We start from the raw sequence: 144,179 nt of genomic DNA, 5'->3' as shown, positions 1-144,179 counted from the left end.
TTCAAGTTTCTTCTCCGCTCTACAAAGCTATCAATGTTCTTGCTCCTCAGTACCTGTCTGATTGTATCTCAGATTTCATACCATCTCATTCCCTCCAACCCTCCTCTGTACACACTATCACAGTCCAATAACCTCCTTTTGCCTCCTCTCACTTCCACTCTTTATCCCATCTCGCCCCGCTCCACTGGCACTGGCACCCACTGCCCATAACAATCAAAGGCAGACCAACTGAGCATCTCTTCTAAGGTTGGCTCCAGTGATGCCTAATTTTGTACTTTTTGCATATTGAATGTGTACTCCTCTTTAGTTTGAAGCACTCTTTAGTTTGAAGCACTATCCCCCTTAGGTTAATGTCACCTTTGTAAGTCACTTGTTTTCTTACATATATATTATTTTCTGTTTATTTTGTCCCTAGTATATGTCCCGCTTTTTTGCACCCTCATAAACTGGCTCACCACTTATTCTCATCTTTGTGCTATTGTACAGGTATTCTTCATGGGAATGCCTCTGCCATCTGCAAATGTGTTACTGTAAGTCATTTCTGTTTGAAATTGACATCTCCATTCTTCAAATAAATACAGATACAGTGAGGCAGGAAATTGCCTGAACCAGACCAATACAAGCAAAGCGTGTTTTGCTACCTTCTTTTCTTTTTGGCCTCTAAGAGTGGACTCCACAAGGCCCTGAGTTGCAAATGTTCTGGTGGTGCTTGAATGGATGTGTGTGAGGAGGATAACGCTGGAAGGTTTTCAATATGTTTGGCTTCTTTGGTCCTGGTCTGTCAATTAAAGCTTGCAAGGTACATGACAAGGGAACATGCTCAACTTTACGCCTCTCATAAACCACAGGGAATCTGCTTCTAGTTGACAAAAACTGAGTATGTATGATCCCAGGTCTTGTTGTCCTTGCTTGATTTCCACCAGTTGATTCTGGGCATTGGCTGCCACATTGGGGGATTGAACAACCCCAAGAAAGGACCTCTTGAAGTCAGCAAAAATGTTCTATGAATGGACTTCTTGATGAAAAGAAGGTGGCAGCGCAATCCATAACACATGCAGCTTGGGTATTGAGGATGTAGTCAGTCTTTGCTTTATCACTTGTAGAGTGATGGGACGGAAACGTTTAAAAACAGCTACCGCCACAAGAAGGACATGGAGTTAATCACTCAGCTCTTGGAGAGCTTTCAAAATCAAGGCAGGCCCAGGAACTAGGCGACTCCATCTGTTGAGCAAGCTTTGTGCTGCCGCTGTGTACCTGTGTGCTTAGGTGTCACTCGTCTGGTGGTCTCCACAAAGTCTTCTGAGTGCTCCTTTAATTTCATAAAGGTAAAGGTAAAGCGGGACCCAGCCTGACCCATTCCAGAAAAGGGAAGACAAGCTGAAGTATCGGGAACTGGCTCCCTACACCACCTGCTCAGAACCCCAGAATTTCTGTGATGCAGGGACAGTACAAGAGCTATAATGGGTGCTGTGGTCCAGTTGTAGATGACAACAGATCCAGTAAGAAGATAACAAGGTACGAAGGCCAGTGAAGGAAGCGGCTCAGGAAAGCAACAAGGGAAATAGAAGGCAATCAAAATAGGCAACAGATGAAATCCGCAGAGTGGGAGACTGGGGCTAAAATAAGATCAGAAGTGAAAAAAGTCAGAGAGCGGTTCCTGAACATAAGCATGTTGAGACGTGGAGTGCAATGATCAGAGCCTTCCTTATATTCCATAAAGGACATGGCTAGGCTGGGTCTTATTCCTAGAGTTCCTATGGCAGTGCATTGCAAATGAAGCTTGTGCAAGCATGATGTGCAGATGCTGATCTTGTGTGTTGGTGTTGATGACAAGATGGCAGCACCTGTATTTCTGCTTTGACCCTTGAGCATCAGGGTGCAAAGTCCGGGAACTGATATTCTATCACCCATATGTGGACTTAACTGCCAATCATCAGCTGAAAGAGCTTTGCTGCAGGTAAGGCAGACAAGCTTTGTACAAAATATAGCTTTCACGCCCTGGCAGCGGGGTGGACATGGGCTTCAACTGCCCACCAGCCCAAGCTTTGGTAGGGCAGAGCAAAGCGAGGGCACCAGCTCGGGCTGTTAAAGCCCATGTCTGCTCTGCCGCTTGGGCATGAAAGCTAGTTGCACTCGGGATTCACATGGGTGTGGACAGTGCTCTTTTTTTGTCAGACGGGAGTTCAGCTCAGCCCAAGCCCATCTCCCATTGGAGAAAATCTTTTTTTACAAAATGGGACAAGGTCTCTTTTTGGATTAAAAACATGTTCCAAAATGGCCACCGTCATCCAAAAAGGGACCTCGTCCCTTTTCTATTTCAATGGTGGCGGTGCGGGTGGTGAATGCACAATCCTGCCCCGGGGAAAACAGATTGTGGTTGGTCAATCTGTCGTTCCTGGGTGTGAATACCAATCGCCATCCACAACCACAAAACTCCCAACTGGCATACTGTCTACCACAGTCACACTCTCTCATGTTAACATCCCTGTGACTTTCCAAATGTTTGCCTGAACGTTTCCATCCTACTCCCTCTTCACCGATCGTCTCTTTTTCCTCTCTGAGGACAGGGTCTAGTTTTCTCCTGGTTGAGGCACAATCTGCCACTATCCGGGCAAATGTTGGCTATATAAAACCAGCAGATATACCTAACATAACATATCACCCTACAGCCACACTTCATATCACCTGTAACAAGCTGCATATAATAATACTTTGCACAACCACTGTTGGGTCCTTCCATCACATTTCATCTGACTCTCCATAGCTACAGTGAAATACATAGCCCATTGTCAGATTCAGGCCACACTTCACATCACCCACATGTCTTTTCCAAGCTTGACACACACCTAGTCACTACACAGCCTAAATCCCACACCACTTACAAACACAAACATACGTCAAGACTGCTAGCTATGCTCACGCTCAATCTCCTCATGACATTTCCTAACCCTCCCTTGATTTCATACCCAACCTTTCCAACTCTACTGTCATCTCCACTGCAACGTTACCTCCCACTTCCCACATCTCACTAAGAATCCACTGTAATGGCTTATCACATTATTTCCCCCACTCCACCGTCTCCCACAACAACATCATTTTACACCTCTCCACCATTTCCTAAACCACAACTAGCCTGCACCACCTCTTCCCTCGCCTCCACAGCCAATAACCTGACACCAGCCAGACACCAGGCTGTACTGACGCTGTCACGGGACACCTCAGTCGGCAGGCAGATGTCCAGGAGGCCAAGAGGCTCCAAGCCTCGCGCCAGGTCTCAGAGCAGCGCTGTTGCAGGTTACAGGTGTGGCGGTTAAAGGAAGGGACCCTACAATTTGAAATGCACATCCCATCAGGCCGCACCGTCTAGAACGGCCGCCTCCGACGTGAGAATCTGTCCTGACCCGAGATCTCAGTGCTAAACTGCAACACCAGAATCAATGAGAATCCTTTCTTCCTGGCCGACTTCTCCAATGAAGAAGATGTCTACCAAAAGTGAAACCTGTGGCGGAACTGCCCGGGTGTTCACCATGTTATGTTATTTTGTTTTTCTGCAACTCATACTCTTCAGACAATACTCCCCTTCTTAACTCCTCTCCTTATCTCACTTACTCCTCTCACATTCACTCTAAATACACCTCATAATCCCCCCAACACACTTTACCTGAAAGGCCAGTTGCAGAAAAACAAAATCTACAATGGGCAAAATTGAGGATCCTAATATAAGGAGCTTTGTCTTGGACCCCAGAAATCTTATCATTACAAATGTTGATAAGCCTAAGGAATTTGAATCCAGGGAATCTTTGAAGAATAAAATTCTCTCATGGCTCAATCGGAGAGTGGGGTCCAACTGTATCAGAACGCAGGATCTGGAGGTCCTCCGAAGGATACAGTTAATTAACTGGTGTTCCACTGATAACACTGACTGCATTGTTGTTGGATGTGGCCATACTTCTCTTCCTTTGTTTCTGAACAGAATGAAAAATATGCACACCAATTCTCCTTCCAAGTTAAGAATAATTCTGAACTGACCTGTCTATCCGTTAAGGATATTGCTGTATAACATACTGTGTTGTTATTTTCTTATGTGGCCATTTTGTTAAATGTTTATGTAATATAGACTTCCTGTTTATTTTTAAGTAATTTATTTATTTTGTAATTGTTTGTATGTCGGCATTCTTAAGCCTCAGGGTCAGTGATACGCGGTATGAATACATTTCATTCATTCATTGCAGGCAGCATACAGAAGTGGTCTCTGGTGCCGGGGCGTGACTAAGACCATCCACATTAACAAGTACTGGACCCTATTACGCTCAGTGTTCACAATTGTCCCACCCCCCCATTGTCTTTATCACCTTGTAGACTCAGAACAAGTTAATGATTTTTGTACAGACTACTACTTGAACAGTGTGTCATGAAAAGACACAAATTGCGTTATGCCAACGTAGCCCATGTTTGATCAGTGCCTGGACCAATCTTGTTTCCCACTGAGATCCTGCCTGACTTGTGCATGGCCGGGTTGTACTACCCAGAATTTCTGCTTCCCCCATCCAATCCAGGGCCTTGACAAAAAGGTTAACATGGAAAGTTTTGGGGGATGTGGACGTGCAAGCGCAGGTGCAGATGTGGGAGAGAATGTGGTGATGTCACAGTGGAGTTGCCTATTTTACATAGTGGGAGAAGAGATAAGGGTCCTCTCTCGGGTTCTGCCTCCATATCCACAGTGCATCTTCCGAAACCGGCCCTGGCACTATGCCAGGCCAACGGATTGGGAGGTGTGGAGGCAGGCCAACTGGGATGGGCACCTGTAAGGGATGCACCACCCCGGCACAGGGCAGGAGGGCGAAGGCACTGGCAGATCCCCTAGATCGGTGTAGTCTATGTGTAACTCACGGAATGCCCCAGTCAGGCGGTGCAGAAGGCCGCATAACGTTCGTAGTGTCATACCTGTACTAGACCATTGACATGTGCTGCAACGGACAACCATGTCTGTGATGCTCTCCTGAAAATTTGGTGTGAACCAGTCCTCTTGTATGTCTGCTGCTATGTGTTGTTTCAAACTATGGGACGGTTAGTGCAATTGTTCAAACACTACTGCTAGCAGCTCCTATGGCATCACTGTCTTCTCAAAGCTCTCCTGCGTCCATAACAGATCTGTCGGAGACTGCTTACATCCTCTCCGTACCCACAACTCCTTTTCCCTCTTAGGTGCCCTTCCTCGTAATTCAATAATCTGGTAGATGGGCAATGCGGTGTAAGGCACTCGATGGTCGGCTGTCGATGGGGCAGTCACAACATACTCAGTAGATATTTCATTTGACTGATACGCTGCCATTTTGGCTGCTGCATCCGTGGCTGCGTTCCCCCTCGAGATTACATCTGTCCTGTGAGTATGGGTGGCGCACTTGACGACTGCCACAACAGAGGGCTTTGATAACGCTTCTATCAGCATCTTAAGCAATACTGGATGCTGTACTGGGGATCCATGCGCCCTCCGAAAGTCCCTCCTCTTCCAACAAGAGAAACCGGCATGTTGTATGGCATGCTGAGTCAGAATATATCGTGAAAGGAAGCCCTTGCGATGCTCTTAGTGCTTCGATGAGCGTCAAAAGTTCTGCCGCTTGTGCATAATAGTGTGTGGGCAACCTTTTCATGACCACCCTCTTGTACTTCCTTCCCTCAAATCGTATCACTGCTGCCCCTGTCCGTCTCTCTCCATCCCCCTGACCAATTGTGGATGATCTGTCAACAAAAAGTACCTCACCCTCTGTTAATACACAATCCCTTGCTTTGGGGTTATCATCTTCCACCAAATCATATGTAGCACAATCGTGCACCGTCAGGCCCTCTATAGTAGGCATGTCTGTTAAAAAGGTGGCAGGGTTCACCGTCTTACACCTAACCACATGAATATGGGGTTTAGTGATGATCATCTCATATGCCGGCGACCTTTGCATAATCAGGGTAGATTTCGAACTTTCTAGAATGGCAGACAAAGAATGTTCCACATGCAACGTTACTGAACACCCCATTACGATCATAGAACTTTTCTCTATGGCAAAGGCAGCAGCTGCTAATGCTTGTTTACATGCAAACTGCCCTTGCATCACTGCATCCAGAGTACCACTATAATAGGCCAATGGTTTGTGGCCCATAGTGCTTTCTGCATCAACACTGCTGTCATAAACTGACCATCAGAATGTCAAAACAAACAGAATTCCTGTATGCTATCCGGGGTGGCCACCGCATCTGCCCTGTGTAAATGCTGCGAGGTACCTCGACCTCGAGGGTGTAGTGGAATCGAGAAGAATGCATTTTACAGATCCACTACAGTGAAATGTGTGGCTTCTTTAGGGATACTACATAAAATTGTCGCAAATTTTGGAACTAGTGGAAACTCTTTCTGTACCACATCACTTAGGGGGCACAAGTCCTGGATCATTCTCCAACTTCCTGCGTTGATTTCTTTTTTTTTTTATAAAGTATTTTATTGTTTTTTAACATAATAAAATAATCACAATAAAGCAACATGCAAACAAATCAACTTAAAGACTGTCATGGTCATTCTGAATCAATGGAGGTAGTACCATAGCATCAGAAGTCAAACGGCTTCCTCAAAACGTGTAGTAGTATGTAATACAGTTACATATGCTAATAGAAAACAAAACAAAACAAAACACCCAGTGCACGTCCCACAGGCTGTGGGAGGGGTTCTCAGGTCGCTCCTTCTTCCCATCTGTCCCATATTTTCAAGGCTTTGTTGGGACAGCCTCGTGCCGAATAAATCCTATGCTCCATCATAGTGCATCTGTCCATATCTAATTTCCATTGGTCCAATGTTGGGGAGTCAGGGGCTCCCCATTTCTGCGCTATGTTGCGCTTGATCAGTCCCATCGCCGTGTGTAGGAGTAATATCTCCCACTTATTAGCTTCCATCTCGCCAGGCACACCCAGGAGCAGAGTCTTTGGGTCCAGTGGCAGGGTTCGGTTCAGAACTCGAGAGAGTTCCCTACAACATGCGTTCCAAAAAGTTTGTATCCGGGGACATGTCCACAAGATATGAATGAAGGTTCCCTCCTCCTCCCCACATCGCAAACAGTTCGGGTTTGGGGCCCGGTTCCAGCCATATAAGCGCGTTCTAGGATAATAAACCCGGTGCAGTATTTTCAACTGCACAAGTCGAAGCCTAGAGGAAATAGCGATTTCTCGGGGGTGCATGAGGACTTGTATCCAGTCCTCTGGATCTATCTCTCCCACATCCGCTTCCCATTTCGCCTTCAGCTCGTTCAGTTCAGGGGTGGCAAAGGAGGACATGGCATTATAAAGGATGGAAGTGCATTTGGTGGGAATGTACGCCGGGAGAATGTTACGCTCTATAGGGGTATAGTCTGGCAGTTGTGTAGCATCTGTTAGGTAGGGACTTAGGGCATGGGCCAGGCGTATGTAATGGTATCGTTCCGTATGTGGAATCTGGAATTGCAATTGTAGGTCGTCAAATGAGGTCAGTCTTCCCTGCGTGAGTACATTCCCAACCCTAATAATCCCCGCCCTAACCCATTTGGGCCACGGCTCAAACTTCTGAGTCGCAGCGAGATTATAGTTTTGCCAGAGGGGTTGTGCAGTAGTAACTTTGTTTCCCCACCCAATGAATCTGTGTGCTTGTCTCCACACCGTAATCATGTGTGTTTTGGTTGTGGGTGGGGGGTTTCTCGGGAGGGGTTGATAAAGGAGGGCCAGCGGGTCGGTGTTCTGCATGGTGGCTATCTCAGCACGTATGTGGGGCAAGTCTCGGTTTCCGTGGAGAAGATCATTAACCACTACCAGTTGTGTTGCCCAGTAGTACGTTTGTAGACGGGGAACTCCTATTCCTCCCTCCCAGATCGATCTCTGAAGTGTGGATAACGCAATTCGTGGTTGGCCTCCCCCCCATATGAGATCTCTAAGAAGTGTCTCCACCTGGTGAAACTCCAGATCAGGGATTCTAAGTGGGGCATTCTGGAGAACGTAAAGGAATCTGGGAAGGGATATCATTTTAAAGAGTGCCGCTCTTCCCATAAGTGTCAGGGGGAGGAGTTTCCAGTGTCGGACATCAATAATAAAACGGTCCGTGATCGGTCGGAGATTGTGTTCTATATAACTTGTTAAGTCCCCAGATATCCATATTCCCAGGTATCGAAAGCCCTGTCGTTCCACCCGATACGGGCACTCCTGGGGAATTGCTTGGTCTCCACCCTTGACCGGAAAGAAGACTGATTTCTCCCAGTTGATTCTAAGTCCGCTAAGTTCCCCAAAGCGGATAAGTAGTTGTGTTACAATGGGGGAAGACCTTGGTGGGTCACCCAGATATACGAGGAGGTCGTCTGCGTACAGGGACGTACGATCCTCGTGTCCCTCCGGCCATCCGAATCCTTTCCAGGCGGTGTTTTGGCGAAGCCAAAGAGCCAGTGGCTCGATAGCAAGGGCGAATAAAAGAGGGGACAGTGGGCATCCCTGTCGTGTACCCCGACCCAGGGGGAAAGACCTGGAAGACCAGCCGTTTACTTTCACTTCAGCTTTGATATTAGTATAAAGTAACTGCACCCATCCCAGAAAGGCCTCTCCGAATCCCATACGGCGCATGACCTCCCAGAGGCAGTCCCAACGAATGGAATCAAACGCCTTTTCAAAATCGACTGCCAACAGGGCCAAGGGTTTGTTTATGATCGGGGATCTTTCCAACGCTAGATGGAGGCGGCGTAGATTCATCCGAGTCGATTTGCACGGCATAAATCCACATTGATCCGGGTGGATCAGGGTGGATGCAACTAACTGTAAGCGATTCGCTAGTAACTTAGCGAGGATCTTAGCCTCCCCGTTGATCAGTGATATAGGCCTATAGGAGGCACATTCATGTGGAGGTTTGCCTGGCTTGGGAATGACTACAATAGTCGCCTTGCAAAGATCTGGTGGAAGAGTCCCCTGATCCCGGGCAGCAAGGAACAATCTGTGTAGAGGAGCCGCCATTTTATCTGCTCCTAGCTTTTGCCAAGTTTCGATAGGGAATCCATTTGGGCCCGGGGCCTTCCCTGATTGGAGCTGAGACAGCGCCTCCGAAATCTCAGCCTCCGATAAGGCAGAGTCCAGTTGGTCTCTCTGTTGTCCCGAGAAAGTCGGTAACGTTACCGCATCTAGGAGGGAGGGGTCTAGTGGTGAGGTCGGGGCTCGGTACAGGTCCGCGTAAAACTCTGCGAAGGCCTCGGCGATCCCAGAGTCTGAATGGTAGCTGTCGCCCTGTGGCGTAACTATTTCCCGGACATGGCGTTGTCCTTCGTCCCTCCTCTGTAGCCAAGCGAGCAGTTTACCTGCCTTGTCCCCTAGTTCGTACACCCTCGCTCTAGCCTGCCAATGGGCCTGCTTAGCGTCATCCATCGCTCTGTTCCGAAGGCATTCTTGGGCACGCTGGAGGGATCGATGGGTCTCGGGCGTAGGGTCAGAGACATGCTTAGTCTCCCAGTTACTCACTTCCTCTTCGGCTTTTAGTATTTCCCGAAGCCGGGTGTTTCTTTTATGTGTCGTCCAGGAGAGAATCTCACCCCTGAGCACTGTTTTATATGCCTCCCATAGTATCACGGGGTTATCCACCGACTCTTCGTTAATTTCAAAGTATTCGGCAGACACCTCTTCTAGGCGAGCTATCAGCTCCGGAGACCCCAGGTAGTAGTTGTTAAGTCTCCACGTTCTAGGGGGAAGGGGGCCCTGCATACACAGTTCAACTGAGAGAGGTGAGTGGTCCGAGATACCCCGGGGGAGTAGAGCTGCGGACATTGCCCTGTAAAGGTCGGTATGCGGCAAAAAAAGGTAATCCAGTCTGGACATGGAGCCGTGAGCGCCGGAGTGGAAGGAATACTCCCTGGCATTCGGGTGTAACTCCCTCCATACATCTCGGAGCCCAAGAGCAGATGTAAAATTGGCTAATCTAGTGGGAGTGTTTGGGTTGCGATTTCGGAGATGGGAACGATCAACGCTATCATTCATGGTGTCATTGAAGTCTCCCCCCAGAACGAGCGTATCAGGGTGGTGTTTCCCTATAAGGGTAGTGAGGTCGTCCAGTAACTCCTGTCCCAGCCCAGGTGGAGAGTAGATTGAGGCGATAGCCACCGTCTGGCCCCAGATCGTTCCCATGACGAACACATATCGGCCCCTCCGATCCCTTTCAACCATTTGCTGGACAAATGGGATGCGTTTGTGTATCAGAACGAGGGTGCCCCTGGAGCCCATTGTATACCCCGCCTGAAAGGCAAGTTGGTAGTTAGTCCTCTGAAAAAAGGCACAGTTTGATCCCGCCAGGTGGGTTTCTGTCAGAAGGGCCACATCAGGGGAGTGTCTGTTTAGAAATCGCCTGAGAAGACGCCTTTTGATTCCCGACCCCATCCCATTCACGTTCCAAATAAGGAATTTCAGAGATTTAGTGTGTCGTATGGGTGTCCAGTTAGTCTGTGCGGAGGATACTTAGTGCACATGGTAGGACTGTCAAGGGTGTAGCAATCAGTGAAAGAAGGCGACATGGTGTCTGCCTGTGTCAAAAGAGCGGGGGTGTTCCGTAAAATAGTACAGAGCACCTTCAGCCAGAGATAATGGTCCGCATGACCTACGAACACATGACAGTCTTGAAATAACAAACAAAACTTTGAACATTCCCAACTCCCCCCCACCCTATACTCCACCCCAACACGAAGTACCTGTCGCCCCAACATAGCTGAGCCTTCAATTAAGGTATCAGCTCAGAAGCCAGACCCTTGGACAGGGTCTAGATAAACAAGAAAGAGAAAAAGAAAAAGAAAAAGGGGAAGGGGGGGGGAAATGGAAGGGAGAGGGAAAGAACTTAGCTAGGGGGGGGGGGTGAGAGCCTCCTCCAGAGTTCCCTCCCTTGCGCCAATGTCAACATCTTCCATGGTGGACTGTTTATGCGTGGGGCTCAGGAGTGCGAAAAGTGCACGCTCCCATGTCAGAGCATATCTCCTAGGCCCCGGGAGTAAGGGGCAATGCTCCGTTTAATGTTCTTCTTGATCCGCCACTGGCTCCAGGATTTCCTGTCTTTCCCATACTGGGTTTCTCCTCGGGGAGGCTCGCCTAGGTCCCGGCCGGGGTCTCCCTCTCGGTCTCCTTGGCCTTGCTGTCCAGTCGCCTTCTACGTGGGCCTCCGCCCATTTCCATGCCTCTTGCGGGTCACTGAAGTAAACAGTGGTTCCTTTATGATAAATCTTTAGTTGGGCCGGGAAGAGCAGGCCATATTTCACATTCAGTTGAGCCAGTTGTCTCTTGAGTGGTTCGAATGATTGTCGTGCCCGCTGCACTTCTCGGGTATAGTCCGGGAAAAAGGCGATTCGGGAGCCGTTATGGGTGATCGTGACAGTTGCAGGAGGGCATCCCTATCTCGATAATTGAGTAGGCGGGCGATAATGGTACGTGGCGGAGCACCCGGGGGTGGTTTGCCCGGCGGCACCCTATGAGCCCTCTCCACTGAGAAAAACTTTGAAAAGGATGTAGCCTCGAAGATATCCACGAGCCACTGCTCCAGGAATAGTTCCATGCACTGTCCCTCTTCCCCCTCCGGCAAGCCCAGGATGCGAACGTTGTTACGGCGGGATCTCCCTTCTCCATCTTCCACCCTCGATTCAAGGGTTTTAAGGCAGTTTAAGGCCTGGGACAGTTGATTATTGATCCCGCCAATGTTGTCCTCCACTTCAGAGATGCGGTGTTCCGCCTCTCCTGTTCTGGAAGTTAGTTTCTGCAGGTCGTGGCGCAGGAAGGAAACATCTGCCGCCATACTGTCTATTTTGGTCTCCATGGAGGATCGGGAATTAGCAATGGCCGCCATTACATCCTGTAGGGAAAGAGGGCCGTCCCCCGTGGGGGAGTTCAGTCGTGTTGCTGGGCCCGCCGGGGCCGGGGTAGTAGCGACAGCAAATTGGTCCATACTGCTCTGTGTGGATGGTTTTTTCTGCCTGTCTTTCCCCATGGCTCCGAAGACCGTGGAGCGATGGGCACAATGGATCAAGTGATATTATTTATACCCAGTTGACCCCACTCCGATGTGTGGTGTTGCAGGCCTGCAGCGGATCAGATGGAGAGCCGCGGGTCCCCCAGAGCGTCCTCCAACAGGCTAATAAATATTCTGGGTGGTGGGGGCTCGGCGTCCCATATTGGGGTTTCACGGGGCCTCCGTCGTATCTCACAGTCCCTTGCTAGGTGGTGGTCCCCTTATGCCCCCCACGCCCGGTTCCGTTTTCTGTGTGGAGCGGGGGGACCCACCTACCTCCAGCGCGGTCCAGCCGAGCCGCTGCTGTCCTCCACCTCTCGGGTCTGTGCAGGCGTCCTCCGGGTGCCAGCAGTTCAAATGGTGTCCGCCTCGTATGCCGCTTCCCACCGTCAGGCCGCCCCGAGCCACAGTCATGCAAAGGAGCTCTGCCCTCAGGCCCCGGCGGCCATCTTGATCTCGCAGTTCGGACGGCGCCACCGGCTTTCAGCAAATTGTAGATTTAGCCCGTTGGGTGGACCGTTAGGTGCCCAGATTTCAGTCGATCCTAGCCCACAGCTTCACGGGCACAATCGCGGCGTTGATATCGCCCGAGATCCCCAGGAATCAGGATAAAAGTACAGGATTGTATCGGCGCTCACGGGAGCTCACTCGGCTCACGTCCGCATCGTTCGCGCGCTAGCCACGCCCCCCCCCTGCGTTGATTTCTTAACCGGATATATTGCCGTATTGCACAGGGACGTAGATGGCATTATAATGCCCTGGTCCAGTAGGGGCTGTATTGTTTTTCTAATGCCTTCCTCTGCCTCCCTTGACAGTGGATATTGTCTTGCCATAGGCAGCACCGCACCTGGCTTCAGGGTTATACGCACAGGTGTTACATCTTTCAATAACCCTAAATCATGTGGATTTGTAGTCCACAACTGTGATGGCACCTGCTGTAAATCTTCATCACAAAATGGGGACAATCCTTCTGTCCGACACCAACAACCCCTGTATGTCCAGCAATAATACTGCTCCTGCCATCACATCGGGCGACACAGCGGGGCAAAAAATGAAATCAGTGGGTACTCACCAGCATTGCTTGGCAATCTGGGGCACAGTTTCTACAAGCACTGTAATACCATAGATTAACATATCTGGGTCTGCAGGAATCCTGCCGACTATCACCTCCCTTGCCATTGTGTTGATAATCAACATCGCCTGTACAATACACATCCAAGGCGTGGAACACACTTCTCCATGATCTGTGAAGGATATAGTCATGTTTAAATTACTGAGCAGATCCCTACCCAATACATTGACAGGGGAACATTCGGAATATAGTAAGGGCGCCCAAATTTCCTTCTCTCCCACCTTTACATCCAACTCCTCAGTGAATGGAACCTTGGCAATAGCCCCAGAGAATCCCTGTGCGTCAAGATATTTTCCGGTTAATTGAAGGTTTCCTTTCATGATCCCTGATTTCGTTGCACCAGAGTCCACCATGAATATGAACTGCTTATTTCCTATCTCCGCTCCACCAAAAGTTCCTCTTCAGGGTGGTATAGTTGTGGACAGGATTCAACACATGAGTGCTTTCTGAGGGCTGTCCTTAACCTGATATATGTTTGTTCCAGGGAACAAAAACGGGCTACCTCCTTCCGCTGCTGCTCCCCCAAAGGGAGCTCCAGTCCCACCTGGCACCCTGATTACCAGAGCAACACTGCCCTGCTGTTGCTGTGGCAGGTGCCGCGCTTGTGTGTCTGGCACTTGAGGTTGCTGATTATAAGTTTGGTATTGCCCCCATGGGTACTCCCGGTTCTGATACCCATGACCCTGTTGCTGGTACCCTAATCCTTGAGGTCCTTGGGGCCCTTGGCCCTGTTGCTGAGACCCATAATGATACCCCACTGCAAGAAAATCAATGAAATTCTGGCCAAAACTACCGCTATCACTGATGGGCAGAGCAGCAATAGCCAAAATAATAGTCCTTCCAAGATTCCTATACTTTTTCAACAACATACACTACCTCATCCCCGTCTCCTTTTTCCAGGTATTAGAAAAACTACTAAGGGAACTACTGTGGAATAATACCAGACACAAAATATCCCTAGACATATTGACATTACCATACACAACAGGGGGAATCCAACTCCCAGACTTCAGCAAATACTGCTTGGCAGCACAACTAAGCCACGTAGCCAAATTGTTGGCTGACGAATACACTTTGGAAACCAGGCTACTCAGGCAACACGTAACCCCAGCACACTTGAAAGAAATATTATGGGTCCCAATGGGGTGTCTGGGGGACACTCCGATGCTAGTGGTGCTGGGTAAGAAAGTTTGGAATAGAGCTCAGAAGTACACAGAAGGGACACACCCCTACTCCGCAGACATACCGATTGCGGCAGGGGTGCGCAAGGGAAAGGCGGACTTAACCCGAATGAGACAATGGGAGAGGCACAGAATTTATACCTGGGGTGACACATACGCAGAGGGAACTTTCAGAGACTTTGAGACTATGATGGCCAACCAAGGCCTACCCAGTGGCAAATTTCTAGAGAGTCAGAGAAGGGGCCAAACTACAATGGAAGGAGTGGCCAGGCGAGCCAGAACCAGACCCACTGATCACACTACTATACAACCTGGGGGACGGCTGGAAACCAACGTCCAGGCTCTACGCCCGCCTGGCGGACAGACCCAACCCCAAAAGCGTGGCCTTGAAATTGAGATGGGAGGCGGACCTGGGAGAAGAAATCACTGAAAAAGAATGGGAAAGAATCCTGGAGCACCCTATAGAAGTGTCGACAAACGCCTGGTTCAGGCTGATCCAATTACAGGTCATGTACAGAACCTACATGATGCCAGGAAGGATAGCCAAGATCAACAAGACCAATGCCCCGCTATGCCCCCGATGTAACTCAGAGGAGGCGGGAATGATGCATATGTTCTGGGGATGCCCAAAAATTCAAAACTTCTGGTCCAAAATAGATCAAGCCTGAAGAAGAGCAGGAGTAACAAGATACAAATGGTCCCGGAAAGAATGCCTTCTCGGCGCATATCCAAGAATAAGCAAACTGCGCCACGTAGTGAAATTTATGGACATGGTATGTATGCTGGCCAAAAGAGTCATTGCCATGACATGGAAATCTCCCAAGGGCCCGCACTTTGAGAAATGTAGTAGAGACCTGGAACACTGGTCAGGGGCCGAAATGAAAGTATGGGGAGAGGGAATAGACAGAGCAGGTGGAGAGGCAAGCCCAACGTATGGGGACTGGAAAGCACTACTACAAGATATGTTTCACCCGTCGGATGGCAAACCGCCTTGAACCACCCTCTGGCCAACGAGACATTATTGAATTGAACCTACAGCCAAACACCCAATGATGACACTCGCTGAACTATTAGACCTGGTACTCCTCTGCCGGCTCGTCACCTGGAGAACTTTTACTTTGGCGGCAAGAAGAATAGTTGTTCAATCAGTTTGTTTACTGTTTGAGTTTGTTTTTTCCCCTCCCCCTTCCCCTTCTTGAAATTGAGCATGCTAATTGATTACTGCACAAATGTAGATGAAGAAAATGCCAATAAAATACTTTAAAAATAAATGATACCCCACTGCAGACCTTCTCCTGCACACCCTTATGAAATGCCCCCACCTTAAACAATTCCAACATTGACACTGTCTAAACCTACCTCCACTGGGTCCAAACCCTCCTCCTCGAAATCCCCCTCTCAAATGCTGCGGCACTCCTTGTTGCCACAGTGGGCTGGGGTACTGTTGCCCCGCCCCACTGTCCATGTCCTCCTTCTGCCCAAAACACCACAATAGTGGCACTCACAACATGCTGGATACTCTCTGTTCCTTCTACCTGTACTGGTGTCGGCACAGGCACCTGAACCACCACCTTTGCCAATTTTTTCTCCAACAACTTCGCTTCGTCTCCCTGACGCCTTTGCGCTGTTTCCCTCTACCGCTCCTTAATCCTTTTACAATGATGCACTATTATGCTTTGTATTTCCGGCCACTCTCTGGCCACCCCTTTGCCTCGGTACCCACAATCTTATCCAGTGCCTTCTGTACTTCCTTCGGAAAACTCTTCTTTACAATAAAATAGAAGAATGGTATTGATTAGTCCCACGGCCTTCCAATCTTTTCTCTCCATTTCTCTTGCATTTTGAGAATAAATCCAGCTGGGTCCTCATCATCCCCCATGGTATACCGCATTAACGGCTGCGATTCGGGAGTATCCAGGAAGGCCCTTTGTAATGAGTCCCATACCATTGCCCTAACTCCATTAAATGATGCTCCATCATGCACGCCATCCCCCAAGGTTACTCCTGGGTATTCAGCCTTAACCCACACCTCTCCAGCCTGACCCCTAATTACGGCAACCAATAGGCTCTTAAGATTCCCTATTGCTAGGGGCACCCATGCCATTTGTTTTTCAAACTCGTACATCCACTTACTCGCACCTGCGGTGAGCGCTGGAAGGGTCTTAATTGAATTATTCTTATCCATTTGGGGCCAGGGCACATACTGTGTCCTCCCTTTTCCCTTATGTATTAGAAACATCTGCATTTTTGCTCTACTTCACACACCCTTCGTCACAACTCCTCTTCTCTTTAATAATGCCATTCAGGCCGCCCTATTCCTCAACCTGCCTGCTGCCCATATACCTTCTGCTTGGGGGGGTTTCTTCAGCTCTCCCTTCTTCTTCACTCCGATCTTCTGTGAACGTACCAGCATCCCCTTCCTCCACATTTGCTCCCAACACCGTATTCTCCTCTCCCAAAATAATTAGGGTTTCCTGTTTTCGGAGTTTATATTTTTTTTACATCCAGGGGTGTTTTTCCAGTGGTTTCAAAAATGTCCAGAATCTGTGTTTATCAGTGTTTTCCTGTATGCCCCTTTCAAAAAAACGGGGATAACTGTTTTTCCAGTGTAAACACAGAAATATGTTTTTATTGTTTCATTGCGTGCATAAGTAGGGTAATATCTCTAAGCGCAAGATGTTATAAACTATTTCATGTTAATCAAGTAATATGTAGCATTTCTACAAGTCAAAATTATTGTAATAAACCATGCGAGGAAGGGCAGACACACACACGCACATTATTTGACAGCATTACCTGTCCTATGACCTTGAAAAGTTTGTTCCTGCATATGACCCATATGGCCCACATGACCCACCTGGTTATATTTCTGTCGGGTGACTGATTTGGCAACCGCATTATAGCAGTGATGATGGGTGTGTGTGTGTGTGTGTGTGTGTGAGTGTGTGTGTGTGTGTGGCTGTGTGCGTGGCCTGAATGGGTACATCTCCCTCGCATCACTCATTAAGTGAACATATCTTAAAGTGAAATATACACATTTAGTTCAATTGACAGAACAGGGGTCTGCAATCTGCGTCTCTCTCGATGTTTTGGACTACGACTCCATGATCCCACACCACTGACTATGCTGGCAAGGACTGTTGGGATTTGTAGTCCACAACATTAAGAGAGCTAAAGGTTACAAACCGTTCCACAGAAGAAAGTGCACAAGACAAATTAGCATTTGCCTTGCAAGAAAATTTAGCAACCTGGAAAAATAATCAGAGCAAGGATAATTTTCAATAACTATGCTGCCAAAGTATAAAAGGTGCCCCCCCCTTTTAAATCCAACTATTTAAATATTGTAAGGAAAACAAAATCCAAACATGAGACGTGTATCAGGCACCTTTTTCAGCAATATGCTATTTGAATTGTGATATAAGTGAGAGTCTTTGCTGAAAGGGGTGCTGGGATATTTATGGCACCCCAACAAGAGAATAGGTCCACATGATGCAACCTGTATGTCCCCTTCTCTCCCCCACAAACAAGTCCAAAAGGCACCCCGATTTAATAATGTAAGTGGCATTGCACACAAAATCTAGTGCTACAACATTAATGTAGGTATGCCATGAAGAAGGTCCAGCCACTAGCAGACACTGCGTGTGAGGTGCAGCCTTCTTGCAGTGTATACGGACGGCTGTATCTCTGTTGCTCCTCTAGTGCCTAGTCCAGCATTGGGAGCAATTGCCTCCTTTCTTTCTGGCACCAAGAGCTTGCAAAACCTTCCGGATGACAGCTGTTTGTCTGGTCAATATCGTCTGAAAGCAGACCATGGTGATAATCTGATCAGATCTATTACAACCTTATAATGAAATAACAAAAGTACACAAACATGTCAGCATTGTCACAACCAATACCGAACTCTACAGATGTTAGTCTCTGAAGCAGGTGCATTAACGTGCTGAGCTGTCTTTCTTAGGCTGGGCATTGAACTCACACGCAGCTGCCGGCACCAGGACTAGTAACCCAATGAGCTGCTGCAGTGAGGATGGCAGTTGACCCGCTGCTGCAGTGGGCGTAACCTCTCTAAGCATGTTCAGTGGAGCTGGGCTCAGTGACCCGCAGCAGACAAACAGGGCAGGCACAGTGACTGGCTGTTATGTAATTTAAACGCATACTCCCTGCTGTTTAAAACATTTTATAATATAAAGTGTGCATGTCTTCTCTTTACCCGCAGGAAAGCCTTGACTCCCATTTTTCTCAACTTCTCTCCTTTTTTTCCTCTTTTTGTTTTTTTACAGCCTGTATCGATAACAGCATGCTGCATTTGAACAGGAGCCTTGTTTTGCAAAGAAACGGCATGGAGGGAAATGCTGGCATCAGACTTTCACATTTCCCTCTCCTTCTAGCCCCCTTATTCAGGATCCACATCAGAGAGGACACGCAGTCACAATGTCCTAGCGTGCTCGCCACTAAGCGCTCAGGAAATACATACATTAAGACATACAAATCTTCTATACATGTGCAAACGGAAAATAAATCGGAACCTGGCACGATGGCATCTAACTAGTGTGCCTTTTATTTTCGTGTAGACCAGCCTGCCCCTGTAATTTTAAACCTTGCCAGTAAAATGCGCTGATCCAAAGAAGTTCAGCCTTTGGAAAGGAAATAAGCTCAGCAACGGGGTCAGCCTTGTCCCACCTCGGATAACGGGCTGCCTGTGGCTGCCACATAAGTCGGGCATGTTAACACACCAAGGACCGCCTGCTTAAACTGGGCCTCGGCCATCTGTGAAATACCACTGGGAGTGCGAATTGAAGCGCAAACACAGATCCTGCCCTGTGGGGGGGGAGGGGCAAAATAAATTCCAGAAGTCCCACCACACACACATAGGCCGAGCCATTCCAGGCTGCCCTCAAATTAAAAGCATTTTGCAGTATTTCAAACCACACTATAAATACACTGACAAGCATTAATGTCATTTTAACTGATAACATTTGCAGTTCCTGATTGCGGGGGGTGGGGGAGATTGAGTCAGTGCCCCTCTCTCCAGAGAGACAAGCAACTCAGCCAATGACACCATGCCCCTGCTGGCCTCCTAATGATCTCTAATGGCCTAATCTGTGCACCACCCCTGCTGCAGGCTTTACTCTGCCATGAACAATGGCAGATGCCACAGCTCGGCATGGAGCTTTTCACTCACTGAAAACCAGTGTTTTACAGATTCCCTTGAGGAAGACAATAACAGCCTCGGGGGTCTTTTACCTGTTATTTTTGGATGTTACAGAAAATCGGAACCCCTAAACATAATTCACCCACCTGGGCTCCTTTCTTTCTCAACACCTACACGTCTTATACCTTCAGTATCCATCTTGAGCAATGTTTTCCCTGTTTTCCACTCTCCCAATCCTTCTCTCAATGCACGTATATCCTTTCCTGTTTCTGGGGATGTCTGTAACCTTTTCAATTCTGCCAGTAAACCTGTCAACCTATCCTCGAATTCCCTAGACCTTTAAACTCGTTGATGCCGGTACTTCAGGCGGGTGGCCGTACAGAGGTGGGGGAACGGTAACCTGTGGTGTTACTGATACTGTGGGAGACCCTAATGCAGCAGAAGGGGTCCCTTTCAAAGCGGGTAAATAACTTGGGTTAGTGTACCCTTCTGCAGGATATTTTGTCAAGGGATATAATCTCCTACACCCCACTGGCGCCCCGCCTTCTCCTTCTCCCTTTCCGGCACTTCACATCCCTCTATCTCTGCAACTCCACTCCATTCCCTTGATCCTCTACGTCTTCAAACATACACCAAAGATTGATAATCTCTTTTCTCTTGTGTAGCTGCCTCCCCTTGTATGTTGCCACTAGAAATGTGGACATGTGTTCCTAAATGCTCTTGTTGTGCGAGCCCTGCCCTGGCCATGGGCAGGGCATCCCCCTCCTCCTGTCTTCGCAATCCACTGCTTATGATATTTCTCCACCCTGTCATGATACAGTGGCAGGGCGTTATACATGTGCTCTATTGGTGATCCTCCCCACATGCTAGTGTTGTCTATTTATTACTAGCCCCACAAAACCCTTCTCAGATGCCACACACGCTGCTGCTTGCATGTAACCACAAAAAAACAAGAAAATCAACTCCACCCTTCCCTGCATGCACACACCACTCCACAAACTCATCCAACACCACACCGAAACGCACACAATCACCGCCCCTTCTAGGGGCTGCTCTTTATGCACAAAGTATGAACACAAAAAAATTAGAACAATACACTAAACTAGCAACCACTAATTGTTTCAGGCCTACTACTTATACGTGACACCTACCCGTATTTTTATATTTCTCCTTTAAATAATATAATGTCCTGTGTTGTGGTACCACCTTCCCTCCCCTTCCGAGGAGTGGCTGCCTGCCTTACCTTTGCCTTACCTTATAATGCCTTACCTTATAACACTTTACTGAAACACTCCATTCATAATACACATTTTAACAACCAATAACACTACCCTCATTCACGTCACGTCGATGGCCTCGCTCTCCACATACACCTTTCACACTACCCCATACATCTGTCCCCTATTTGTTATCGCTTACAAGAGTCTACTCACATATGCGTGCTCACGGAAACTCCTCCGTCACGGGGTTCCAACACCAGGCTCGACTCTCCTTGGAGCCGCGCCCTGCTTCAAAGAGCAGAGAGGACTTTTCTGAAAATGCCTCCTGCTAAACCACTTGGAGCAGGTGTTTTTTAGGGGCCAGTTGCTGTAAGTGGGCATGGCTCCTTCTGGAAAAGCGGGCTGCAAGCCTCTGCAGTTACGGGGGTGCTGGAATCACGTCGGGGTCACCAATTGAAGGCACGCCCCTGAACACTCACACCAGAGAGTATACAATCCACTAGGGAAGAAAGGCCCAAGTCGATATTGCAAGAATAACAAGTTTACGCTCACACGCAGATGAGAGCAACAGCAAAGAACTCTGCTGCTGCTAAGAACGTTCTGCCAAAGAGAAGTACAAGCAGAAACGTATAAAGCAAAACATTGTCATAAGTGATGCAATACATACAGTAAATAGCACATTAAACTACATAGACAGAGCGCATGTGTGCTTTGCACCGGTTTGCAATGGGCAGAGTACATTTCCGTGTTGCGATATTTGTTACAATAGGCAGGTGTGTGTTGCGTTCATTTTAAAAGGTGGCATAGTGCCTTTGTGTTGTATTATTGTTACAATGGGCGGACAGGATGCGTGTGATGTTTTAATTTGGCAGTGGTCAGAAGGCCTGTGTGTTTCATTAACTTAACAGTGGGCAAGCGCGGGTATGCGTTGCGTTATATTACAATGAGCAGAGTGCATGCGTGTGTTTGATTATTTTAATGGAGCTGAAGGCATGCCCCTGAACGCTCACACCAGAGAGAATACAACCTGCTATGGAAGAAAGGCCCAAGTCGATCTTGTGAGGATAACAAGTTTAATCTCACACGTAGATGATAACAACAGCAAAGAACTCTGCTGCTAAGAACGTTCTGCCAAAGAAAGGTACAAGCAGAAATTTATAAAGCAAAACATTGTCATAAGAGACGCAATACATACAGTTGAAATCCTGCGCGGCTGATTGGATGGACCCTATACAGGTGCTGCCGTTATCCATATGGGATGGCAATTTATTGGTATCAGCCTGGTCTGTCCGTCTTCCATCACGTGGGTGCTGCCGGGCTCATCTTCTTCTCACTTCGAAGGTCAGAAAGCAAATAAATTCTACTCCTACTATACAGCTTCTTTATCACTCACTGTGCAGTTGCAGCATTAAGACAGACGCACAGAAGGTTCCAGGGCACTCTAACCTCCACACACACATTTCACTCACTCCCTCTGTGACATCCGGACCCCAAGGTCTCCGCCCTCATTTTGAAATATCCTTTATCTCTCCTAGCACCTCACAATACAAATCACACGATCGTCTCTTCAATGATACACCCTATCCATTCTCTTTGAATATTTCAGGACTTGTTACTTTAGGGTTGGTGGTCAAAGGGCACCTGATGTCATGGAATTCAGGGATCTTAAGGTTTAGTCAGTTATATGACCTATAACTCGTGGTCACTCAGGAATGAGGCAGGCCATACTTTGGCCAAAGTGAGATAACATGCACACCAGGTGCCGGCCTCTGATCGCAGCCGTGTAGGGCATATTCCTCTTGGGTGAAAGACACCTCTTTCCAAAGCTTTCAAGAACAATGAATAAACAGTGTGGCGGGTGGGGGTGCAAACTGTCCTCATGGGGGCTCAGGCATGACTAGAGATTTCTGTAGCCTTGTGGATTTGGGCCTAATGAATGTAATGCTGCATTTACTGCACAAGCTTCTCCTCTACCTATGATTATTAATATCTATGCAAAATAGCGATGCTGCCCGTGCCTTGGGCCACACCATATGATCAAACTATAATTGGTTATATTCGCATGGAGTCCTACTGGATGGGAATGCGTCCCTCTCACTGTCCCTCCTCCCCCTGGCTCATGACAGTGCTTCGAATGCATCTTGCCTTACTTTAAAGCACCTGGGGGCCTGCCCCCTTCCCAACAGAGTGTTGTATTATTTTGCAGTGGTCATACTTCATTGCATTAGTTTTACGATGTCAGGTTTTTCCCTAGTGATTAATAACTTGAGCACCTGACCCTGCAGCTGCGCCCATTTCATACCTGGCACCCCGTGCCACCCAATCCTGAACTCGCCCGCCGTCAGCTTTTCTTGTTCCGCTGTCCAGCTTGCCATGTGTGCTTGCATGTTTTACATCGGGCAGCATGTATGTGCGTGCTGCAATGCTTAAACATGTGTTTGGCAGACGCGCGTGGCATTTTCCAAACGCTGACATTTCTGGGAATGATCTTGAAATTAGCTGGAGGGTGTAAAGCAGACAAATATCTCGGTGTATCTGGTCAGCAGAGTGCACCTACGCCACCTGGAATGGTCAGGGGGCTGCGCATTAAACATCGCCTCACTGGTCGGAAAACAAGAGGGGACTGTTTGGACCCCTTTCTCACAATGATAAGAGATGTAGCGCATAAGGCCTGATAACCCTGGCATCCGTCCATTCGTAACCAACACATAACAATAGCTCATTCCCTTTTCCCCAGAAAAGTGTAGAATGAGACCTGTTTGTTTGTTGGCATAAAAGGCCGCAGATTTTATTCCACAATAACACAAAACCAAAATGCACACATTTGTGTAAAAAATGGTCCGCAAGATGCGCCGAATGCTCCGTGTCCAAAAGAACCTGCTTCCCCCTTTCCTTCTCCAAGAGTCCATAAGTAGGCCCAACCCTCCCCACCTTGGCGTCCGAGCCTCTCCTGCCCCTGCAGGCGCTCCTGGGCGGGGAGAGTGCCGTTTACTTGGGGGAAGCTGAGCCGTAGTTGTTCCTCCCAGACGCCCCTGCTGCTTAGGCTCCCAAGGGGCGCTGGGTCTGAGAAGAGCGAAGACTCCTCCTCTGACATTTCCAAGATTTTTGTGCAAATATTCCAGAAAAACAAGTCCATACCTAGTGGTGATAGGTGTACCCCATCTTTTAGGAAATATTCTGGGGATTTCAAATTAATCAGACCATGTCTGATCTGCCCAAAACCTCTGCCCTTGCAGAATTTCGCCATAGCACAGTTTAGCTTGCGCCGGGATTTCTCTACAGCAGCATGCTTATCTGCGCCTCTCCATTCTAGCCTTGGAATGATCTCTGACCAAACTATCTCTGTTTCCCCCAGCTGTCCCGCCAGTTCCTGCAATGAGAACATCATCTCCCGCATGAGAGCCCAACTCCCTAAACTTGTCAAATCGTTCCCCCCCAAGTGGATGATCAGGATGTCAGGTTTTTCCCTAGTGATTAATAACTTGAGCACCTGACCCTGCAGCTGCGCCCATTTCATACCTGGCCCCCCGTGCCACCCAATCCTGAACTCGCCCGCCGTCAGCTTTTCTTGTTCCGCTGTCCAGCTTGCCCCAGCCCTAGATACAAAGGAATGTCCTATTACCCATACCGATATCTTCTTCCTTCGGGCTGGTGCTAATGGGAGAAAGAAGAAGGCATGTCACCATTACATTTTTTCAGGTCTAATATATCTCCTAAAACAACCAGATTTCCATCTGCCTATTTGCTTGATTGCTGCTTCCCCCATCCCCACAGCCGCGGCCGATGTCGCGGCCCGATCCGGAATGAGTGTGTTCCAAATACACCTTCCGTATCCCCAATTCTTTCCAGAGACAGCTCCATTACTCTCCTAAACTGAAAGCGACTTAGGGCGGAACCATTCAGATTAATAAGTAGTAGGCCTCTTTTACAGATGGAGGTCTCACTCTGAGAAACCCCGCCACTGCCCTGACTGGGCATACCGGGCTCCCTGCAATGGGCTGTACAGACAATGTGCACCCCTGGCCTTCTTGATCTGTTTTTGACCTTTTTTAACCATAATGTCACCTGCGCCTCGGAACATTGCACATCCTGTATTTGTAAGTACCTTGCGCCCTTTGCCCCTCTGTTCTCTGGGACCAGCTCACTTACCCTGAACGCCCCGAAGAAGGCTAGTGTAAATGCTGCTCTGAACAAAGCTACCTCGAAACCCCGGTGACAGACTTGTTCTAGACTGGCCACCACCCTCTGTAACTTGACAAAATCTATGGGCCGCCTTTCGTCCGCTTTGAATTTCACTTGCTTGGGCCAACCTTTCATAGCCATACAAATATAGTGTTCCTTGGTGGGATCGCTCAATCCTTCCAGTTTAGAGAAATGGGCGATGGCTGCCAGGTGATGTGCCATCCATGACCTGGTTTTCCCTTCCTGCCATCCCCAGCCCACAAAGGCCCTTACTGGCATCTCCTGCTGGTTTTCTCCCAGCACTTCTTGCTGGAATTTCAGGTACCACTCCCAGCATGCCTGATACCTTTTTGTCGTGCCCGGTGCCAGTGCCGCCTGAATCAGGGAACTCAGATTACCCCAATCATGTCCCTTCACTGTGTTTCGAATGGTGCCATCCCTTTTTCTGCTCCCGGACTACACTCTCGAAATTTCTCCCACTGTAAACGAGAGAGAGCATCAGCTGCCATATTCTGTACCCCAGGAATGTGTCTAGCTCACACCTCAATGTTGCACTTTAGCATGCATCTGTTGAGTTCCCTTAGAAAACGCAAAACCCTAGCGCCGCTGGCAGATCCCTGATTAATTATCTGGACCACTGCTAAATTGTCTGACCAAAGCATGACTTTGCTGTCCCTCAGCTGCTCCCCCCATAGTTTGAATGCCACCACAATGGGAAAGAGTTCCAACAGTGTGATGTCCTTCGTGACCCCTTGGCGATGCCACTCCTTTGGCCATGCCGCGCCGCACCATTTTTTGTCAAGGATTGCCCCAAACCCCAGAGCCCCTGATGAGTCTGTGAATAGCTTGCGCCTGTCTTTGCTGTTGCTTTCCGTTCTCCACATGCGCACCCCATTGAAACTGTCCAAAAAAGTGTCCCACATGGCCAAGTCTTCCCGTACCTCAGAACCCAACCTGACGTGCTGACCTGCATGCTGCAGGCCAACCATTTTTAGCTCAATACTCCTTGCAAATGCCTTACCCACTGGGATGACTTTCCCTGCAAAATTGAGGTTGCCTGCCATGCCCTGGAGTTCTTTCAAGGTTGCCTTCCTCTTCGACCTTAAGTCCTTGATGCCTTCCTTCAGTTTTGCTACCTTGTCTTGCGGTAGCCTGCATTCCCCTTTTACAGAGTCAATTTCAATTCCTAAGAAAGTCAGACAGGTCACTGGGCCCACCGTTTTCCCTTTGGCTAGGGCGACCCCCATTACCTTCATCAACCTCTGAAAGACCTGCATGATTTCTTCACACTCTGTCATCCCTTTTTTCCCGATGAACAGAAAATCATCAGGGGAATGTACCACTGACCCTATCTGGCATTCCTGTTTTACTGCGAACTCTAAAAAGGTGCTAAATGCTTCAAAATAGGTACATGAAATGGCACACCCCATCGGTAAACATTTGTCATAATAATATAGCTCTTGTACCTTAAAACCCAACAAATGCTGACTCTCTTTATGTATAGGCAACAACCGGAATGCTGACTCGATGTATGCCTTTCCCATGAGAGCTCCCCTTCCAGCTGTTCTCACCATTTCTACTGCATCATCAAAGGATGCATAATGCACCCTGCACTTCTCCTCTTCAATCCCATCGTTGACCTGCCCCCCTTCTGGAAATGACAGGTGATAAATTAGGCGGTATTGTCCTTCCTCTTTTTTAGGGACAAGCCCCAATTGCGAAACTACCAGATTAGGAATTGGGAGTTGCGTGAAAGGACCCGCCACCCGGCCTAAGTCCACCTCTTTGGCTACCTTCCGAGCCACCACCTCAGGCATCCCTAAGGCTGACCGCAGGTTGCGTGCCTCGGTGCCCTTTTCCCTTTCCGCACATGGGATCTTGAACCCCCACCTGAAGCCTTCCCACAACAACCTAGCATCTTCAATGTTATGATACGTATTCAACCAAGGAGTCATTGCTTGTAAGTTGACCGGAGTTGGCAGCTCACCTTTAATCAAATCATTACACATTCCTTTTGGAGCAACCTTTGACAGCATGTTATTAACTTCATTCTTTTTTAACCTTGCTTTTCTCTTTTGGGCTGCCCCTGCATCTCCCTTCACTGGCCGAGGAGCTGCGCTCCTTGCTGTTCCCTGCCCTCAGGGTTTTGAATCGGCAAGTTCTGCGAAATGGGCAACCTTCAGCTAAATTGACCCTCCAGCATTCAGCTTGCTCCCCCTGGTAGCTGGTTCTGCTGTTCCAGGAGGAGTGCCCGCGAAAGGACGCCCTCCCTCGCCTGGTGTAACCCCCCTGCCCCTCCATATATGGGGCTTCTCTACTGTGGTTTTTTCACTCCCTTCACCTGTGAGCACCAGTTTATCCAAAACCCCGCCCACATCCATCTCATCCCAAGACAAAGCTGGCCACACCTGCATTTTTAAGAGGAATGCCGATCATACTGTAGCCAACCTTCGCCCCCCCGTTTTAGATAAAGATCATGGATGTAATGGCCATATGACAGCATCGCTGCAGCATCTTGTGGGTATTTTTCTATCATTATTGAGGTATACACCAAGAAGGCCTTTATCCAATTATGGATGGATGCCTCAGTCTTGGGTGTCTCCTTATCCCTTTTTTCCTTCTCTTTCTCGGATAATTCTCTTAACCCGTTACCCAATGGCTCCATCCCCACAAAATCCAGGATCTCTATGAATTCTTTCCTCCATACCCTTTCCTTGACTGTCATTGGTATGTGCCGCGACAAGGAATTCACTGACACCCTCACTGGTGCAAAACCCGGCATTGTCCTTCCATACTGTGTCATAGCACCCCATACTCCATCCTGTCCCGCATTGGTAACCTGAGGTACTCCCATGTTGGCTACCCCTTGCCCCCACCATGTGGTTGGCTGAGCTGCCCCTCCAGCAGCGGATCCCAACTGGTTCCCCGGGCCGCCCTCACCCATCGGGTTTGCGCCACTCACCGCTATGGGCTGCTGGCTCAGCGGAGGCTGCACAGCCATGAGCCTCCCGGTGTCCCCAATCACCGCAGGGCTGGCCCCTTGACTTTGAGCTTGGTGACTCCCCCCGTTCAAGGTTGGTATAGTGGACCATTCCCCAGGCCACTGCATCCCTGTTCCCGGCACCCACAGGTTTGAGAGGCTCCCCGGTTGTTGTTCACCCCCAGCACCTCCCCCTGGGCCCGGTGCTACCCCTCTTTGTTGCAGTACAGTTGACCCGCTCCCCATTTGGTTAAATGCATTGACATTCCCGCTCAGGAGTGGCCCATTGCCCCCACTCCCCCAAGCTTGTATACATTTCAACACCATACCTTTCACTGTTTCCAAGGATGTGGGCCCGTCCTCCCTCGCAGCTACCGTTCTGGTCGCAGGCGTGCTGGGTGGTCCCTGATTCCTTGGTGTTACCACAGGTATAGGTGCCGGGACGGCTGCAACCTCCTGTGTCCTTCCCTTGCTCCTTGCCGTATCTGTTATGGATTTCCTGCTATTGGCAGCTTGCTCCTTGCTTGCTTTGGCCCTCTGTGTCATCCCTCTTTTCCTTTTCCCCGTTGGTTCTACTTCTTCCTCCTCCTGACTTTCTTTGTTCTGGTCCTGCAAGTCTTCCTCCTCTTGAAACATTAATGGTGACACTGGGCTCTCACTGGACCCTGGTTGCTGTTCCCCCGGCTGCGTGACCAGAGCCTCCATCCAGTTGCTGCCATGCTTGGCTACCACTAGTTTGGCCATTGTGATAAAGGCATCCAAGTCCATGTTTGCTGATGGCTGTTTTCTGTAATTAGCAAGTGTGTCCGACCCCTCTGTCTGTCCTGCTTGTGCCTCTTCGCGAGAGCAGAAGCGCCGTATGTGGCTTGGGTCTGCCGCCTACTTGTTGGCTCACGTTTGCGCTGCGACTCTGCAGGGTGCTAGGAAGCCAAGTGCCTGCCTCCTTGCCTGCACCTTCTTTTAAACTCCTGCTGCTCAAGTTGTTTGCCGGCGCCGAAAACGAAAACCTTCTCCTGTTGTGCCACGAGCGGGTGTCCCACGGCTGCAGCTGGATGATGGCTTCCGTGCTGACCCCGCTCGTTATAAAGGGGAAACCCCTCCCCTTTCTTTTGTTCGTCCTTCGCGGGCTTTCCCCCAGTTCTGCCGCGCTTTCTATTTCGTGGGCTTTTCCTTCTTTTGCCGCCTTGCCCCGGCACCTCCCCCTCCTTCCTGCGGGGGGGGGGGGGGCCAAAGTGAGGACACTGCCCGGGTTATCGGGGGTGCCTCCTCCATTTTGCTGTGCCTTGTGTTCGTCGTCCCTGGCATTCCTCTGGCTTCAAATCGCTGACACAGTTTCGGCTCATAAATCTCACTTTGGGGTAGAAAGGATGAAGGATGAACTGGGGGAGGCCGGTCAGGATTGGAACTTGGGACTGTGGGCTGGATAGTGATGTCTGGGGCTAGCACTAAAACCTGTGCATCAGGACAATGCTTTAAAATCAGAGTGCCTGGAGACTGGGCATGTGTTGCAGCTCCCACAGGATATTGTGCTCCGAATACGGGATATTGGTCAGTTATATGGGGGGCAGTTGACCTTGGGGATGAAAAACAGGGTTCAATAACGGATGCTGGGCAAGGCCTGATCACAAACTGGTTAATAAGGTAGGGTCTATGTTGTCTCTGGGTTAAGGACGGCCCCTGTGGGCTTGACACCCAGGCAGCTCTTATAGGCGCTTGCCAGACACCGCATCAATCAAGGCACTAGACTGAAAGGCGCGGAAGCGCATGGTGAATGCTCAACACCTAGGTATCAGCCATCACATTCCAAACAGTTTAATGTCCATTCCTGTCTCTGTATTAATTGGTGCACAGTGATTTGGCAAGACCCAGCTCTAACTGTTGGCCACATTTGTACCGGCTGTGGGAGGGCTTTGTATACTATGTCGGAGGTGCCCTGACTTCACGCTGGTTATAGCTCAAGTGTATAGGATCCATGTCCAACATCAAGAATGTGTACTGCAGCAGGGGAAAGCAACCGGATGTTACTGGTGATTTGGGGGACCTGTCTGTTCCCCATAAGCGGCTTCATGGTGCGGAACCAAAAATCGGCGGGACAATGTTTTCCTGATGCACTGTGGGTGCATATGTTGTGATCTTTCAACTTGTTCTGGGGGAGTGAGATACTGCGTATCCTTGAGGGATAACAGAAATTGGTGCAGTTGAAGAGAGCATTGTACCTTGGCTATCTCACTGAGATCTGGTTTAGGAATGCATTCTATTGCTGCATTGTGTCTTTCTCAGCGGCTGTTCCTTGAATAATACATGGGTGGGTTGCGTGATCGCAGCGGGACATGGGAAAAATGCAGGGTGTTGTCTCAGGGAGTCAGGACTGCAGAAGGTTGATTAATCCCGGGATGTCACAATGTGGTCTGGTGGGAAACTGGTGTTAGTTCTGCAACTGCACAGTGCATTAGTGACGGCTGGTGCATCATGTTCGTGTTAATGGATAGCAGGACCTGGAGGATAAGTAATTTTTAAGCTTTCCCATTATAAAATCTATCATGGGCATAATTTTATCTCACACCAGGGGGCCACCAACGGACTTACATCAACTGTGCACCAGTGCAGGGCAATTGCCACTAGGGCAAGAATTAAAAAAATTGTTTCCGGGGTTGAGGACTTTTTTATTATGGTTGTATTTGGTTTCTTATTATATTTGTCTGAGTCCGATGAAGGCCAATAGGTCCCGAGGTTCTTGTGCTCCGGTCTTTTGGATCAGGTGTCTCAATGGGTAACAGTGGTTTGTAGCGCATGGGAGGAGGCCTGACTGGCCCTCCCAGGGGGCCTCTCCGGACATCAACCAACATGGCGTCTATGTGTCTGGAAGAGTGCCCGTGAGATTGTAGCAACGGATCCTGTGTCACGCCGCACAATACTCTGTCAGCCATGGGTAGCGAGGGGTTGAAGATGTGTTCTGTCTGGGGAAGAGGGGGATCGGCCATCAAGACTTAGGATAAGAGAGGGGGTGTTCCTTCAGCCGAGGGGCTTCAGTGGCCTAAGGGATGAGGTGCCAAGCCAGATATGGGGGATTCATGCCATGTCCAGGGTGGTAGTAGGAATTGGAATGGGGGCAGGTGGTCCACACTTGCAGGGTCCATTGGGGAATTCTGCCAAAGTGCATTTGGGTATTTTAGAAGCCCATCCAAGGTAGGGAACAATGGCAGTATGTCCTGCCACTTGTCACAGTTGGGTGATGTTGGGGGACGTTTCCAGGTAGGGAAGGGTCCCGTGTCGGGAGCAACGGTCAGTTCTCAGGCCTGTCTGGAATCGGCTGCTAGAGGGCGAGGGTGAGAGAGAGAGGGCTTCCCTTTCGGTGGGGAGCGATAGCCGGTGTCTTTTGTCCATGGTGGCCAGTTTTGAATCTATTGCCCCCCCCCCCCCCGGCGGAAGTCCCGAACAAACAAAAGGAATGTGTGTCGGAGGTCAGTGGGGGGCTTATGGGTTGCCCCTTCTGCTGGGCATTTGCCCTAGGTAAGACAGGTTTAAGTTTCGGTGTAGGGGGGCCTTTGTTTTTTGTAGGTGCTTGCCCTTTGGTCCAGAGTCTTGGGTATGTGTGTGGTCCCTGTTTGAGAAGCAGCCCTGGCCTCTGCTGCCATTTGCGTGTGAAGTCTTTGCTGGGGCAAAGGAGGGGGCGTCGGGCAAGTAGGGCCTACGGAGGGCCCCAGGAGATCAGGCAGGCACGCTAATTTGGCCAAAGAGCTGGGGGGCTACCCGGGTATCACTTCTGTAGGGACGCAGTGGTTGAGGAGCTACACCCTTCGGCTGGGCAGGTACCCATTCTGAGAGAGAGTGTCCTTCGGGAGGGGCTTTCTGTTTAGACACTTGCCCCCTGGCAGCAGTACTGGTGTCCAGAGCCTTGTTTGGGTAAAGTCCCTGCGGTAGTGGGGGCCAGGGTCTGCGACCAGGATAGGTTTACGGGGACCAGGGCATTGAGATCCGTGCGGCACCAGATATAGGCTGAGGGTCCATGGAGGCTCACCGGTTATCGTTCTCAAAGGTTATGGCAGGGGGGGTTAACCCCATGGGGGGGCAGTGCCCATTTTGTATGACAGGTTGTCAGTTTTTGGTTTCTTGAGGCTTGTGGGATAGATGCTTGCACCCCAGCGGCGGTTTTGTTGTCCAGAGCCATTGGCATGTATGGGCGCATGTGGAGTGGGGCTGGGGGTGGCTTTGAGGAAGGGAAGGTCTGTGGGGGGCCATGAGAGTTTGGGATCCAGAGGTGCTGGACGCTGACCTATGGTCAGTGGGCTCCCAGGGTATCGTTTCTCAGGGCCTGATACACCGGTGGCTGGTGTGCAGGGAGCGAGGATGCCATTGGGTGATTGATGGGCTCCTGGGACGCACCAGCGGTGTACCTCGGAGGTGCGCAGGAGCCTGCAGTGTTTGTTTGGTCATCGGGTTTCCTGGCCCACCAGGGGTTGGTGTGGGGTTAATGTGGTCGACATGGGTTGTGAGTGGTTTCTGAGGTGTTGGGTTGTAACGGTCTGGGTATAGGTGCCTGTGAGGTCACTATATGATGGGCGGGGGTGTTCCCCAATTTGGGAAGGTGGTCGAGGGGACACACACCCTGGTGGGGCCGGACCACAGTGGACTTGGTTCCTGTGTTATGTAGGGAAGGGCCATGTGGAATGAGAGTTGTCCCCGTCAGGGACTCCAGGCTAGAAAGTATAAGTGGCAGGAGTTTTAAGGGTAATGTGGGTGGGGGTAACGTCTGTGGGCCGCACAACAGGTGGAAGAGGAGTGTGGGGATCAGCCCAATCCCAAAGGAGCATCCAACAATTTGGGCGCCTGTACGAGGGGTGCTCGTTTTTGGGGATTATGTAAGCACGATGGAAGGGCTGCATATCTAGGGGAGGGATTCTCTGCAGGGGGCGTCCCGTAGGGGGGAGAGCATCAGGGAAGAGCTTATGTGGTTCTGATGGTGTCCAGGGTTCAATGGGTCGGAGGTTAGGGTGTCAGGCCATATTCTGTCTCCTAGTAATGTGGATGAGTTCTGTTCTGGAAGGGGTTGGGAGTGCCCCTGTCCGGTAGGCCAATGGCCCTGTAGCAGTAGGTTGGAGGACATTGCATTGAATTGAGCAAGGGGCTCAACCTTTTGGGTCACTGGAAGGGAGATTTATTGCTGATTTACATTAGGGTCCTAGGTTCGGCCAGGGGCTCATAGAGCGGTCCTCACCAGTCCGTGAAAGGAGAGAGCAGGTCTGGTCAGTTTAGGGGGTCACATATTTCCCTCAGGCCTGTCCAGGAGCGTGGGGAGGCGATGGCCATGGACATTCCCCCACGCTCTAGTACATAATGATGATGTAGTTGATGATTTAATGATGACGCCATTAATGACGTAACCGTCTGATGATGTAATTCATGTATGGCCTTGTCACATTCTGGTGATCTAAGATATATAATAAATACGGCCTAATGCCTTCCAAAAATGAACATTGACGTTTGTTGTCGATCACTTGCCCTGCTGACTGCGACGCCCATATGTGGCACTTCTCATTTGTTCAGCTCACACCTTTATGTCTCTGACGTTCTCTCTGAGGTATTACTAACCTTTGGTTGAGGATTGAGTGCAGTGGCGCGGACCACGTAAGGGCTGGATGATCTCAACCCTCCTGTAAAACAGCAACCTACAGGTTATGGATTAAAGGGGCTGAAGAGCGAATGGGAATACTCCTTCACCTTATCAGTGTTTATTTTTAACTGACAGCATACAAAGCAGGGTCACTACGTGTGTGATGGAGGGCCATTAGCACATCAGTGAGACTTTCCTACCCACTGTCACACAGTGTTACCTCAAGCAGCAGAAGTGCATCAGGTAATCTCCAAAGACCCTGTTTTATTTATATTTGACTGTTTTCACTAAGAACACAATATTCCAACTTCTCTAAAGAAATAGACTAAGTTACAATCATTTTCTAAAACTGAAAAACAGCAGCTGATGTAAATTATTGTATGTTAACTTTTTTGGGAGGCTGCAACTTGTATTCACATCCATATCGATAAGAGGCATTGCTCTTAGAAATAATGTCAAAGAGCGGATGATTATGTCACAGATGTACCTTAAAGACATATCATGTTGGCCCATGTGAGATGCTGCGCGAGTGTTGGATTTTAGGCTCCCAACGCATTGTCTTATAGTATGTGCAGTCGTGTGTTTTGTACTGGCAAAATAAAATGGTAACTCCAGCACAAGCATACAGAATGGTGTGAGCTAAAGAAAGAGGACTTGCCAAACATCCATCCTTTACTCAGGACAACTAAAGATGCAACAGGAAAATATGCTATGTGAATGGTATACATTTGCAAACTGCTTAGCCAGAAAACCTGGGCCTTGAGCAAGGCTTCCCTGTTTGACTGATCTATATGATTCTATTTATGACTCTGCCCAAATGGATCTTATTTATTTGGCTGCCAAAATGGGAATCCCCTAGAAGTAATTTTGTGAAGTGTGTACACAAAAAGCTGCATTCATATATGGTTTAATACAGTGCAATGTTTTCTCCATTTACAATAATATTTATCATTTATATAGCGGGGATCACATGCTCATCTTTGGACCATCAAGAGAAGAACAAGGATACACTTTTGGACATCTGTTGGAACTGCAGTCCATTCCAATGTTCTCTGCCATAGAGATGAGAAACAAGAAGACAGCCAAGGAATAGAAGAGCGGTGTCCCCTAAACCATTGCCAGAGAACAGTGGAACAGTGGATCAGGGTTTCTTTACTGGCGGCACTGAAATAAAGCTCCTGTCAACTGTAGTTGCAAGCCAAGAGCCCGGGAGTGGGAGTGAGCGGGAGTGCAGTAGGACATTTTCCTGAAGCCCCCGGACTGGGACTCCCAGCAACCACAGAACCAAGAAAGTGACCCCTGGCTCTCCTCATCTAGGAACCTCATTTTTGCTGGTTTGGACACCTTCAATGCCATCAAAGCTGCTGCAAGGAATTTGTCAGAGTCCTCTCTGACCTTGATGCCCAACTTCCACCACATCTCCAAATTCCCTGGATGCTGAAGCTCATCTGTCTCTGCATCTGAAACCTGCTAAATCTTCTTGACACCGCCGTCTTGGCTCCAGCTTGTTCGAGCTCTATACCGAGCCTGCTGCAGTACACCGATGCAGTGTTGGGTTTACTCACTGCTGAAGGCCAGTCTCTACTTTTTCACACCTGAGGCCGCCAAGTCTTCCAGCGTCACTGACCTAACATTGCCTGCTGTCCCCAGAATCTTGGACATGCAAGTCGTCATCACTGCTGAACGTTGGACCCAGCACTGCCACTCCTCTGTTGAGCCCCAAAGACCAGAGTATAAGGTACAGTGAAGAGGCCCTGTCCCCCCTGTTCTACTTTTGGGATCATAGTAACTATTAAGCCCCCCGTCCCTACCTAGTTTGCAGAGATATCCTTTGAACAGTGACATTGTGGCAGTCTTGTGCCTGAACACACCTGCTCATCTACCCAGAGTGCCCTTTCACAAAAGAAAGTCTGAATTCTCTGTGTTATCCTTTGCAGGGTGGGTTTTTATCATTTTCTGAATAGCTGTTAGAATTTAGTTTTTTGTAATTGTTCCATTGCAACTTTGCTGGAAAATGGTAAACGGGCTGGCAAACCCTTTTATCAGCACTTTCACTGGTCCACCAGGGTATACATTTGCCAGAACACATTTGCTGAATTACCATCGCCAAAAGCACCTCACCCAGAATCACCGGCGCGGGTAATTCCATCAAAGTAAATACTGGTAACGCAAGAAAACTTTGCCCGTAATACTGGCACAAAGGTATTACGAGAACGGATTTGCTGGTAATACCGGCAGGTAATTGCCAGAAATACTGGTAAAACCAAGGTGGAGATAATATCACTAAGTCAGTAAATGGACACAGCTGAGCGAAATATGGCCACAGATGTACCCAATGCACCCAGGTGCAGTAAAATCCACACAGGAACAGTTCTTAAGTGCCACACCTTCCCCAAGAACACTTTCCAACACAACCATGCTGCCACTCATTGCGCTATCATGGACCTGTAGCTGCTCCATGCTGATGCACAGCTGCTGGTGCTGGAGCAGCAGCAATGATGACAGGAGGCCAGGGAGAGGTGGAAGAGGAGGAGGAAGGGGATACAGGTGGCGAGGCAGAGGTGTGCCTTGATCCCTCGCACAAAGGCCATACACTGGGCCCTCACAGACAGCCAGATACACACCCTGTGCCGCCTAAACAGGGAGAACATTCATGACCTCCTGGCCCTTATCCAGGATGACATTGGGAGCAGGATCGGCATCAGGACAGCCATACCACCGCTGTTGAAGCTGGTGTTGGTCCTGTACTTCCTGGTCACTGGCACTTTTTTCGGCTCTCCGTGAGCCCGCTACATGGCATTTCGCAGCCTGCCTTCTCCAGAGTGCTGGTGCAGGTACTGGAGGCCCTCCTTCACCATGTGTGCAAGCACATCGCTCTCTCCACCACCCAGGCACAAGTAAACGACACCAGCGCCCGCTTCTATGCCATTGCGGGCATGCCCAATATGTTGGACGCTTTGGACTGCACGCACGTAGAGCTCATGCCCCACCCACACCTCAGAGGAGGTCTACAGACACCAGAAGCCGTTCCATTCCCTCAATGTCTAGGTAACCTGCGACGCTGACCTGACCATCACGCACTGCTGTGCCCGGTTCCCAGGATCAACTCACGACTCCATGGTCTTGCAGAACAGCACCCTGCCGGCTTACAAGGAGCATCACGGAGGAGAAAGGACCTGGATGTTGGGTGAGTAAATGCACAGTTACAACTACATTGCAGCCTGGGTCACAGGCAAAGGGGCGGGACTATGCATGACCGCAAGCACATGACTGGAGATGTAGCAGTCACTGACCAGGCCATTACAAACCCAAAAGGACATCCACATGTAATGCACTACAGTTACCAGAATGCAACCTGTAAGGAAGGCATGGTATCAACAGTAAGACAGACACAAGTGACCACAGTTCAAGGGTGTTTATTGAACTTCAACAAGGGTATGATAAACATCTATCTAATCCTAAATCTACAGATGAGAGCAAGCTACGACCATCAAATAATAATAATGCAGTCCTAGTGGTGTTTTGTCAAAATAAAAGGGTATATACTAAAAAAAAACTATTGCCAATCCATATCTCTAAATACAAATAGTGTGGGGGTAGTGTTGCTGAAAAAGAAAGAAGTGTTCACAAAAATATGTCAGGATGTTCAGGCCACTGGCCTCCCTTCCCCACGTTTTCAGCACAGGACAAGGCAGTTCACTCGAGCGTAACACAATCACTGGTTTCTTTAGCACGAGGATATAGTTCAACCATTAGCATCAGGGTCTTCTGTGCCCAAGTCTCTTTGCCTATCTTCATGCAGAGGGCATAATAAAACAAAACAAACAATAAGTTATTTTCCTCTTATAAGTACTCAATTCGGGTGATCCACTATTCACCCTAGTTGCCCCTCAGCTGGACTCAGATCCTTTTAATACAACAATCGTCACTTTGGATTCCCCTCTTCCAAGCTCAGATCCTCTCTCACAATGTTCATAGGACATTCTTTCTCGGGTGACTCACGGTTCAACACGGATCCCCCTCCACCGGGCTTAGATCCCCTTCCTAATACAATTAGTTTTCCTCAGTCGGATTCGGATCAATTTCAGTTGGCATCAACTATTGAAGACTTTCGAATGTGCACAGGGTTTGGCTTGACTTGTTGCAGGACCACTTCCATTTCCCAATTCCTTTTTACATTTGCCACCTTTCAGTTGGATACCTAACAGAGACCTTCGAATGAGCGCCCACGTGTGTTCTGACTTGAGTGTCGTGTAGACCGATGAGTCCTCTGTCCCCAAGTGACGCACAGGGGAACTTAATAGAAACCCGCTGTGCGACCTTTGAGGCCACAGGTGGGAGATGTCTTCCCAGATCCACGGAGCCTCTGGAACACCGATGCTGCTGTCGAGAAGGAACGGGGTTAAGTACCAGGCAATCACAACACAGTCAGATAAACAAAAGGATCTAAAATGTCTTACCTATCTGGTGTAAGGGTAACCCAGGTAACCTAGTAGAGAGGTTCGAGACTCAGTTGATGCGGCGGTCCCTGGAATGGTAGAACCGCAGGTTAGCGTGGATGAAGGGCTAGCCACCTGTAGGAGAGAGGGCTTGACTTGAATCCCAAGAAGGGAAAGGGCGTAGAAGTTCAGCAAGGTAACCAGGGATGATCCAAAGGCAAGTCGAGGTGAAGTCCAAAATCCGGCAACAGGTCAACAGTTCCAAGCAAAGGTACAAAAGGGATGTCCGAGGGAGTCCGAGGTAGAGTTCCGTGATCAAGATAGCAAGGAGCAAGTAGTAACGCCAAACAGGGTCTGAAGCCAGCTGAGAAGCAATGAGTGTTCTGTCTCTCAGACCTTTATACTGTGTGTCTGGGAGTCATGTGACGTCTCTGGATCATGTGACGTCCAACAAGGACACGTGACTCTGGATCACGTGACCGACGTGGTGACGTAACACCGCCCCTTCTGCTATACGCTCTCCAAGGCAATTGCCAATGCAGAAAGGGTTGCAATCGAGCCCGTACACCAAAGCTGGAACGGGGTTTCCGGTTCTTTGGGTTAACCGAATCACCTGAGCCTGGAACCGTGGTAGGGGATGGTGGAGAAATGTGAGCAGTGTTCTGATGTGTAGTGAACTGGTGTGCAGAGGATCGTCTAACATAGCCCCCCCCCAACGGCCCACGACCCCGTGGGCAGGACGGATGATCCTTATGGAAGCGGGCCACCAGCCGAGGGGCGTTCAGATCCAAGGCGGAAACCCATGAACGCTCCTCCGGGCCGTAACCCTTCCAATCCACCAGATATTGGAGCCTACCCCTAAACCATCGGGACCCTAAAATGGCCGACACCTCAAAGACATCAGGAGAGGACAGGGACACCGGTGCAACAGGGGTACGAAGGCGGACAGAATCGGGGCAAGGCTTGAGGAGGGATACATGGAAGACAGGATGGATACGCCAAGAACTAGGAAGCACTAGACGAAAAGCCACCGGATTCACTACCTGTGAGACTACATACGGGCCGACAAAACGAGGTAGCAATTTCCGGCAACCCACTAGGCGAAGGTGACGTGAAGACAACCAGACCCTAGAACCCACCACCAGAGGGGGAGCAGCCAGACGTTTGCCATCCACACGGGCCTTCATGGCAGTCTTCGCTTCCGTGAGATGCACCACAGTACTAGCATGTACAGCAGACAGATCCCTAAAACACGTCGTGGCCGCAGGATTCGAAGAACTAGAAGCATCAGGGACTGGCAAGACCTTGGGATGTTGGCCGTAGAGGGCGTAGAAAGGAGAATAACCTGTAGCTGAATGAGCCGCGTTATTGTACGCGAACTCAGCAAGCCGCAAAACAGCCAACCAGGAGGTCTGATGTTGCAATATAAGGCAGCGAAGATACTGCTCCATAGATTGATTCGTCCTTTCGGTCTGCCCATCGGTCTCAGGATGATATGCCGAAGAATACCTGGTATCAATGCCCAACAATTTAGTCAACGACCTCCAAAACCGAGAGGTGAACTGTGATCCTCGATCGGATATAATGACCGAAGGGAGGCCGAATAACATGAACACATGTTCAAAAAACAAGTCCGCCAAGACCGGGGCCGAAGGAATACCTTTACAAGGGACAAAACGAGCCATTTTTGTAAACGTGTCCACCACTACCCAGATGGAGTCAAAGCCTCGTGATTTGGGGAGATCGGTAACGAAATCCATAGTCAGTGTATGCCAAGGCCTGGGAGGAACTGGAAGCGGAAGTAGCAACCCAACCGGTCGGCCTCTCCGATGTTTAGCCTGAGCACACACTGCACATGAATTGACATAGCAGTCTACATCGCGCTTCATAGAGGGCCACCAACACCAGCGCTTGAGAAGATCTAAAGTGCGCTCTTGACCGGGATGGGCATTAAAAGGGGCATCATGAGACCACTCAAGGGCCAGATTACGAGTGTCAAGTGTGGGAAGGAATAGACGTTCATGTACGAAAGGCAACCCATCAGAAAACACGGGGTCCCATTCTCGCAACTGGTCGGAGTGATTGTTAGTCCAAGATCGGACCGAGTCTAATAACGACAATGAAGGTGTACAAAGACAAATAACATGACTCTTTCCGAGAACAGTGTCAGGAAAGCTTGGCAACACGACCCCCCCTGGTGAACGTGACAAGGCGTCTGCTTTTCCATGTGCAGTGCCAGGACGATGCATAATACGAAAATCAAAAGAGGAAAAGAAAAGATGCCATCGGACCTGTCTGCTATTAATGCACTTCAATGAGGCCAGATCCTGTAAATTCCGGTGATCTGAGTATACCGTGATGGGATGTTTGGCCCCCAGAAGATGATGGCGCCAAACACGAAAGGCATCCATGACAGCCAAGAGTTCTTTCTCCGTAACAGTGTAATGAGTCTCAGTACTGGAGAACTTACGGGAATAGTATGCCACTGGATGTAATTTGCCTGTTGTAGGACACGTTTGTGACAATACCGCACCAAGAGCAAAAGAAGAGGCATCTGCCTCTACTATGAACGGAAGATCAGGATTGGGGTGCTGGAGTACCGGTGCAGTAGTGAAAGCAGTTTTCAGAGCCTCAAAAGCCTCCTGATGTTCCCCGTGCCAATGATAGGGTACCTGAGGACTAGTCAGAGCCGTGAGCGGCGCAACAATTGTGGAAAAAGAAGAAATGAAACGTCTATAAAAGTTGGCGAATCCCAAAAAGGCCTGCAAGGACTTGAGTGTTTGAGGTACTGGCCAATCTAATACTGCTTTGACCTTAGATTCGTTCATGGATAACGCCCCAGGGGTGATATGGAAACCCAGAAACTCAACAGAAGTTTTATGGAACTGACATTTCTCAGGTTTGGCAAATAAGGAATGTTCTCTCAAACGGGATAGTACTTCTCGAACATGCTTTACATGGTTATCAAGATCACGAGAAAAGATTAAGATGTCGTCCAAATACACAACCATGTAAACGTCCAGAATATCCCTGAATATGTCATTCATGAATCGTTGGAATGTGGCTGGGGCATTACATAGGCCAAAAGGCATGACTAAATATTCGTACAAGCCGTAACGAGTACAGAAAGCCGTTTTCCACTCGTCTCCCTCGCGAACACGTACTAAATTGTATGCGCCACGTAGGTCAAGCTTGGTGAAAACGGAAGCATGAGTTAAATGGTCCAGAAGTGGGGTGATTAACGGGATTGGATATCTATCCTTTTTTGTGATAGCGTTAAGACGTCGATAATCCACACAAGGGCGTAAATCCCCCTCCTTCTTGGGTACAAAGAATATGGGACTTGCTGCTGGTGAAGTGGAGGGACGGATGTGTCCTAAACGTAAGGCGTTCTGTACATACTCTTTCAATGCTTGTTCCTCCGAAGGGGACAAAGAATAGATCCTGCCCGAAGGGATAGCGGAATCAGGAAGTATTTCGATTGGGCAGTCATATGGTCTATGTGGAGGAAGTACCTCGGAAGAGCCCCGATCGAAAACCGATTCGAATGCATTGTACTCAGGCGGAATCCCAGACACCAACCCCCCAACAGTATGCGAATGAACAATCTCTGGATCATCAACAGTGAGTTGAGCTAATGCTCCTAAGGCCCGAGAAGGTGTGTCAGAGGCTTGATGGACCGGGAGACAGTAATTTTGACAGACTTCGGACTCGAAGAGTACAGTGCCTGACTGCCAATTGATCAGTGGGTTATGTTCACGTAACCATGGAATTCCTAGTATGATACCGAATTGGGGTGTGGTAATTAAATCAAAACATATGGTTTCTGTGTGTGTTTCTTGTATGTTCAACAAGACGGGTGCAGTTTGGTGTCTAACAGGACCAGAAACCAATGCAGAGCCGTCTACGGCTTGGACATGTTCCGGTCGTGTTTTTACCACTAAAGGTAGGTTGAGGGAATGGGCCAAATCAATATCTATGTAATTACCAGTGGCACCTGAATCAATGATGATATTGACTGCATGAAGAAGGCCTGTAGAGGGACATAGAGTAGCCTTTACAGAGACGGGTTGGACACGAGCAAAGGCAAGAGAGGTACCCGGAGATGATGACGGGACACTCGACCTGTTCTCCGGATCTAAGGTCGAGCCATCCGAAAAACCTGGCTCTTCTTGGGACGTCGAGGGCACTCTTTCACAATATGTCCAGTGGTGCCACAATAAAAGCATGCATTGTCCACCCTTCTACGTTCCCTCTCTGATGTTGTGATAGGACTACGTAAACCTCCCACTTGCATAGGTTCTTCTGTACTGGAAGCAGGAGTACTAGCAAGAGTAGGATGGGAGGAGACCCCCAATTCAGCTCTACGCTCTGATCGTCGTGCATCTACCTGCAAGACGAGATCAACCAATTCCTGATACTGAGTAGGCATAGAAGGGATCACTGATAAAGCATCTTTCATGGTGTTACTCAACCCCCTATAAAAGACCACCGCCCGCTTGTTTTCTGGCCATGATGTTTCTGCAACTAGCTGATTGAAACGGGTGATGTATTCTATCAAAGTCCTTCTACCCTGAGTCAGTTCCAAAAACTCCAAATCCCTAGACTGCGCCTTGTGTCGAGTATCGAATACTCGAGACATTTCTAGAACCAACAAATCAAAGTCGTAAAGGACTGGGCTATTATTCTCTAGCAGGGGATTAGCCCAAGCGGCAGCCGTTCCGGCTAAATGAGAGAGGGCGAAGGCGGCTTTAGTAGTGGAAGTAGGAAAAGCCAAAGGTCTGCATAAGAAGTGTAACTTGCACTGATTAACAAAGGTTCTGAATTTCTTGGGGTCACCTTGATAGCGTTCCGGAGCAGCCAGGGGGGAAGGAGATGGGAGGATCATTGGAGTTGGGACTGTAGAAGTAGCCAAGGGAGGGGGTGTAGTGAAGGAGCTGGCATCTCCAAACTCAGGGTCTGCAGGAAGGGAATGCTGAACACTTTGTATGGAATCCAACCTTTGGTGGATCACTGTGTTCGCGGCTGCCATATCTGCCCTTAATATTGTAATTGCCTGGACTAAAGCAGCTATGGGTTCTTCCGTGGATCCCTGCATCGTCAAACACGACTATACGGCTTCTCAGTCTGTTCTGACTTGAGTGTCATGTAGACCGATGAGTCCTCTGTCCCCAAGTGACGCACAGGGGAACTTAATAGAAACCCGCTGTGCGACCTTTGAGGCCACAGGTGGGAGATGTCTTCCCAGATCCACGGAGCCTCTGGAACACCGATGCTGCTGTCGAGAAGGAACGGGGTTAAGTACCAGGCAATCACAACACAGTCAGATAAACAAAAGGATCTAAAATGTCTTACCTATCTGGTGTAAGGGTAACCCAGGTAACCTAGTAGAGAGGTTCGAGACTCAGTTGATGTGGCGGTCCCTGGAATGGTAGAACCGCAGGTTAGCGTGGATGAAGGGCTAGCCACCTGTAGGAGAGAGGGCTTGACTTGAATCCCAAGAAGGGAAAGGGCGTAGAAGTTCAGCAAGGTAACCAGGGATGATCCAAAGGCAAGTCGAGGTGAAGTCCAAAATCCGGCAACAAGTCAACAGTTCCAAGCAAAGGTACAAAAGGGATGTCCGAGGGAGTCCGAGGTAGAGTTCCGTGATCAAGATAGCAAGGAGCAAGTAGTAACGCCAAACAGGGTCTGAAGCCAGCTGAGAAGCAATGAGTGTTCTGTCTCTCAGACCTTTATACTGTGTGTCTGGGAGTCATGTGACGTCTCTGGATCATGTGACGTCCAACAAGGACACGTGACTCTGGATCACGTGACCGACGTGGTGACGTAACACCGCCCCTTCTGCTATACGCTCTCCAAGGCAATTGCCAATGCAGAAAGGGTTGCAATCGAGCCCGTACACCAAAGCTGGTACGGGGTTTCCGGTTCTTTGGGTTAACCGAATCACCTGAGCCTGGAACCGTGGTAGGGGATGGTGGAGAAATGTGAGCAGTGTTCTGATGTGTAGTGAACTGGTGTGCAGAGGATCGTCTAACAACGTGCCATCAGACCACTCTGTTTAAGGTATCTGTCTTGGTATCAAATGTTCAGTCACCCATCTGCTGTTTCATTATATTTGCATCGCTTGTCACATACGCTTCACATACTGTTCTCTTCAGTTTTCTCTATACAATGTTGCTGCTTGCAATCTTGGCTTTAACCCAAACCGGTCTTGTATCAGTCTCCCCAACTCACCAGCTGTGCTGACTTTACTGGCGCTGCTTTGTTGTAGGAACCAAGGACAGTACCACGACAGCCAACAATCCTCCCCGCCTTGGCTATCGACGCGGGAGAGCCCCAGGTACCTCCGACACACAATGCAGGTTTCTTCAGCTTTGATTCCGGGTTTTCAGTTTCGTATTCTCGAAGGCTCATGAAAGTAACAGTCTTTCTTTGAAAAGTTCAAGGGAATTTCCCTCCTTGCAACCCTCTTCATTCTTGCCATCTTTCTCTTTGCATTAAACTACCATGTTGGAACTGCTGCTTCCTCGTGTGCTTTGCCTGCTCATAGTGTGCTTTTGTGATCCGCCTTTTATCCGTGTGTGGAAGTGTGATGGAAGTCAGGTGTGTGTGTAATGATCAGTAGTTAGTGACCCTGCCTGACCATTGTATTGGGACATGTCAGGTATACGGCTCGGGTGTTAGTCCGTTTTCTCTCACAGTGAGCTGTCCATGAGAAAACATTCAGTTCGGAAAGTGGGGGAGGGGTTTGAGTTCCTAAGTATCCTACCTGGTAGGAAGGGAAAAAGGTGTTACACTGAAGGGGATATCGCGTCTCACCATCCGGTGTCCCACATGACACTGGTGTCTTGTTAAAATAAAAGGGCCTATACTAAAAAACCTATTGCCAATCCTTATCTCTAAATACAAATAGTGTGGAGGTAGTGTTTATGAAAAAGAAAGAAGTGTTCACAAAAATATGTCAGGATGTTCAGGATGTTGGCCTCCCTTCCCCACGTTTCCAGCACGGGACAAGGCGGTTCACTCGAGCGTAGCACAACCTATGGCTTCTGTATCAGGAGGATACAGTTCAATCATTTGCAACAGGGCCTTCTGTGGCTAAGTCTCTTTGCCTATCAAAGTTTCTTCTTGCAGAGGGCTTAATATGACAAAACTAATGATAGGAGATGGGAAAGTGTATTGCTGCTAAGGCCTATGTCTAACGTTCTCTGGTACTGGGTCCTGGCCACTCTGGGGCTAGCTTCCAAAATGGTGGCAGTTCAGTATATGTTTGATGCTTAGAATGTCTAACATCTACACCCACTACACTTCCTACAACCTTCTACATCCTATTGTCCTTTCTATACACCTTCTCCTTCCCCCTGTCACCCTGTGCCATTAGGTAAACGCACTCCTCCCATATTGCTCTTAATAAGAACCGCTTGAGGGGACAGGGGAGCTGGGCATGCATCCCAACATAGGATAGAAACTCTTTTTTCAATGATTGTTTAAAAACATTTCACAATGATAGTCCATGTTAGGCCCATCATTGCAAAATGTGCTGCCAGCACCCATATGGTTGGTTGATGGCATGCTATAAATACATGAATGCTGACACTAAAGAAATGCGCTGACTATCTTCGTGAATAGGGTAACCTGCACGTTTCAGAGAAGCAGGCCCTGAAAAAAGAGCATCCTCAGTGATATTTTTTTATTTTTTTTTTATTTGTGTTTAACTGTTGTTAGCGGTTTTTACAAAGAAAAGGAGAAGAAGTCCTTTTTTTTCCAAGTGCGTTTTCCAGATGCTTGTCCCGGAGGGCTAAGTCCTTTCAGGGACTTTCTAACGTATCGCAGATGGCATCCAGCTTCAAACTGTGTAGGAAGTAGATATTTTTAGAAACTCGATTCTTTTTTTAACTGCTCTCTTACATTTAAAATGGGACACTCCAGACATGTCAGCTTAAAATTGTAAGTTGTCCCTATAAATGAAACCCCTTTACTGATGATTGTAGCCAACCCTATCCATAAGCAACGTACCGGGTGCTTTTACTCCCTACAAATAGAGAAATGATCCCAACAAAAATAAATAGGGAGTAAAAATGCTCATAACAAAAAATAGAAAACAGGGGGCCGCACAGCTCCATGGGTATGTTTGGGTTAGTGATACCAACAAGACAGTGTGACATAATGAGTGCCAGAATGATTACTTCCAAACGGTTGTAGGTGAAAGGGTCGACTGCAATTGATTCGAATGCAATAGCTTCGAGTCAAAAGGACTGGGGAAAAAAAGGTTGAATGATTTTTTTTTTTTGGGGGGTGCCCCCCAAACCCCTGTTTTTGGTGCTTTTGTTTCAAAACTATTGTAATTCAAAACAATGTATTCAACCCTTTTGTCAGTCTAGAAATACGGATACCTCTACTTTGAGAACGCAAACGCATTTTGGTGGCCATGGGCCAACCGTCTCATGCACGATATGACAGAATATAGCTTTTCGAGTTTGCCAATGAGCGGCCATTTTGATGTAACAAGAATCGCCATTTTGTTTTCTAACCATTGCTCTTTGCTTTCTGTTCCTATTGCTTCGCAGTATATTTTCCGCTTACACTGCTCGACTGTGAAACATTGTTGTCTGTATGTGAAAAGGACAAGGCCACAGGGCCGTGAGGATAACAAGAGTTCCCTGAAACACAAACGTAGGCAGCGCCAGGAAGAATGCCCGGCTCCCTCCAGAATGTAGCCTTGAAGCAGAGCTGCAGGGTATTTAATCATTTCACAGCTTCCAACCAGTCTCGTTATATGGTAGAATATGTTAGAATAATACTGAATAATAATAAAAGCACCGGGTACGTTGCTTATGGATAGGGTTGGCTACAATCATCAGTAAAGGGGTTTCATTTATACGGACAACTTACAATTTCAAGCTGACATGTCTGGAGTGTCCCATTTTAAATGTAAGAGAGCAGTTAAAAAAAGAATCGAGTTTCTAAAAATATCTACTTCCTACACAGTTTGAAGCTGGATGCCATCTGCGATACGTTAGAAAGTCCCTGAAAGGACTTAGCCCTCCGGGACAAGCATCTGGAAAACGCACTTGGAAAAAAAAGGCTTGAATTATGCTTTTCTTATGGCCCCCCCTTTGCTGAGCCCGCTAGAGCATGTCGGCTCCCAGAACGCGAATAGCACCTGATAGATAGCAAGGTCCGGAATGCAACCCCTCTCCCCCGTATGTAGTTCGCTTCCAAGAACAGAAGTGCCGTGTTCTATTCAATAACCGAAAGATGCCTTCGCACTCACAAATTGCAAATTGATACTAGAATAGATATTTGAAGGTGTCATAGTGGTCGGAGATGTCCATCATCACACCAAGTTCAAAGAAACCCAATAAAGGGGGGTGTTAAACATGTCATAGCTGATTTTTTGATATGCATTTTGTATATATGTAACTGATGTACGTAATTCAATCTCTTGCGTCCCTCGAGGTCTAGAGATACATGTCGCGGGGCGTGAGACCGAGTTGGCCAACTGAGACTTTTGCTTTGCAATAAAACCATAGCTTTGGGAATGATATGATATGATATGGTATTTGTAACGCGCCTATACACGAGTGTTTCAAGGCGCGACGAGGCAGGGAGGGGGGGAAACAAGGGGAAGACAGACAAACGATCCTACTAGGCCAGGTGTCATTCAGATCGCGCAAGTGCAGAGGTAATGGGAAAAGGAGAAGTGCAGGGGGAGGAGGTGGGGGGGAAAGTGCAATACAGGGTAAGTAGCGTAAAAATAATAAATAATAAATAAAAGGGCCAGCTGGTGGCAAGTGCGAGGTAAGTGCAGAGCAAGTGCTGGGAAGGCGGCTGTAGGGATGCAGTGACAGTCCCGCAGTGCAGGCGGAGCCAGGGAGGCAGTGCAAGTGGAGAGTGGCTGGGCCCTGGGCCGAGGTCACAGAGTGGCCCAGATGCAGGTTAAGTGCAGACTTCGAAGGGGAGTTAAGCAGGTTTAGCAGGGGAGAGGGAGAGAGAAGGCAGAAGCGAAGAGGAAGGTTTTGAGGTGCTTCCGGAACCGGAGATGGTTCTCCTCAAGTTTCAGGGAGGCAGGAAGGCTGTTCCAGAGGGAGGCCCCTGCTGCGGAGAGAGATCTGCCCCCAGCTCGTTGCTTCGAGAAGCGGCTGACCATGAGAGAGTTGGAGACGGATGAGCGAAGGGCTCGTGAAGGCAGATATTTAGGAAGAGAGAGTTGAAGGTATTGTGGCCCCAGGCCCCAGAAGGCCTTGTGGACAATGCAGAGGGTTTTGAACTTAATCCTCGCAGCCACTGGGAGCCAGTGAAGAGATTTCAGTCCTGGAGAGATACGGTCCCTGGGCTTAAGGCCAAGGACAAGTCTCGCAGTTCTGTTCTGGATAAGTTGCAGAGGGCGGAGAGTGGAGGCAGGCAGATTAAGATAGAGGCTATTACAGTAGTCCAGCCTTGAGAGAACCAGGGCTCGGGAGACAGTGAGCTTCTGGGGGAAGGAGAGGAAGGGAAGAATACCTCTGAGGAGGTGAAGCTGGTAATGTGACTTCTTAGAGACGTCGGAAATATGAGGAGAGAAGGAGAGTGTGGAGTCGAAGATGACCCCGAGGTTTTTAGCTTTGCAGGTAGTGGCAGGAAGGGGGCCAAGGGAGGCCGGCCAGAGAGCTGCAGGAAAGGAGGGAGTGGGTGTGCCGATGAGTAGAATCTCAGTCTTACTGGCGTTAAGGCAGAGGTCATTGGCGGCACACCATTCCTGGATAGAAGACAGACAGTCGGAGATGAGGGAAGGAGAGGAGGAGGCCGAGGGTAGCCTGAAAATGAGCTGGGTATCGTCCGCATAGCACTGAAAGTGGGGGCAGAGAGCGGCGATGCGGTGGGCAAGGAGTGCCAGATACTGATTGAAGAGCCAGGGAGAGAGGTTGGATCCCTGGGGGACACCACAGGTGGAGAAAAAGATGTCAGAGAGGAAGGAGCCCATTTGGACCTGGGAGGGTCGACCAGAAAGGAAAGAGGTCAGCCATGCCAGAGCCTGACCAGTGATACCCAGGTTATCACGGAGACGGTTGAGCAGGATGGCATGGTTGACAGTGTCAAAGGCAGAGGAGAGATCGAGCAGAATGAGAACACAGGGAGTGTTGGAATCGAGGTTCAGGAGCAGGTCCTCACGGATGTTCAGGAGAGCAGTTTCCGTGCTTCTGGCCGCTCTGAAGCCGGATTGATGGTCATGAAGATTACCAACATATTCAGCATGGAGGTTAAGCTGGGAGATGGCCAATTTCTCCAGGAGCTTGCCCAGGAAGGGAGTAATGGAGATTGGGCGATAGTTGGCCGGGCAGGAGGGGTCAGAAGAGGGTTTCTTGAGGAGGGGGTGCACAAGGGAGTGCTTGAGGGGGGATGGGAAGACTCCAGAGGTGAATGAGTGGTTGCAAAAGTCAGCTAGGGCAGGAGCCAGGGAGTCGATGTGGTCCTTGATGGTTTTGGAGGAACAGGGGTGAACCTGTTTAGACGAGGTTTTCATAGATCGGACTTGTCTGGAAACCTCATCAGCAGAAAAAGGTGGAAAAGCAGAGAAGGAGGGCGGAGGGGCGGCTGCAAGAGAGCAAGAGGAAGAGCAGGGAAGAGAGGGAGGGAGGAGAGAGGAGGAGAGCGAGGAAAGGATGTCCTGAGTTTTTGAGATGAAGTGCGAGGCCAGTGCAGTGCAGAGGGCCTGGGAGGGGACAGGAGAGGTAGAGACTGCAGCAGGGTTGGCCAGCTCCTTGCAGATTTTAAAGAGTTCGGCCGAGTTGTTAGATGCCTCAGAGATGCGGGCTTGGATAAGGGCTCTCTTCTTGGTGAGAACGGAGAGCCGGTATTGCCTTTGGAGCAGGCGGCAGGCCAGTTTGTCAGAGGATGAACATGAAGCACGCCATTTCCTCTCTGCCACCCTGCACTTGCGTTTTAGGGTGACGAGATCCGAGTCATACCAGGAGTTGCATTTGGCTTTGGGCTTCAGGCGGATTCTCATGACGGGGGCAAGGATATCGAGAGTATCAGATACAACCTCGTGTCTGGCGTCTCTATCGTGTGTGGTGACCCGCCTTGTTTCCATAGATGTCAGGGTCCCCTAGGGGCCCCTTTCAAGATGGCGCCCGAATAGGGACCCTCCCCCACTTGTTCCTTCGCGTAACGTTGTAATTGAGAAAGGCAGAGAACGGCGAGGACGGGACGATCGAGCCGGGATCAAGAGGTGTTCGGGGCGCCCTGTAAAAGTGATGAGAGACTCCTTTGCAGATCTGCACACATCTGATCGCTGATCGACGTGCCTGGCTAGAAAACAAGGAGGCGAGGGTCCCGAAACGAGGCGGAAGCCAAGAAACGCAGACACAACGTCCTTTGGTGCGTCAGTATACAGACGACTTGATTTATCAGGTGAGTCTTTCCCTGATTCAAAGCATCCTGATATTGGTTGAGAATTGACTTTGCAAAATCAAACGCCCTAGGTAAGGTTGATTAACCAGGGGGAAGGTTGAAACATGCCTGGGATATTGTCAACCCTAGCAGGGTTTTTCCGCTGTGGTAGACAATCTTTGGAAGATGGCCAAATTGTACCACCTGGGGGAACGCCGGCGTATGAGATGTATGGGAAGTATGGAGTGGGTGCGATAATATTCTGTGAGACTTTGCATAGGCAAACCAGAAAGCAACAAGACCATCAGTGGCCGATTAATGGTAGTTTTGAGATGGCGAGGATAGATAACTCGGAAAGGGTGTTGATAAGAAACAAAGCGCGTCCTGCAGCATTTGAGACTATTAAAGACTGGAGAAAGGAATCAATGCTCCGATTTAAAAGCAGAGCAAAGCATGCGCGCAGGCATAAATCAAAAGGTGAGGTAGCGGAAGAAAAAGAAGAGGAGGAGTGGACTGAGAGTCTAAGAAGGGCAGGCAGGCGTGACCAGTTGAATATAGAAAAGATATACCCTCAACGAGAATTACACATAGCAGATGAATTGATAGAAAATATATTGACCCATACAAAACAAGGCCCAAGATCAGAAGTAAGACCAGACACGTCAGTAGCTATTGCCCAGACCCCGCCCGTAGCCCAAGCTCCCCCTCCGGTAGCTCAAGCCCTCCCACAGCCACAGACCGCGCACGTAACACTTCCTATTAGCCAACCAGGCCCACAACAGACACTCCCTGTTCCCATTGTCCCATCCGCACATCCCGCCTTAGACACAGACTCAGTACCGTCCGTTCCTCCCGGGGTTGAAGTTGAAACCGCGGGGGCAAGAGGCGAAACTGACCAACGGGAGTGCACAATGGTAACCCGCACCACAATCAGCAAAGAAAGGAAGGTGAAATTGCAGCAACAGGCAGAGATGTATATAGACGGGAATGATGGGACGGCAACATTGGCTGAGATATATGACTTCCGTAGAAGCAACGAAAGACAGGTAGTGTTGGAATGCATGGGTGAATATTTGGTGGAGAAATGGAAACAGCTCATTGGGAAATTACCACCGCAGCGATTGTTAGATTTGAATGCATTACCACGCTGTAGGGAGAGGGATGAAGAAGTGAGAGAACATGTGTATAGACTTTTTGAGCTTAGAGATGAATTAGATAATGATTATGTCGAAACATTTACTGCACCTGTCAAAGTGTTTACTACACCTGCGTACAGGAGTAGGGAAGTCGGGAGACCTGGGAAGGGGGAAAAGGGGTCACATAATAAACGGCAGCAGTTACCATCGCCGGGGCAGAAGGAGATGGTGTACGAATTATCGTTGCTAAAACAGGTGGGGGCAGACTTGAAGGAATGTCTAATTAGAACACAGGTACTATTGCAGCAAGTAACAGGACATAATATAGGGCGAGGGAACGCACAAGGAAGGAGTAGTTCGAATATGCATGGGGGAACAGTGGGGCCGAATCTGTGTGTATATTGTAAAGAGGAAGGACATTGGTGAGCGCAATGCCCACATCTACAGAATAGAAATGGGTCTGGTCAGAGGAGACAGCATAGAGGACACCCAGGAGCAAATTGACCAAATAGGAATAGTATGCAGCAGCATCATAATAACGGAGGTAATCAAAACCAAGGCCAAAACCAAAATGCCCCAAACCAGAGTCAGGGACAGCAAAATCAACAATATGGAAATCAGAGTGGGGGAAATAAAGGGAAGAGTGGAAATGTTTTCGATACACAGCCAAACACGTATTACAGTAATAGTAATGATTACACATCGGACGATGTGTTATTTCCCCAATAGGACAGCCCAGGACAGGGGTCGGAACCAGTGTCTATTCCCGTGAATCAGAAAGGACCCTACGTAGAAATGAGAGTCGGGAATGAGGAGCACCGCTTTCTTTTAGATACAGGACCACAGAAGTGTTCAATAGACCATCACTTGGTTCTGAATATACCACTGTCAGGGCAAAAGAATATTTCTGTAGTGTTCGCAGGTACACCAGTCATAAACCCAGTGTCCAAACCAGTCCCAGTTACCATAGGACCATTTACCGAACATTGTCCTCTCCTTCTAACAGAAAATTGTGGAGAAAATTTGTTGGGATTAAATTTGTTGAAAAAACGAGGTTGTCTTATACATTGCACGGCAGACGGAGTGTTTCTAACGATATGGCCACACGATGCCCCTGTTTCAGAATTCATGTCTGAAGCGTTACCAGGGGAACGTACCAACCTGTATATGGGCAATGCATGACAACAATGTGGGATGTTTAAAGATAGAGTCAGTAAAGATTATTTTGAAAGAAGGTGTTCCCCTACCGCGAATATACCCCAATACAAAATTTTGGTTGAAGGTGAGAAAGGATTGAAGAGTATTGTTACCGATTTGATGAAATTAGGGGTAATAGAGGAAATCACAGGCAGTACATGCAACAGCCCGATTCTTCCGGTTTATAAAAAAGGAGGTAATGAGGTACCATACAGTTTCATAATTGATCTACGCGCATTGAATAAGGTAGTAGATCCGCAATTTCCTCTAGTGCCAGACGTCACTACAATATTGACAATGATACCTGATTCAGCAGAATATTTTAGTGTAATAGATTTGAAAAACGCATTCTTTAGTATTCCAGTGGACAAGGACAGTAGATATCTTTTCGCGTTCATATTAGGAGGACGATCATTTACATTTAGGCAGATTCCGCAAGGTTATACGGAAAGTCCAAGTATTTACAGTAGAGCATTAAAAGAACAGCTAGACATGCTGGAATTACCCATGGGTTGTGTACTTTTGCAATACATAGACGATTTATTGCTAGCTGCAGACATAGAGGAGATTTGTAAAGAAAGCACTGTATTACTACTGTCACACCTAGCGGCACATGGCCATAAAGCTAGTTTGAAGAAATGTCAGTATAATTGAAAGGAGGTGGCTTATTTGGGCTACCTACTTTCAAAAGGAGGGAGAAGACTAACGCCAGAACGCATAGAAAGTATTTCTTGTATGCCTATTCCAAAGACACAAAAAGGAGTCAGAGCCATAATAGGTATGGCTTCATATTGCCGACAATGGATTGGTAATTTTGCGTTAATTGTGAAACCATTAGTGAATTTAACTAGAAAAGATGCGGTTATGCCTTTGCAGTGGGATGAGGAATGTCAGAGAGCATTTGATGGATTGAAAACTGAATTATGCTCGGCTCCAGTTTTGGGTACGCCGAACTATGAGAAAATGTTTAGACTATTTGTGTGTGAAAGTGAAGGATGTGCATTGGCGGTTTTGACACAGGAACAAGGTGGAAGAAATAGGCCGTGCGGCTATTTTTCTTCTGCCCTGGACCCTGTAGCGCGCACTACCACAATGTTTGCGATCTGTCGCGGCGGCTGCTGCGTCAGTGAAACAAACGGAAGGGATGGTATTGGGGCACACTTTAATTCTGATGGTGCCACATGCCATAGATGTTCTATTAAATAGGACACAGACGCAACACCTCACCTCTGCTAGATTGACAAAATATGAGATTATCTTGTTCGCGCCCCATATCCAAATTATGAGGTGTAGCGCTTTAAATCCTGCAGAATTAATTCCACTGACCTTAAAAGAAATTGGGAAGAATGAATCACCCCCCCACGATTGCTTAATGGTCACTGAGGAAGAAACCAAGGGAAGAGTTGATTTAAGTGATATTCCACAGAAAGAGCCGGATGGAGAGTTATTTTGTGACGGCTCATGTTTTAAATTACCAGATGGCACGACAACTGCCGCATACGCTATCACTACCCTAGAGAGTGTTGTAGAAAGTAAAAGAATCCCCTATAATTCAGCACAAGCCGCGGAAATTATAGCATTGACAAGAGCCTGCGAGATTTCTGAAAATTTGAATGTGAATATATATACTGATAGTCAGTATGCATTTGGAGCGGTTCATAACTTTAGTCGACTCTGGGCTGACAGATGGTTTCTGACATCACATGGTACCAGAATTCAACATGGCCCTTTGATTGTACGATTGCTGTCTGCACTCACGTCTCCAAAGCGCCTAGCAATAGTGAAATGCGAAGCACATAAAAAAGTAACATGCAAAATAGGAGAGGGAAACGCGTTTGCAGACAGAATCGCGAAACAAACGGCCACTGATTTGAATACCAAGATGATGACGGTTCAGACAGAGGAAGTACCCTGTATGATAGAAGATGGAGTTGCGAATGTCAAAGAAATGCAGGCCGAGGCTACGGCCGATGAAATACAGGGATGGGCAGAGGGATCTGCTGAGTTGGATTTGGAGGGTTGTTGGGTGGACAAGGGAACTAGAAACTGGATGTTGCCAAATTCGTATGTGACTGCAATGGTCACAATGGCCCACAGCCCTACGCACATCTGTGCCAAGAAAATGATACAGCACCTTTCTACAGTATGGCAGAATGTAAACATAAAAAGGAATGCAGAGAGGTTGGTGCAGAACTGTATCACGTGTTTACAACACAATGTAGGAAAGGGAACAGTGACTCCAACAGGCAGTTTTGGCCCGCCCTCCATGCCTTTGAGGTAGTTCATTTTGATTTCATAGAGATGGAGAGGTGCCAAAACTTAAAATACGTCTTGGTGGTGATCTGTGCATTCAGTAAGTGGGTGGAGGCATATCCTTTGAAATATTGCACAGCAATGAGTACGGCAAAAGTAAAGTTGAAGGAGTATTTTTCCAGATTTAGCTTGCCCCGGGTCCTATGGTCTGATAATGGGCCGCATTTTGTGGGTGCAGTGGTATTACAGATATGCGCTGGTCTCCAGATTGATAAGAGATTCCATAGTTCAAGGCATCCGAGTTCTGCCGGTCTTGTGGAGAGGCACAACAGGATTCTTAAATCAAAGATTAGCAAGATTTGTGCGGGAAGCAAGTTGAGTTGGGTGGATGCATTACCAATAGCACTATTATGCATGCGTACGTCTGTACAGGCTAAAACTGGGCTCTCCCCGTACGAAATCGTAATGGGGAGGCCGGCAAATGTTTGGTGCGCACCTCAGCCAAAACGACTTAGTGAGATAGAACATCCTGTGCTTAGTACTTATTGTGGCCTTTTAATGCAGAAATTGTGTTTGATTCATCAGCAGGTGCAGGAGGCATTACCAGTGAGATACACCGGTCCGGGGCACGCGCTGGAGCCAGGAGACTGGGTGCTGCTAAAAAACTTTGAAAGAAAGACATCATTAGTACCCAGGTGGCGCGGGCCCCATCAAGTACTTTTGGCGACGCAGGCGGCAATATGGGTGGATGGAAGGAAGTCGTGGATCCATGCCACCCATGCCAAAAAGATTTCAACTGCACTGAAAGTCTTGCCTGACACTGATGACCAAAAGAGACAGCGGTCCCAGAAACGAAAGAAACTGTTGCCAGTGAGCAGCCACCTAATCTGCCAAAACGAGAAGTGAAACACGAAACAAAGCCTGAGACGATTGCCAAGGAGGGGGAAGGGCAAAGAGTGCCCCAACGTTGTCCAGCAGAATCGACATCACTGCTGACCGACGTGAAATCTGCCTTGCAGATACCAGCAAAACCAAATTGTGTACCCCTTTGGCGCCCACCAGCACTTCCCAGCATGCCAAAAAACGGATCTGCATCATTGGCGCGGTGCACACCAGCACCTGCAGTTGCGCCACAGGCTGACTTCAAGCCTGAATCTGAAAGTGCACCAGCACTGTTCACGGATCATACGATACCAGGAGCAAAGCGATACAACCTGTGGCCTCGGAAGACAAAGTGATCCGCAGTCTTTTTTGGTGTTTATGTCAACCTCTGGTTCAGCTCAAGGACGGAGAAGGAACCAGAGGTGTAGAGGAGAGAAGCGTGAGAATTGTGCAAATCGGACAATTCAAGACTCGCGGCTCCTCGGTGCGATCATAAAAAGTACATGCGTTCGGAACCAGAGCGGACAAGCTGGACGCACATGATACTAAGGCGATAAGATAACTGATCAAAGGTCCTCTGAGCAGTATAAGAAGGGACAAGTGATCTCGCCTAAAAACGAATAATCAAATCCAGGCTAAAAAGGACAGGCCAAACTGAACTGTGACAATTCCATTGTACTTATTAACATCAGAGCAAGCGCGGCGAAGAAAGATATCCACAACGAGCTGTGATAAAAAAGAAGGACGACGAGAAACATGCCGGGACCGGTTCCAGCCTCCTCCTGCACCATCACCGCTGAGAATGAGTCAGTTATACAGACTATGGGCCTCATCACGACCCAGGCGGTAAGTTACCGCCTGGGCCGTGACTTTACCACCATGGTGTAAACTACGTTTACGCCATGGTGGTTGGCGGACTTACCGCCCCATTCCGACCTTGGTGGGGCGGTAAGTCCCCAATCCCCATTTACCCTTCCCCATTCCCATTTTTGCCCCATAGGGCATAATGGGAGTGGGGAAGGCGTTAATTACGCCACCGTAAATTACGGTGGCGTAATTAACTCCATGGTCCCTTAGCGCCATGGATTTTAACACCTGCTAAAAGCAGGTGTTAAATTCGCCATGGCGCTAAGGGACCTCGTACTCAGGCGGTAAGGGTCGGCGCTGTTTACGGCGCCGTAAACCCCTTACCGCCTGGGTCGTAATGAGGCCCTATAAGTTTAAGAAAAACGCATGGTAAAACAAATTGTATGCTGGCAGTAACGATAATAATGTGCTTTATGAGCGTGGAAGCACCAATATCGACAGCCCTAATATTATGGTGGGTAGAAACAATACACCCATTAGAAATGTTTTTACCAATAATTAATATTTCCACTACTGAAAGCCTGGTTCAGATGATCACTTATACCCTACCCCCAATGGAAGAAAAACACAGGGAAGGTTTTGGAAATAACACCTTACTGCTGATAATGAACATGACACATGCAATCCTCAAGAAAACAAACTGCTGGGTATGTGCCCATTTACCACAGCATGCTGGAAAAGGAATAAGGTGGTATGTGCAGCCATTACCATTAAGTTCTGCATGTAGTGCATCTTTAGGTGCAATGTTCTATGGGAAATGGAATGAGAGTAATATGGGTCAATTAGACAGAACCAACATGAATGAGTTTGAGGAGATAATAATGAAGCCTGTGGGTTGTTCCATTTTCCATAAAGCACAAGTAATAGCCCCAGAGCCCACGAGGAAAAGTACACGGAAGATAACACGACAAAATAGACGAGATAGATTGTCCCCGCCAGAAAAAACATCTGTAATGACGTTTCGTGTAAGAACAGAAGGGGACAAAGATGCAATTCCCCCATCTTACACGGTGAGTTATAGCCCAAGAACTGTCCCTTTTTGTCTAAAAAAGAAAGGCTCTTTTTCAGAGGGAACATATACTGGTTGTATGAATACAGTGGTACTAAAATGGGAAATAGAACCAGTATACGTAGGTGATCCAGTTTATTTTATATGTGGAGTAAAGCATACCCTTGGTTGCCCAGAAACTGGGGAGGTACATGTTACCTAGGGCTACTGTCCCCAGGAGTATTCCTCTTAGAAACAGCAGCCATGGCCAGATTATCCAAATCTAGAGTCAAAAGGACTGACGAAGGTGTTTTAATAGCAACTGATGTAGCAAAATCATTCATTCCATTCTTAGGACAGATAGTGAACTCCTATAATATAAGGCAACTGTCCAGAATCCTAAAGAATACAATAAACACAACAACAGATATATTATTTAACATGACGTTGGAAGAAAGAGGAATAAGGTTAATGACGCTGCAAAATAGAATGGCTCTCGATGTAATCCTGGTTGATTGTGGGGGAATTTGCAAAATAGTGGGATCAGCATGTTGCGTTTTTGTCGATGACTATTGCCCCTTTGAAGCAATAAAGAAAATGCACGTTCTAAGTTCTGAACTCCCCATTGGAGAAGGGAGCTGGGGAATAAGATCTTGGTTTTGGGGAATACTACGATCTTGGGGATGGAAGTTGATCTCAATATTAGTAGTGGTGTTCGGAATATTCCTAACGTGCTGTTGTTGTATACATAGTTTACCCATAGTTTGCACAGAGGTAACTGAGGGATGTACGGAAGGATGCATGCATATGATAACAAAGAAAAAACAACCTCATGATCGAACTAGCCCAGACCCAAATGAGATGAGAGCAGTAAAATAGTTGATGGCAATAGATATTGATGAAGACAATGATGTCCACGATAACATGCAAAACTCAGACATAAGTACTTCAGATTGATCATCACTAAAGGAGGTTTCAATAAATAGATGAGACGTTTGGCATACGGCCAAAGGAGGGTTTGTCAGTCTAGAAATACGGATACCTCTACTTTGAGACCGCAAACGCATTTTGGTGGCCGTGGGCCAACCGTCTCATGCACGATATGACAGAATATAGGTTTTCGAGTTTGCCAATGAGCGGCCATTTTGATGTAACAAGAATCACCATTTTGTTTTCTAACCGTTGCTCATCGCTTTCTGTTCCTATTGCTTCGCAGTATATTTTCCGCTTACACTGCTCGACTGTGAAACATTGTTGTCTATGTGAAAAGGACAAGGCCGCAGGGCCGTGAGGATAACAAGAGTTCGCTGAAACACAAACGTAGGCAGCGCCAGGAAGAATGCCCGGCTCCCTCCCGAATGTAGCCTTGAAGCAGAGCTACAGGGCATTTAATCATTTCACAGCTGCCAGCCAGTCTCGTTATATGGTAGAATATGTTAGAATAATACCGCTAAAGGCTTGAATTATGCTTTTCTTACGGCCCCCCCCCCTTTGCTGAGCCCGCTAGAGCATGTCGGCTCCCAGGAAGCGAATAGCACCTGATAGATAGCAAGGTCTGGAATGCAACTCCCCCCCGTATGTAGTTCGCTTCCAAGAACAGAAGCGCCGTGTTCTATTCAATAACCGAAAGATGCCTTCGCACTCACAAATTGCAAATTGTTACTAGAATAGATGTTTGAAGGTGTCATAGTGGTCGGAGATGTCCATCATCACACCAAGTTCAAAGAAACCCAATAAAGGGGGGTGTTAAACATGTCATAGCTGATTGTTTGATATGCATTTTGTATATATGTAACTGATGTACGTAATTCAAACTCTTGCGTCCCACGAGGTCAAGAGATACACGTCGCGGGGCGTGAGACCGAGTTGGCCAACTGAGACTTTTGCTTTGCAATAAAACCCTAGCTTTGGGAATACAACCTCGTGTCTGGCGTCTCTATCGTGTGTGGTGACCCACCTTGTTTCCATAGACGTCAGGGTCCCCTAGGGGCCCCTTTCACTTTGACTGGACACCCTTCCAAACGAAGAGGAACTTTAAGGTTAAAATGCATCTTTTAATTTGAGGGAATTTCTAGATGCAAAGAAGTATGGATTACTTAAGAGTTCAAACATTTATTTGCTGACCTTCAAAATGTCCCCGTTGGGAACTGGAATTCAATTTGTACTCCCTAAAATATATTTTTTCTCTCAGCTTCAAAGAATAGCGTGGAGAATACTCATACTTCAAAACCTTATCCAGAGGCCTGGTTCTTGTCCCCAACTCTAGCTTGGTGTTGCTGCCCACACAAAATCCAAAGGCCACTCCTTCCTGTCCTGTGCATTGGTCCCACCTGCAATACCACCCAGTGGGTAGGCAGGGAACAGGCCTCAGGCAGGCAAACGCTACAAAATCCACTAACCACAATCGGGTCATCAATATGGCATGAGCCTGGCAGGCATGGGACTGAACAAAAGGCAAAGAGTCAGAGAAGCAACAGATCAGTAATTGGCAACAGTGGAAGCAGAAGGGGAAATTAGCCCCACACAGGCGAAAACAATACAATGACACCATTTGTCTATAAATCCATTTTTATTATTAAAGGGTGTGATGCAGGAGGATAAAGGAAACAGGCCAATTGGGAATGGAAAGGACCAGGCCCAAGGAACATAGCCTGAATGTTACCCCATGATGCATATAAGCCAGAAGTCAAATAAAACCCACATAGTAAACACAGGCTCCAGATGGTCCAGTCCAGTGGTGCAGAGCTTCCCTGATCAGGTGGTGGTGTGCAGCATTCAATATAACCACTCAAAGATCTAGATAGTCAATTCCCAGGGCTGCAGAGGGCGTGTGGATGTTGTTACTGGTCAAAAGCACTGCAAGGTCGCCAGTAGTGGCAGAAAGGCGCTATACAAGACCATATACATTACATCATGGGGAATGTGTCCACTCTACATACCTCAAAGTCACCTTCCTCACACCATTCTCAATGGTTGCTCAATTAAACAGTAGACAGTTTCTTAACTCAATGTGAACCCAGCTTTCTTACCAACCAGAGAATTGGCCAATTGTTTTGAACACTCTAAATCTGTCTTTTCTTAGGATAAAGACAAGGGAAGGCATGAGCAGAAGAGTTATTGAGCTTACACGCACTCTATTGCTTCTTTGCTGCATTGCGTAGGAGGCTGAACGTTGCTATGGACAGTTGCATTTCTAGGTGCAGAGTATAGGCGAGGGCCAGCAGGAAATTGTCATGCAGGCTCCTGCCTTTAGATGGAGCTCTGTTCAGCCTGGTGATTGAAGGTCTTGGCTCCATGTTGCTAAATTTTCTACATGCAAGGAGGCTGATAGGTGAAAAGACGAGAAGGGTGAGAGACTGTGGGAGCAGGCATATGCCTAGTGGATCCTGTTCCTGGTGGTTCTTGTGAAGTGCAGGTGGTACCATCAGAGCTGTACATATAGAAAGGGGGTCGGCGGGGAACCTCCCACCTATCAAAACATGGATAGGATGGACAAGGATTTCATGTAAGCCGGGTTCACAGGATTTTATGCAGCGGGAGGGGTGTGTGGAGGTACAAAAACGCTCTCCCTTTCACCTGCCCATCCTGTGTATGATGATGGGAGGGTGGGGGTGGGTGTCGGGAGCCCTAAACTACGAGTCCCTGATTCATCACAGACGTCCGGGGCAATCAGGTACCCGCTGAAGATGCTGTCAGTGTTCCCATCAAAGTAGATCCCGTTGCTCTGGTCATTCTTTGTCTGCAGCCAGATACTGTCTCCAGCGGAGAGGCGCATTACCAGCGACTGCGAGGCAACCGCCCGGTTGGCGTCATTGGCTAATCTGGAAACAAGCCTGCTATTCCTGAAGAGGCCAACCACAAGCACCCTGCCAAAAACAGAGAGCTGATAGCTAAAGAAATAGGTGCCATTGGTGGGGGCAATGTAGACAGAGTTGGTGGCATCAAAGTGGTTCTGAGGATTACTGAGAATCTTGTTAAATGGGACGGGGAGGTTGGATTTGGGGTAGGAGACAGTGAGGTAGGCACTGAATGAAGACCGAACATGCGGAGTACACGGGCCAGGGATCCCCTGGAATCCCTGATCCCCTTGACTCCCTTTATCCCCTTGCAATCCCTGGTCGCCTTTGACCCCTGGGTTCCCTCTTGGACCCATGGCACCTGGCAATCCCTGGGGTCCCTGGGCCCCAGGTGCTCCTATTGCCCCTGGTGCCCCATCCTTACAGTTACAAACTCCCTGAGGCCCAAGATCTCCCTTTGCTCCGGGTGCCCCGTTACTACCCTGAGGTCCAACATCCCCTTTGTCTCCCTTGGTTCCATTTAGCCCATTTGTTCCCGGCAGCCCAACTTGCCCATTAAGTCCAGGGACTCCCGCTGGGCCCATGTCACCCGCAATTCCTTTTTCGCCCTTGCAGGGTGGGCAGATGCCCTGGAGACCTGGTGGACCCTGTGTTCCTGGAAATCCATCATTCCCTGGATCGCCTTTGTCACCTGCCATAAAAGAAAATACAACATATTATTTATTGTACGGTTTATGAAAAAGAGTTACAATGATTTTTGCCCCATACGAAAGAACCCTTGTGTCACCCAAGTCCAAGTGCACATGCCCGTCACAGGCTGTAGCATTTCCCTAAAACACTTCATATCGCTACTAGGTGACCAGAAAACTGTACGATCTTTTCTTCAACCATTGAGTGCCATTCAACCCCAATCACAACATAAAACATATCCAATTCCCCACCTCGGCAGGTCATTCATTCCACACCACAATGCAAACCCATTATCCATGAGCTCACCAAGTCCATTCTCCATGTTAGTGCCTCAAACATTGTAGAGTATTGTATGCCAACAGGTTGAAATCACAATGTGTAACCGACACACAGTGCTCAAGTCCCCGCTACTATACAACCCACTCTGCATCAGGGTAACTAACTACAAGGTCCAACCATTGTAGGTCACATGGTCAACAGTAGAATGCTGCTGGTAAACACCTGCTGCAGGCAGCACATTTCTTGCGTTTTTTGCATTCATTTTATAGGGGGGGTACCCCGCAACAACCTTACATCTTCCCCCATCTATGCCCTTACCCTCTATCGGAAAATATTTTTAAATAAAGAAAATGCATCTACATTTCTATATCCACAGCATTCCATTGCAATATGATCTACCACTGATCTACCCACGATCCGCAATCAGAGCCACCTTTCTTAACACAGCATTGCGTCACTCACAAAAGCTGTCTGTTATTACGAAACATTGGGCCTCATTATAACCCTGCCGGTCTGGTAATCAAGTGCCGGTATTTACGTATACCAGCACTTTACCAGACCGGCAGAGTGCAAGTGTGACGGTGGGGGTAACCAGACTTACCTCCAGACAAGAGCTGGAGGTATCTCAGGCCCCAACCGGCATAAAACAGCGGTATGTTCAGAACTGGTATTGCCGGTGCTGAAAATACCAGCAAATCCCCCCATGGAGTCCTATAGGACTCCATGGAATTGGGATTGACCATCCTTTCCACCACCTGTAATATGTCGGTAATACCGGGATATCAGGTGGCGGAACTGGTAGGTATGTTTCTCGGTATCCTGGCAGATTTTCCGTCAGGATACTGGAAACCTATAATGTGGCCCATTGTTTTACCACTGATTTTCAAAAAATGTTCTTGCTAAATGCAGGTGAATACCCCGGGGCCTCCTTTCTTCCCCCCACTCACCACCCTCTCCTCATCCAATATTGCCTCACTCAAACCTACCAGCTACTTTTTGCGGGTAAATTGCCGTAAAACAATGTTAGTTGAATATTGCTAGGTAAAAAGACTGGATACTGTGACACCCATTCACCGCTAATGTCCCATACACATCCATGTCTACTGTACCTCACCCCTTCCCCAGCGGTGTAACACACTTTTGACCGTAGCTTACTGCCTCACTCATTCCCCACTAGCACAGGTCCCCACTTAGTCCCCAACACCACCAAACCCTACCCATTCCCCGTAATAAGTACGTAAGAATGTCCCTGTTTGAGTGGAGTTGGAAGTCAGGAAGCTGGACACAGAAAGGAAAAGTCTGAATAATTGTGTTGCAAATGTACCTTTGATGTGGGCTGATTTGTGGTTATTAAATGATAATTCGCTGGAGGGGAGGGGAGGGCAGAGTAGACACACCCAACTGGTCTGGGTGCAACAAGTCAGGGTCTACTACTGGAGAAAGTAACCTAAGTCTGGTTAGGAAAAGCTGAGAGAGAGGAGGCTTTGTTCAACCGGGTACCACCTAATGTCATGTTTAAAGGGTGTAGACCGAGCAGACCTGCGCTGGGAGTTCACCATAATCAGGGAACTAAATCAGAACTACAGCTGGAACTACACTGAGAGGTCTGACAGTCCCTGAATGTGTATTTATTCCATGAATGTGCCACATCATCTTCTTGAGCATAGAAACGCGACGGCATCAGCTCTGCGGGGCAGCCTCCCCTCTGGCTTCCGCCTGGTGCCCAGTGCACCCTCAGCCTCCCACTGGCACCTTTTTCTAGCAGACCCCCCCCACCCGACACAAATAGGTGCCTCCGCTACTGCTGCCACATGCCACTGAACAGAAGACTGCATCTACCCCTGCTGTAACACAAAACACAAGACTGGCTCCCCTATACTATGCTACAGCAAAGAGATACAAATGCACCACCTCTGGTATTTTACAGGTCAGAAGGTGTCATTATCGCTGCTATACTACAGCATCACACAGAGATATTCTCGCATATTACAATATATAGTCAAGATCGCCTCATCAATGCAGTATTACTACACAGACATACGCTCTGGTGTCTTCCAGCACAAGGTCACATGATGCTGTTGCGTTTATATGCTCAAGAAGATGATGTGGCACATTCATGGAATAAATACAGTAGCCCTTCCTCTCCTTCCCCCAGAAGCTCACTGTCTCCAGAGCTCTGGTTCTCTCTAGGCTGGACTATTGCAACAGCCTCTTTCTAAATCTTCCTGCTTCTACTCTACGCCCTCTGCAACTCATCCAAAACAGGACTGCAAGACTTGTCCTTGGCCTCAAGCCCAGGTTTTGTATCTCTCCAGGACTGAAATCTCTGCACTGGCTCCCAGTGGCTGCGAGGATTAAGTTCAAAACCCTTTGCGTCATCCACAAGAACTTCTGGGGCCTCAATACATTCAACTCTCTTCTAAATATCTTCCCTCTCAAGCTCTTCGCTCATCCGCCTCCAACTCCCTCAGGGCCAGTCGCTTCTCCAAGCAACGAGTTGGTGGTAGATCTCTCTCTTCGGCTGGGGCCTCCCTCTGGAACAGCCTCCCTGAAACGTGAGGAGAACCATCTTCGGTTCAAGAAGCACCTTAAAACCTTCCTCTTTGCTTCGGCTTTCTCTCCCTCTCTCCCCTGCTGAAGTCCTGGCTGATACTGAGACTGCACTGGTTACCTGGCCACTCATCTGATCTCGGCCCAAGCCCTGTCAGTTGCACGCCTGCACTTCCTCCCTGGCAACCCCTACACCTGGGGACTGTTTTCTGTATCCTTACAGTCCCCCCACCAGCACTTATGTCTGCACTCACCCTGCACTTGCCACCAGCTGGCCGTTCTTTTATTTATCTTGTTATTTTATTATGCCATGTACTGCACTCCCCCCGCACTTTCCTCTTTCCCCCTTCCCTTGCACTATCTGAATGACACCTGTCCTAGTAGGATCGTTGTCTGTCTTCCCTCTGTTCCCCCTCCCTTGCCTCGACGCGCCTTGAAACACGCGTATAGGTGCGTTATAAATGCCATATCATATCATATCTTTGCTGGCCAATACGTTGAGTGTTGGTACTACTGTTCTAACTGCTCTCTTAAAAAAAATGTCCTTATAAGCAGACTGGGGGCACGAAGCACTGGCTCGGAATCTGGCAAGCGAGTCCAGTCACTCACATAAAGGCTGCGAGCAGAGAAGGCTGTGTGTCTTTTCTGGGCTATACGTGGAATGTTGGTGCTACTGTTCGAACTGCCCTCCTTAAAAAAGAACTTCTTTAGAAGCCCACTGGGGGTGTGGAGCACCACGGCAGGAGTCCGGCAAGCAAGACCACTCACTCGCATAAAGGCTGCGAGTAGAGAAGGCTGCATGTCTTTGCTGGGCTATACGCGGAGTGTTAGTGCTACTGTTCGAACTGCTCTCTTTAAAATAATCTTCCTTATAAGCCCACTGAAAGCGCAGAGCACTGGCACGGGAGTCTGGCAAGCTAGTGCAGTCACTCACCAGTCAACCGGAGGTCACTGGGCCTTGGACCAGAGAAGACTGTCGTGAAGTCGTCCCTCTTGGTTGCACAATATAGCCTGCTTGCTCCTTGCTGGTAGATGGAGGAAGGCCAGAATGTAAGAAATGGGCACACATGCAGAATTGCTGCACCTCGAACTGGCGGTGAGAGTGGGAGTGAGAGCGAGGCAGTACACCAGGAGGGAGGAGGTAAGAAACTGTCCATGTCGATTTTTACATATTCAGTGCATCCTCTGTTCTTGGTGATTCCTGACTTGCCTCCCCTTGTCCTGTTACACACTCAACAGGACTCTGACATTTTGCCCCATGCTCTGTTTGTTGCCCTATGGGGAGCAGCTTGTTCGCCAGTGCCAGGAAATCGACCAGACCACGAGAACGAAAAAAGGGTACGGGGGATGGTGCCAACCGACCGGGGGGGGCAGCGGGAAGCCATTGCAGTCACAAGCACCCATGGGAACGGAGGACATAAGCGTGGCAGCTGCAGCTGCAACAACTGAAGATGACCTTAGCCTCCCTAGCAACATAGGCAACTAATCAAATTTCTGGAAAAATGACTGCCAAACTGAATCCAACTGTGAACCAGAGACGGCCTAATCATAGAGGCACAATTACCAAACTTTTGACAAAAACAGCCCGAAAACAAAGCAATAGCAAAAACCTCCCCATGTAATCCAGAAGCAGAGATTACAGATGCCGAAATTTTGGATGAACTGGAAGAGCAAGGGAGAGCGTTTCCAGGTGGCATTGCTGAGGCTCGCAGAGAGGTTCACATAGAGGGACCTCAACCATTACCTCTGGAGCTAGAGATATCAACCGCAGTCAGTCCGACCGCAAAGCCTGCCTTTCCCCCCTTTTATTTACCCACTAAAACATCAAGGCATGGAGTCTTGGCGACGGGCACTGGCAAAACTCAACCAAGACTTCTAACCTCAAGGGCGTGAGGGGTTCTGCCGCATTATTTGCTATAAGTATGCTGGGTATTGAAACCAAGGCGAAAGCCAGAATGTACACAAAATTGCTGGAAACATCACTAAGAATGGGCATTGAAATCATGGAAAAGCTGATCAAAAAGAATGGAACCGGGGGGTTGAATGCCCTCACTGGGGTGGAGTTTGAGGATCATAGGGATAACCCTCCACCTCCTAGAGCACAGGATCAGACTTGGAACAGCCTCAGAGAGCAAGTCCTTGCTGGTCTAGTTGAGGTTGTGAGTACAAGGGAGGAGAGGGAGGAGGGAACACGAAACCAACTAAGGAACATGACTCCTCAAGAGCCTCATCTGACTCCTCGACTTTCACCCCAGACAGAAGGAATAGGCGGAGGTAGGAGACCCGCTCCTTTTAAAGAAGATGGGCTGTCGATAGTAGACACTCAGAGTGTGATGTCCATGCTGGCAATTTCCCTTGCCCCCTTTGTCAAATTGTACGAAAACATTAATGACACAATAAAAGATCAGGCGACCCTGCTTGCTATGCTGCATTCAACAATCTTATTTGTTGGGGGCTTTCTGACCTCAATGAAAGACATCGAGGTGTGGTCCCAAAGGGACAAAGCTCAGCAAAGTGGAAACCTGGGAGGTTCAGGAGCCATATCCGTTACCCATATCTATAAAGACCCAGGTACGCATTCTTTGATAGAACCCCTACCTCGAGATCGTCTTCCAGTGGTGGTTCCTATGATAGATCACAGAGAGGCTTAACTTGGGGAAGAGAGGATGGAGCAGGGGGAGCTGCTGACCTGCCCTAATCCCAGGCCTCAGTCTTTTGTGGCTACAGTAACTGGAATTCTAGACAAGTCTGCAAGCTGTGAAGTGGTCTTCATGGACGATAAAGGGAGGGAACATGTACAGACAGGCAACCTCTCCAGTACTTACCTGATCTTCTCGAAAGGAAGAAGGAAAAGGCCGGGCAAGGGAGTACAACCGCCTAAATTAAGAAAAAAAAATCTAACTGGTCCGGTCTAATGACTCAAGACAATTTTTAAGGAATTTACTGATGGTGGAGGGAACAAGGAACAAGAGATTAGTAACAAAACGCAGCAAGAAATCCAAAAGACTATCTACCGACATCTCATCTTTCTTGTCGAAATTGCCAGAGGAGCTTGAAGAGGCTTGTGAAAGTCCAAACCCATTGCTCGACTTGACCGTCCACTGAAATTATGAGATGGATGACGAGGCCGATATGGAGTTAATTGACGAAGTTCCCCACAGTCATGTGCTCACTACCACTAACAGGTATGCATAGCAAACAGGCAGCTACTATGACCAGTGAATTTAAGAGTCTTGCCACAAACAGATTGGAAGCAAATAAGAGATTTCAATCAAAAATGTATGGCACAGACAACCCCTCAATAAGCCTCAAACCTACACTCTATTGGTCACGAATCGGAACAGGACATTTTCAGGTGACTTACTGATATTTCTAAATCCTAAATCATCGGCTCAATATTAACCCATGCATGTGACTTTGGGACTATCAGGCAAGGACCTGGCACAGGATATAACCAGGAGACTCACTAAGACATATGTAGACTCTACTTATGACCCTAGATCACCATATGCATTCCTCTCCTGGGGACCTTTTAGGTTGCATAGTATTCTTGGCGAATTCCATGGGCATGTTTACCAATAGAGTGAATTGGAACAGGGCTACAGCAAACTCCCTCTCACTATGGCTCTATCCCCATATTGGTTGCACTTTGGGGTGCTTCACTGGAGCTACATTGCGTCATTTATTCAAATTAAGTGGTGCAAATAGATGTAATAAGAGCCAAAGAACTTAATTTCACTAATTTGAGCAATACTGAAGAGTCTAATTAGTGTTCTTTGAGCATTTTCTCCCTATTTCTTTGTCTTTTTGTTCTTTCTGTTGCTTTCTGTTTGTTGTTTACATTGTCCAAATGGCTTAACATATGTTACCCTTTGAATGTGCTTTTTGGTCCACGCAATTTGGTTTTATTGTCTCATCTGATATATACTGACATATGTTCACTAATGTTAAAAATGGAATATGTACCAATTTCTTTCGCTTTTTGATTTACGCAAATTATGCTTGATCCTATATGTTTCCTTTTGGTCTAATCCTTACCCCTCCATCATGATCTAATTGTCATTAGTAGAACATTGTCACATAGGCCCTGCCTTGAAAAGGACCAAAACGGTCGAAACACATGTTGGCACAGTTTGGGCCCACCATTGAAACAATAATAAATGAACTTTTGGACGCGATATACTATTTTGTACCATTCTTTGACCTTTGCAGGCTCACACAATTGTTTTGGACAGCAGTTTCTCCACAGATTACCAGATTCTTTGATATTAAACACACATATCGTTTTGGCCTTATTGCAGTGCGTACCAAACCTAAGGTAAATATGTTCAGAAAATTTCACAATAATCGAGTTTGTGGATGAATCTCGGTTTGATGCACTGCATTTGCATATTAAATCAGCTATTGTAAAACTCTGTATAATTGAGGCCAGTACAAGCTTGAGGCTCTTGGGCTTTGATGTCTTACCTGGCAAAGCTATACACATAGATTTGCAGAAGAGGGAGGGGGAGTTAAGGGAGGGAGGTGTACCTCAGATGGGCTGTTGCAAAATAAAAGCTTACAGGTCACCTAGTGTGAAGGGACCCAAACATTGCCCATATTCTCTTCCCCGGTGTATTGCCTCTTTGGCAAGTAGACTGGTCCAGTCAGTGGGTGAAAGGCTAGTTGGTCCCTGGCAGCCACTAAGTATAACCGTGGGGGAAGGGTTCACCACCAGGAGAGTGAAACAAGGGGTTGGGTCAAAGTGAGGGGGGCCCAAGATGATTACGCAGGCATGGCTGCTGTCTACTTTACCGGGCCGGAGCTCAAAGTAATGTAGATCAAATGGGGATACACAACAACTATCCTTAGCTTCCTGGAATACAAGGGGCCACAGCCACCTCTTTAATAAGGGAGAGGTCTTATGGGTGGGATTTTGATGTAATTTGTCTACAGGAGACCTGGCTCTATCATAAGCCATCTTTGGATGGATATTCTGTCTTCCTAAACCCTGCTGTTGGAGGACCGCAGGTATTAAAGTCAAGCCTACTAATGGCCGTCTGCAATGGTAGGGGTTGGGAATTTAGAGCTGGCCAGCACCCCACATCATATACAATTGATGGAACTACAACGGTCCAAAAAGAATGTACAAATCGGTGCACCGGAAACGGAATACCTAGTGATAATGAACCTATATTGGAATCCTGTAGCCGAGGGTAACAGAAAGTATATTTCCACAGTTATGGACTTGGTAGATGAAGTAAGAGGTGGGGCTGGAAGAAGAAAGGTGATTCTTTGTGGTGATCTAAATTGCTCCTGTTTTGGAAGGAATGGTGAGGTTTTGGGAGTTGCCTTAAAAACTTTGAACATGTCAGAAGGGAGAGGGCTGGTCTGGAATCTGGCAATGGACTCAAGGGACCTCCACTTACTGAATGGACTGGTGACATCCCAAAGAAGTTCACATGGTCGAGGGGTAAGCAGGTTGCTGCACTAGATTACATAGGTGTTACCCGTAATATACTGGCAGAAATAAAGTCATTGGTGGTGAGGAACGATGACATTAGTAATCATAAGATGCTCACCTTACTTTGGCAAGACTCAACTGAGAAGCCCGTTGATAGATATGATGTGAACCTGGTTGCCGTTAATGGAGGACACAGATTAAACATGACTAAAAGAATTAGGAGCATCTTAATCTCGCGGTTAATGCGACAGTCAGCTGGGGGATCAGGTGAGGTGGTTTCTGACATGGTCCATTACGCAACACTCCTGCCGCCCTCCGATAAACCTAAAATTCCTTCTGGAAGTAGAAGGCCAAGTTATTGCCACAGTTACGATAGTGCTTTGGTTGAGAGAAGGAGGGAGTTCAGAAGAGCCCTCAGGTGGGCTGTCAAATGTAGAGGGGACCAGGTCGATCTACTCAAAATACAACTCAAGATCTTAAAGAAGGAGTATAAGGCATGGGTCTGCTGGCACAGGCCTAAATAATTACAACAGAACGCTGAGCATATGTTTAGAGCGGTCTGTGGGAAGAACACCCGATAGCTCTGGAGTCTTCTAAAGGATGAGAACTCTCTGAAATAAGTGCTCCAAGCTAACATTGTCTTGGAGGCTGACTGGATGGCACATTTTAAGAGAATATACAAGGGAAGCAATGATCAAGTAGTCGTGGGCGACAGTCCAGTTGCTTGGATGTGGATTGTATCCTCCGACATCAAAGATGTCAGGCTTCAAATTACCATGGTCAGTTCTTCAAGGGCCTGAGGTACGGACAGACTGACAAATGTCATCCTTAAAGAAGACCCCGAAGCCTTGGCTCTCCTTATGAGCACTCCTTTTAAACACATAGAAGAGGGGAAGAGGATTCCAGAATCTTGGAAGACAGTGATGATCCTTCCAATATTCAAGAGGGGCAATTGGGACGATCCTAAAAACTATCGCTCTATTTCCCTGTTGAATGTTATTGAGAAGATCTATGGATCATTGCTGCTCTCCTGCTTGACTAAGTGGGCTTGTTGGAAAAATCACTGCAACAGTTTCAATTAGGTTTCGTCAGAGGCTGGGGGACCGGACTTAACATTGATATACTGTCAATTTTAAAAGGGCGTGCTTTGGAAGGCAGGGAAAGGTATTGCATCGCCTTCATGGATCTAGTTGGAGCTTTTGATAGCGTTAATAGATGTAAGCTAAGAGGCAAATTGACCAGATGAAATTTCCCAACAGACTTGTAGGAACAACTAGAATGTCTACACACAGGCACCTCAATAAAGGTTAGATTCAACAAGGAGGACCTGTTAACGGAAGAAATACATACATTTAGCGGGGTGAAGCAAGGTTGTCCCCTCGCCCCGACTCTGTTCAATCTTTTCATTTCTGACGTTGGGTACTGCCTATCAAAGGCAAAAAGCTTTCCTCTGACTGTTGGAGGTGTAAAACGTGGTTATTTACTGTAAGCGGATGACCTTATATTGATCGACCAGACAGCCATTGGTATGCAAGTTCACTTTCCCGTCTGGAAGAATTTATAAAACAAAATGACTTGCAGATCAATGGCTCGAAGACCAAAATTCTGGTATTGAAGAAGCCACAGAGGAAGAAAAACCGGGGACACTCATGGTGGTTGGGCACCTCAAGGATTGAACAGGTGTCCGTGTTTAAGTATGTGGGTGTTTTAATCAACACGAGTGTCAATGAACTAATCATGATTGAATCACCAGGGGGAAGAACAAAAATAATGGCCAATTAAGCAAAATTTATTAGCAGAAAGTATTGCTGCTTTTCCCTGATTCCAATCATGGAGTTCTATAAACTTGAAGTGACTCTCTCACTGGTCTACAGGGCATATTCTACACTCTTTTTCCCAGACGGTGTGTGGGCAAAGCTGGAAGGGATATTTTGGAAAAAGGTGTTATGCCTCCCCAAATCAGTGCCTATCCAGGTCATACGACGAGATTTGGCGTTAATGTCTCTGAAGGCTAGGGTCGATTGGGCATGTTTGTCGTTCTTTAGTAAATGCATCTTGGAAACTACCACTCCTCTTTTCATGATTTTAAAACAAGAAATAGACAACGACAAAGGTCGAGCATTGCAGCAATGGGTCAAAAGGTGTAGGGATTTATTGGACATAGTTGGCTCCTCAGAAGATAAACTAAAAGATAATCCTGACAAAGTGAAAATAAAAGTCTGCAGAACAGGCTGGATATTAACCTCCATGGAAGCCAATGGATTAAAATTATTTTATCACCTGAGACACGAAGTGAGGGCATTTGGGTCTTTGGCAAAAGATTTTTTCCCCAATGGTTATTTTAGATCTCAATTCATGAGGATTAGATTGAATTTAATGCCTACGGCGGAGTTACTGACCCTGAGCAGGAAGCCGAGACTCAGAGTGGTTACCTGTGATTACTGTAAAAAGCAGAGGGCGGAGGGTAACTTAAAGCTCTTATTGCTTTTTTTTCTGAGAACAATCCACTTTAAGTCTTTTGTGGAGGCACATAGCACTTTATCGGCAGAAGATTGTTCTCTTAATTAGCGAGCAAAATACCTCTTTGGTACTGGCAACAGTTTTGTTTTTATATGTTATTTTTAAATCAAAGATGAAATAATTAAGCAATATGCCCCGAGCGGCGGGGGCATTACCGGCTCAGGTAATGCCCCGGGGCCCATAGTTATAGGCACAGAGCAAAGCAAGGGCCTTAACGAAGGCCCCGGGGCATTACCAGAGTCGGTAATACCCTCGCCTCGAGGGGCATTTAGCTATTAGTACCCCGGCCCGCATAAACTGTGTGACCAGGGCACTAAAAGCCATATTTTTTTCCCGAAACGCTGCGGCATTTCAGGGGGAGAAAAAAGACGGCAAAGAAAATGGCCACCAGGGAAAGGGAAAACGGAGTCCGTTTTCCCTTTCCATGGCGGCCATCAGGAGCAGACGCGCTGGAAACAGAAGCGTTTCCAGCGCGTCCGCTCCCGAAAAAAAAGAAGGTAAGTGGGGTTGGGAGGGGGAAAGGGAGGGGAAAAGGAAAAAAAAGAAAAGAAAAAAAACATACCTGGGTCCCCAGCGGGGGACGATGGAGGCTTTCATCGTCCTCCTCTGAGGACCAAGGCAGAAGGTAAGAGGGGTAGGGAGGGCAGGGATGTGGGAGGAGGGAGGGAAGGAAAAACCCTGGCAGGGGGTGAAGGTAGCCTCTCAGCCTTGGGGAGGCTCTGAGCGGGGATGGCCCCGCTTCGAGCCTCCTCATTGGCTGAGGGGTTGCCACGCCCCCCGCCTGGGACAAAGGCCGTGGAATCCCGACAGAGCGATTCCCGGCCTGGCTCTTTCATTCTGATTGCGCCCTCGCCGGGTACTAATGATGAATAAGAGTTATGAGCTCATTTTGTATTTTAGAATTGTAAACTTGTGTTAATGATGAACATTTTGATGGGATGATTAATTTTGTTAAATGATGATTGGATGAAATTGCAAAAAGGTATCTTCTGCTGTGTTGCAGTATAAAGGCCAGGCGACATCACTTCTGTTATATTACAGCACAGAAGCAAAACTGTTTAGTGTTTGTTTTAATCAAGTAATGAAACTGCATTTCGCATTTTCTTGATCATATTACAAGAGGCATAACATGATATCCCCTCCCTCATATGACAGCACAGAAGCATACGTACATGTTGGGGCTTGGTGGGGATAAATGTGCACAAGGAAAATGGGCAAACCAAAAGCCATAGGGGTAAGGAGAGAATGTACTTGACGCTTAACAATGGTGCAAGCAGTGGAGCATCTTCAGGACCAGATGGTATTTAGTAATGGTCTATTGCTTTCTCACTAAGCTTTGGCTTATGGGTGGTGCTTAAGTGCTACCTAATAGCCAACACTAAAAACACAGTAATGGTCTGGACATTGATTCCGCCTCACTCAATATAAGATCACATGGAGGCCATCTGTTACTGTAACGCCAGTATTTCCTATGGAAAAGAGTGAACTGCAGCGATGTATTATGCTATAATGTGTAATAAATCATTGGTACTATCTAAAATTAACTTTATAGAAGTTCACATACATTCCAAAGCTTTGGCCCATAGGAATCAATCATGACAAACCCTAAAGGTCTGCCATGGATATGGTGACAAATTAGGTTAGTCTTTGTTTTGCCACAAAGCCGCAGCAGGAGTGAGCAATAAGCCAACTGGCAGCCACAGGTAGCCCCAAGAAAGAATTCAAAGTCTAGATTTGAGAACCAGCAGGCCTTGAAACGCGGCTTCAGGTGGAGCTCAAGCAACACTCTCAAAATGGAGATCACTGAAAACCCCAACTGCTCCAGGGTGCAGGGCACCCTGAAAAACTAGATAAGTTAAGGACCCTGGTCTAAGTTCTGACTGATGCCCAATTCAGTACAGGAATGGAAGGTGCCAAGGTGAGATTTGGTGTTGGATTTAGGTCAGGCTGGTAGTGGTTGGGGGTTCCAATCAATGTGACTCAAACCCATGAGCCAGGTAGAATCAAACTAGGAATTCCCAACAAGAGTGACATCTGACAAAACTACCCATGAAGCAAAGAGCAAAGAAGCAGCGAAAACAGTGACAGGAGCCCTTAGCAGGATCCAGCAAGCACCACAGGCCGGCACAGAGGAGCACAAGGGTACACCCAGCTAGCAAATGCAATTGTCCCATGGAGAAGACAACAGCTGGAGAAGAGCCAGGATGTCTCACAACAGAGCTGATCTAAACAAAAAAGCATCCCTACAGCATAACAATTCAGAAAAAAATGAAGTATTTGATCGGACAAATGTTTTATTGAATTAGCACCTATTAACAAAAATGAATACAGATCCCTACTCTAAGTACCTATCTTTAAGAACCATATATCCCATAAAAGAACACAACAAATGACAAAATTTACATTTCAAATGACAGGTCAACGTTTTCAATGCAATGGTCCAAATCTGTTACACCCCTAGAGGAATCCACCATATGAAGGGGTCATATGCAAATTTGCAATTTGTGTAACCAATCAGTCCATTCTATGGAGCACACAAAATATCTAACAGAACCGTTTTCTTGAATTCATAACAATTTTTCATAGTTGAACGCGTATTAGTTAATAAAACCCAACGTTTCACCTCCATGCACATTTGGTGAGTCTTCTTCAGGAATGCAAGCATCCCAGGGGCAAAACCTTGGTGTAATTAGGAATAGGAATGGGTACTTGGTTCTGGGATCTTTTGTCAGTAGGTGACCTTACTTTTTAGGTTCTCAACAGCCACTGGGGTTTCCAGGACAGTGAGGCCCACCAACCATTAGGCACTTGTGCCAGCAGAAGGATGGTACCTGGCGCATGGCAACTATAGACAAGGAGGAGTCCAGCAAGGACAGACAGCCCATCCATCAAGGAGGACTGAAAGAAACAAAGGACAAGTCCACCAAGGGATTCCTCCAGCAGGGAAAAGCAGGGGGAAAAGGATAAAGGACCCATGCCCAGCCAGTTTGGCCACCCCAGTATTCTCAGCAGGAGCAGATCAGTGGACTGCACTGATAAACACATTCAATCAGGAGCTGGCCTAAGCCAGCCCACCCATCACATTACAAGCAACACACAAATGTTTGGATGGCCAGCCAATTGACGCTGGCCAAAAAAATTTCTAAACACACAGGCACTCCGGCACAGGATGTAGATTAGGATACGTAAGGGACTTTAAACCAGTCTGGACTGGTCTAACCCAAAAGTAAGGTTGGAGGTTGCCTTTGGGGTCTCAGGACAAGCTTACCTCAGAATAATTGCCATTTTGGACATACCTCATGGTCCACACAGCAGGGAAAGGCTGCAAAACAAAACAGCTGTAATCAGGGCGTAAAACGCTACATTAGCCGAAGGGCTACCACAAAGGGGCATTGCCTACTAATGTGGTAAATGTGGCTATAACCCTGGTGCAGCCAAAACTAAATTACATCTGCCACCAGCCGACACCACAACCTACTTTCATGGTGATAGAATCACCCTGGGACCAAAATAGGGTGCTTACAATACATCCATGCATTGGTAGCCATACAGGCAACAAAGGGCAGCACAACAGGAAAAGGGTTGGAGTAACAGGCGGACTTCAGTAGAAGACCCTCTTATTGCAAAACGAAAGTCAAAAAACTACGGAAGCCAGAAGTGATAGGCAAAAAGAGCCCACAAAAATGTTAATTCTGCCCTAACATTTCTCATCTAATCCTACATTGCCTACCCAAGTTGCTGTTAAAGGTACCACCCTGGTTTGGATTGCTTCTTTTCCCCCTGAAAAACCACTGAAAGGTAGGATCCCTCAACATCAATCTTGGGCCAAGAGGCCGGAACAAGGAGCTCAGACTTGTCTCTGTTTCTATATCACGCAGATGATGCAAGACCATGGCTTTCTATGTGATCACTACGCTGATGATACATAGATCTTGCTCATATTGAGTAAAGGAGAGAGCGAGATGCCATCAACCCTTGTGCCTTGCATGAGGAAGATGGACTGCTGGTTGTGGTACATCTTTCTAAAGCTAAAACTATCAAAAAAAGAAGTCATACAAACTCCTACCTTTTCCACCCAAAAGTCCTGCATGAAGAATTGGTCCCCTGCCCCCACTGCCATCCCCCACTGCTCCATCAGCTTGCGCTCATGCCACCAGATTGTCAGAATTCACTGCATAAAGCGATCATGGGCACCGAAAAAAAGATGTGACACTATCTGTCTCTGCTTTATGCAGTGAATTCATGTTGATTCCTGACATGTATGCATGGGCACATGGCAGGGACCAGGAATTGTGGTTTCCATGATAGGCATGCTGGCCATCAATTAAATGAATTCTTATGGGGTGAGGCTGTTTGTAGCAGTTGTACAAAAAGTGGAACTGTCTGGTAGAATCCAGCTTTTCCGCTGGGATCAGATTCCTGATGCCTGCAGAAAGGTCATGGATTTCCCAAATGGAGATCTAAGCCCCACCAGCATCTCCCATTAAGAGTTTCGTCATGGCGTTCCCGCTCCATGAGGGCAATCATTATAGACTGTGGTAGATGCAGAGAAAGCTACCACGCAGCTTTCTGCATGCATTTGCTCTCTGTACACCACAGGCAAAATGTGGCCCAAAGAAGTACCATCTGAGCATCTGACTATGCAAAGCCCAGAACAACAGGATAATAATTTGGGTTGTTTGATAGATGCAGACTTCTCATTAGCCATGCAAATGAGGATGCTGGCAAAAGCAAGGTTTTTCCACTTACAACACTTAAAAGAAAATTCCCATTCATATTTTTTGCCCATCAGGTGCCTGATCAAATGCCAGTAGGGTCTCAGTGCTGTGCTTGATTTTCCCAAAATCATGAGTGTTCTGCCATTTCTGTTAAAGCAACTGTAATGCCCTATAGGCAGAACTGCAGGACTGTTGCTGAAGATCCTGCACAGGGAACCCAATGATCACGTGAGAACTCTGCAGTGATTACCCAGGGACAGGAGAGTTGAATGTAAGGATTAATGCAGTGTCCACCAGCCAATGAGCTTTACCCACTGTTTCTTAGGAAAAAATAACAACACTGTACACCAACCTGGCAACTTAATTCTGAAAATTCCCTTCTTCTAAAGATACCTATTTACAGAAAGGTACCTACTGGAAGCTGGAAGTAGGGTGTTCTCGGTAGAACAATCACGTCTTTGGATTACACTGACATTTACCCAGAAAGAAGAAGGAAACTAACTATACTTTAGAAAAAGGCTGAATACTCTGCCCAAGTTAAAGTTACAATTATGAATTCCCAAGTATCCTATGATGGAAGATGGAAGAAGCTAGGCTAATGGCACATACAATAAGTGCAATTCAGTATGAATATATTACATGTTACCGCATCTTATATGGATACTGCAAGTCACCAAGGAGTTGCATGGCCAAATAGAGGAACGAGGCCCAAGGCTGAGTTTCTTTATAAAAGGTAATGGAACTCGGAGATGAGTTTCAATAACCTTCTTACATACAGTAGGGAATTATTCTGCATAATACATGGCCATACAGTGTGTGTCCCTTTTAATCCCTGGCCTTTTGCTTGATCTAATTAAAGACGTTTTCCAGTTTCTGATACTGATAATTAATATAGAAGAATCTGATGCAATGGGGGCGAAGCTTCCCGCAATGCTGTGAAGAGGGACTGATCCGAGCTCCTGAGACGAATCCTATATACAATCTTTTCTGCCTATGTGCTGAAGTTGTTTTTTCACTTGAGACTTGTCGGAAGGTGTGTGACTGCAGAACAGATCGGTAGCCCAAAGTGACATCTGTGAACGGAACGGCTCCCAAGATGATGACCAACTTCTGTTGCAGGAATGATGGGGGCGACATGCTGACAGGCTGTACGCATTATGCCCTGGTGATCCGATTTGGTCTTTAAGTGCACGTGAGAGGAGACCCTGGCGCCTGGCACAGCTGGAGGTGTGGGATGCTGTACATGAGGACATTTGGTGGGACGGCAGCATGAGTAGAGGAGAAGCGGTAGAACCCAACCTGGTTAATGCGCGGTTGAATTGCGGATTGGAGCCCCAGTTAAAAGTTGCTGCTCGCTGTAAAGTGAGAAGCGCATAGCTGAAGCAGCAGCGGTGGACCGCGCTGGGTCAATTCCGTTCAAGTTGATTAAAGTTGAAACAGACAATCAGGGTAGGTTGGTGATCCTTCATGGCTGCATAGAACATAGAGAGATAAGAATTCATATGCTCGGAATCATAACGCATCTGCCTTCTTCCGTTACCTCTATGGAAGGCTGACGCACCTTGAAGGAATTTTTTGAATATGTGAATATGGGGGGGTGATTTCAATTACACTTTGAACCCCTAGCTGGATAGGTCTGACATAGATTTAAGCAACCTTCTCCAGCAACTAGAACTTTGCAAACCGTGCTACAGGCTCTCTCCTTGGTTGAAATGTGGCGTGCTCTCAATGGTGACAGTAGATGCTATTCTTACTATTCTGCGCCACCCACGGTTCATACTAGGATTGATTAACAATTCAATTGGAAAGAATATTTTAATGAGTTTGTAGAGGCTATGATGGCAGGGCAATTTCTGACCATTCCCCGTTGGTTGTTACTTGGATCCTGAAGGGTACGACTGCTCCAATCCCGATGTGGCATATGCATGCAGATGCCTTGTCTGATGAAGTCTTCCTAAATCAGCCAGAAGATGTGGTAACAGAGTTCCTAAATATCAATGTTGGTAGTGTGGACAAGTGGAGCATGGTCTGGGAGGCCCTTAAGGGGGTGGTGATAGGCGAGATGATTGCCAAGGCAGGGGGCATCAGGAAATCCTTAATTGCTGAGCCAGGTGAATTGGAAAATAGTATAAAGGAACTTGAAGGGATAGGCGGGGGGGGGTGGTCCCAATGAGGATTTTTTTGTTGCCTTTACACATATCCTGTACTGAAACCTGTGAATGTCTTAGAAAGTTTGATTATGTTACATATATATCTAGGATGCATAGGGAGGGAGATAAATCTGGTTGGTTGCTGCCATGGCTATACAAAAATGAGAGGGCCAGGCATGTGATCAAGGAAATTAATTATGAGTGTGGTGTAACCTGGAAGTCCCGGGTGGAAACCAATGATGTCTTCAGTAGATATTATCAGTCCCTATAAGGTGCCAGTGAAATTGATAATATGGATGAAGTTACCTATACACTTTCACATATTGAGTTGCCCAGGTTGACTGCAGAACAGGCTGCTATCCTTGAAGTGTCCATAACTGAAGAAGAGCTATGGAAATGGTGCCACTAAAGTCTGATAGGATGCCTGTAGGGGGCGGGCTAGCGTCTGAGTTCTCACAAACATATAGTGAGAGGTTGGGACCTGTTGTGCTTCATAGGGTGTTTGAAGAGGCATATGAATGAGATTGGTTATCTACCTAATAGCATGCACAAATCTGTGATAGTTCTGGTTCTTAAGTCTGGAAAATCACACTACATATGCTACCCTTATAGATCACTGTCAATGCTGAATCAGGACATCAAGCTATTGACTGCATTGCTAGTCAGTCGATTGAAGCAGTTTATTAGTTCCCTGATACATTAGGCCCAGACCAGTTTTATCCCGACTAGAAATATGTCATTGAATTTGCACAAGCTCCAATATATCATTGATAGGTTCCGATCACATGACACTCCACGTGCGGTTGTATCATTGGATGCCGTCAAGGGCTTTGATTCTGTTCATTGGAAATGGATGTATGCTGCGCTGGATAGATTTGGAATTGGGGAAAGGTTCGCTTGATAGGTCAAGTTCATCTACTCTGAGACTGTTGTTTCAGTATGTATGGGTAGACATATGTCCACCCCATGGAATATACATAAGGGCACTAGACAGGGCTGTCCATTGTCGCTAATGGTATTTATCTTGGTGTTGGAGCCGTCCGAAGTGTATATGCAGACCGCGGTCTGAATTTGGTGAAGCCGGGATAATGTTAGATGGGATGCGCCACTTGATTTCTCTGTATGCAGATGATTGTCTCTTGTACTTGCATGACCCTGCATATAAGCTACTTTTGGTGTTAGAGGTGTTGGGCAATTTCCTGAGGCTCTCTGGCATCTCCTTCAGCAAAGATTAATGTTTGCCTTTTCCCGCTAGCTGGGTTACGTAAGAGTTCTCTAGAGGATCTCCCGCCATTGGGTATCAGAGTTGGAAATGTGAACATTTCGATATTTGGGGGTTAATATATGGCATCAGCCGGGACATATGCATAAAGGCAAGACTGTTAGTGCTGAGGAGGGAATCGCCAAGGCAATGAAGTTCTGGAGCCGATTATCACTTTCATTAATGGGGAGATTTGCATTAGTCAAAATTGTGGTGTTATCCCGTCTTCACCAATGTTATGTTTTTTATCTCGAGCTCATTCTTTAGATCCCTGGATTCACTTATAAAAGGATTCCTTTGGGACAGGAGGAGACATAGAGTTGTGCTGTCTACGCTCAAGCTGAGCTATGAGGACGGTGGGGTCCAGTTACCATGTTTTGAGTTATATTACCTGGTGGCTCAAGGTCACTGGCTAGATCGCTGGCGGATGAGCTGATACTTCAGTGATGCGGGAAGTCATGCAGCCAATTGTTCTCAAAGAGGCCCTGTGGATTGTTGATAGTTGCCTCCCTGATAAACAATATGTCCTGGTTCTAGGGAAGAAGGTGTGAAGTAGAATGCAAAAGATCCTTGGTTTGGGATATGCATACTCCCCAAACATTCTCTTGTCGACGAGAACATTTCGAGATAGGAGTGATGTGTTGTTATTTAGAAGATGGGAAGAGGCAGGCACTTGCCACATGGGTAGCTATTTTTAAGGACTGTGTTTCCAGGGATTTCTCGGATGGATTGGACAACTATGGGATACATAAGGGACAATTCTATTACTAATTTTGCAAAAAAACAAGTGGCCTGTATGGCCTGAAGAACCCAAATGTGACAATATATTGTCCACACTATACGATTTGGAAGAAGGGTGGAAATCCCTGTCACGCATGTATCAGTGCTTGATAGAGGTAGCTAGTGTTAGACTATTAAGAATCAAATGTGTGTTGGACGCAGATTCAGACTGTGTGCTGGATGATAAACAATGGGACACAGCAATAATGTTCATCAAAAAGGTCTCTCGCAATGTACGCTTCCATCTGGGGCAACTGAATATATTGTATAGGAAGTATATGACTCCACACAAAATTGTACATTTTAACATGCAGATGTACCCGAGCTGTCCACCGTGTAACGGTGAGCCTGCGGATTTCATGCATATGTTTTGGCAATACCCGAGAGTGCGCGCCTTTTGGCTCCAGATCCAGGAGGCATTGGTAGAGGCAGGTGTGAGTAGATATAAGAGGGCTCTTACTGAATGCCTACTGGGTATATATTCCGCTCGGATAAGGCTAAGCCTACAGTTAAGCTTGTGGATCTGGGCTGCATACTAGCTAAGCAGAGGATTGGCAAGTTATGGAAGGAATGTGTGGGTCCTAGTTATAGAGGGTGGTGGAATGACATGCTGAAGTGGTCTACAGCTGAAACGGTGGAATAGTATAGGGCCCTGAAGAGAGGTATGAAAGAGCCCACCACAAACGTCGATGCTTGGAGGGCGCACCTGCAGGCAATGTTCTGTCATTCTGATGACAGACCCCCCTGAGAGGTTAGATCCTCTTACACATTTGCTTGAGATGCTTGGTGCGATGATTTAATTAACTGAACTGGTGTACTTTGGGATAAGTACATGTTGAGCCCTGTCGTATGTGTAGCCCCCGGACGCTTGCCAACTTAATTCTTTCAAAGCATGATGCCAGAAAGCAATGTCTTCTGGCACCCCGTATTGCCATGTTCTTTGCCCTGTTGTTTTTGTCTTATGTTTCTGTACAGTCTAATTTCATTTGGAGATACTTTTGTATAGCAATAAATGATTTTAAAATAAATAGAATTTGATGTGATAAAAAATAAATATGCAGCTAGTGTATTGAAGAAAAATTGTTTAAGTAGTTAATTAAAATGCATCCAAAACGTTTTCGTTTTGTGCTTTGTACAGATTACAGCAGAATCTTGCTCTTATGTGCTAAACTGCATCAATGCACAAAATGAGCACTTCCAGAAACAGACTTATAAGCTCATGGCTGTAAACTTTCACAGAAAGCTACTTTACAAGAAAGGAATTTGAAAAATGGCCATGCTTTAATTAAGTGCTGCACTAGCAGCTGGTATTCTGCCCTGTGCTGGCTTAACCATAAGGCATTGTGACGTCACAAACCAACTGTAATAACGGATTGCAGAACGATAGTGATGTCATGTTCTTATTACTGGTCAGTAGTGATATCACAGCTAGCCTGTACTGTATGGGCTAAAGAACCCTCTATAGTAGATTATAAGGGAATTGCAAGTCACTGAGGATTTCCGTGACCGAATAGAGGAACAAGACCAAAGATCATGGAACTCTGAAGTGACTTGCAAATATCACTTTTTCTGTACAGTAGGGGGTATTTCCTTCCTTATAATCTATGGCCACGCACTGTCATCTCCTTACCTGGCGTCTTGGTTAATCTAATTCAAGAGATCTTCAATTTGCTGTTCCATATAATTAATGTAGAATGTGTTTGGATTTTAAAAAGCTAATATGCAACTTGTAGTGTGAGGAGTTTAATACAAATAAATTGAAATAACTTTTTCAAGTGAAAATATGCTAATTCTTGCTCACATGCTAATTCTTGCTCATTCCAAAAGTGCACACATGAAACAATCTTCCTGAATCAGTTCCCTGTCAATCACTGCCCATAAAGTGTCACAGAAAACTATTTTACAAGCACGTCCTTTGAAAAAATTGTCCCAGCTTTAAGTGTAGCAGTGAAATCTGGAGGTCTGCTTGGTGCTGGTACAAGCAGCAGGCACTGTGACGTCACAACTGAAGCGTAATAACTGATTATGCTTCTGTTGTGATGTCATTTTCTTCTTACATGTCAGTTGTGATGTCACAGCCAGCCTGTACTAGGAACATTATTGCCAGGCTTTTATACAGATATTGCTGTCTTTAGGTGTTAATATTATTCCTAGATTTCGCTTGGAATTACTGAAGGTAAACTTGAGTGTTCCTTAGCGAAAATATGCACCCCCAAAGGTTCTGTGGGCGCCTTGCTTCTATAATAAAATGCTTTGCTTGAAGCTATGGGCATCCTTTGGCAGCACTTTACAGAGGATGAGCTTTTCCCATGAATTCTTTAAACTGAAATATTTTGCATAGACTAATGAAGTAGGGATGTAATAAAATACTGAGCACGAAAGGTGGAGCCTGTTTTGTACAGAGGGCAGCATAAGGAGTTAGAAAGTGTTGGTGAAGATAATGTTGGGCAAATTCACTAGAATATGCCCCGCAGCAACATTGGAGTTGCCCAAATTTGGCATTGCTAGGGCAAATCTTCCTTCTGTATTTAGGAAGATTTGAAGAGTTGCTCAGAAGCACATTTAGAGAGGATCGAAGGCTTTGCAGAGGGGAACAGTGTTTTTAGGAGACAATCTGTGATTATTTAAGCTTGTTCTTTAGAGTGAAAGCAAGATACCATCCAGAGTAACGTGGCTCTCTTTTCTGGAGGTATTGTGGGCATCGGCAGGCTTTGTCTTTCCCTTCCCAGGTCCTCCACACGTTCTGATACATCTGCTCGACTATGAAAGACGTTGGACACTCCTCTCTTAGTATCTGATAAATGAGAGCTATTTGGGTGTGGTCCCAGGCTATGCCCAGTTGGCATGCTGGGTTCCTTGAGGCTGTGTCCATGCCTCGAGCAAAGCGCCCACTGAGCATGGCTTTGAATTTCAGCCCAAAAACGGTTAATTTGATGTTATAATTGAAACTCAAAGGAACAAATTCCCACAAACGAACAAGTTATAGTTCCTAAACCAACCATAACTCTGACACAACCATGCACTGCTCATGACGCTGCATATGCCAACACAAATGACAGGAACGTTGCCAAACCTAGAACAGGACCTGAGCAATCAAAAGAGCTAAGGAAAAAAGTAGTAGCCCAAAAAGGATAAGATTGCTTTCAATTTAATATGAGAGCCAACTCGCACAAAAACACAAAACAATTGTAAATATGAACTGTAAGACCCGAAGGAGGGAACGAGAAAGAGGGAGAAGGATAGAAGGAGAGAGTGAGAGGAGAGAGTGAGAGGAGATATTGAGGAGAGAGAGAGAGAGAGACAGAGACAGAGAGAGAAAGAGAGGTACCTGGGCGGGGCAGAGAGAGATTGGTGAGGCATCTCTCATCTGACTACCTGTTCGCTGCTGTCTAATGAAGAATTGATGGCAGGCATAGAAAACCAGAGATTGCTAAAACAAACCAGTTGCAGACTTCCCAAAATGATCAGTACTGCTAAGAGCAGGATCAGTGATTCTACAAACGAGTGAGCTGTGATACTTGCCTAGAAACTGCGTCATGACTGCTGTAAAAAGGGTATTAGGTCAAAAGACCTTTTTCTAAAAATCGATTCGAAAAATGATCGATTCAGAAAGACTGTTCCGTGACCACACAGAGCGGTCTTTCTAGATCGAACTGTCAACCCCTGCCGCACACGAGTGCACACAGGGGCTGACAGGCTCTGTGAGCCCCAGCGGAGTCGTCGCAGGAGAGGTCAATTTTTTTCTGTATGTGCGTGTGTGCGTGTGTGCGTGTCTGTGTGTGTATGTGTGGGGAGGATGCGTGTGTTGATGGGGTGGTGTGTGGGGAAATGGAGGATTCAGTGGGTTAACCCCCTCCCGATCAACGGAAGAATCAGCGGGAGAGGCTGGGGACGGGGAAGGAGGCAGGCAGTATGTAATATTTCCGCATTTTAAAGCCAAAACAAAAACGGCCAAAACGAATCAGTCTTTTGTGTGTTCAGCCCTTAAAATGCGGAAGTATAACCTAGAACCGTAAAAGGTTGTATGCATGAATCAACCATGAACAAAAGCTGCTGACAAGGAACGCCCTGGTACAAGGGGGGTTCAAGTCACAACCACATCAGCCGCTCACTTAACGTCATCCTAACTCACCTTTAGCTCCACCAACGCCTCTCAACCCCACAGGTCCTGGAGGTCCCTGGCTTCCATCACCTCCAGTGGCACCTTTGAACCCTGAAAAGAGAGTGGGGAGTAGAGCAAACGTGTGACTTTGAGAAAAACAATAAGGGGCAATATGACACATTGGGCCACAGCACTAGTTTGGTGGTGCAGTTAAAAAGTGGCGGTACTTCCAGTAAGACCAATGTATTTGGTAGTAACAGAATTACACCCACTTTCACGGCATTGCCATAGTCAAGGTGTCGCGTTAAAGGGAAGGAGATACCTCTATACAAGCACTGGAAGCATATCCTCTACTTTAACTCCAAAAACAGGAGGAATTGCCACAGGCAGAATGAGCATCTGTGCAAATTCCTCTGAATCCCCCATGGACTGCATTGATTGGGACTTGGGCCACTGTCACCATACTCATATCCTGCCAGTCATTCTGCCAGACCATGTAGCGGTAACAGTATATGAGCCTGGCAGTAATTCCTTACAAGTTACCACCAAATTCCTAACGAGAACCATGGAATTTATAATCCATGACAATGCCACCTGAGCAGAGTACAATCCTGGTGTTCATCCTCATTTATGCCCGAAGAAGAAGCATAACATATGTGACATAAACAATAGGTCTCTATTGCAAACCAGAGAAGGGTCAGCTAGTGTTTAGCCTGCAGATCAATTTCTGCATCTAATCATGGGTCAGTTATGATCGGACAGATAATGGGCCTCATCACAAGTTGGCGTATCCGGCAGTAAATCCGCTGGGATACCGTTCAATGCAAATAGCGTTACCGCAACTCAGGCTGGCGCTACTAGCGCCAGATCCCGAGTTAAGGTGGGGCAGTAAATCCCCATTCATATTGGGTCCATTGGACCCAATGGGGCATTTTCGGTAGTATTACCCTAGTGCTAATAGCGCCGTGGTAATAGCTCCAAAAATGTGCAGATAGTGGCCAGATTTACCTCCAGCTGGAAGCTGGAGGTAAATGTCCAACTTTCCGCCCAACACATAGTTGGGCGGAGCAGTAAAGCGGCAGTAATAGCATTACCGCCACATTTGTACACCTCCGTCCAACTTGTGATGAGGCCCAATGTCTTTTGTGCCCAATGTCACGTCAGCCAGGATTGAATCCACAGACTGCTCTGATCCCAGAGTAAGGTCAGGTGTTTCTGTGCCTAGCAGAGGATCATCCAGGGTTAGATATAAAAATGGTACGGCCCAGGAAAAGATTAACCAAGATTGGATACCCAGGTTCTTCTGTGCCCAGCATAGCAGTACCCAGAAAAATCTATGCCCATGAACAATGTTTAGGACAAAGTCAGTCACAACTGAGTGCAAAAGTAATGTTCTCTGCATAAAGCGAGATCAATGAGGACACGACTATCATATAATGTTATGTATCTTTAGAGGGTATACCAACAAGGACCTAGTGCACAGGTCATTTTTGCAGTCATTCTCGGATACACAATACATTCTATGTACCCAGAGTAGGACCCATCAGTACTGGATGCACAATGCGTTCTCTAAGCATGGTCTCGGGAGGATAGCTCAGGGGCAACATGCTCGCCTTGGAAGCAAGATGACATGGAGCACCACAGGTTCGGTCCCCAGGGTCGCGCTCAGAAACCTCTGGATATTAAGCGCATTATAAATAACCTATCATAAATCATGGATGGGAGGCAGCTGGTTTCAGACACACAGAGAGTTTTTTCTGTGTCCAGAGCAGAATCAGGAGGTATCAGCTAACAAAGTCATTTTCTGATTTCAGACCAGGATTTATCAGTTCAAATGTCAATAGGAATTCTCTATATCCAAGAAAGTGCCACCTAAATTGTATGCATAGGGTAGCTCCTGTGCTCAGGGCAGGGCCAGCCAGAATCAGATACAGAGGGAATTCGCTGTAGCTCTGTGAAACAAGAATATTCGCCCAAGGCCATGTGCTGTAACATAGGTAGACCCAGTCCATTTTAAACACATGTGACTGGTCGGCACCACATTGTGGTACACAGATCCCTCTTTTTGGCCAGACGAGGTTCAGCCAATATCGGATACACGCAGTCCCTTCTCTTTTGTGAAGGCTGTCAGTCAGTATTTAGCACAAAGGGGTTTTGGTCTCCAAGGGCAGGCACTGCAGTGATCTGATATGGAAAGTCCTGCATCGCTACCTTGACTAAGTTGTACAATATAGTGTCATGACTGGGCTGCCTTCGATCAATGCGGACTCAGGGCCTGCTCTGGTCCAAAGCTAAGCAGTCGTCAACGGATGGGAACATCGACCAAACACTACTTTGAGAGTCAGGCTTCTTTCCATCAATTAGGACACAAGCCCTTCTTTATGTTCAAAGAGGGACTGTCCTCAATAGGACACAACACACATCAGTCTGTTTTCCCCATGGATTTTGTCCACAATTAGAGGAAACATGAGATCTTCTTTATGTCTATGCTTGCCCTAAATAGGTCCCCTGGTCCATGACTAAGCTCTTCTCCCTCAGGGATGACACAGGTCATGTTATGTTACCATGACTGTGCTATTGTACATAACTGGAGACACAAATCATTATTTATTTCCACTGCCTAGGTGGCGTTCATCAATTGCAGCGCAGGTCACTTTCAGCTCGGTGTGTGTGGTGCCTGTGATGTAAAGAGGCAGAATGTATCCTTGGCTCACACAGCAGGACCTTTCTTTTTTAGTGGAAACACTGGCTGTTTTATTCTACCCACGGATGGGCTGTGCTCTAGTGCAGAAGGGATACGTCTTTAGCTGTGTCTGCAGAGAGCTGCCCTTGATGGGCAGAGACACAAGTGACTCTCCATTCCCATGTCTTGGATGTCCTTCATTAAAGTAACCAAAGCTAGTTCTCTGTGCCCATGGCAGGCCTTTCCTCGAGTAATTGAGACAAAGGTCTACTTCTCTGTTTCCATGCATGAAATGTCTTCCAGCAAAACAGGACATTTTCTGATGTGATTGTTGTGATGAGGTTTGGGAAAAGAGACACGGGTCATTATTACCAGTGCCTACGGCTTGGCTGTCCACAGTTAAAGGAGGGACACGTCATTCTCTGCTCACATGGCTGCATAGGTTTAAGAGTCCTAACTCGAAGGAATTGCAAAACATGTTCTATTCTATAGCTCAGCAGTATTTTGTCAGAGAAGAATCGGGCAATTCTCTGTTTATGGGGTGAGACTGTCCTCTATTCGAGAAACAAAAGGGCTTGCACTTTATTTTTGGAGACACAGCTAATTCTCTAATTGCATAGATAAACTGTCCTAGATTAGACCAGCCACAAGTCGTGGTTTTTTGGGGTCGTGCTTTATTAGAACAGAAAGAGGTCCCTCTCTGTGGCCATGGTTGGTCTGTCCACAATGGAAACACACGTAATTCTCTGATCCTATGGTTGGGCTCTTCTTGAGTATCCGAGACATATAGACCAGTCGCTATTTTCCTTGCTGGACCATCCTTGGTTTGAGGATACACTATTAACTATCTGCTGGCATGGCTGGGTTGTCCTTCTTTAGAGAAGACCCATGGTATTACAGCTATTCATACCATTGGGCAGTCACCTATCAAATGAGACACAGAATATCCCATAACCACGGGATTTAGAGAAGGCACAGGGCATTCTCTGTGTCTCTAACTACGTTGTTCTTGATTAAAATAGAGATGTGTAATTTTCTTTTCCATGGCTGAGATACCCTAAAATAATAGAGGCAACAGTCATACTCTAGGCCATGGCTGAGTTATCCTCGACCAGAGGACCAGAGCCCATTCCTTAATCTCGGAAATGGGTTGTCTTACAGTGATGAAGCCAAAGGTCTAGCACTAATGGAGACACAAGCCACCCCCTATTCCCTCTGCCTTAGAATGGACACAGGTAATTCTCAATGTCCATACCGAAGAAGTCCAGAATTAGAGTAGACACGGGTCATTCTCTTCTGGCCCATGGCTGGGCTGCCCTCACTTAAAAGAGACACAGGTCATTGGCTGTTTTAGTGACTGCTTGGTCTCCAAACGGTAGAGACACAGTCCAAACTCTATTCCTGCAGCTAGAGTGTCCTTGTTTACAGGGGACACATGTAACTTCAGAGTGCCAACTGCAGGGCTACGCTTGACTGTAGGAGATGCATGCCATGGGTCTGTGTCCACAATTTTATGAGGCACATATCACTCTTTATGACTGGGCTGCCCTGTATTCTAGATGACACAGGTGATTCTTGATTTCCAGAGCTGGGCTGTCAGTCTCCCATTCCATGGCTGAACTCTCCCCAGTTACAGCAGCCATTGGACATTGCCTCACCCAGAGTTGAGCTGACTTCCGTTGGGGACACAGGTCATTCGCTCAACCCGTGGATTGGATTGGATTGGATTGGATTGGACTGGACTGCTGGCTGTTGGAGCAGCTGCTGGCCATTCTCTAATTCCATTCTTTTCCTCCTCTCCTGAGGGAAACACACGATGATTCTCCTGTCCCGTTGTTGGAATGTATGCCATTCTCTATGCCCATGACTGTGCTATCATCAATCGGTAGACACACAGACATGTGTCTGTGTTCCAGACCGAACTGTACTTGACTGATGGAGATCAAGGCCGTTCTTTGTTTGCATGCCTGGCCCGTCCTCACTCAGTGGAGCCACAGATCCTTCTGTATTGCAAATGCTAGAGCATCCTCTGGTACAGACGACACGGGCAATACTCCATTTTCATTGCTGTCTGATGTAATCCTCTATGAACACTACCGCCCCCCCCCCCCCCCCACTATAGACAGAAACGGAGAGCATTGGCCATTCCTTTGGCTGGGCTGACCTACACTAGAGCAGAAGCAGCTAATTTTCTATTTCTATGACTTGGATGTCCTCGAGCAACAGAGACAGAGGTCTTAGAGGTCATCCTCCATTCCCATGGCTGGGCTGTCCTTCATCAATGGAGATGATAATTCTTTATTGCCTTGCTGGGGATGTCCTTGGTTAAAATCACAAGTAATTGTCCATTCTCATGGTTGGGCTGTGCTCAAAGAGGAGAAACAGGTTATTCTTGTTTCCCATTCCTGGGATGTATAAGATTAGAATGAACATTAGTAATCATCTGTGTCCCTGGCTGTCCGGTCCTCTATTAGAGGACATTCAGCCTCATTGTAAGTCGGACGGTCTGGCGAAAAAGTGCAGGTATTCATGGATATCGTCACTTTACCGGACAGGCCGACTTAGGGTTTGCAGGTGGGGCACCTGCGTGACCTCCAACTGGTGGTAAGGCAGGCACCCAACTGGCAACAAAAAAAGCCCTCATTACCAGCACTAGCATTGCCATGACAGTAATGATGGCAAATCCCCTCATGGAGTCCTATGGTATTCCATGAATGGGGATTTACACTGTCACTCTGGCACTTGGAATTCAGCGGCAATGCCACCGGACTGAGTGCCAGAAACAGTATCTACATTTGCCAGTATCATGGCGACTCGACCGCCAGGATACCAGCAAACTCAGAATGAGGCCCATAGCGATTCTGTTACGGCTGGGTTGCCTAGAAACGGTTTGGATGCAAACCTCTCTGTCTACCAGCAGAAAGGGCTGTCCTCCCTCAAGTCAGACTCTCATTCACCCCACTGTATTCACTAGCACTCTGAGCTTAAAACAGTATTCTTCACTGGTGTAACCCTGTACTGACACTTCACCCCACTGTATTCACTAGACCTCTGATCCTAAAACAGCATTCTTCACTAGTGTAACCCTGGACTGACATCACTGCACCCCACTGTATTCACTAGCCCTCTGACCTTAGAACAGCATTCTTCACTAGTGTAACCCTGCACTGACATTACTTCACTCACTGTATTCACTAGCCCTCTGATCTTAAAACAGCATTTATCACTAGTAATTACTTCACCACCACTGTATTCACTAGCCCTCTGCTATTAAAACAATATTTTTCATTAGTGTAACCCTGATCTTAAAACCGCATTCGTCATTAGTATAACCCTGGACTGACATCATGTTAGCTCCAGGAGTACAGACATGTTCTATGAAGCCTTGTCTCGGGAAGAGGTTACGGGTAGAACTTAAGTTGGCTCTGTACGTTCTTACCTCTTGGCCCTTGCCGTCCTTGCAAACCAGTTGCTCCTGGACTCCCCTTGGCACCTCTCAGTCCAGGGCGTCCAGGAGTTCCTAAAAGTGAAAATAAATGAGTGAGTATCGGAGAGTGGTGGAGAGATAAGAGTGACGTTATTAAGGACAATAGAGGAGAATGAAGGGATCATCAAACACGTGGTAGAGATAAGCAAGGTGAGATCCAGGGGTGCATTTGGGATAGTTGGTGTGGTCTGGCTAGCAAGATGAAGCTCATAAATGCATTCCTTCAGGAGAGTTGTGGAACAACCACAGCCTGATTAGCCCTGCCATTTTATTTGCCATAGGGAATGGGGGTTGCAAAGTGATTTCCAGAGATGTATGAGTAAGCAAGTGTAAACATGGACACCATGACCCATCTAGTCATGCAGTGAAATGACAAACTAGGTGGGTCTGTTTATTCTTGTCGCCTTTCAAATTCTATGTTTCTATTTGTATTTACTTTTAATTGCCAGTGTAATTAATGTAATATTGTAATGGCCAACTTAATTGGCCTATTTATTAAGTACATACAACGAGATGTGAACATCAAGGTATGGGAGAATATTGGTTTTATGTATTTTTGTACTATGGATATGTGAAGTTATTTTGAACTAAGACACACATAAATAAATAAATAAGTAAATAAATAAATAATGCAAGGCATGTACATTTATGGCTCATCAGGCAATGGTCAAATTAGTAAATGAGATGCTAGGTCAGAAATATTAAGCAGATGTAGTAGCGAATCTTTGGGACAGCTAGAGGGGATGGCACGGACATACATTCATTACAAATGAAAATGTGACACCATTAAAATGTTGAGTCCTTGCAAATGCGCCAAGGTGATCCTTTTGCCGTATTTACATCTGCGTACCTGTAATGTGGGAGGATGGGAGATCGTGGGGTCAGAGGGTGATACAATCAGACAGATCAGGTGCTGCTTCCAGGGAAACAAGCTGGCCCTTCAGAGAGGCCTTGCAGCCTGGTGCAGTGGAGGTGGGTTTGATGCCAGGGCATAGGGAGTTCCAGTGGAGGGGAGTGTGCAGCGTGGTGGTGTGAAATGAAAGGTAGTAGCGGGAGGATGTGGAACGGGGAGGTGGGGGACGGTTGAGAGCTCCGAGTGAGCTGGTGGGAGTGACAAGAGTTGGAGCTAGCTATGTGGGGTGGGCATCAATGGATAGATGTGGAGCGGGAATTTGAAGAGCCAGCAATTGCGCACTGACAGCCACCCCGCGTGTAGGTAGGTGGTTTGCAGAGGTTAGTGTGGACTGAGGTGTGCTGAAGTGAGTTTCAGGGTGTTTTCTTTCTGTGGATCGCAGAGGTGGGTACGTTGCAGGGATCATAAAGGTGTTTTCTTATGTGGATGTCGTCACTGGACTGGCGAGTTGTGTCCATGGATGTCTTTTTTAATGATGTGTGCTGTGCAGTAGTGACTTGGGTTTAAGGGTCTATATTTTGCTGATGCGTGCATGGCGGCCGATGTCAGGCGAGTAAGCATGTGTTTTTCATGGCGTTGCCTACAGTGAAACCGGTGGGGTGATTTACAGTGTTTTTCTTTTTCTCCTGAGTTGCCTGGATTTGGGGTTGTTTGTGAGTTCCAGTGTGCTGTTCTTCTGGGAATGCTTCCAGTTGGGCTGGTGAGAATAGGCCTATCCTATTCCCTCTGGCCATCACTTCTGTTTGGAGCCGAACAGCTAACTCTGAAGAAGTGTCTTCACTCTTCAATGGTGATGGAGGGGGAGATGAGGGCTGTGGAGGATATGCAGTGTTTCGCTGGTGGGTTGACCCTCCAGGGGTATTATGCCCACCCTGTGAGGGGAATGAGAGGGTCAAGGAGGAGTTGTAGTGTTTAGCTGGTGTTTGACCCCCAGTGCTATTTTGCCACTGGGTAAAGTGGGACTGTAGTGTTTTCCCTCTGGGTACACCTGCAGTGGGGCTGGCAAGGTAAGTACCACGGATGCCTTTCCTCTTGAGATTCCTGGAAAAGACCTACTGAACACAGGCTTAGTCATGGCCAAACACCTTAAAAACAAGCCCGTGGCACTTCCATGCTTCCTCGTGTGGTTATCTCTTCGCACACTGCAAGGAAATCATTTACCTACTTACCGTGTCACACTCATGCCAATCACTGTGACTTTCTGTGTCCTGAACCGAAAAACATCATGGGCCTCATTCCGAGGTTGGTGCTAGTCATGGCCCTATTAGCGCCATGACTAGCACCATTACCAGTACTGTGTCCGTCCTCGTTCAATGGGGACTTACCGGTCTAGTCCGACCTTTGCGGGATCGGTAAGTCCCCATTGAAAATGTCAATCCCCATTCCCATTTGAGCCCCCATAGGGCTCAATGGGAATGGGGAGGGTGCTAATAACGGTACCGTAAACTACAGTACCGTTATTAGCTCTGAAGTCCTTTTGCGGGTCCCGTCCTTAACGCCTGGTAAAAGCAGGCGTTAAGGACGGGCCGCAAAGGGACCTCGTAGTAGGGCGCAAAGGGATTACCGGCACCAATGTCCTTAACGGTGCCCTGTATCCCTTTGCGCCCTACTCGGAATGAGGCCCCATGTTTCTACTGTTTATCAGTATCAGTCACACATCAATCAGTTTCAATGTCAGTTCCCCTGGCCCAAATTTATGTTTGTACTGTTTATCACACTGAGGTCACTCACGAAGAGTTTCTGAAAACTCACCTCAGTAACATCATATGTGTATCACACTCAAACCAGTCACTATGATTTTCTGGTGCATTGTCTACAAAATAATCCCATGTACAACATGCATCACATTCAAGCCTGTTTCTATTAATGACTGCCTCTCACCCCCAAAATAGTAATGCATATCATATCACACTCCAGCCAGTGATTGTAATGTTCTACTCCTGACCCCAGAATAGCATCTGCCAAGTGTACCACTCAAGCAAACTCTTTGTGATTTTCAGCATCCTCAAAAAATCTTGTGCGTGTGAGAGACTATGAATCATGTTCGTGTGTTTGTGTGTGTGTGTGTGTGTATCTATCTGTATCACACTTACCCCAAGTTGTACTCATTTAAAAAGGTCTATTCAAATTCTGCTATAATTCTAATTTGATTATGTTACTGAAACGCTCTGTTTTAACGGCATTCTATCTCTGAGGAACCCTAAAATAGCCAGCAGACCCGTATCATTCTGAATATTGCCCTGACCAGCTTCAACAGGCTGATTCAAAACATTGGAAGCGGGTCTTATACAGCATGAGTGTTGAACATGATAAAACATTTTTAGCTTGGATATCAGGAAAGGTTTCAGAAGGTGAACCTAGTCAGTTTCAAGGTTGTTGCGTTTGGAGATCCCCTTTGAGATAAGGTTTAACAAATGTGCTTTGGTGGTCCTAGGCCGCCATCTTGTTGTGTTTCTTACCTTGCAGTCCTTCTTCTCCTTTGGCTCCTGCGCTGCCCTTTGTTCCCTTGCATGAGTAGCACAGGCAATCCCATGGCACCGATGCGGGATTTGGATTCGTATTTATTAATTCCTGGCACACGGCGGCTTGGTTCCCTACAGCAACAGGCAACGAAGCTGTTACACCTGACGCAGCATTTCCTGCAGCAACACAAAGGGCCAGGAGAAGCGCAACACCACCAAGCATCCTGCTACGCATCCTGCAATCGGTCTGTGGAAGTCAAGGAGACGAGGCATAAAGACTACAGCAAGTGCAGATGGACTAATTAAGGAGATTGAGATGCCCCATAAGCTTAGTTTAGTTTAGTTTATTACTTATATAGCGCTCCTAACCCGAAGGCAACTGGGCGCTAGTACTTGATGACAGAGTGGGTACATGGTAGCATACAATCAATGCACATATATACAGTTACAGGTTACAGTAGATTACATAATATAATACAGTACAGTTAATAAGGCATTTATAGTTACAATGTTAGAGGGCCATGCCACAATGGATATATTATTTACAGGTGGTTGAGTTACGCAGGTTCTGACTGATTCTAGCGGAATGTTCCCATCCCTCCTTGGCTAAAAGCAAGAACAGCCAGCAACTGGTGGTCTTACTCTGCTTGCCATACCTCTCAGCTCACAGGATTTTGGCGGGTGTCACATGCCATGTAATCAGTTCACTTACCAACCAAGCCCCTTACACGCCCATGCTCTTCAATGGGCTCTCACCAACCAAAAACTAAATCAGCTGTTTTCACCCACCTTGGGGATACACATGGTTGAGGGCTTTGTGTTCACACCACACAGTGCTGTGCAGGCTCTGCCTCCCAGCCCACATGCATTAGACTAAACAGAGGATGAATATGCAAGTGTGGATTGGATCCAACAGCTGCTTTGATTTAACTGGCATGCCACATAAAGAATCATACATGGGTAGCTATAAACCACGGGACTACATGCCACGGAGGGGATCCGAGATAGGCAAGGAGAGCAAAGTTCAAGTTGTTTACGATGCCCCCTCGGAAGCAGAGATGGAATGCATCCTGATGCTGAAATCTAGAATTGCATGTGGTTTATGTCCCAACCAGCATCTTTTTCAAGCTCCTTTGTTGTCCCCCTGGAACAGCATTGCAAGTGGTGTAGAGGGGAGGCATAAACTGCCCATACAAAACATTAAAATAATACCTGGTCTGCCTCCCCTCACCCCACATGAACTCAAAATGGCGACAGAAATAACCTCCCCAGAAAAAATATGGTATCACCCTGCTGCGATGACCCAGCAGTTGATAGTGAATTCTATAATCATCTGTCAGGATGTCACAGTAAGAGGATATAGCTTCCAGAAAGATAAATGCTGCTAACAACATCCTAACCAAGTCATACACCAACATTATATTGCAACATAAACTTCCTTTCTGAAACACTTGTACTTTCTTAAGAAGCCAATGGGATTGTGTTTTTTTAATGGTATTGTAGAGAGATGCTTACATTTAAGGAGAACAATGAATGAACACATTCATGAATGTAGCACGGATAGAATGGCTCTGCAAACAGAATCATCTCAAGGCGCCTCCTGGTGAGGAGTGGGTTCACAAAAGATTACGAATATCTTTGGTTTTCTTTTGTCTGCGTTGTGCTGGTGTCAGGGAGCACAGTGCACAGCTGTGTAATTGGAACTGTGAAAGTCTGCCTGCCTGTTAGTGGGATGTGCAGCAGGCATTTATCAGATAAGAGCAGGGAGTTAAAAGACACAAGGCCTCATCACCAGTTGGGTGGTATCCGGACTGGGATACTGCCCAACTTTATTTGCGTTAGCGCCCACCTGTCCGGCAGTATTACCGCTGGATCAAGGGTTGGGCAATAACTGTTACTCCCCATTCCCCATTGGGGGAATTTTTGGCACAATTACCATACGGTAATACTGCCAGCGGTAATTGCGCCACAAATGGGTGTTTTTCTGTCGTGATTACCCACAGCTCTGAGCTGCGGGTAAACACACTAGACTCGAGATTGGACGGAGTGTTAAATGTGGCGGTAACACCATTACTGCTGCATTTAAGGGCTACCGCCCAATCGTGATCAGGCCCACATGATGGTTTTATTATGACGTTGGTGGTAATTCAGCAGTCAATCCACAGAATTACTGCCAAAATCATTTACTGTTACCGCCACGCTGCCCCATGGTCTTACCACAGGATTACGAGAGGTGGCACGGCAAAGAAAATCCCCATTTTTGGAGACCGCAGGACTCACAGGACTCACAGTAATTCTGCCATGATAATTCCACTGATGTTTTGAGGTGAAGTGAAGGATTTGCCTCCAGCTTTTTTCTGGATGTGAATTCTCCACTTAACCTCCAAACTCGTACTTCGGCTCTGTGGTAAACATTCCACTAAGACCAAAAAAGTGTCAGGAACAGAATGACTGCCACTGTTTTACCCCACCGCCTATGCGGTCGCATGGATCGATTTGTGGTTGAGACAAAAGGCCTTGAAGCAACTAAGTAAGCTGACAAGAAGCCAATGTAGGGATTTCAAGGATTCTTTCTGACTAGCAACGAAACAAAATATAAAGCCAAACTGCAATGTAAATTGAAGACTCCTGAACTATTCAAAATAAACCAAGAACATAGGGCGTTGGAGAGAAACAGGCTTCCGTTACAAAACTCAATGGATACATTTCCTTGCTCAATATAAAAGCAGAGGATACCAACACCCCCACGGCCAGGGCTAAAATTGTGCAAAACCAGAAAGAATCAGCACAGATCGAGACCACTCTGGAGCAGGAGGGGACAGGGAACATAAAGAAGCCCTGGAAATAATGTTAAATGGCACCCCATATTACACATTATCAGCAAGTCCAAACCTTTACCTATGGGAAAATGTGGAAATAAAATAAGTTACCACACAAAAGAGGCCCAGGTTACAAAGGCCTACTGGGAAATCTCCAGAGTTCCCTATAGGCCAGTCCACCCCTGCTCTGGAGAAATCTGAGTATTCTCTGAATAAGAACTTTCCAGAATACTTCAGATTGCCTCCTAGCTCACACAAATATCCTAAAATAACCTGTCTTTGTTCTTTCGTGGCTCAACCCGGAAAATTAAACAAAGCATTAAAAATAACGCTCTAATAGGAACCCTGGCAGCGGCTTAACTGAAACCACGGTGGTAGTCCAAGCAACATGCTCACCCACTGCAGGGCACTCAGAATCAGCAGAGATGAGCTCCAAAAAGTAGCCATGCAACTCACAGTCTAAACTTCACCATCAGACCCTTGTATTATGGGTCTTGGACTGATTCTAGACCCTAGGCCCATCCATTACAGACAACAGCAAAAAGCATCATTCAGTTGATGGTAGGTCTCACCACACTTAACAAGCATCAATCCCATCCACAAAAAAACGTGGTCCGGTTCTACTGCTCCAACAAACTACGCGCCCACATCCAACCGCCATTTAGGACAAAGCAGAGGCGTTGCTAGAGCGGGGCTGAGGGCGCTATAGCCACGGGTCTTTTGATCGTAGCCGCGGACAGAAGATCAGGGCTACAACCAAGAAGGCTAGCTAGCCCCGAGTCCTGGCAGTACCAACATTAGCGTAGCCCCAGATCGTTTACAGACCTAGCAACACCCCTGCAACGAAGACTGCAGAAGTAATGCACAAAACACAAATTCCACACCCACCTTGAAGATATTCTACTGCTGAATGAACAACCTTCTGCATGCTGAGCAAAAGTAGCAGGAAAGAGGCACAATGTTTTGTAAGAGTGGAACTATAAAAAGTCTTGGATTGACACAGCCTTGGTTGTATTGCCCTAATCCTCATTATACGTTCTGCGACCTTCGATTTACTAAACCAAACGGTGAAGCTAGAACACTTAGGCACCAACAATGAGCTGAATGCAAGATATTTCTCATTGCCAACACACTGTTCCCATGTAGATTGTCCCAGGTATCTGCCCTAACCACTTGCAATCTAAAACATATACCAGACCATGGAACAATATTAAGATGAGCCAGGACCCATGGTTCCACGTGTAGGCAGATAGCACACGCATGTTCATAAGCACGGTAAGAGCAGGTAGACCCCCATAACAGTACTGGAAACATCTCCCAGATCCAAAATCATATAGTAGGCCACGTCTTCAATGAGGCAAAACAGATATCCCACATGTAGACCACCCAACCATCAAGTGGGCCTTCAACTAGGATACAGAGCCTCATTCCACACTACTCTTGGAGTCAACCCTCTCCTCTTTTCCCTGAACGAATGCACAAGACCAAGGGGGGTTCTACTAGACGTGGCTTAGGAGTGGTAGCCCATGCTCCAGTCACATTCATAAAAAAGTGAACTTGTTCTAGGCAATGTCCAATTCCACATCACAGTGTTACATACACTGAAGGACCAACAAAAGACTTTAAAGCAACTTCCAATCCCATCAAAAGACACACCCAATATGATATGAGGACAGATGTGAACCTCACGCAATCATGCTAAACCAGTGCTTAAAACACTCCTCTGGCAACCTGCCGAATAAAGAGTGGTCTTCAAAATACCCCTCTTCACATAGAGTCTGATGGCAGGGGTGCAAGTTGTACTACTTTGGTTTGGCTGGACCATCTAGGAGCGAATCGAGGCCCTGGCAGAACCAATATTTCGAGAGTGCAGAAGCCAGGTTGCTTACCCGGGGCCTGTGCAGACTCCAGGTGCCCCGTCACTCCCAACTCATATTGGAATCATGGCTGTGAATATTTACACGCTCACCATCTTCCAACACTGCAAGCCAATGAGGTGCCCTGACTCTGACCTAATAACCACAGAGCAAACCACAGAGGTGCTGTGAAAGAAACTTCCAGACCAGAGGATGTCTACTATGGCCTAGTCATACCTCGCCGAGTCTGTCACACCCAGAAACACATACACATGTTCCAAAATGGCTTGTAAAACAGGTCCTATCTCCTACTCTGACCTCATAAAGATTAGAGAAGTCCCATAATGCAAAAAGGGCCGCCATCTTGGTGGGTTGCAGTATCACCGGGGTACATGGTGACATAAAGGCTAAGGTAGCACACGTTGGAGACCGTCCAAAGCTGTGCCAGATTTGATCATTGGCAGGCGGCTTGCTATCTACCCACCTCTGTCACGCAGCCTGGCAGCAATTGTTTAAGGCTAACCCCTGGCACACACACGCCAATGACATACGCACGTTTGCTTCTTCTCTCGTCCATTCTCCTTACACATGCACACCCCCACACACAACCCTATGCAGGCTACCCCAACCACTTCTCATCCGTACCTGCGCAATCCCTTCTCGCTGTTTGCTTATGCAGCTCACCAAACTCCTCCGTGTACATAACGGCCACAGCAACAAAGTGTGGCAGCCAATTCATGCCAGTGCAACAGGCTCTCCACGCCCCACCACAGACATACATTTGCCAGCTCCCCCAATTCACACATCTTTATTCAGGCTCTCAATCCTACCCGTACATATTCCTGTTGGGCTCTCCTCACAGATGCCCATGAAGGCTTCTCCCCCACCCCCCACTTGACACGCATGCGTGGGCTGTCTCTCAACCTTCACACACATATTTTGGTCCAGCCTCCATCCCACACACACATCTGTCTGTGCATGAGCCACTCTCCGTGTCTGGCCGGAAATCCTCTGTACCTAACACAAGCGCTTACAGGTATGGCTCTGCAACCCTCACCTCACACCAGTGGTCAAAGTGAGCGGGAGCGGTTAGGAGTGTTGCTCCTCTATTCTTTTAAATTACTTTTACAGCTCCTATACTTTTATTTGAAAAAGAAACCGTTCCGGAATGGTTTCGCTTTAAAATAAAAGTGTAGGAAGAAGTTGAAACTTGCACTTTCATTGCACTGCACTGAACGTCCCCTTAAACAGCAGGTGTAAGTGTCTGTGTGTGTGTTTTGTGTGTGGGAGGCGGCGTGGTGATGGGGTTTGTGGGGAGCAATAGCAGGCCAGCAGGTGACATAGCTCCACTACTTCTTTTGGTACACTTCGACCACTGCCTCACACACATACATCCACATGCAGAAGTCCCCACCGCACACATGCACGTTAATGCAGTCTCCCTTGAACCTACCCCAATTCACACACATGCCTGACCAACTTTACCACACATGCGCATGGCTGTGAGGAAGGTCATTCTATGCATCCCACCTCAAACACTTATTTTCCTAGATCGCTGTCTCGTGCACGAGCCTGCACGGGCTCTCCAAGACCCCCACACACGTGCCAGTGCAACCCCCCTGTACACATCACTGAATAAGTACTCGCCCAGTCACCTGTAGGGTCCCCTCCGGCTTTGCACGCATCCCTGTACAGGCTTGCCTCCTTCCCTGCAAATTCTGTATGCACATGCAGGGTCTGCTCCTACCTTACACACCTGTCACAGTCACTCCGTGCAGGCTCGCCCTGCCACATCCAGTGCACACCCTATGAAGAAGGGGAAGGGACGTCCTTACCTTGTTTTCCCTGTGAGAAGGCGCAGGAGGCTTTGCTTCGGGTCTGCCGTGGGCTTGTCTTATATGCTCCCCAAGTGAATGCGTCACACCACCCAGTGCCTATTCAGGCTCTGACCCCATTCCGCACATAAAGGCTCTCTGGCTTCTCGTCCACGCCCAACCCCCAGTGGAGGCATTGGGTGTGATGGTGCGTTTCATCAGATCTCACTGGCAGGCCTGGCTTCCCTTTGTGTAGTCAAAATTCGCACACAGATCAAAGGAACCCCCAGAAAGGCTGCACCCCCACCTTTAGACAGATTTCCCAGAACAGAGTTCCCCAGGGGCACACATGAAAGTGCCACAGTTATAGAACCAAAAGACATAGAACTATATATGTATATATATTTCGAACGACAAAGTAGGGCTGCCCCTGCTCACAGAAGTTGGCGGCACCCCTCAATTTGACCAAACTTCCAGTCCTCCATAGTTGGAAATATTTATTTTGGCTTTAAGGACAAATGAAAAGCATTAAAATCACAGTAACGCGTTTCACCCACTTCTCGGCTTCATTAGAATGTGCAATACAATAATATGTACTATAAACGGAGTTACATCGTAAATAAATAAAAAAATGAATTGCTAATCACTTTTGACTTGTGCCACGGATGTGGCTGTCATGTTGCACATACTATAAAGGTACTGTGCATGTAGAGCTTCACCTTGTGCTGTATTCTGAAGTTCTTTTCCCTAGGGTTTACCCTGAGGTCATAATGCACATACATAGAACCAGAAGCAGGAGCCACGCAGATAATACATTTCTCAAGAATGTGATATGCTTGAACTTATCATTGTACTTCCTAAACATACCACCTTAAGAACGCTTTAGTTCCATGATCATTGCACTGCATTCATTGTTTCTCTTTATGTATTATTTGATTGCTGTATTCAAAAAAACTTCAGTACAAAGTTTCTTATTCAATAAGCACCTTTTATGTGACATGGAGTAGTTTATTACAAGGATACTCATCACCTTTGATATGTTGTAAAAAGACACAGCCATACCCATATCATATGTGATGTCATCAGTAATGTCATTGATTAAGTCATTTGTGATGTCATCTTTGATGCCCTCAGTGTTAGTGTTAGCAGTGCATGTCGGTGGCACGAGTTATGGTTACATAGTTTAAAAAAAAGCCCCTGAACCTTCACACCAGAAAAAAAATACAACTCACTAGGGAAAAAAGGCCCAATACACCTCTTGCAAGGATAACAATATTTATTTCCACACAAAAATGGAAAGCACCAACAAAGAACTCTGCTGCCGCGGATCATTCTGGCGAAATCTGCATGAGCAGCACACAGAAAAGGTACACAGCATCATCAGTAACATCGTTACAGACAGTGGAAACCCGCGCGACTGGTTGGTGAGACCCTATGCATAGGTTGCCAGCTCCATAGGGGATGCCAGGCCATTGATCCAGCCCTGTCTGTCCATTTTCTTCCACGTGGGTGATGCTTCATTCGTAATCGGTCCCAAGCCGGGTAATTCCCAATTATTTGCAAACAAAACAACATATCTCTATGTAGCAGTGCACCTGGTAGGAGCAGACAGGGGCCGGCAGGGGAAAGCCAAGGTCACACTAACTCACACACGTCACTCGCTCCCAGGCAGCCCGGCACCTCTCCAAGATCTTCCACACTTGTTCTGGGCTATAATTCCATCCCTCCCTGCACCTCGCAGTAGTCTGGGGCTGGCTGGTGCCTTGGAATTCAGAGGTCCTAAAGCTACGGCATTTGGGTGCTATATATTAGGATTGGGACTGGTGGGGGTCGGAGACCCGTGCTCTCCTTCTCGTGGGATCATATCATACAAAGATACTCAAGCCCTCCTCCCATGGCCTTGCAGGGCAAATTCGTGGCAGGGCGTGAAGGCTGGCAACCTTTTAGACAATGAAGGGTTTATGGATTTCTGTAGCTCTAGCCTTTCTCATCAATGCCCGGCAGTGCCTGGGATACGACCTATTCCTTTGCTCATGTTCGCAGCCTAGGCCTGGAGTGCTGACTACTGCACAGCGTTTAGGGTTTGTGTTCCAATATGGCTGCTAATACGAAAAATGGCTGCTATCCCTGCATGGGCACTACATCTACGAAGCATTCAATAATGTAACTGTGTAGAAGCCTTTAAGGCAGAGGTCTTCAAACTGTGGGGCGCGCCCCCGCAGGGGGGCGCAGCCACATCCCAGGGGGGGCGCCAGAGCCCAGCATGAAATGTAAAAAAAAGAATAATAATAATGTTTTTTTTTTTTTTTTAGATTGGAGGAAATGGGAAGGGGCAGCTCACATGGTCAGACTGGACCATAAAACGGTCTTAGACACCAATGAAAAAATGGCCAGCAGTTGCAAATGGATATTCAGTCCTTTAGTCACAGACTGTTGGAATAGTACCCAAGGGGTTGTTTTTTGTTCAAATGTAAACAAATAGTGATATTTAAAGAATATTTATTCAGGAACAATGGTCAAAACTACTAGCTGCATAGTGAAGTAACTCCTCAAACTGGCACACATTGGCCAAAAAAGTGACCCATTTTGACTGGCCTACACTAGCATTTTGCATTTTTGGTACGGTCATCGCCCTATTGCCCTATAGGCCAGTCCAAGCCTGCCGGCTCATCCAGAAAGGGTGAGGCGGCGTCCATCCACTGGCCACCAAACCCATTTTGGAGGAGCCAAGGAGCCAGCCCAGTGAAACACTGAGCACTCCCTCAGCTGCTTTTTCCAGCTGAGGGAGTGCTCCTGGGCTGGCTGAACTGTCAATGGGAAACACTGTTTGCCTTTGACAGTTCATTTCCCCAGCCGCACATGATCACTGAGCCATGCAACGCTGGGGGTGTTTTGCTTCGCCAGCCTTGCATAGCTCATTGGAAATGCTGGCTGGGGCACTGCATGTATGTATGTGTGAGGAGGTGCTCCTGCGCCTCCTCGCACATACGGGCAGAGCAACCTGTAGCGGGGCATTTTAGCAACCACGCGCAGGCCCATGCAGAAGGTACGTTTATGGCAATTTATTTTTTATTTAAATGTGTATGCATGTGTGTATGCTTGTGTTATGGGACTGGTGGGAGCAGGATGGGCGGCAGCACTGGGATAGTGGTGGGAGTAGGGTGGGGAGAGCCCAGGGTCTGTACTGGGAGTAGGGTGCGGTGACGACACGCAAAAGTTCATAGCAATTTCTACATACTGTCCATCTGGTACCTTTGGGGGGCCCGGTCTGCCAAAACTTTGCTCAGGGGGGGCCCCAGGCCAAAAAAGTTTGAAGGCCACTGCTTTAAGGGCACCCCCCAGCCAGCTGGCCTCTGATATCTGATATTACTTTTCAGAGTCTTTGCCTTATTCTGAAGCGCTTGGGGGAGTGGGAAGGTGGTGTCCCCTTCCCAACAATAGCTTACCATAACTGGCACATTTCTTGGGTTTTTCGATTTTACATGTACCAATAACGTACCAATAACAACGTTTTTTCACTGAAGTTTTTATTAGAGCAACATAACCATAACCATAATTAAAAGTTTTTTCACTGAATTTCATAGGTTTTTGTAACTGCAACTTAACAATAATGTCCCTTTAACAAAGATTTAGATTTTTCACTGAATTTCATAGGTTTTTATTAGTGCAACTTAACCATAATGTCCCTTGAACTAAGATTTTTCAGTGAATTTTATAGGTTTTTATTAGTGCAACTTAACCATATGGTCCCTTTAACAAAGTATTTTCAGAGAATTTCATAGGTTTTTATCAGTGAAAATGTTTCATGATATTACATCACTGTATATGTTATTAATAATTCCTCTTTTAACATATATGAAAGAACTATAAACCTCCTTTAACAAACATGTTTTGCAAAGCATACTGATTTGCATACTGATGTGTGTCATTACCAGCAAGGCATGCTGGGGATGCAAGTCATGGTTGAATTGCCTAGGGCATGAGGCTCAACCATGACCCCAGCCCCACCAAACCACCCCTGTTAGCCACTGCACCTACCCTGCATCCTAGTTCAGTGTCCACAATGCACTCATTATGTGACCAATGACCAGTGCTCATGGCTTGCAGCCATAGCCAGTCACCATGCTGCATTTCCCAATAGGCAACAGAATGTATGTTTGTCCTTGCCGAGGGCCAGGCCCACTGCTCAGGCACCAAAGTTATATTACTATTGGTGAACTTGCATTTTCACACTTTCGAAAAAGTAAAACACAGGGCATATTTGCAAAAGCATACTTTTGGGTCCCAGCTGATGCTCCTCGCACAAGTTTGCTGCATTCCAGCAAATCCAGTCCAGCACTTCGGGCTGCAACCGCAAGCAGAATTATTTTTCCCATTTGAACCTAGGGCTTCGGCCATGCTGCATGCCCCAATAAGCAAATCAGAGTACACATTTGTCCTTGCTTAGGTCCAGGCCCACTGCCCAGGCACCAAAATGATATCACTATTTTTTACTTGCATTTTGAGGCTTTGGAAAAAATAAAACACAGGACAGATTTGCAAAACCATGCTTTCAGGTCCTTGCTGATGATCCTCACGCACGTTTTCTGCAATTTCGTCCAGCACTTTGGGCTGTAACCACGAGCAGAATATTTTTCCCCATTCAAACCTATCCTGATTTTAAAAACCTTTACCACTTAGTCCCTGGTGGCCATGCCCACTTGAACCCTATTGCCGGTCCCAACATCGCCATGGCCAGTGACCAGATTGTCCGGGTCTATTTTTTGTACCTACATTATGACACTTTTTTTAAAAAATAAAATACTGACACATTTGCAAAGCCATGCTTTGGCGTACTTGCCAATGCTCCTCGCACAAGTTTGCTGCAAATCCATCCATGTTTTATTTTTTGAAAAGTGTCAAAATGTACATACAAAATATTGTCATTTAACTTAGCCCCCACTTGACAAAATCCATTCAAACTTTGGGTCTATAATCTTTTGGCAAACTTTTCTGCAGGTTCGTCAAACGGCACCACAGTTATAAGCCATCTACAAATGTTAAGACCCCCCACCCTCTAATTTTGCCCCCTCTTGATAAAATCCCACCAGACTGTGCAAAAACATTCAACGTTGGGTCTAAAATCTTTTTACAAACTTGTACGCAGATTCGTCAAACGGCACCAAATTTATAAGCCATTCAAACATTTTGGGACCCCCCTCTAATTTTGCCCACTCTTGGCGAAACAGCACCACACTTTGAAAAAGCATTTGAATTTGGATCTAAAATGATATTAGAAAAGTTCAGGCAGTTTCACTAAATGGCGAATCAGTTCTAAGCCTTCCAAAAACTTCTTTTTACCGACCCTATAATACAGAAATATGCATGGGTGTCCTCGAAATTTTGTCATGTTCACGAACATCCCAGCAATGTCCCTGAATATCTGAGATGTTTGCAGACTTCGGAGAAGAAAAAAATACCAGATTTCGGGTTTTATGGCCATAACCCATCCTATTACTCATCACCCCCCACCTCCCCAGAGATTGTTTCATTAGTTTAACAAGTGTAATGTTGTGTTTTCAATATATTTTAACCGCAGTGTTCGTGGACTACGGGTGCAGTTCGCAAATCCAACATGCCGACCGTTTCAAATGTTTTGACGCACCTCATGTTTTTAATTGACCAATAAGCAGGCACCTACGATGCCCGCAAATGTTACACGGATCTCTGATTGGCCCAGAGGCATCCGCGGATACCAAATCTTTTATACAAAACAATACCACTGTCAAAACAGGTCAAAATCAGTTTGTGATTGATGAACATCTTTGAACGATGGTTGCACTAGGGTGGATTTCAAGGTTAATCTCTCAAACCTGGGCCTATGTTATTCTTGGAGTCAGTCATGAGAGATAGAGACCATTTTGTTGCATTTTGCTGAATTGCATTCTGGTATTGGTAGTCTCCCAGTCAAAATGGGTGGAATAATACCACCATTGTACGCTTATTGCCTAACATAGTTCTATAAGGATTTAGGTTATTTGTTATGTTGTTCATTACTTTTTTTATAAAAGTCCAATGCTATTTTGTCTTTCGCACTTTCCTTTATGGGGAATGTCAATTGAACTACATTCGTATATTGCACTTTAAGATATATGTTCACTTACTGTGCGTATATTCATGGGTGCTGATTCACTACGCAACAGGTGCCAGCTTTAGAGTTCTGCTATGGGGGAAAAAGTACCTGAGCATATGTTATTCTTGCAGTCGGTCATTTTTTTCCCTTTTCCGTGCTGCTTAAATACAGTTAGTTCGGGTTGTTGGATGTATTACAACAGTCAACAAGAGACCAGCCATAAAACAAGGGACTTGTAGAACACTGCTTAACCAAAGTGTGTGATCCTTGGCAAATAATGTAATCTCACTACCCATTGCCTAAAAAAATGAGGAGTTCTCAAAGCCTGCCATCTTTTATACCTAACAATACCACTGTCAAAACAGGTCAAAATCAGTCTGTGATTGATGAACATCTTTGTGCGATGGTTGTACTAGGGTGGATTTCGAGGTTAACCTCTCAAACATGGGCCTATGTTATTCTTGGTGCCAGTCATGAGAGATAGAGACAATTTTTCGGCCTTTTGCTGAATTCAATTCTGGTATTTGTAGTCTCCCAGTGAAGAATTGGGAGGGGGGAGGAATAATGACACAATTGTACACTTTTTGCCAAACATAGTTCTATAAGGATTTATATATTTGAGTGACACAATTGTATGTGTACTTTTCAAGTTATCTTTATGAAGCAGAGTATTGTTGAAAGCCATACATTGGGTTGAGGAGGGGAAATGATAAGAGGGCAAGTAAGTGGGCTTTTAGTGTTCCAAAATGGACAGTGGCTACGGCCAAAGGCCATGGCTAGTGGCCAGGTAGTGATTTAAAAAATACAGTGGGCACAGCCAGAGGCTGTGGCCACATGCCATGGCTAGTACTCTGGTAGTGTTCTAAAATGGACAGTGGCCACGGCCGAAAGCCGTGCCCAGTGGTGCAGAAAAAATCTATGGAATAACAAATCCCTTGAAATTCACAGAACAAAACTTTAGTTAATGATCAATTAAGGTAAAAAATGTATCGCAACAAAACCCTGGAGTGGAGAACGGATGTCACCAGTGATGTTGTCATTATGGTCATAGGCTGCGCAACAGGGGGCATGAAGTTAAGATGGCTTTAGCTGAATTTCCAGGGTTTTGTTGCAATACGTTTTTTACCTTAACTGATCATTAACTAATATACTAATATATATATATATATATATGTACAGAGGTGTTGCTAGGTCTGGAAAGGATCCGGGGCTACGCTAATTTTGGGACTGTCAGGACTCGGGGCAAGCTAGCCTTTTTGGTTGTAACCCCTGAGGTTCAATCCGGGGCTACAACCAAAAGACCTGGCGCTATAGCCCCCTCAGCCCCCCTGGCAACGCCTCTGTATACATATATATATATATACATATATATATATATATATATATATATATATATATATATATATATATATATATATATATATATATATATATATATGTATGCCAAATAGCACACAAGCTGAATATATAAAGATTACCTCTGTATCTAACTATCTATCTATCCATATATCTGTCTACCTATCTATATATATCTAAATGTTTATCTATCTATGTAGATATATCTAGCTATCTATTTATCTATCTTTCTATCTATCTATCTATCTATCTATCTATCTATCTATCTATCTATCTATCTATCTATCTATCTATCTATCCATCTATCTATCTATCTATCTAGCTGTGTATCCATCTATCTCTCTGTCTATTCATCTATCTATATATCTGTATATATACTCTATGTTTCTATTTATCTCTAAATTCAAGGAAAAAACTTTAGTTGCGTCCCTGTTGCACAGCCTATGACCACAATGATCCATTGCTAGTGCCTGACCAGTGTATATAATATACAGCGGACACAGTTTAAATCTCTATCCACTTCTAAAGTGCAGAATCTATGGTTTTTAGCCTGTCAGTGTTTTAAAATATCCACTGCACATGGGTGAAGGTTGTGACCACTGTCCATAGCTGAAGGCCATGACTCGTACCCATTCATGAGTGAAAATATATTTGGCCATGCACACGGACCATGGCTGAAGGTCATGCTTAATGTCAATTACTGTTGTAAGGTAATTTGTGATATCATCAGTGATGTGATCTGTGATGTTATCATTGTGGTCATAGGCGGCGCAACAGGGGCATGAAGTTAAGGTCACTTTAGCTGAATTTCAGGGGTTTTGTTGCGCTCAGTTCTTAATGATTAATTAATTTTCTTTTCCCGAATGGAAAAAACCTGTACTCCCTGTCAAAAATATTTCTCAACAATTGCAGCATATACCTCTCATTTCAAACACTCTATCTAAAATAATATTATAGAACCAAACAAACTTTGTAAACCAATGTTTTGAGAACACATCACCTATGCCCTCAACTTCACTATGAACCCCATTCTAAAGAATGTCAAACTCTCCAATCTTCTGAACAATGAAAATCCTCTGCTTCTAAAATTGACTGCATGTTTCAAATATCCAATCAAACAACAAATATACCCCAAAAATACCACAATCTCCTACACCTCACTCTCAAGCAATACAAATGTACTGTGTGGAAAAACTCAATACAATAATACAATATAATCTGCATTTTTTTGGCATATATAAACATCACTCAAAAAAATACATTCTCTGATAGGTTAAACAATTCAACAGCATCTGAGGTACTTGACATTCTATTGGCAGCCACCCACGATACAGACAGTGAAAAACCAATGACAAAGTACATACATAGTACACAGAAAGTACACATAGCCTGTGGCTGTTTGATTCCCTGGTCAATGTGGCCAAGTTTAAAGGACAACCCGGCCTCTATGTAGTGTTGATTGATTTAAAGGCTGCCTTCGAAACTGTCAATAGGAATACCCTGTGGGTCAAGATGTCCCGCATAGGATGCCCATGTGATCTGTTATTGCCAATTATGGGGCTACATAATAACACCTCAATACAAGTTAAAGTCGATAACAACTGCCTGATCTCATCACCCATACCCACCGATCAGGGAGTAAAACAGGGGTGCTCACTTGCCCCCCTTTTATTTTACTTCTACATATCTGAACTTCCCAAAGCTTTGGAAGTGGCCCAAACCTGCCCGCCCAAACTAATGGGGACCAACGTTTCCTGTGTCTCATATGCAGATGATCTCATTATTTTTTATCACACTTCTGCAGGGCTAAAAAGATCGATGGAAGTCCTGCTAAAGTACACTTTGGAACATGACCTGATCCTAAATCTAGAAAATACCAAGCTGATGCACTTTTCGCATAAAAGAGTGGCGATCCCAACAATCACAATTGACGGGAACGCCATTGAGAGAGTGCAGAGGTATAAATATCTGGAGGTCGAATTTACTTCCAAGGCCGACTATGCTGTCCTAAAAGAAGAGAGGAAACGCGAGGCGACCTCGAAAATAAACATGCTATACCGATGTGTTAGATCTACCTCTGGGTTTTCTCTTGGTGGGATATTGACTATATATGCCCGCGGGCTGTCGGCGCATTATAAACACATAGACATAGACATAGACATATAGGCAATGTTTTTGCCCCTCCTTATTGTTTGGTTTAGAGACCATTGGTATGAAGGACCTTTCATGGCTGGACATCTTGGAAGGCAAATTTTGGCAGAGAATGTTGGTGTTGGGCCTTAGTATCCCCATGGAAATCCTCTGACTCGAGTCGGGGCTCACCTCTCTGTCAGCTCAGGTAATTAAAGGGAGAAGCCTCCTCTTTCTAACGGCTCGTATGGCTCCAGTTTGCCCCATATTAAAGTTACTGGGCCAACAGTCTTCGACAACTGAACTTACCACTCTGCCCTCCCTTATTGGTGTTGGTTTTGAAAATATGTCCTGGAATCCAGATTGGAAGGACAGCCTACACAGGTTATCCAAGCAATTAGTAAGAAATCTTAAACACTGGGATTGGGGTGAGAACTATGAACATCTTGCAAAATGTTCCAGCTACCGGAACATTGTGGACTTAATCGTCCATAAATATAAATCCCCACAAGGCTATTTATTACTCTGTGCCTCCCCCGAATTGTGCAGATTCTTGCTTTGGCTAAGAATAAACAAACTACCAGTCTGTTGTGGTGTAGAGTCCAAACTGGAGACTTCCCAACACGTCCTGACAGAGTGCAAAGTATATGGCGACCTATATGCCAAGTGGCTGGGGCCTTTTGTCCATGATTGTAATACCATACATACTGAATCTTTCTGGTGCTATTGTATTAACTCTGGTCATAAGTCAATGCACATTGCAGTTTATAATATTTGGAAGGTCATTTCTAACTCAAAAGGCTATTAAGGTAATCAGTAAACTAGCCTAATTGATTTAAGCTACACTAGCACCAGTGAAAAGTGGGTCTAGGTTTTATAAGACTGTTAATCCAGACCTCAGCTGACATCATGATATGAAACATTGATTTATCTAAACATTCTATTAAGGAGTTACCTCTTGGTACGAAAAGATATCTGCTCTCAGCTTTTAGTATCCTTACCTTTTTTAGTATTTTTAGCATCTTATGAATTTACTTGATTGTCTTACATAAAAATTATATCTTTCAGCATATCTTGTATCAGTCTTTTGTATCTAAATTGTATCTGATCCTGAACATTTTATTGTACTGTAGCAACTGCTAATTATATTCTTAATTGTATCTGTATTAATTGTTGTTCGTATTGTTTATGTATATTATGATAAAGCTCTTTGAGCTATAATGTAATTATAATAAATACATAATTAACATACAAACATTTTGCCTTCTCTCCTCATGTACTCTTCCTCCATTGCTAGTTCTAATATCCAAAGTGACAAGCAGTATTTCTTTCTACCACACTAAAATGGAAAACTACATGCAAGGCTGGAGGACAATTATACTATTAAAAACGAAGATGCTGAAGAAAATGAACCAGAAGAAAATACACCACATTCAGGATTTTGTAAGTCCATTCTTTATATTTATTTAAAATGAGACTAAAAATAACATTTTAAGTAACATATATCAGTCACCAAACAGATATACTTTATCTACCTACTATGAACTGTGAATACAGCCAACACAAATATTTTTAAAGTATATTATATCTTCAATTGTTTAAAAAATACTTCAAATATTTTCAAACAGATGAAGAAGTCCTTCAAGTATCAAGAAGAATCAAGCAAGATGCACCACAAACAATACCCACAAAATGAATTATTGATTCATTAACAGAATTAAAACAACTATTTATTAATATTGAAAAAGTAGTACAAAAAAAGTACAATAAAAAAAGGACAGTAAAAATCCAGATAATTGGGATAAAGAAGAAGATATATCATGTGTTACAACTAAAAGAAAAAGAGAACCCACAACACTTTGCATATTTATATACATTTTTCAAATATGTACACTTATATGTATTATTAATGTATTAAAGGTATTTAAAATGTTCCAATAACTTTTTACAAACACTACACTCAATACGTCTTAAATATTTTTTCCACATTTAATTTTTATTTTAAAAAATGTATTATATACGCGGCTACAATAAAATCCAGTGCCGTTCCATGCTTTGTAGCCTCGGCTATAAGATTGTGTGAGTTTCTTTTCATAAACCAAATATAAAATATTAACAAAACAGACAGTAAAAAGAGTACATAAAAAGAGGTTTCTTTTTGAGCATTACAGCTATAACTGCAGGTATAATTTATTGAACCAGCATCTAGGATTCACCCCAGTCATTGCTGCGGTTACCCGTGCCTCTAAAATCCAACAGCCCATTGGACAAGACTGTAGCCGCGGTTATTGATATATGTTTAAAAAAAATAATAGCCTTCTGTCTGAAAAAAAAGAAAACATAATCAGTTCAAGAATACACACACTTTAATAAACACAATTTAATACATACGTTTTTGGCCCTCATATTTTGTATACAGTGCAGCACATGCACTATATAAAATACAACATTCGTATATACAACACTGTTGCTCTCTTTGCACATAATATTCATTGGGTCTTTGGGGAAAAACAATCCAACTTGGATTAAAAAACCCATACAACAGTACACAAAAATATAATAAAATACCACTACAAGAAACAAACAGGAATATATAAACTGGGTGAAAATAAACAAACAACATTATACGGGGAGGGTGCAGGGCAAAGGATGGGAAGGTTAAGTAAACTTAGGGAACACGACAGAATAGGGTAGGATAAGTAAACTTGGAGAACAAGGGATAGAAAACAATCACACAGGTAGAAACACAAGTACTGTAACCATGGTAGTAACAGCAGCAATGACATTATCATTTTGGTTCCAATCCATCACCACCAAGGAAAAAGACAACTAGGATGAAAACCATTGCTGACAGTTGGCACTTCTTTAAAGTCAAAAACACTGTTTCAGAAATCTGCAGAAGAGGTACTTTGCACATTTTGCAACAAAATTCTACAGCATGTGCCTTCCAATATTCTGTCTGCAGCACCTCCATCCACCACTGCAACAACATCAACATCTTTGACTTACATGTCATCTTACCTCATCACTGGAGCTGTGAGTGGTGGTTGTACAAAATCAACCACCACACATTGAAGGTGCTGCCACCCCACCAATGAATTTAAAGAATCATCCGCAATGCTAGAAAGGTCACAAAGGCAGTTTTTCATAAACAGTCTACAGATGTGCTGTTCCCATCTTCAACAGTACCACTATGTTTTGAACATAAGTTGACCTTTCATGGGAGTTAACTGTACAACATCTGGTGAGAGTCCACTGGGATGATGAGATCGATACAGCTACAATAAAATACCCACACAAAAAATGACTAAAATAAACTTGCAAACCACCATCAATTCAACTACCTCACAAAATACTAAAACTAAGAGTACTGTATACCTGAAAGTGCATTAAAATTACAAAAATACAATTAAATAAACGTTTCAACCTCACTAACATAAATACAAAAACGAAATGCCTCCATATAAATGTAATTGATTGACAAATGTAATTTTATAGATCCATATTTCTAAAACTTGAAAAATACATTAGATACATACCACACAAAATCAAAGAAGATGAATAAAATCCTAATGACAAACTGATAGCATTGGTAAATACAACTAAAACACACAAGACTGCAAATAAACCTTCAGAAATAAAAAAAAAATTCTAAACACTTACAGGCCGATTCATGGAATAAATGTGCGCCGAAAATCCCGGCGCAGAGGGGCCAATACGTGCGCTGCGCCGAAAATTAGCGAAAAGCGCAGGGAAACCAGCGCACGTCGATTCATGGAAGTCCGTGCGCAAGAAAAGCAGAGGACGTGCGTGGAAAAAGCGCGCGGCGCAGGCCGGCGCACAGGTCAACCAACGTCGTGCGCCACGGCCACTGCGCTATCACTCCGAGCGCAGCGCACAGCTCTAAAGTAGGCGGAACACAGGGCGGGACACTCGGAATGGGGAATAAAATGGGGCACAACACTCGGAATGGGGAAGAATGTGGGCGGCACGGGAAAGTATAGGAGGCAAGTGCGCGGAACGCCCACACGCTCGCATACAACACGTATTCATGGAATAGAATAGGGCAAAAAAGCGCACGCTCAAAGCAGCGCACAGGCACAAACAGGCACAAACACGACCGCCACAAGAAAGCAGGCGGTAGCGTCTCTGCGCCTGCAAGAAATGTGCGCTAAAAGGTGCGCCAACAAATAGCACCTATATACAGACATGATCAATGTCCAATACTGTGGCCCTCCAGGACAAATGACGTACAAAGGGGTACCCACAAACACAGACACGCGCTGAGAGAAAAAATAAACGTGTGCGTGCATACCGGGGTGCGCGGGAAGTTGCACACGCGATATGGCCGGGTACGTGGATTACAGGGGTGCGCGGGGAGTTCCACACGCGATATGGCCGGGTACGTGGATTTCAGGGGTGCGCGGGAAGTTCCACACGCGATATGGCCGTGTACGTGGATTACAGGGGTGCGCGGGAAGTCCCACACGCGATATGGCCGGGTACGTGGATTGCAGGGGTGCGCGGGAAGTTCCACACGCGATATGGCCGGGTACGTGGATTGCAGGGGTGCGCGGGAAGTTCCACACGCGATATGGACGGGTACGTGGATTGCAGGGGTGCGCGGGAAGTTCCACACGCGATATGGCCGTGTACGTGGATTTCAGGGGTGCGCGGGAAGTTCCACACGCGATATGGCCGGGTACGTGGATTGCAGGGGTGCGCGGGAAGTTCCACACGCGATATGGCAGGGTACGTGGATTTCAGGGGTGCGCGGGAAGTTCCACACGCGATATGGCCGTGTACGTGGATTACAGGGGTGCGCGGGAAGTCCCACACGCGATATGGCCGGGTACGTGGATTGCAGGGGTGCGCGGGAAGTTCCACACGCGATATGGCCGGGTACGTGGATTGCAGGGTTGCGCGGGAAGTTCCACACGCGATATGGCCGGGTACGTGGATTTCAGGGGTGCGCGGGAAGTTCCACACGCGATATGGCCGTGTACGTGGATTTCAGGGGTGCGCGGGAAGTTCCACACGCGATATGGCCGTGTACGTGGATTTCAGGGGTGCGCGGGAAGTTCCACACGCGATATGGCCGGGTACGTGGATTGCAGGGGTGCGCGGGAAGTTCCACACGCGATATGGCCGGGTACGTGGATTTCAGGGGTGCGCGGGAAGTTCCACACGCGATATGGCCGTGTACGTGGATTTCAGGGGTGCGCGGGAAGTTCCACACGCGATATGGCCGTGTACGTGGATTTCAGGGGTGCGCGGGAAGTTCCACACGCGATATGGCCGGGTACGTGGATTACAGGGGTGCGCGGGAAGTTCCACACGCGATATGGCCGGGTACGTGGATTTCAGGGGTGCGCGGGAAGTTCCACACGCGATATGGCCGTGTACGTGGATTTCAGGGGTGCGCGGGAAGTTCCACACGCGATATGGCCGGGTACGTGGATTTCAGGGGTGCGCGGGAAGTTCCACACGCGATATGGCCGGGTACGTGGATTGCAGGGGTGCGCGGGAAGTTCCACACGCGATATGGCCGGGTACGTGGATTGCAGGGGTGCGCGGGAAGTACCACACGCGATATGGCCGGGTACGTGGATTGCAGGGGTGCGCGGGAAGTTCCACACGCGATATGGCAGGGTACGTGGATTTCAGGGGTGCGCGGGAAGTACCACACGCGATATGGCAGGGTACGTGGATTTCAGGGGTGCGCGGGAAGTACCACACGCGATATGGCAGGGTACGTGGATTTCAGGGGTGCGCGGGAAGTCCCACACGCGATATGGCCGGGTACGTTGATTTCAGGGGTGCGCGGGAAGTTCCACACGCGATATGGCCGGGTACGTGGATTCCAGGGGTGCGCGGGAAGTTCCACACGCGATATGGCCGTGTACGTGGATTGCAGGGGTGCGCGGGAAGTCCCACACGCGATATGGCCGGGTACGTGGATTTCAGGGGTGCGCGGGAAGTTCCACACGCGATATGGCCGTGTACGTGGATTTCAGGGGTGCGCGGGAAGTTCCACACGCGATATGGCCGTGTACGTGGATTTCAGGGGTGCGCGGGAAGTTCCACACGCGATATGGCCGTGTACGTGGATTTCAGGGGTGCGCGGGAAGTTCCACACGCGATATGGCCGTGTACGTGGATTTCAGGGGTGCGCGGGAAGTACCACACGCGATATGGCAGGGTACGTGGATTTCAGGGGTGCGCGGGAAGTCCCACACGCGATATGGCCGGGTACGTGGATTTCAGGGGTGCGCGGGAAGTCCCACACGCGATATGGCTGTGTGCTCCCAGGCATTACCTGTACACCCTCCACGGCCCCTGCAGGCAGCACACACCACAGGGAACTACCCTGCACACCTGCTCATGTCTCCCACCACCCCCACCCCCCATCCACCAGGGACACCCTCCACCAGGCCCCCACCCATGTCTCCCACCACCCCCACCCCCCATCCACCAGGGACACCCTCCACCAGGCCCCCACCCATGTCTCCCACCACCCCCAGCACTGTGGGGAACCTGCCAGCAGGCCCCCACCCATGTCCAACCCATGTCTCCCACCACCCCCACCCCCAGCACTGTGGGGAACCTGCCAGCAGGCCCCCACCCATGTCCAACCCATGTCTCCCACCACCCCCACCCCCAGCACTGTGGGGAACCTGCCAGCAGGCCCCCACCCATGTCCAACCCATGTCTCCCACCACCCCCACCCCCCATCCACCAGGGACACCCTCCACCAGGCCCCCACCCATGTCTCCCACCACCCCCAGCACTGTGGGGAACCTGCCAGCAGGCCCCCACCCATGTCCAACCCATGTCTCCCACCACCCCCACCCCCCATCCACCAGGGACACCCTCCACCAGGCCCCCACCCATGTCTTCCACCACCCCCAGCACTGTGGGGAACCTGCCAGCAGGCCCCCACCCATGTCCAACCCATGTCTCCCACCACCCCCACCCCCCATCCACCAGGGACACCCTCCACCAGGCCCCCACCCATGTCTCCCACCACCCCCAGCACTGTGGGGAACCTGCCAGCAGGCCCCCACCCATTTCCCCCTGGCCCCAGGTCCTGACGATACACAATCATGGCAGTAATGGCCAGCATACCCAGCACAAACACCCAGGCAAGGATTGCATGCACCCACATAGTGAATGCAATCACATGACACAACCCCAAAGGCAAGTATGCAAAAGAACACATGTCTGTCACACACACATACACAATGGGTGCAAGTGAATGTCAAAACCCATATCATGACATGTAAGAAACCAAAGAGAAAATAACACAAGTGTAAGATAATATAAAAATGTATTAAAAACATAAATCAAGTAAACCAATAAAACTTACAACTATGTGGCAAAGTAAATAAAAGGTCCATGTCCGAGAACAAAAATGATAAACCAAAAAACAAAGGATTAAAAAATCAATATAATTTGTCCAAAGCAAAACCATGTAGTAGGAAATCAAAGAAAAACCATTACGTCATGGTGTAAACAATAAAAAATTTAAAAAATGTATCTCCCAAAATATATCAATATATACAGGAATGTTCCAGGGTCCATGAGCCCAACAGCACAAATGAAACCTAATACTAACTAATAAAATAAATATGTACAAAAAAGTGGCCATTGTCCGAGCGGTCCAAAATAATAAAAATAAATAAAGGAAACCTAGCACTAACTAACTAAAAAACTATATACAAAGGCAGCGGGCTAGTCCTGCGGCTCACTTGGTGATGCTGGCCAGGGCATCCTCGAACTCCATGTCAATGTCCTGGAGGCGGGACTCTGTCCTGGCCCCGAGGTCTCGCAGGGACAACCCCATGTGCTCACCAAAATCCCTGCGAGCCTCCTCGAGGCACTCAGCCCGCCTCAATGCCCGATGCATGGAGATCTCCGCCCTGGCCATGGCGAGCCGCTCCTCTTCCGCCCGCTGCCGCTCCGCACCTATCCGCTGGCCAAACTCCTCCCACACGGAACACACCGCCATGCCAGGGTTGCCCTGCCCTCCGGCCGATGCCTGCCCCTCTGATCTTGATGGCCCTGAGCCAGCACGACGGCATCCAGGCTGATGGTAACCACCGACGCCGTCGTGCACGTGCCCTGCCCGATGATGCCGGCACATCTTCCATCTGCTGGGGTCCACTTGCTGTGTCGTCCACCCCTGCTGGACCTCCGACTCCCAACTGTGGCAGGGATGGGATCCCCACCGAGCTGGCTGCATTGGTCGGGGCAGGTCCACAGGGGGCCATGGTGGCATCTGGGCCGGAAGACGGCAAGGAGAACGACGGTTGGATAGCCTGCACAGAGGAGGAGAGGGCCGTCAGATTGGCCAACACATGCAGGAACCCCCCGAACATGGCTGATCCCAATTGGGCCACGTCGGCACGGTGCACTTCGTGATGACGTGCGTGCTCCTCCCGGGAAGCACGCACGTCATCACGAATCACAGCCGTGCGCATCGCGACCCCAATCAGGACCTGCTCCACGCGGCCAGGGGTTCCCACGGCCGCAGGTGGAGGGGAGTCAGTTGACATGGACATCCCCACTACCTGCGGACGGGCCTGGGACGGGGCATCCCTGCTGGTGCATGGTGGTGCACTCACAGGGTCAGGGACAGCGACATGCACAGGCACCTCCACGGTGACCTGTGCTGCCTCCTGCCCCTGGCCCTGGACTGCACCACTTGCACCAGCAGGGATGCTCCCACCAGGCCCCATGTGTGCACCAGTGTCGGCCTCCTCCTCCTCTGTGCAAACCACCAACCTGGATGGCTCCTCACCGTCTCCTGCCGTAGCAGGCCCCTGTGGGGGCTCACCCACCCCTTCCGCTGCAGCCGTGGGGGCATCCCCGCCGCCTTGCTCCACAGCGCCGTCTCCGCCCTCTTCTTCACTAGCCGCTGCGTAGAGGGAGACAAAGGACACAAGCATCAGGCTACTGTAAAATGGTCCCCTAGACAGGAAGCAATAGCAGATGAGCACCCCTGTCAAAGTACACTTCCATCATGTCCCTCCACAACACATGGGTCAGTCCAGGCAAAACACACACAGTAACAGGCATGGTGCATGCCATGCACATTTCCATGCATGTCCAATTGACTCTTGAAACATTCAATGATATGTGACTCACATGCATCATGGCTCATGCATATCACATGCACACACTTCACCTCAGTCACATCCATCTGGCCCCAAACACAACGAACACAGGCGAAACAAGGGTTAGTTGGGTGCGTCACAGAATCTGTGCATTGTCACACACATGTGTCATGCATCCATGGCATGCACAAGTCACAGACACGCAGGTCAGGCACACAGACATGGCTACCATATATGTACCTGGCATCAGCACCCATCCTTCACCCCCATCCATGTCCAGGTACAGAGACTGGCATGCTCTCATGTCCTAAATCTGCATAGGGCTCCCCATGCCACATTTCAACACATGCAACAACCATGTGGGTCACACATCACTGGTCGCACATGCATTACCATGATGTCCCTGCACACATACATGCATACATGGCCCATGGCACACATACAGGCAAGTATCATAGAACCAGCACACCGCAACATGCCCTGTCTCACACAGTAATGCTTGCACACTTACCGCTCAACTCCATACGGGCCTCCCTCTCAAGGACCTGGGCGTGGAGCGCTGGGCGTACGCGTTCCAGGACCCTCTTCTGGATGGAACTCATGCGGCCCCGGCCCCCCTCCACGAGGCGCCGGGCCTTCACAAGGGTCCTGGACCTCAAGTCCTCCCAGCGCTTCTTGATCTTCTGGACGTTGCGGGTTGCCACCCCCTCCGCGTTGATGGCAACCACACAGTCGGCCCAGATCCTCTCCCGTCCTTCCTTGCTGGCGCGGGACGATCCAAAGAGGGCATCATACTGCCCCAGGACATGCTCCACCAGGACACCAACTTCGGTGGCAGTGAAGCTGGTGCCCCTCTGCCCCTCTGGCCTGGGGTTGCCACTGGTGCCAGATGTCGAAGTGCCCGACATGGCAACCCCAGAGGCAGGTGTGGGTGGGCAACTGGGTCCTGGGGCTGGGCTGTGGAGCGATGTAATCCCAGTTGGGAGTCTTCAGTTCCAGCAGGGGTGGACACAGCAACTGGACCCCTGCAGATGGCTGATGTGCAGGCACCAAATGGCAGGGCACGGTGGCAGCAGGCAGGCAGGCAGGCAGGCAGCAGCAGATAGCACGTGGGAGGCTGCTCAGGGCACTGGGGGGGCAGTAACTCGGCCTTCTGGGCAGGAGCGTGGTGTTCCGTGTGTTTTCGGGTGGCCAGCTTGATACGGAGTGATTTGGCACGTGAAATTCCTGCACGTCAGCGTGAAATCCGAGGAAAGGGCCTTAGCGCGTAAGTGCATCAGCACGCATACGCGATTCTATTGGACCAGAGTCCCTCACCGCGTAAGCGCGTCTGACGTGATCCGCACGGGCGTTCCCCACTCAGCACGTGATGACGGAGCACACGTGGAAATACTGCACGTCAGAGTGTCATCGCGTGTAATTGGCCAAAAGTGCGCGTACACGCGATTGGCCTATGTACGTGTATTACAGGGGTGCGCGGGCACTTACACACGCAAGTACGTCAGCGCACCTGTATGCCTGCTGCGTGGGAATTTCCACACGCTATTGGAGTGGGAACTAGATTCCAGGGGTGCGAGGGTCACACGCTCGCCTAGAACACGCACAAGGCATTAATTTGCGCACTTATCAATAAACAAGCCAGATGCCAGGATGAACATACCGTTCCTAGCAGCAGTGGCAGTGGGCTACCAAAGGAGGAGGAGGAGGAGAGTCAGGGCCAGAATATTCACACCCAGAACCAGCCTATTCGGGATGCCTGATGACCAGGTGTATGGGAGGTACAGGTTTCCAGCACACATCATACTGGACCTGGTCAGTGAGTGGGAGGATGACCTCACATCACCCACCCTGTGCTCCCAAGCACTCAGCCCCCTGCAGAAGGTCCTGAATGTACTGCACTTCTTGGCCACTGGATCCTTTCAGCGGACAAGTGCCATAGTGGGTGGTGTGTCACAGGCCACGCAGTCACGCTGCCTACACCAGGTCTTGAACATCATCACTGCACGGCCATCAGTCCGCAGGCACATATATCTCCCCAGGACTCATGCAGAAAGGCAGACGTGCATCCAGGAATTCTATGGTGTGGCTCAATTCCCCAAAGTGCTTGGTGCAATTGACTGCACACATGTGGCTCTACGTCCACCCAGGGCAACAGAGCACATCTATAGAAACCGCAAGCACTGGCATTCCATCAACGTGCAAGTTGTATGCAATGCCAAGGGAATAATCACATCAGTATATGCCAACTATCCCGGGTCCACCCACGACAGCTTCATCTACAGAATGTCTACACTATGCCGGGACCTGGAGGCTGGCCAGCATGGAGATACATGGCTGCTTGGTGAGCATGAATGCCACTGCACATGCATGCATGTCAGATACTGGGTCATGACACAACACCACTAATGATACCCATCACCACCTCCGCAGGGGACAGTGCCTACCCTATCAGCCCCCACATGATGACCCCAATCCGGAACCCCACCACGCCACCCGAGGTAAGGTACAACACAGCCCACATTGCAACACGGGGCATAGTGGAGCGCACATTCGGAGTGCTGAAGTCACGCTTTCGCTCCCTTGACCGTTCTGGCGGGCAGCTGTTATATGCTCCCCGAATAGTGTGCAGGATCATAGTGGCAGCATGTGTCCTGCACAACGTTGCAACACGCCGGGGCCTGCCCGTGGACATGGTGGTGCCCCCACATCCACAACCACATGCACGCCCGCTGCGCATGGGAGGGGAAAGGGCACGGGGGGTGGCAGCCCGTACGCAACTGGTGGCCAACTTCTTCACCTAGGAATCACAGTGCTGGCTAGTGCACACTGCTCTGGCACATACCATCTGACAATCAATGATGACACTACCTGACAATGTCACAAAATTACTCGACAATAAACTGTCAGATACACATCAGCCTGAGATTGTTAACATGGAAGTGTCACTATGTGTGCACCCCTACCTACACATACACCAGCAATGCATCACAACGAGAAGACACAACTCCATCAATCAAATATGCATTGCCACAGGCGATTCACTACATGACAACATTGCCATGTCACCCATTCCCTTCACAGTCCCGCCACTGAGGACACCATGTCATGGTATGTGAGAGCAAACAAACTGGCCATCACAACATGACACCGGTGTCACAAATAGCAGTGCCCCAAATGGAACATAGCCGCACTTGAACAGCTAACCGCGCTGGAGCCACTACTACACACCTGTGTAAGAGTAATTTCAATCAAATTACACACCAACCCACCCTGAAGCCCACCCAAACAAGACACAATGCATGTAATCAATGGTAGTCTCATTACCTGATTCTGCTGGTATGTCCTCACCGTCCAGATGTACAGTGATGGCGCCACGCAAAAGTGTCAGTGCACATCTACCGACATGTAGTCTGACTCCAGAGAGTATGCCCGTGTGAAGAACTGTGTGAAATACCTGCAAAACATGAGCAACATATGTAAGTAGAGGCACATATCAAACCATCATGCATAGTTAGGTGCAACAACAATGTACACTATGAATGTCTACACAGTATTGACTATGGACTGGCCAACAGCTCATGGGAGTCCAATGTCACCGTGTAATTTGCTGTCACTTGGGCACACCCTTTGCAAGCCCATGGAAACGGAAGCAGGAGGGGTGTGGATGTCTGCTACCCAAGCATCTAAACCAAACTCAGGACAAGCCTGCATGTGCCCAGCCACAATACAGTGTATGCCCAGGTACCCACACAAGGCAACACTCTTGGAAAAGAAAAAAGAAAATTGAGAAAAAATGGCCATGAAAGGGCCGGCGGGGGGGGGGGGGGGGGCACCTATGAGGTCCGAGGACAGGATGCACGCCACAATCCACCTGTGTGGATCATGGGAAACTAAAACACCCCATAGGCTCGTGGCCCACACGGCTACTCTGTTGTGGGAGATGAGTCGCTATCGCTCTGGCCAGACCCTGCAGCTGACTCAGGAGGTGGGGGAGCTGCCTCAGAAGATGGTGTGACAATGGGAGGCAGCCCACGCAAAGCACGAGTTTGCTCCGCCATGGCTGCAAGCAGGCGGGTCTGGTAGTTCTGGTTCTGGGTTATAATCATGCGGAGGTCCCCATGCAGTAACTCCCGGGATGACCTGACCTCCGCACGAGTTGCCTGCATCTCGGCCGAGAGCGTCCGTGTCAGACGCTCCAGCTGCTCCTCTGTCCTTCTATGGGATGAAGCCTCAAGCTCTAACAGGGTCGACCTGAGGTGACGGAATTCTTCCCTCAGGCCTTCCCTGTGGCGCTGGGACTCCATGGAAAGTGATTCCCGCAGAGTCGCCAGTGCCGCCCGCCTGTCCTTGTTGGACGCCAACATATCCTCCCTGTGTGCCTGGCTGATGGACTCTGTAGCCTGCTCCAGTCTCTCCATCAGCCTTTCTGGGGGGACAATGGAAGTGGCCACCCTATCCATGGCCTGTGCAATCATCTCGGATGATGCTGCCTGTTGGTTGGCCATACCGTAGATGGATTGCTCCCAAGCGGTATTGCCAGGTGGCATACGGCCACCACGTTGACGGGCACCACACCTGCCTGGGGCAAGGCGGACTGCGCCTTGCTGTGCCGGCAAGGCCTCAGGCTGCAGGACTGCATTCCCTCTCTGATCTGCAGCCCCAGGAACAGGATCAGAGATTGTGTGGTGTGGCCCTGCATCCGTAACCACCGGAGGCTGAGCTGCCGACACTGACATCCCCATTGAGGGCAATGGCCCGGCTGCAGGTGGGTCGGACAGAGGAGATTCTCTCCCAAGAACACTCACCTGCGACTGCACATAGGTGTCATCCTCCGAGTCTACACCTGAATACTGCTCGGGGGAGGAACCCCCAGAGACACCCCTCGACAGCACGACCTGCAGCACTTGTGGGTTTTCACCCACAAACACACCACGTCCCTCACTTGTGGAAGGTCGGCCCGGGTTGCCCTCCTGGGACGGCTCAACCACCACATCCCCAGCATCAACAAGTGCTTCGTCCCCTGCAAAGACATGAAAGAGAAAAATGGAAACAGGCATTAGCACCATGGCATGCAACAAGGGCTGATGAACAACAGAGGCAGTAGTTCTACGACACATGTCCCACATGACTGGGAGACCTCCTATGCATTCACCATCACTGGGTCTGTAGGGGAGGCTCAGGGCATACAATGTACAGATTGGAGAGCAACGCCTGCTCACCATGCTGCCTAGCACTGCCATCACACATTGGCCGGTGATTGCCATGTCAAAGGCACATGCCATCACACACATGGCATGTGACATAGCCACCAAGTGAAGAGGGAGAGGAGGGCAACTTTTTTGGATTTCTACCACTCTGGTCCTGACATTGCATCATCACATCAATAAGTTGACATGTTGTACATGGATCTGCTAGTCCAAATTGGCCACGATGCACAGTGCCTTGTCTACATCAACAAAATGCAGTAAACAATGAGATTCCACCTCCCCATCACCTGTAAAGGAATCATATAGCATTCGTGAAGCACCGGTCCAGAAATGTATGAAGGTACAGCGGAGCACTGAGGGGTGGTGGGGCAGTAGGGGATGCCAGTCAACAATCCTACTGGTGCTGGTGTCATTCATGTCACGCAAGTGCAGGGGTGGGTGGCACAATGATGTGCAAGGGGAAGTGGCGGCTGGAAGTGCTGTACAAGGTAAGTAGGACTTAACGTCAAGGGCAGATGGTGTTAGGCGCAGACAAGTGCTGGGGGGGGTGGCCTATAGGGGTACAGAGACAATCATGCAGTGCTGTGGGCTCGGAGGGGACAGGGGAGGTACACACTGCATCTGGCTCGGCAAGGTCCTTGCAGATTTCTATCTGTCCTGCAGAGTTGTCACATGCCGCAGATATGTGCCCTTGGATTGGGGATCTCATCTTGGTGAAAAGGGTGAGGCGCTATTGCCTTTGGAGCATGTGGCAGGCCAGTTTGCCAGAGGATGAGCATGATGCAGGACATTCCCTCTCTGCCACCCGGCACCTGTGGTCTGGGTTCACATGATCCGAGTCATGCCAGGACTCTGCATTGGCATGGGGCTTCAGACAGGTGGTCATGACCGTGGCAAAGACATCCAGTGTACCTGACATAGAGTGGAGCATGGAGTGGGCCCTGTCAGGATGGGAGTGAGCCTAAGGGGGAGCTGGATGGGGGGGAGATTTTGGCAGCATGAGCCTCGACTGACACACACTTCATGGGTTGGAATACCAAGAAGGTGTGTGACAGTGGTGAGGGTGGCTTTGCGTCTGGTGTGGTGAGGGTGAGCTGGGAGGAGAGGAGAATGTGATCACTCCAGGAGAGAGGAGTGCAGAGATGGACGGAGAGGGGAAAGTCAGATGAGATCAGAGCATCAAGAGTGTGCCCTGCAGAATGAGTAGGGACAGACGGGAGTCTAGAGGGTGAGAGGGAGTTGCTGAGGTCACAGAAAGGTCACGTGGGGGGGTCAACAAGCATGCAGGTGGATGCGTACAGCAACAAGGAAGAGGATTTCTGTGTCTGGGGACATGAGTGAGGAGGAGAGGTGAGGACACTCAGAAAGGAAGTAGTACATTTGACCAGTTTTCCCAGACACAGTACGCACAGTTTGTGAATGTCAAGGTGTGGTAGAGAGAGACGTCACACAAGCCATTCCAGAGTGGAGTAGGTCTAAGTAGGAGTGACAGTGGCAGGAATACCCTCAGGGAAGCCAAGGGCACACACCCCCTGCACAGTAGTGGCGGGCAAAGGAGAGGGTCTCCTGAACATCAGGTAGGAGTGTGTGAAGGATGCAGACAGAGCTGGCCGTCAGACATGTTTCCATGAGACCAAGGATGTCAAGGTGCATAACCTCATGTAAGTGACAGATATCGGAGGAATGCCTGATGCAGCCGCAGTGAAAGGAGTGTAATTGTGGAGGAGGTTGACAGCCTTGGAGGACTTACGGGGAGTGCTAGAGATCAGAGGTGCAGCATGTGTAGGAGTTGGAGTGGGAGGCGGAGAAGGATCATGGGAGGGTGCAGGGAGGCAGTGCAGGATTGATGAGGAGAGAGGAGGGGGGACAGCAGGAGAGGTAAGGAAGTTGATGAGATGTGGCTAGCATTTCTCAAGGAGAATGAGGTTGGCCTAAGGGCCTTGGACTGAGATGCTCCCATTACCATGCACATCAATTGTGGCCTCTGAGGATTGGAAGGAGGCCAGGAGTACACCCCAACGGGTCCCACCATTGATGGTGGAAGAGGAGCAAGGAGAGAGGACAGGGACCATGTGAATGGTCTATGGGACAGGCAAAGGCATGTATGAGCAGATGTCAGTGAGAGTTGGCTTTGAGTAGGCTCAGATGCACTTGTCAGCAATAGGGTGGGTCGCATTGGAGGGCAGGGTGCCCTCATTTGACTGTTAGCAAGCAGGTGTCGTGAGTAGGGCACGATGGTCTGAACTGTAGAAGTCAGGGAAGATAGACCATGAAGAGCAGCATGGAGTGTGAGGGAATGGGGCTCGAAACCAGACGGTACCAAAGCACACAGGTAGGAGGTGGATGTCAAGGCAACATCCACAGTATGACAGCATGTTGGTTGGCATTTATATACAGAGGACGCATTAGCATGTGGTATCATTGCATGTCAGGCATGTGAAGATGAAACTTGATTGGCTGGGGGAAAGTATAGGAATGGTATGTAAAACATCAGATGAATAGACAGGGGAGTATGAGCAACAATGTAGTGACAAAATGACAATTCAAGGGCAACTTCCATGGTGTAGGGCCATATGTGCACTGTTGCCAGTTGGGATAGTGCTGTGGGCAGATGGTGTTGCACTGAACATACTGGATGAGGCACATGGGTGCCACTATCTACTCTGCCACACACCCCCTTGACAGGCACCCAACATGGATGCTTCACACACACACCATGCACATGGATAATACACACATGCATGTGCACTCACCGGATGATGCCTCGTAATCAGGGAGATCTCCCACACCTTGGAGTTGTCCCTCGGTGACGTAGGATCCAGCTACGGACTCGTGTGGTGTGAGTTCTATTTCCTGTGCTGGGGACCCACCTCCAGTCACCAAGGTTGCGGCATGACTTGAGGCCAGCTTATCCTTTGCCCTGCGCTTAAGGTCATTCCAGCGCTTCTGGCAATCACTAGCTGTGCGCCTCACTACTCCAAGGGCACTTATTCTGTCAGCAATGGTCTGCCAGTGTGCCTGGCGTCTGGCATGTGTGGTCTTGGACCCTGCAACGATGACCATTTCCCTATCATGATCTGACACATACTGAACAAGTGCATTCAGTTCGGCGTCTGTGAAGCTTGGCTTCCTTGATGGGCCGGACTGTGCAGCCGTGCCTGGGGAATCAGCCTGTGCCGGACGTGCACTCTTCCTCTTGCGCTTGGAAGGGGGTGGGGATCCAGAGTGTCCTACGCCGCTGTGGACACTAGGGGCAGGAGCCGTGGTGGACTCAGTACTGGGTGTGTGGGATTGCACACTCAGCATGGGAGTAGGTGCAGGCATTGGGGGTAGTGGGATGGGGTCAGGCCTGATCTGAGGTGCATGAACTAGGACCGACACAGTCTTGGCAGGGTGTATGAGAGGTGGGGTGGATGGAGCCACACCCTGGATACGGGGGCCAGCAGATGACCTATCTGGCATAGATGCGCGTGCCCTGATGACACCAATGTGCACCGGTGCACGTGCAGTGGACCTGCTGACCTGGATGTCAGCGATGGGATCACCCTCGGACAGGTCTGCTGCCACAATGGGCTGGTCCAACAAGGGCTGATCAGGGTTGGTATCAGCCACATGACCCTCAACTGGGGGGGGGGGGGCATGGGTGTCCCTGACTGGTCCTCCAGACTGGGGGGGACAGGGGCACCCTGCAAGTCACAACCACGTCCCCTAGTGGATCCTCCACGGCCACCACGTGTGGCTCGGCCACCTTTGCCACCCTTACGGCTTGCACGCCTCCCAACCATGGCACTGATGTTATTGTGCGTATGGGAGTCGGTGTGCACAATTGTCCTGGGCAATTGGGTGTCAAAGGGGTTGGGTACCAGATGGTATTCGTACCCTAGTGCAGTGGCAAGGCTATATGACACCCCTGGGGAAAGATGACGGGTCACGCAACGCACAGGCACCCCAGAAAAGTTAAGGAACGTGCACAATACCCCTCCTAGACCACGTGTGCTGATGGAAAACCCTGCACTACGCTGTGGCATCCAGTAACACAATGAACGTATGCGTGTCACACGCAGCCTAGAATGACCTCTGAAGGGGTAGGCTACACACGGGGCAAGCACAGAAGTTAGATACGTGCGTGACTCACCGTCTGCCAGGTAAAAGAGCGTGAAAAATGAGCGCGTTTGGTTGGCAACACCCCCGCCAAAAGAAGATGTGTACGCTGTCTGAGGAGACAGGACAACAGTAGAAGGGGACACTGTTTGAGGGAACAGGCCCAGGTAAACCAGTACAAGAGGAAAAAGAGAAAAAGCTGTCAGAGGTAACAGGGAGTACGAACTGGAAACGCCGTGAAGTAAATCGCGTGTGAAACGACAAGAAGTACAGAATTCACCCACTCGCTCTCCACGAAAAGCACGTACAAGGAAATGGTGTTCAACACTACCTTATATACAGGCCCACACGTACAGCGTCACTTACGGCGTGTACGTGCTTGGCCCATGTTCACCAATCACACGCTTTGTCACTTCTGCGTGTGGATCCTTTTTCACCAATCACACGCTTTGACACTCCTGCGTGTAGCTCACTTTTCACCAATCACACGCTTTGTCACTCCTGCGTGTAGATCAATTTTCACCAATCACACGCTTTGTCACTCCTGCGTGTAGATCCATTTTCACCAATCACACGCTTTGACACTGCACGTGCAGGTAACTATAGACGCACATATGCTGGTGACGGGTTTTCGCGCGATTCGCTGAGTGTGGGGTTTTCACGTGCTAAATCACTCCCTATCAGGCTGTCCACGCGTCCAAACACGAAAGACCACGCTCCTGGCCAGGAGGCCGAATTACAGTCCCCCAGAGCCCTGAGCACGCTCCCACCTGCCATCTGCTGCTGCCTGACTGCCTGCTGGCCACGTGCCCCACAGTGCTGGTGGGTGGGTGGGGGTGGTGGGAGACATGGGTGGGGGCCTGGTGGAGGGTGCCCCTGGTGGATGGGGGGTGGGGGTGGTGGGAGACATGGGTGGGGGCCTGATGGCAGGTGCCCCTGCACTGCTGGGGGGTGGGGGTGGTGGGAGACATGGGTGGGGGCCTGGTGGAGGGTGCCCCTGGTGGATGGGGGGTGGGGGTGGTGGGAGACATGGGTGGGGGCCTGATGGCAGGTGCCCCTGCACTGCTGGGGGGTGGGGGTGGTGGGAGACATGGGTGGGGGCCTGGTGGAGGGTGCCCCTGGTGGATGGGGGTGCAGGGGGACATGATCAGGTGTGCAGGGTAGTCCCCTGTTTTGTGGGCTGCCTGCAGGGGCCGTGGAGGGTGTACAGGGTACACCTGTGAGGGCCCACCCAGCCTATTCGCGTGTGATAATTCCCACGCACCCCTGTGATACACGTACCCTGGCCAATCGCGTGTTCTACTTCACGCGTACCCCTGTAATACACGTTCCCTGGCCAATCGTGTGTTGAACTTCCCGCTACCCCTGTAATACACGCACCCTGGCTGTTCGCGTGTGATAATTCCCGCGTACCCCTGTGATACACGTTCCCTGGCCTATCGCGTGTTCTACTTCACGCGTACCCCTGTAATACACGTTCCCTGGCCAATCGCGTGTTGAACTTCCCGCTACCCCTGTTATACACGCACCCTGGCTGTTCGCGTGTGATAATTCCCGCGTACCCCTGTAATACACGTTCCCTGGCCTATCGCGTGTTCTACTTCACGCGTACCCCTGTAATACACGTACCCTGGCCAATCGCGTGTTGAACTTCCCGCTACCCCTGTAATACACGCACCCTGGCTGTTCGCGTGTGATGATTCCCGCGTACCCCTGTAATACACGTTCCCTGGCCTATCGCGTGTTCTACTTCACGCGTACCCCTGTAATACACGTTCCCTGGCTAATCGCGTGTTGAACTTCCCGCGTACCCCTGTAATACACGTACCCTGGCTAATCGCATGTTAAACTTCCCGCATACCCCTGTAATACACGTACCCTGGCTAATCGCGTGTATAACTTCACGCGTACCCCTGATATGCACGTTACCCGCTTTGCGTTCCTTGTTTGGCAGCCCTGTAAACTGGTCCAGGGTTAGCGCAGCCCTTTGCGATGATTTAGCGATTTTGATGGCTTTTCCTTGCGCGAGGGCGTTCTTGGGGGCGTTACTGGCGCTGCTGCAGGGTCGCTGCGATACTCTGCGCCACGGCTGGTTTGGGAGCCTAAAATCCATGAATACGCTGTGCGCCGGATTCGGTTTTGGCGCACGCGGCTGGCGCAGACTATCGCACGCGCACGCTGTGCGCCAGCCGCGTGCGCTACTTGTGCGCTGAATTCTATGAATTACCCTGTTACTTTCACACCAGTCACACTCCTGACACCTCCACAGTGAAGGTTCTGGAATCAAAAGGAAAGCAACTGCAGAAAATGGTGACTTTTATACTTTCCAAAATAAATATTAACAAAAGTGGAGTATATGCTAATAAAACTACTGAAATGGATGACACATTTTCCCCACAACCTATGACATACAGCTACACAAATGGAAAAGTACCAACAACCGGCAATAACTAACAGTCCCAAGACTGGCCTAAACATCTAACATGTACATGATTCCCTCTCTTCGGTGAAATGACCTGCTGTAATGAATAAGTACGGCTAATGGGAGGAGATTAATATGTAGCTTTGCATTGTACATAAGTATGAGCCAGGCCTGGGAGGGGGCAAAGTCGATGCAGCCCTCCAGAGCCTGGTGTGTGTGTTAACATTACAACTTTTACACCCAAACTTCTGGCTTTGCATATTATTTGTGCAGAGAGCCGAGTGCCTGGAATGCCTGAGGCGGTGTGAGGGAGCTACATGAGCACTGGTCTCGGGGGGGAGCAGGACGAACGAATATAACATATGTTGCCAAAACCTGGAAGCTCCTCTTCTCTTCATCAAGTGCATGGCATGGAGATAGAGATTACAGCAAAACAACGGGTAAGTGAAACACATTTTTTCGCTGTACTTGTTGCATGTTTCACTGGTGGACTTTGTGGAATTTGGAGTCTTCAGGGACTCTAGGAAGAATACAAAGATAGGGCAGAGCATTCTTAGGCACCTGTAATACAGTCAGAGCACCTGGGCATGGAGAGTGGGTGTAGGGTCGATATGTAGATGTCACAGAGTGGGAGTGGGAGGTCTGTCTGAAGGTTGAGTTAAAGTGGAATAAAAGATTAAAGTATACATATTAAAGAATACAGTTTCAGTGGCAACATGGCAGATGCCGGTCCACTGACAAGGCAAGAGGCGGGTGGAGATCTGTCATATAAGTCGGGGGCAAGGGCTGTTCTGGAAAGGCTGAAAAACAATTTGCACAATTTGGATGTGATCCCCCAGTCGGCCCAAAAGAAGATGAGGTGGCGGCTGCCCAGGCACATCCGTTTCAAAGGGTACCGCAGGGTAGGGACAAGCGAGATAGTGCTGAATCTCAAGCAAAGCACAAATTTATCACAAAGGGGATGGAGGTACAGAGTGATCAGAGACGCTCAGATTTTGAAGTAAGGCTTACACAAATGTTCAGGAGGGGCACAATATGGCGGCTGCGTCCAGACGAGATAAGGAGGGTGGTGGAAGGGAATGTGGAGGAAAATTTAAGATCCGCCCAGGGGTGGGCAGACATTCTGAACGCAGCTGATGACTCATGGCTGAGAATGAAAAAAGCAGTGTCAGTGAAGGAGGCAGAGAGAGGAAACACAGAGGGGCAGGAATGTGAGGTGCCGGCACCAGTGCCTGTGGGGGTTGGGGTGGATGACGCACAACGCTGTGGGGGTGACTCTGTGCATTTCCGAGAAAGGGGAGGAAGTGGGGAAAGACACGGGCTGAATGGGTAACGGAGGAGGGAACTGTGTGCAACAGCGTGGAGGGAGGACACTTTGGAAAACAGATATGCAATGACTGATTTGGCAAACGGGTTCCTGACAGAATGGGGGGAAGCATGTCCAGACAAAGTGGCAATAAATAAACTGTTGTTCAGAGGGACGGGTGACTGTGGAGTGTGAAGTGAACAAGATGCAAGTGAGCGAATACATGTCAGAGAATGTCAAATCACAACAGGACGCTTTCAGGGCATGTGCACCAGAGAAGGACATTGACAGGCCCACATATGAAGTTGGTGGTCAATGTCAGCGTGACTTAATAGTGTTTGGGGGGGAAGAGCTCAGCATGGTGAAGCACAATCAGTGGTGCTGGCTCTGGGAAGAAAGATGATAACTGCATCTCAGCGAGAGTGGCCCGTGGCACCTGACAATGATCCAGAGCTAATGGCATCCATAGAAGATAAGGAGTGTCATTTGATGGAGGGGCCACAGCTTGAAGTGGTGGAGATTATCCTACAGAAGAGCAAGAAGCAGGATCAAAGGAAATGTGAGCGCCTCTTGGCCATTTGGAAAGGGGAAGATGAAGAAATGATGCACCATATCAATACAGAGAAAGGGCATGACAATGCATTTCAGTGCCTGACAGAGACGGCCTGGTGGCCCATGGCAAAGGGAAGTTGGCAGGAGCACATGGACATTTCTGTGACTCATTGGAAGAAAAAACATAAAGAGGTTCCAAAGAAGGAGCAGTTCAAACAGATGGATGTAAAAGACACACAGAGGGATGAATGGCTGTCATTTGTTCTTCATGAAATGCTGAGAGAGTTTTCAATGACCAGGTATTCACCATGCAAGATGCTACTTGGGAAAAGTATGACAAGCACTGACAAGTTGCTGCTGACACTGACTGCGGGTGCACCTAGGGACTGGAAGGTACTGGAGGGTTACTATATACTGGAATGTAAGGAAGAGATTGACGTTGACTTGGATAGTGCAAACAAACATGACAGATACATGAATGGGGTGATGCTGAATGTGAGAGTGACAGGGATGCTCAGAGCTAGAAAGGGCAGGGCATGTAGTTATGCCTGTTTTTGGTGTTTTAGATGCACCCTAGATTCTGGCTGATGCTAATAGGTGGGGTTCTTTATGCAATACAGTACAGTGAATGGCTTTAAATGAGTAAAGATATAAATAAGCTGTCTTAGTTTGGTAATGTTTTTTTAATTTTTCTTGCTTCCTTGTTGGGTAAGAATAGTTTTTATTGCAATGTGCTTATGTAGAAGTAGTTCAAGGGTTTGGGTTAGCGATTCATAGATAAAATAAGAAGAGATGAAAAATAAGTGGGCACATGTTACCTGGCACATTTCTGATTCTGCACTTTCTTTTGGTTTGAGATACATCACATCTACAGCAGGAAGACTGGCCTAATGATTTGGCATAAGGACTGGCCTAAACATCTAACAGCCATGAAAGCAGATGTTGCAGAGAACCACCAGAGCACAACCAGCTGAGCTAGCTGTGTAATGCCTGCCAGCCAGGCCTCACAGATGGGCATCAACAGCTCTCCCTTCGAGATTGTATACAGCACAGTTCTGAAGCTGCTGGCTGAAGTCCCAAGGTCGATAAGAGCCTGCCTTGCAAAGACAATCTGAAATGTACTTGATTCCCTCTCTTCGGCAAAATGACCTGTTGTTATATGTACGGCTAATGGGAGGAGATTAATATGTAGCTTTGCATTGTACATAAGTATGAGCCAGGCCTGGGAGGGGGCAGAATCGATGCAGCCCTCTAGAGCCTGGTGTGTGTGTGTTAACATTACAGCGTTTACACCCAAACTTCTGGCTTTGCGTATTATTTGTGCCGAGTGCCGAGTACCTGGAATGCCTGAGATGGTGTGAGGGAGATAGATGAGCACTAGTCTCGGGGGGAGCAGGATGAACGAATTTAACACCCCCACCCAGCAACTTTTATAGCCACAGCTATTAGACGCGACTGCAGAGCCTGTTTTGCATCCGCGGCTACATGTAGATTTTTTTGCAAACCCAAAATCCAACTGAGCCAGTGGCTACCACAGGTCCACAAATACACAACGTGCCATTTGTCCTCATATAGCAGTGGTAGCACAGGGGGGGGGCTTTGCTATTTACTCGTGAATAGCAACGAGTGGCTCCTGGATAGCCGCAAATAATTATAACAGCACCATCAACCAATTAGAAACTACAAAATACATGCATTATACAAAGCCTGCTCATGCAAACTAATAGAAATTCAAACTATGAGTAATTTTCCTGGAAACATAGAAAGACTGCAGATATCATGGCTGGTTTCAAAACTGTCTGGCTCATCGGGGACAGTTGGCTGTTTTGGTTACTGGCTTTTTGTGTCAAACTAAATATTAACATTGACCTAGGTTTCAGAGATTTTACAATTAAATGGTTTGTATTGCAGGGAATGCGTTGGTTCCAGGTTTTCCCAAAATGATTCAGTCTGAAAAGTACAGTGCCCCCAGACATCATACTAAATCATTGTAGAGGCAATGATTTGGGGAATGTATGAGGCGTGTCCCTTACTTTAATAATCAAACAAGACATGGCAAAACTAATGAAACTATTTCCTCACACCAGCTTCATATTTTCCAATCTGACTCAGGGGCAAAAATTGAGATGGACCCCCAGATTTAATGGTAAAAGTGAGAAATCCCAGAAAAATGTTAAGAAAGCAGTTTCGGCATTCATGGGAGACCACAACCAATTATGGATTTTGAACAACTACATACAGTACTACATGACCAATTTCTATAGACCAGACAGAGTACACCTAACTGATGAAGGAAATGCTGTGTTGCTTCAAAAGATCAAAACAGCAGTTCAGATGTGCCAAAATACTACACTCAGTGTACCCCAAAACAGCCATTTTAAGGACTAGTTATGACATACAAATACACAAATGCAATAAAATGAAAAAGGTTTTTTATTCTATCCGCGGTTACATTTCATTGACTTTTATCATAACCGCGGTTACAAAAATTAGATCAAAAGGGGGCCTCACTTCAGCTTTTATACTACAATACACAAAAAATATCAATACAGTACAACACTAATAATATACTTATATAAAGTAGCTGAAAATAAAGCAAGCAGAGAATAATACATAACAGTAAACTGGGTAAACAAACATTTCACAGCCGCACAACATAATACCATAAGTAAGTACACACAACCTAAAATACATTGTACAGGGCATCTAAAAATAGAATACGATTGATACTTTTTATATTCGTTTCTTCTCTTTTTCTCCAAAGTCTCACATATACAAAAGACTGAAAACACACAGCCAAAATAAAAAAGAGTCCCAAATACCTACCAGGTCACTGATCATGGCAGTTGGCCATGGTCAGTGATCTTTCACCCCCGATGTCACTATACCTATAGAAATAACTTCCAAAAAGAAATGAAACACTGACACCCCACAATATATAGCTGCGGGAACAGAACTACTTGTATACTCAGTTATCTGTAGTCCTTTGTAGCCTCAAGTATAGCAGCAAATATCAGCAAAACGGGGGGAAAAAGAATTGCTTTCCTGCCCTCCCAGCACCTCACCAAGTGCCCCATCATCTGTGCCAGCTCCCCCCCTCCCCAGATGGCCTCCTCACCTCCCCTGCCCTCTCCCTTTCCCCCCCAGAACACACACTGTTTCTGTGATGCACTTTGCTTTCAGATGTTGGCTATTCATGGCTATTACCGAGACTACAGAAAGCTTTGTGCTGCAAACTCAGTCCCTAAACACCCTCCAACTCCAAAATGTCACTGAGTGCTGACCATTTTTTGTCTGTTCATAGACATCAGTGTATTATAAACGCTTCAGACAAGGAAGAGGCTATTGAAGTTACTCCTCTGCATGCTGGCTACTACCTGATAGGTAGGTTGTCCAGCAGTATATATTTGACTCGCCAAATGATTTGTTGACGCATTTATTTCATCATTTTTAACTCACAGGTCATGCTCACTTTTTTATATATACACCACATTGTTTTAATTGTAGACACAGAAATTCAGTGATTGGAATTAAGTAAATTGGCTATGTCCTGATGAAGGCCCCAATTGACATGAGCAAGAACATAGACTCCAGAGACGGTCAAAACACACGGTGTTTACTTTTTAAAGAACTACCCATGACACTGCAAATAAAGGGCAGGTCAAAAACAAAACAAAGGACTAACAATTTTGGATTGAGCCCTGAAACAAATATACACATATAGGTTGGATCATGGTTGGGTCATAAAGTATATACTAAAGTTCTTTTTGTGTCTAAAAAAGTAAAATTTTGTGAGAACATTATCACAGAAAGTATGATGAATGATTTAAATATTGTCTGTTAAATGTGTATAGCTCACCTATGTTATTTTATTTAGCTTATGAATAAAACATGTTTTGAATAAACCACTATGAGAAAACTGATGGTTTAACAAGAAGTGTGTATGATATGATGGCCTTGAACATGATTTTTGGTATATACCATTGAATACAATGCACCACTGTATAGATGGGTTGGCCAAATCTAACCCTCATGCCCTCCACACGACCATCAGCACAAAAGCAGAGAAACAACAGATTCTATAGGTGGGCAGGGCTCTCTAGCAGTCACCCCAATTATCAGCAGAGAACACTCGGGCCTAACAAAGACTCACTGCCACAAGAATGGAAGACTCAGCCATGGGGCAAAGTTACTGTCTTTTATTAGGAAACAAATGATAGGGATCACACTAGGAAAACAAGTATCCTCCGGAGCTCTAAGCATGTGTCACCCAGGTTTATCCTGATGTGACGTCACAAATCCAGATTTCATCACAGAAACATTTCACACATTTGCATTGGTCAGTTTGGGTAGGATACATATGAAACTATCTGGGTTAGTTCTATGATTGGATAGCCATGTCTAGGGGCCCCTTTTAAGACAACCTCTACTAGTATTAATCTACAATGGTGCAGGGTCGCAGAGCGACCATTGGCCCCCAGAAAAAATTATATCCCCACCTGTAAGGTGAATCTGGCTTGGTCAGAATGTGTCATCCCATCCCTGAGACCCTGGAGAATTACCAGGCTTGGTATACCTTTTCAAGGCCATGGGAATGAACATGGAGGTGCGAAGTCCTCCCTAATGTTGCAATCTCTGATCCCCTAAGCCTGGGAGAGTGCAGTCAGTTAGCAGCTCGTGGGCAACACTTGTAGCCTTTTTACCTTCTGGTTCCACAGAACAGTCCTCTTCATCTATCTTGGTTGAATGGGCATTGTCCTGTTCAGCTGGGCCACGTGTGTGGAGACCACAAAATGAAACTGTCCTGCTTGTAATAATAGAATTTTAGCCTGGCTTTCTGCAGGTGGCTCATTGTCTTGGTAACTGCAACTTTTCTGTCTCTACTTGTCCTTGGCTGAGTGCCTTGTTTCTGCTCGCCCCCCGGCTGTGGTGGTCATATCAGCTTTTCCATGTACTCGAAGCCTGTCTCTCTTCTGCCACAGAGACGTATTGCTTCTATATCGTTCCCTATGGCTTCTCCATGTAAATAGAAGTCAGGCATGTGCAAGCTAAATATATAAACTCTTTGCATCTTGTGGTTTTAGCTTTGGTGAAGGATATGTTATGTTATGTTATGTTATGTTATGTTATGTTATGTTATGTTATGTTATTTGGCATGAATATAGCGCTCTATATATCATTGGTATGACCTCAAAGCGCTGGTAGGTTGAACGCCCTCGGAAACCGTAGTTCTGGTCAGTAGAGAGAGATAGTGTTGTATGGTGCATGGATGTACCAGATAAGTGTGCAGCTGGTGTAGTTGCCGGTTGGTAGCTGCGTCTTAGCGTTTAGGTGTGGTACTGGAGATGTTAGTTGGATGTGTGCAGTCTGGTGGGTACACATCCAGACTGGCCTCTGGCTGCATTAGGCCTGAAGGACGCATATGTGAGCAACTATGCCGGAATGTGCTCGGCTAGCTGCATTTCATTAGGGTGATGAAGTGTTGATGAGGTTTTATTCGTATGTGGACAGCTAGGCCGAATTAATCAAGGTTATAGCTGTGTTCTAGTTGAGTGATGGGGTATAGTAGAGAGTAAGAGTAGTGATGTGATGTGGTGGTTATCTTTAGAGCTGAGACCAGGCACGAGGGCAGGATGGTGGGAACATAGCGACAGACAGACACTTAGAGACAGGGGGCGATATGCGTATGTACGGGGGATACAGCTATATAGCAACAACATAGGGAACAGGGGCGTGGGGTGCACAGTTATACAACGTGTGGGACCAATTCCATCGAATCTGCTCATTCAATTCTGCCCCATTAATTCCGTCCACTCCGTCCATTCCTTCTATTTCGTCCACTCTATTTATTCTATCCATTTTGTCTATACCATCTATTCATCTTATTCCATCTTCTCTATTCATTCCATCCATTCCATCTGTTCAATCCCCTCTACCCATTCCATCTGTACTATCCATTCTATCTATTCATTCAATTATATCCACCCAACCCATCCATCTATTCCATCAACTCTAACGCTTCCATCTGCTCCATCTGCTCCATCTGTCCCAATCTGTTTCATACAGTTACATCCAGCTCTATCCAGTTCTGTCCAGCTCCATCTAGCTCTATCCAGCTCCATCTAGCTCCATCCATGTCTACTAATGCAAGCTTTTCCATCCACTCCATTCTTCCACTCCATTCACTCATCCATCCACCCTAATCCGCTTCATCCACTCCATCCGTTTCACCCACTCCATCCGTTTCACACACTCCACCCGTTTCACACACTCAGTCCGTTCCATCCACGCTGTGATTCCATCCATTCTATCCATTCCATACACTCTATCCATTCCATACACTCTATCCATTCCATCCAGTACATCTGTTCCATCCACTCCGTCCGTTCCATCTACTCTATCCCTTCCATCCACTCTATCCCTTCCATCCACTATCCGTTCAATCCACTATCCGCTTCATCCATTCATCTGTTCCATCACTCATCTGTTCCTTCTACTCCATCCACTCCATCCATTATATCCACTCTATCAGTTCATCCACTCCATATAGATCCATCTACTCCACACAGATCCATCAACTCCATCCAGTTCCATCCACTCAAGCCAGTTTTTGTTTTTTTTTTTCTCATGCCATCCGTTTCGAGCCACTTCATCCATTCAATCGTCTCCATTCACTCTTTCCATTCTATCCGCTCCAAGCAATTCTTCACTTTCAACCCACTCCATCCATTCCATCCACTTCGTCCAGTCCATCTAATCCATCCAATCCATCCAGTCCATCAGTCCATCCATGTTATCCAGTCCACCCACTCCTTCGACTCATTCATTCCATCCGCTCGATCCACTCCACCCACCTGTGTTATCAACCTCATCGCCTCCATTCGCTCCACCTACTCCATCCACTCCATCTGCTCCATCCGCTCCACCCGCTCTACCTGCTCCACCTGCTCCATCCATTCTATCACCCCAAATCTTCTATTCATTCATTCGACTCATTCCATTCGCTCTATACACGCTATCCAATTCTAGCCATTTCCATCCACTCCATCCATTCCATCCGATCCTGTGGGTAGGATTGCATGTCTTTGAACACCAGGTAGACAGTCTCATTGTGTTTTTCATCACTGGGCTGTCGGGGGTTCAGACATATATTTAGGGTGGTCATCGGTGTTATGGGAAGAGCCATGTTTTTAGTAATTTGGGGAATGACAAATAGTCTTGGGTGTGTCGAATGTGAGGTGGAAGCGAGTTCCACAAAGCAGGGGTCAAGGCTGAGAAGGAGGATCCTCCGATCCTGACGGAGTTGGTGGTTGGGATCACTAAAAGGAGGGCGGAGCTTGATATTAGGGTACGTGGTGGGAGCTAAGGTTTGAGCTTGCCTTGCACGTATAGAGGGCCGGTTTTGTGCACTGCACAGTGAGTAATGCACTGGGTCTTGAAAGTGGCCCTTCGACCAACTGGGAGCCATGGGGGGTTCTGAGAGCTGGAGAGGTGTGGTCTCTTGGGCCCAGCTCTAGTAGCATTTTGGCAGCAGTGTTTTGCGCTCTTTTTAGTTTATTAAGGTGGTATGCCTGGACTCCAAGGTAAAGGGAGTTAGCATAGTCCAGTCTCAAGATTACAAGTCTGTTCGGGAAGGAGAGGTAGGGAAAAATGCAGCTAAGTATTTTAAGGTGGTAATGACAAGACAACTTGAGAGAGGGTTAGGTCAGAGTCCATAGTGCATCCAAGGTTTTTTACAGTGGCTGAGGGGGTGGGCGGTTGGCCCATTGATGGGGGCCAAGGCAGTGGACGGGGAGAAGTTTGGTGTTGCCGCACATCATAATTTTGGTTTTAGTGGGGTTCAGGAGGAGGTGGTTTGTAGTCATCCAACGGTCAATATCAAGGAGGCAGGCTGCGAGTTGGAGTCTGAGTTGAGGAGTTTAAGGGTGATTTGTGTATCATCGGCGTAGTTGTAGCACAGGATATTGTGCGGGCGGATGATTCTAGGGAGGGTGGACATATAGAGGTTGAATAGGAGGGCTGATAGACATGCGCCTTGCGGTACTCCAGTATTAACTGGGTGAGCGGCCGAGGCAAAAGGGGAGACGAGGGTTATTTGTTTCCTGTTGTTGAGGAATTAGGCGATCCATTTGAGAGGGGTTCCACAGATTCCTAGGGAGAGGAGACGGTCAAGAAGGATTGAGTGGTTAATTGTGTCGAAAGCAGCTGAGAGGTCTAGGAGAATTAGTGCAGCGCATCCTGCCGAGTCAGCAGTGATCTTAAATTCGTCCCAGATTGAGGCCAGACTGGTTCCAGTTCTGTGTCGCGGTCTGAATCCTGATTGGGCGGGGTCATGGAGGTTGTTGGATTCGACAAAGGCGTTTAGTTGGGAGTATGCAGTTTGGTCGATAAGTTTTGCAAGGAATCTGGTGTTCGAGATGGGGCAATAATTTTTGGGGTCAATGGGGTCAAGGGATGTTTTTTTAGAAGAGGCTTAACATGTGCAATTTTGAAGGCATCAGGGAAGATTCCAGAGCTGAGGGAGTCATTTAGGATGGTTCTTGCGTACTCTCCTGCGCAGGTGGATGAGAATATTTCTTTGAGGACTGAGGCGGGGCGGGGGTGAAGGGGGGAGCACAAGGGTTTTCGAGCAGAGAGAAGGTTGAGAAATGAGGCTCTTGAGATTGGTTTGAAGGAGTCAAAGGTGGGTAAGGCCGGTGTTGCTGTGGCGGGCAGGGGGGTGGTTGATAGGTTGGTCGGATTTTGAGGTGGGGAGAGGAGGGCCAGTTTGTTGTTAAGGAAAGTCATTTTGTCGAGAGCTGTGGTGTAGAAGTGGAGCAAGAGGGAGTCGCAAAGCGATTGTGATGTGGCAGATGGGGCAAAGGTACAGGTGGGTTTGACAAATTCAGATATGATTCTGTCGAGTTCCTTGCTACGGTTTCCACAGTTGAGGATTCGATCGTTGTAGTGGGCCTTTTTGGCTTTTCGTATTTCAGCTTTATAGTTGGGATGGTGCAAGGTGAAGTTGGATCTACTGAGATTGGTGGTTCTTTTCCGCCATTTGCGTTCCAGGGATTTATTTACTTGTTTGGCATTCCTCAGCTCAGGAGTAAACCATTTGGGAAAAGGTCCAAGGCGTGAGGAGGAGCAGCATGAGGGGGTGAGCAGAATTAGTGAGTCATTGAGCCATGAGTCGAAGAAATCAATGGTTACAGATTCGTTGGGGGGGTCTGTGAAGCAGGGCTTCGGCTAGGTCAGGGAGGATCTTCAATTTTTTCCAGCATTTGCGGCGGGTGGGGGCGGCTGGTATGGGAGTGAGGGCGGAGGCAGATGAGAGAAGGGAGAAAGGGATGAGAAAGTGGTCAGACCAGATGAGAGGTGGGGGGGCTAGATTTATCAGGTCGTGGGAGCTGCAGATAGCATCTAGGGTGTGCCCTTTTGAATGAGTTGGGCCGTTCATGTGAAGGGAAATGTTAAGCGCGTCAAGGCTGTTGACTAGTGAATGTGTCATGGGGTTGGTGGGGATGTCTAACCAGATATTGAAATCTCCTTGTAGGGTTAGGGAGGGGTGGTTTACTTGGATGGTGGCTATCGAGTCACAGAGGTTGGTTGTGAAATGTCTGTCATAACCCGGAGGTCTGTAGATGATTAGGAAGCTGTGGGAGAAAGTTGGCGGCAGTGAAAGTTTAACAAGAAGGGATTTGCATGCTGGAGTGCATGTCTGGGAGTCAACCAGAGAGACAGAGAAGTGAGATTTGAAAAGGACTGCCACGCCGCCTCCTCTAGAGTGTCTGTTGAGTGGGATGAGGGAGTAGTCGGGGGGGAATGCCTCATGAGCGATAAGGGCAAAGTCGTGGGAGAACCAGGTTTTCATGATAAAGACTAGGTCAGGATTGTCGGAGGAGAGGAGGTCAAAGATGCTGTGTCTATTTTTTGCTACAGAGCGGGCATTAAAGAGGATGC

The 144,179-nt window shown here is 47.6% G+C and overlaps 1 protein-coding gene across 1 annotated transcript; it reads right to left on the bottom strand.

The window, feature by feature from the left end:
• Positions 1-60,158: 60,158 nt before the first annotated feature.
• Positions 60,159-102,034, bottom strand: LOC138491384 (complement C1q and tumor necrosis factor-related protein 9-like). The gene is made up of 5 exons (XM_069617882.1): positions 101,954-102,034; positions 95,441-95,690; positions 92,021-92,101; positions 85,929-86,009; positions 60,159-62,096 (listed from the first exon to the last, which is right to left on the bottom strand). Exons 2-5 carry the CDS (start codon positions 95,676-95,678, stop codon positions 61,135-61,137), a joined length of 1,362 nt encoding a protein of 453 aa, XP_069473983.1. The 5' UTR covers positions 95,679-95,690; positions 101,954-102,034; the 3' UTR covers positions 60,159-61,134.
• Between the last annotated feature and the right edge of the window lie 42,145 nt (positions 102,035-144,179).

Source organism: Ambystoma mexicanum, chromosome 10 (assembly GCF_040938575.1).
Source record: "Ambystoma mexicanum isolate Mex_15411 chromosome 10, UKY_AmexF1_1, whole genome shotgun sequence".
Lineage (NCBI taxonomy): Eukaryota > Metazoa > Chordata > Amphibia > Caudata > Ambystomatidae > Ambystoma > Ambystoma mexicanum.
The sequence above is the reverse complement of the archived record's forward strand: the minus strand, read 5'-3'. Positions and strand labels throughout refer to the sequence as shown.

What these genes read in the sequence shown, in the direction of transcription:
- LOC138491384 (XM_069617882.1), bottom strand. Translation starts at nt 95,678, where the DNA reads ATGCGTAGCAGGATGCTTGGTGGTGTTGCGCTTCTCCTGGCCCTTTGT. An exon ending in AGGACGGCAAGGGCCAAGAG is followed by an intron (nt 86,010 to 92,020) that starts GTAAGAACGTAC and finishes CTCTCTTTTCAG; the next exon opens with GGTTCAAAGGTGCCACTGGA. An exon ending in AGGCGTTGGTGGAGCTAAAG is followed by an intron (nt 62,097 to 85,928) that starts GTGAGTTAGGAT and finishes CTTTTATGGCAG; the next exon opens with GTGACAAAGGCGATCCAGGG.